General features: G+C 42.0%; 1 protein-coding gene across 1 annotated transcript; it reads left to right on the forward strand.

Annotated features, from left to right (window-relative positions):
- The first annotated feature begins 15038 nt into the window (after positions 1 to 15038).
- Positions 15039 to 87162, forward strand: LOC148138153 (uncharacterized). The gene is made up of 9 exons (XM_087981831.1): positions 15039 to 15094; positions 33090 to 33378; positions 61589 to 61661; positions 69822 to 69969; positions 72400 to 72445; positions 72945 to 72985; positions 80076 to 80260; positions 84702 to 84752; positions 86252 to 87162. The coding sequence occupies exons 1-9, from the start codon at positions 15039 to 15041 to the stop codon at positions 87160 to 87162; spliced, it is 1800 nt and encodes a 599-aa protein (XP_087837957.1).
- The last annotated feature ends 57017 nt before the right edge of the window (positions 87163 to 144179 follow it).

The following is a 144179-nucleotide window of genomic DNA, read 5'->3' on the forward strand; positions in this document are numbered from 1 at the left end:
AATAAAACCTTTTAAAAGAAATGTCAAAATGTCAGTCCAAGGCAGTTTACCCCGAATTCGATTCCCGAACTTTGTCAAAGGGAATTAGATTCCTTGAATGAAATCAAAACCAGAAATTCCTGGAATATGTTAGCAGATCTGGCAGCATCTGTGCACATAAAACAACGGTAATATTTGGGGTGCAGTGATTTTATTCAGAATAGACTTATTTATTGTGACATTGCTGAATGAATTGTGTCAGACCATGCATGAATGCTTAATTGTAATCACAATATTTATGGAGTATACTAACTGTATTGGATGCGGTTTAAAGAATGCTGAGTAAAATGAACAGGCCAAAAACGTGACCAATTTTTACTCCATTTAAAGAATAGGCTTTACATGGAGAAAATATCAAGGGTGTAATCTAATGTGTTATAAAGTTGGTAAGAAATGAGATTGGGTTACTTACAGTGCAGAAACAGGCCTTTTTGCCCAACAACCCATTCCCCTAACACTACAGGCAATTGAGAATAGCCAATGCAACCAACCTGCGCATTTTTGGACAGTGGGAGGAAAGCGGAGCACCCAGAGTAAACACACGCAGACGCGGGGAGAACATGCAAACTCGACACAGACAGTCACCTGAGGCAGGAAGTGAACACGGGTCTCTGGCGCAGGGAGGCAGCAGTGTTAACCATTGTGCCACAGGTCTACTGTTCGGAGTGTTGCAATCGAGTAGGGAATTGGATAGGCAAACAGAGTACTGCAAAATTTAAAACATAACATTTGGTCAAGCAACTTGCAGTAACTGGGTTGGTATGAGATAAACAAAACTACAAATTAGTTCAATTAGTTTATATAATGCCCTCAAAATACCAATCACAAATCAGGTATAAATTTGGTATTTCGATAATAATAACACGAATGAAGCGATTCGACGGGTTGAGGTATATGCATTAAAACATTGAACCACTGGAGGAGAACTTCCAAGCCACCACCATACGCAGACTGCCCGCAGAATACTTCTCTTAAAGGTACCCTTTATCTACCAACGTCTTGTAAACCAGAATTTCTCTGACGAAAAGTTGACAGACGAAGATTATGCTGGCTGCTTTTGAAGTTTGATTTTGTTGATAAATCTTAATCGGCGGTTTTATTGGGTCAATATTTTAGAAGGATGAGTAAAAGATTTGGCAGAAAAAGCACTTGTAAATAGGTGTGAGATAATTATTCTCTTTTAGACTTTATAAAATACAATTGTAAATTTTTACTTTAAGTCGTGACAGTTGGGATTGTTCTTCGATTGTCCAATTATCAGAGATTAATGCAAGAGTGTTTTTGTGAGTTCGTGGTTTAAATTAGCAAGGGGATTTATCTTGTGTCATAATATTTGGGGACTTTCGTCCGAGTTTTGAATTGGCTTACACACACTTGAATATATTTGAAGGTCCAAAAATTCCCAGGAGTTTTCAGAAATTGCAGGTTCATGACCTATATCGTTAAACAAGGCGTAGGTGAGACAATTTGTTTAATTTCGTTGACTTGTGATTGATTAAATTAAAAGAGAGACAAATGGCTCTTTAAATTGCTAAAGAGTTTTTGGTAATTGAAGATGATTCCCAAGCAATTTTAGACGGAAAAAAGAAGGCTATAATTTTAGAATTAGCAAAGATGTTGGGTATGGATTGAACCAAGGACAACGCAGAACTGAAATTGTACGGAGTTACTCAAACACTGAGGTGTATCAGGGGAAAGGCACGAGCAATAGAGGTACAAAAACTTAAATTACAATTGAGGAAAATGCAGTTTGATGATAATCAAAGGACGAGAAGAAGAGAAATAGCGAAGGAAAAAGAGACAAAAGGTTTTTGACTGAGAAAAGAGAGAGTAAAGAAAGGGGGAGCGAAAATGAGAGAGAGGAAAAGAAAGATAGAAAAGCTTATTAGCTGAGCAAAAAGAGAGATATTTTTGAATTTGCGACGTGGTCAGCAAAGTCAAGGTAACAGGATGGTTGTTTTCATCGACTGAACATTAAATTGCATTTTGAATTTGCATTTTCCATTTTCATTCGTGTCCCGTACTCCAGTCTGCAGGGCGGTTTTATACACGATGTTTTCCAGCTTTGACTTATTTGTTTGGTAAACAGTTTCATTCACATTTGAGAAAATGCTGGATGCTGCCAGACCCGCTGAGATTTTCCAGCATTTTCTCTTTTGGTTTCAGATTACAACATCCGCAGTAATTTGCTTTTATCCTTCACATTTGACCGTTTTGCAGCTAACTGTAAACAGAAATTTAAACGAAGGTTCTGTACAAGTAGAAATGCTGGCACGGTAACATCAATGTTCTCGTTCTTTACTTTTCTCAAGAATATTCCAATTTTCTTTGCATGTGAATAACAACGACTAATTCACGGAGTGCAGTGTGGATGTCAATCAAGTGCAGACTTTTTTTCTCATCACCTGGATCGTTTGGTTTCGTTTTACACTGATTCTCCATATTAACTCTTTGACCATCCGATCTATTCCCCTGGCCAATAGAAGTAATCAAGCAATCAGAGGTTATAGAAAAAAGAATCACAATGATCCAGAGATTGAGAACCCCATGAAATTCATTATTTTATTTGTCTTTGTGTCAGGTTGTTTCATTTTATTTTCGCTGACGGCTTCTGAAAGCTTTGTGTCAACTAGAATAACTACAAAGGCGACGAAAGTGATCCTCAGTTTATCGCTGTTGAAGCAGGGACGTTACTGACGTTTTTGAATTGTTTACAGAACCCATGCATTTATGTAGTAGTCAAAGGGATATTCAGAAAAGCGCTGAACAATGTAATGAGCTCGCTCTGGCCACCAACTCTGACCTCGTTTGGGAAATGAGGCTAAATTTAAAATAAAATTGCTCACAAATAATGTTGGATTGCAACTTTTTTTAATCGTAGCATGCCTTGCTTTGTTGTGCTATGTAAACAAAATGCATGAATTAATTTGCACGCAGTTCTTTTGATTGGTAACAGCTGGCTGTTGTCTGTATGAAATGAACTCCACTTCTGTAACCTGTTAAACTTCAATCATGACAACCAGAGTCACAGCAGCAGAAGAACGACATTCAGTCCATCAATTCTGACTCATCTTTCAATGAGGTGATCTGATATTTCTTATCTCCACATTCCTGTCTTTTCCCAATAACACCTTCTTTCCGAGAAAACAAAACAGGAGAAAAAAATGTAACAATCCTGCATCGAATACTTGGGTGAGAGAGGAAATCAGTTATATTTGAGATATAGGAGTCCATTCAGTCAATATTAATCGTTCATACATTTCTCACTGCAAGTGCTGCGATTCTCAACTTTGCCAGATATCAGGATATTTCATGCAAATATTGAAGTAGCTTTCAGTAGCAGCCACATTCACAAACAGTAATGACCGACGTGATGTTTGTTTAGTGGATGAAAATGAAGGAACCCGTGTTCAATTAAATGGAAATTTCACAAGTATTTAAACTATATATTAGCTGCAATGCAACGGAAGTGATTTGGCTTTGTTCACTGGATTGTTCGTTTACAAAACAGTGTGATGCTTCCAGCAAGGGCTCAGTTCCCATCAAGGGTTGTGTTTATTATGAACAGCTCTTCTTTTCAAACTCTGACCTTGCCTGAGCTATGGTAGCTTTCAGGTTAAATGACAACCTGTCTTTTCTCGCTTCAATGAAAAATCAGCCCTTATGGTCTGGTAAGACTATGGCATCACAACAAATTAAAATGCTGTATGTACCAATTTTCTTTACGACTGTCAGGGATTTCTTTAGTTTTGTTCGTGCAAGGCGTGTTTGCCCTGCATTTGTCTGTAGAATACTTTAAAATAATATAAATGCTGCATATATTTTGCGAAATTGTGCATCCACGGTACGAATTTTGAATTAAAGATGCGTAATTTAATTCTTGTACAACATTGGGTAGCATACTAAACAGGAAAATGAGTTAATCTACCAATCGAGAAGACGGATGAATCCCGAATCCAGGAAATATAGAACATAGAACATGGAAAAGTACAGCATAGAACAGGCCCTTAAACCCACAATGTTAGGCCGAGAATTAATCATACTATCAAATATAGTAACTTAACCTACGCATTCCTCAACTCACTGCTCTCTATGTGCATGTCCAGCAGTCGCTTAAGTGTGCCCAATGACTCTGCTTCCACCACCACAGCTGGCAACGCAGTCCATGATTTCACAACTCTCTGCATAAAGAACCTACCTTTGACGTCTCCTAATATCTTCAAACTATGACTCATCCAGTCAATCCTTCCCTGGAGAAAAGTCTCTGGCTATTGATTCTATCTATTCCATTTATTATTTTGTACACCTCGAAAAGGTCTCCTCCTTGCCTCCTTCTCACCAGAGAGAAAAGTCCGAGTTTATTCAACCTTTGGGGAAATTATCACGAGTTTATTCAACCTTTGGGGAAATTATCATGGCCAATTCAACTAACTTGCACATCTTTTCGATTGTCAGATGAAAAAGGAGCACCGTTCGGAAACTCACGCTGACCCGGGAAGAATAGACATTCGCCCAATTCTGGAACCGAAACCAGGTTCTTGGCGCTGTGAGGCAGTGGTGTGAGAAACTGAGCCACTATGCTGCCTAAATGAACAGTGTCGCTGTTCATTGTATTTTCTAATCACCTTTAATGAGTCCCTTATCCAACGTCCCCTGGTTCTCTGGTAATTTGCGAGTAGGAAATAGTTTATTCTGGTCTTTTCTGTCCAGCTGCCCCGTCACATTGTGATTACTTGAACCACTAGCATATCCCTCCACATCCTACCCACCCTCAATCCATCGCACATCTATTGAGAAACGTCCAATGTGCTCCAATCTTCACAACTGACGTTTAGAACCAAGAACCTGTACACGGAAAGTTCCACTGCTCTTGCTGTCTCCAAAATATTCACACCCAGCTCACCTGAATGAGGTCTGCAATCTCAGAAGGTCAGTGTTGCCAGAGCTATGTACTGTCAGAGGGTCAGTTCTGAGGGAGTGCCAGGCTGTTGAACAGTTACTGATTTGGGATCTACGAACGATTGGAGGGTTAGCGTTGATGGATTCCTGCAATATTGGAGGGTCCGTGCTCAATGCAGCTTCGCACAAACAGGGGTCAGTGCTGAGTGAGTGGAGTGTACCTGATTGCGGGCTCAGAGACGGCTCTCCACTATTGAAAAGTCAGAATAAAACGTTGAGAAGAGTTAGAGATCAATTAAGTGATTTTAATTAACACAATTCGCAGAGAATGTCATGTTATGATACTGAGACTATCTGTCAATAGTTGGAGCTCTTGTGGCAGTGGTGACGTCGCAGTTGGCAGTGACAACGCCCCAGTCTTTCATCATCTGACCACGCAACATTTATAAAACCAGAAACATTTGTAAGGGGTTATGTACTCATTTCTCCGACAAGGCCCCTGTTTGCAGCTCCTAGGAATTCTGTCGTATCTGAAGATCACCCCTGAAAGGAAAGCATTTCCAGAGTATAAATAGAAAGGCATCATGCACGGTGCTCCAAGTGTGTTTGGGAAAAGTTAAATATAACAGGAAGTGTGCACTGCGCTCCCAGTGTGGTCTGAGCAGGAGTGACAGGGGTCGGGCCTGTACTCTCTACTCCCAGCGTGATCTGGTAGGGGAGGTCGAGACATGGTCTGTCCACTGTACTCCACTGGGGTCTATCGTCGAGAAAGCAGTTAGGGAATGTACAGTGGCCATTTTTCTGTCGGAGCTTTGGACTGACCTCTGTGCTCTCCTTATGGCAGAACCAAAGAACACTCAGACCAGAACTATTCTTAGTAAGAAAAACTTAGATGTAAGTGGAAGGTTTAAGGTAAATGAAAAACATTCCTCAGTAACTGAAACCAATGGCCAAAAGTGAGAAACGTTTTCAGTAAATTTGGAAACTAGGAATCTTTGGTAAGGGACAGACTTCTTTGAGAACTACGTTAAGCAAGTGGATTCAAACTGGGGGAGATTTCTGATTCACCTGAATGACGTTTTAGGTTCGTCAAATTCTCCCATCTCTCGGAGGTTCTCGTCAGATTGGAGACGGAAAGGCTCACTTACCCCGAAAGAGAAAGCATCCTCTTAATCCACATTCAGACTCGATGGGCTGTTCCAACACCAGAAGCACAAGCACCAAGAGCCGTGCTCTCCACGTATTCAGCTGATCCCTTTCGGGGGCTACTGAGCTGATCAGAGCCCAGTTTTCATTTGTAAGAACCCACAGTATCTTCAGTTAATGAATACACGTGCTTGGCAATACTGCATCGAGCAGAAGGTTTAGACTGCATGATGCTGGATTTCAGAGACAAAGAGTGTGGTTCTCGAAAAGCACAGCCAGTCAAGTAGCATCTAAAGAGCAGCAGAGTCGATGTTTTGGGCATAAGGCATTCATCAGGAATTCCTGCTGAACGGCTAATGCCCAAAACGTCGACCATCGTGCTCCTCGGATGAGGCCAGATCCGCTTACTTTTCCAGCTCTGCAGTTCTCGATGAAATATTGCATGCACCCCAGCATGTTGAAGTGAGTTTCTAAACTAATTTGTTTTTAGAAAAAAATCTCCTCAAAAAAGATTTTGCATGCTGCGTGAGTTTTGTTATTTTAATGTCGCTCTGAAGTTGCTTAGAAGGCTCGCATCCAAGGAGCAGGAGAATCGACGTTTCGGGCATGGGCCCTTCTTCAGGAATGAGGAAAGTGTGCCAAGCAGGCTAAGATAAAAGGTAGGGAGGAGGGACTTCGGGGAGGGGCGTTGGAAATGCGATAAGTGAAAGGAGGTTAAGGTGAGGGTGATAAGGTGAGGGTGATAGGCCGGAGTGGGAGTGGGGGCGGAGAGGTCAGGAAGAAGATTGCAGGTTAGGAAAGTGGTGCTGCGTTCGAGGGTCGGGACTGGGACAAGGTGGGGGAGAGAAACCTGGAGAAATCTGAGTTCATCCCTTGTGGTTGGAGGGTTCCGAGGTGGAAGATGAGGCGCTCTTCCTCGAGCCGTCGTGTTGTTATGGTCGGGCGATGGAGGAGTCCAAGGACCTGCATGTCCTTGGTGGAGTGGGAGGGGGAGTTGAAGTGTTCAGCCGCGGGGTGGTTGGGTTGGTTGGTCCGGGTGTCCCAGAGGTGTGCTCTGAAACGTTCCGCAAGTCGGCCACATCGGGTGCCGCGGACACAGTAAATGATGTGTGTGGAGGTGAATTTGTGGTGATATGGAAGGATCCCTTCGGGCCTTGGAGGGTTGTAAGGGGCGAGATGTGGGCGCAAGTTTTGCATTTCTTGCTGTTGCAGCAGAAGGTGCCGGGAGTGGTGGTTGGGCTGGCACACTTTCCTCATTCCTGAATAAGGGCTTATGCCCGAAACGTCGATTCTCCTTCTCCTTGGATGCTGCCTGACCTGCTGCGCTATTCCAGAAACACAGTTTCAGCTCTGATCTCCAGCATCTGCAGTCCTCACTTTCTCCTAGCATCCTCGCAATTCACTATTGACCCGAATCAATGTCATTTCCAAATTGAGGAATTTTACCCTCATTAGCTATCTCGAAATGATTCTTCGAAGTAAGAAAATAGACAAGGATTCAGGAAGTTATACCCTGAGACCGCCACTGCAGATTGTCTCCGATCTGCGAAACGACTACCTCCCATACCCTCTGTTTTCAATCTTTTAGCAAGTTTTAATCCATGTTGCAAATGACCAAACAATACCAATCATTTTATTATTTGCTAAACAATATGTCACGTGGCAGTGTAACAAATACTTTCTGAAACTCCAAAGAAACGGCATTCACAGTACTCCCTCATATACTGACTAAGTGTCGTCATAAAATAACTCAATCAGCTTTGTCAGGCATGACCTGCCCTTGGAAATGCAATGTTGATTGTCTCATGTGGACCTATTTTCCTTATAGTATATATTTTAACTTATTTCATACTTTGGTTCCCATCAGTCTTCCCATTATTGATATCAAGCGAACAGGTATGCAGTTTGCGAGATTATGAGAAAGTGAACACTGCAGATTGTGGTGATTAATTTCGAGAGTCTGGTGCTGGAATAGCACAGCAACTCAAGCATAATCCAAGGGGCAGGAGAATCTACGATTTTCCAGCTCCTCGGAGTTTGCTAGACTAACCCTTTCTAAAACAACATATTAAACATCAATCGTTCAAGGTCATTGAGGAAGGAAATGAATGCAACTGTGCAGAGGGCACCATTCTGTGGATATTCTGTGCTGAAATAATCAGACCTCTGGAGTGACTACTGCTATGCTCTGTGACAAATACAATTGCAATCATTGGGTCCTATGGTCTCCATTGACTTCAGTGATCCTTGTAGCCACACTCAGACAAATACCACCAGGCTGTGAAGGGTAGTTGCTCTTACGTACTGCTTTTAGCCCAACGCGTTGCTGTATGTTTGGCATATGGTCCACAAACTCACAAAAATGCTGGTGTGCCGCAGGAGGCCGCTCGATCCAAACTTTTTGAATTGGCTGTTTGAAGGAGATTCATAACTGAATGGCAATCTCCTTGGATTTCGCTAGCACCTTGCATATACATTCTGTTCGAATCTCCATTTAATACTTCTTTTGAAAACCTCAATACAATCTATTTCTGCCTTAGTTCCAGACAGCAATTCCAGAACAAAACTCTGTGCTTTGACGAGTAAACAACTTTCTCATCTCAAGTATGTTGCTTTTCACGTCATTTGAAATCGGTGCCTGATTCCACACCCCATGGTTTTCTCTTATTTAGGAGCGGGAATCAATCTATCTTCCTTACCTCTGTTTAACACCATTATGTGGTTGGACCCATTAGTCCTTCTCCTGTGCAAGGAGAAATGTGCCACATCTTATTATCTTCAGAACTGCGTTTGTTGCACGGAACCCATGCTTTTAAAGCTGCTTTGCGCTATCTTTTTCTTCGCTGTGCTTTCATCCAACTCAGGTTGTCGCGTCCAGAAATGTAGTGGATGACACAAAATTAATGGAGGCTGCAGTACAGTCAAACTATTGATTAAGACCGGGTTAACTGGGTAGCTTTACAAATGCAAGATTCACCGAGAATCAGTCACATCATTTGAAAAAGGTTTCTGCAGATTCCCAACGATAACGGACACAATGTTTGACTCTGGGAAGCTTCTCTTCAGGTATTATCGACAAAAACAACGCACGTTATTTTACAATATTTAGGATATGATCTGGTGATGTTCGGATATTCAAACATTGAGATTTGTACATTGTTCCCACAGATAGACAGTGGGCTGCTGTATCATATTCTGTGACAGCTCATTCCTTGCAACTTAAGTAAAAAGCTGATGGTGAGCAGCAAAAAGGCAGAACCATTTGGAAGCAGTTATTCCACAAAACAACAAAGAATCAATACTGTTTAACACTCTGGATAAATAAATCAGGCAGGATGAGAGAGAGATGCAGAGAGATAGCATGAAGCAAGGCAGAGATGGTGACAGAAGAACGAGGACAGAGTGGCAATGACGCAAACGATTAGAATGAGATCAAGAAGAGAAAAGAACACTGGAACACATGTAGAGACATTGGTAGAAAGAGATGCAAAAAAACAGCGAATGAGTGAGAAGAGGCAGATGGTTAAATGACAGTAAGGCAGAGCTGCGGATTGAGAGGTAAATAATGAGACAGTTAGGAAGGAGGAAAACAAAGAGAGAAAGGAGTGAAGTGAGAAAAAGATGGATAGAATTGTGAGAACGGTCGGGGCGTAAGAAAATAAAAGAAAGGGTGAGAGACCGAGATGGAATCATAGAAAGAAAAAATAATGCAGTACAGAATAGGCCGTTTGGAATATCGAAACTACACTGCCTGAAATATGACGACAGTTGGAAAGGTTAATCGAGAGATATGCAAAGAGATCTTGGGGAGGAAATGGTGGGATGAAAGGAAGCTGAGATCATTTTCAATCTCACTTTCCCAGTTTCGGAATGTGCTAGTATAATGTGCAGGCAGCGAATTCTAGTTGAAGTGTTGTCAATGTTGCAAGCCTGTACTATCATTGTACTTCTCTCTCTGACACTCTCTCTTGTTCTCTCTCTCTCTCTCGCTCTCTCTCTCTCTCGCTCACTCTGTATGTCTCACCTTCATTCTTGGTCTTTAAACACGACAGATGGGGCAATTTGGTGGTGTTCTCGACGTCGATAAAAGTTATTTCAAACGAAATGAACATCTTCAAACCTGGGCATCCATGGCACGCTGTGGTCCAAGAACAACTGAAGATGAGACTGCAGTGGTACAAGAAGTTAGCTCACTGCCACCTTCTCAAAGACAGCGAGGGCTGGGCAAAGAATGCTGGCCACAACAGGGATACAGGTCGCGCCAATTGAAGAAAACTGAAAATGAACTTAAATGCTATTGATCGCCTCACAGCCTGGGTAATTACTTCAATCTCTATTTCCCAGCGACAGTGTTTAAATGAAGAGAATGTCAAGAGCAGCATCAAGTGCACCTCAGGAACGAGTGACAGTCTTGCTGAAGACATAAGAAAGAAATACATACAAGCTTAATATTGGGAGCAGCACAGGCGCGTGAAACAATGCCGAGCTCTGTCATTCCACTCCCACTGGATCCGGTCTCCAGTCCAAACAACCAGTTGTGGAAGAAACTGAGGACTGCAGATGCTTTAGATCAGAGTCGAGAGGGTGGTGCTGCAAAAGCAGCGCAGATCAGACAACATCTGAGGATCTGTGGAATCGAAATTCTGGGTGCAAGTCCTTCTTCAGGAATAAGACTGGTTGGCCAATCGTGCTGAGAGACAAATAGGCGGGTAGTGTGCCTGGAGGGGCGCGGTGAACAAAGCTGAGAATGCAACAGGCAGATGAAGGTGAGAAGAAGGTGATCGGTCAGAGAGGAGAGTGGAGTGGAGTGGATCGTTCGAAAAGATAATGGACAGATCAAGAGGCTGGTGCCGAGTTGGAGGATTGGGACGAGATAACAAGTGGGGGAAGGGGAAATGAGTAACCGAGTGAAATTCACATTAATCCCGTGTGTTTGCAGGGTCCCAAGTTGGAACATAAGGAATTCTTCCTCCAGATTAGAGTGTGGGGAAACGTGATCCTCTGACATGTTTTATAATCAAACCCACAACTCGTTGTCGTGACCGTGGTGCCGGAAAAGCACAGCAGGTCAGGGAGCAGGAGAGGAGCTGGAGAAATGATTTTTAGGTCCAAATTTCCAAACGTCAGCAAGACCTGGAAAATATCCAGACTTGGTCAGGCAAGTGGAAAATAATATTTATGCTGTACAAGTATCAAACGCTGACCATGCAACAAGAAAGAAACAAACTATCGTCCCTTGACATTCAATGGCATCACAATCGCTGAATCCCACAATGTCAAAATAAGACGGGGGTTGGGGAGTTCATGGGGTACCTTTGACCAGGAAATCATATCTTTCACCATGTAAATGTCTTGGAAGGTCTGAGACTAGGAATCCTACAGCGAGTGGCCCACCTCCTGACTCCCTGTAACCTGTCCTCCATCAACAAGTTAAAAGTCAGAAGTCTGATGGAATGCTTTGCAAGTGCCTGGTTGAGTGCGGTTCCACTTACACTCGAGAAGCTCGAAACCATCCAAAGTAAACAGCCCACTTAATTGCCATCAAACCAAAAAGCACTCACTCTTCCCCATTAGACGCTCAGAAGAAGCAATTTTTGCTTACTTCAGAAATTCAAGAAAGATCCTTAGACAGCACCTTCCAAACGCATCACCACTGTATTCTAAATGGACAAGGGTAGCAGATACATAGGGAAATTATTACCTGTCTGTTCACATTCAAGTCATTTGCTGTCCTGAGTGAGAAATATATTGCCATTCCTTCACTGTCATCTGATCAGAATCTTGGAATTTCCCGCGCTGACAGCACTGTGTGTCTACCTACATCACATGGACTGTAGTGGTTGAAGAAGGCAAATCACCTGTGGACAAACGATAACTCAGACACGGTTAATACGTGCTCTTCGAGCGATACAGTTCCAACGTCCCAGGACAGCCTTTAAAAAGCTGAGCTCATGGTAATAGTATAATCAGTATTTCAGATTTAGTGTACACGTCCCACCGACAGTCATTGATCTGTTTCTACATGTTTAGGAACACCTCCTTCCTTGTAACTTTGCTCAAGGTTGTCAGACAAGAGCCAACTAATGACAGCCCCACGTTTTCAAAGCACAAATACTTAAAAAGCTTGTAAACAGCCCAGAATCAGAAATATTTCACCTTCTGGACAGAGAGATGATAACTGGTGATAGATACATGGGAGCTTGTGTATCAGATGGAAAGGGACGGAGAAAGTGAGAATGCTAATGACACAGAGGTACACTGTGAAGTCCAACAAAATAAAGTAGTAAAATAGCAGATGTGGAAAAGGGAAAGGCAGACAGACACCGAGCTTCGGAGACAGAAGAATAAATTTGCTGAGGGCAAAGATTCAAGGGTGCAAGCCTCACCTGGACGGCGATGCACAATTATCGTCTCCGTATACCTGAAGGAATCCAAACGTACAGGACTGTGCACAAGTTTGGTCTATGTAACCAGACTTGAAAGACTTTGTGCAATTCTACTGTCCATATGCTTCAGTTAAACCACTTTTATACCACTGCGCATGGAGCTAGCAGTGCAATATTCATCCTTTACACCGCATTCTTAGCACCGTGCTCAGTTCTGCATTCTGAATACCACAGTTAGAACACACGAGAGCACAATGCATACTTGTGGTTACTCCATTCATTGATTAGGCCACGCTTAATGCACTGTGTGCAGTTCCTGTCTCCATATCCCACAGTAAGACTACAAGCATTATCTGGGCATGCACATTTCTGGACTCCAAATCGCTCAGAACTATACTTTGTTCTGTTCTACATATCACTTGATTATTTGGATCAATATGCGCATTTCTGATCTGGATTTCGCATGGTGCGCCTAAAATGAAAGTACACAGCGTAGATCAAATCATTTTCCTCTCAGTTTGATCACATTTTGATAATTGCACGCTCTTACCAGACTTATATCTTTTGGCAGGACTACTACACAGCTCTGCACCGAGTTCTATTCTCCATATTCTTTGACTGTACGTTTCTCTGAACTCCCTGAACAGTTTTGGTCAATGTATCACCTTTCAGATCCCACTTAAAGCAATATGCAGTGTTCCAACAGCCAAATCCCCAGTTTAGACAATGCTTCAATCCTTTTCCAATGTTCGTGTTCTCATGTGCTTCGGTTCAACTTCATATGGAGCATAATGCAAAGTTCATATCTTTGTAACTGTTGGTTACACCACATCTGGAGAATTGCGCACAGATCTGGGCTCCATATCCCTTAGTTAGAACACATTCAGAATACCGTGTGCCTTTCTGGATATAGACCCATTAGTTAAAACAAAAAGATCTTGAGGAACTTCCGACAATCGTGGCATTCACTGTCCTTAGTTAGACCAGACCTGGAGATTTGTACGTCCTTCTTGTCATCACATTATTTGTTTGACCGCTCTTGTAACACTGTTCCAGTTTCGCTATGTTAAAGTTCAATTATATTTTGAACACTGCATGCAGTTCCGGTCTGCATATCCCTCAGTTCGATCACACTTGCATCAGCTTGAACAGTGTTTATCACAGTATCCCACACCCGGAGCACTGTATACAGTTCTGACCTGCAATATCCATGACTGGAGCACACATGCAAGCTTGAATGCAGCTCTGGTCGACGTATTCTTCTGTTACATGCCAACGGTGGAGTCTCAGATCAGTCTCTTCCTGTGATCTGTTCCCTTTATGGGGCTCATTTCAGCTTGCACCACTTGAAAATTTAGATATATCTGAAAGTGAGACTTTTCACTTTTTTTTTGCATTAGCGTAACTTGTAAGTCCCTGCCTTACATCCTGTGAAACAGAAAGGACAAATTCGTCAACGCCATCGTCCAGGGCCCACAAAACAGAAATTATATCGACTGCTCTCTTGGACAGATGTCTGGCCACGGTATGTGATGATTCCGACTGAGCTTATAACTTGTCAAGTGTGCTACCTGTACTGAAGCTAGCCATGGGTAAGACTCTAATCTCGTCTACACCAAACAATGAGTACTCCAACGGTGAGCTTTCACATGCACGTCAGATCTGTTACTGAACATATTGCAGCAAGTCAGATCCAGCCAATGATAAACATGGCTGATCCGACATTCCTCACATTAGTTTTCCCTTCCCTCCACATAGCCCTTCATTCTCCAATTGATCAACAATTCATTCCTGTGAGCCGTAAGATAAACAAGGACACTGGCCCCAAAATATGGAAAGATGCTCCAACACAGGAAAGAAGATATTCCTTCCTATCTCAGTCTTCAACTGATGCCCTTTATTCTGAGCCTATACCGTTTGCAGCGAGACTCTCACATAAGAGAAAATATCCTCTCAGTATTTCCCATCAAGATATTTAAGAATCCATTATATTTCAATGAGATTAAATCGTTGTAAATTCCAGTGAGTAGTGACAATATGTTAACTATTCATTCATGAAACAATCTCTCCAACCCGGGATCATCCCATTTAACGTTTTCTGAACAGCGTCTCAAGAAATGATTTGTTTTTCAATAGAGGGAATTCCGAATACAGACCTGGAACTCACTGCAGAATTGACAGTAATAGGCTGTAGGAGAAAGAGAGCACTGCAGATGCTGGCGATCAGATTTGAATGTGTGGTGCTGGAAAAACATAGCAGGTCAGACAGAATCCGAGGAGCAGGAGAATCGACGTTTCTGGCTTAAGCACTTTAGGAATGGCAGTAAATTGACAGATTGTGTCAGCACCTGGAGGACAAGAGCAAAGAGAAAGACTTTCTCCATTGTCCACTCATTACTTTCGTAGTCATACTGAGACGGTTCAGGAAAGGATGCTCTTGGTATGGAGCACAAATGTATGAAAGAACATAGCAGCCAGAATTGAATTTCATAGTAGTACACATTCAAAGCTTTGGTTGGCTTCTTCCAACAAATGCGCATGGTTCCGCTTGTAGTTTTCAGAGATGGAATGACGCATTGTCAACCTCAGACTTACGCCTCAAGCGGCAGTGATTTCTGCGAAAGGTATGAGGAACTTGAGCAAAATTTGTACTTTTCTCATTCTCCTCAGAGTCCCTCAGAGTCATGGCGTGTGAAAGAAATCGGAGGCTATTGTGTCGTACATAATCACAAGAGGCAGGTAGTACTACGTTAGTGTGGGATTATGGTCTGCATGTACTGGTTGAACCGATGGGACTGCTTCTATACCGGATGACAGTATGCCTATGTAATTCTATAATTAATGAGGATTGGATCAGTTCACTAACTACACCAATATGGGACCAGAGACTTTCAATCAAAGCTTGGAATCAAATGTAGGCAAGTGGGCAATGGGTTTGGTTGCGCCTGAGTAAGAAATAAAATTAAATCAACAGGAAGAAACGAAGTAGAGTCATATGTGTAGGATTTGCGTAGATAGAATTGAGAATTGGCAAAGGTTCGTAAAAAGAGAAGTTGGAATCATGCATAGGCTTCCAAACAATAGTCATGAGCTGGGGTGCAAGATACACTAGGGTTAGAATATATGTGTAGGAAAGGCAAAGTTACCGTGATCATGGGGGATTTCAATATGCAGTTGGACTGGAAACCTCAGGTTGGTCGTGGTCCACAAGAAAAGGAATTTGTGGAATATCTATGAGATTTCTTTTTTGGGACAGCTTGTGACCGAGCCCACAACGGAACATTCAATCCTGGATTTAGGGCTGTACAATGATAATGACTTGATAAGGGAGTTTAAGCTGAAGGAAAGCTTAGGAAGCAGAGATCACAATATGATCAAATTTTTGAAGAGAGAAGGGAGAACTAGAGATAATAGAATTTTCACTGATGAAAGTCAAACACAGAGGCATTTGGGAGGAGCAAGGTATAATTGACTGGGAGAGGAGCCGAGCAGGAAACACAGTGGAATAATAATGGCAGGAGTTTCTAGGAATAATTCAGGACACACAGAAGAGATCCATCCCCAGTAAAAAGAAGCCTGGCACAAAGAGTAACAATCTCTTTGTTACTTTCGGGCATAAGCCCTTCCTGAAGAAGGGCTTATGCCCGAAACGTCGATTCTCCTGTTCCCTGGATGCTGCCGGACCTGCTGCGCTTTTCCAGCAACACATCTCCGACAAAGAGTAACAGGCAACCAAATCTGATGAGGGAAAACAGGAATAACATAAAAACGAAAGGCAAAACATATATAGTAGTGAAGAACAGTGGAAAACGAGAGGATGGTGAGATTTAGCAAGACCAGCAGAGGGCAACGTAAAAAGTACTAAGGAAAGTAAGATAGCAAGTAATATAAAGGAAGACTGCAACAAATCTTTTAGCTATATAAAATAAAAAAGAGAGACAAAGGTAGAAATAGGGTCTTTGGAAAACGACGCTGGTGAGAGAGTAGTGGGGAAGAAGAAATTGGCTGATGAATAATTACGTTGCAAAAACCTCCACGGTAGAAGACAAAAATAATTTCGCAAAAAACTTCAAGATTGTGAGGAAACAGCGCTGTGTATGTTGGCCATCTTCAAGGTGAAGTTGATGGAAAAGTTGATTTGATTGAAGTTGGAAAAGTCTCCTAGACCAGATGGACTACACACCTAGTTCTAAGGGAGACAGCTAAGATGATAGTGGAGGCGTTAGTGATAATCTTTCAGGAATCATTCGAATCATGGTGGATCCCAGAGGACAAGGAAACATCTCACATCTAACATAACACACCTGTTTAAATGGAGATGAAAGCAGTAGATGGAAAATGACCGTCGTGGGTAAGTCCCTGGAATCCATCATGAAGGATCAGATTTCTGAACACTTGGAAGTATATGGTAAAATAGGACAGCCTAAGCACCTTTTGACCAAGTATATTTCATGCCTTGAAAATCTGCTGGAATTAGTTGAGGAGGTGACGAACAGACTAGACGGAGGAAAATCAATGGATGTTGAGTATGGTAAGGGCCCATAATGTTTGAGGCAAGGTGACACCATGGGTGGATGTTTGGCTGTCTGGCAGAAAACAAAGTGTGAGGAGTAAAGGGTCCTTCTTGGACTGGCAGCTGGTGAAAAGCATTGTTCCTCAAGGCTCAGTGTTGGGACCACAAGATTTCATTAACGAACTAGATGAAGAAACTGAGGGTATTTTAGCGAAGATTGCAGATAAAACGAGTATTGATAGAGGGACAGGTGCTATTGAGGTTTCAGGGAGGTTGCAATAGTGTTTGGACAGGATAGGAGAGTGGGCAATGAAGTGGCAGATGACGTATATTAAGGGAAAGAGTGGGAGTCATGTATCTTGGTGGAAGAACAGAGGCTTGGACTTTATATAATTGAGGAGGAAATTTAGAAGTCTGAAGTGCAGAGACTTGGGAGTTCTGATCCCGATGCTCTCAAGTTAAACTTGCAGGTTGGGTCAGGAGTTAGGAAGGTAAATGCAAGATTGGCATTTACTTCAAGAGGACTTGAGCACAAAAACAGGGATAAACATCTGCGGCTCTATCGGGCCGGGCAGGCCACATTTGGGGTATCGTGTCCAGTTTTCGGCAGCACATCTCAGCAAAGTCATAATCGCCCTGAACGGTATTCAGAGGAGATGCGCAAGCATGATCCCAGAATTGAACAACTTCACTTGTGTGGAAAGATTGAGGACTCTGCGTCGAACTCTATGGAGTTTAGAAGGATTCGGAGTGATCCAGTTGAAACTTACCGAATGCTATATAGCTTGGACAGAGTCGATGTTGGGAAGATATTTCCATTGTTTGGAGAGACTTGGACCCGAGGGTATACAATTAGAGTAAAGGAACGATATTTTAAAACAGAGATAAGGAGAAACATCTTCAGTCAGAGCGTGATGCATATTTAAAATGCACTGCCACAAAAGCCTTTGACTTCAGGTCATTGTGTATACTTCGGAAAAATAGATAAGTTCTTGTCTGTAAAAGGAATCAAGTGTTACGGAGAGAAGGCGGGAGAATGGAGTTGAGAAAGTTATCAGCGCTGAGTGATGGCAGAGCAGACTCGATGAGCTTAATGCCCTAATTTCACTCGCATGTTTTATGGTCTTGTCAAGACTTCACGTTTCTTCCAAACCAATCATTCATCAGTGTGCAGATATATCTAAATGTATGGCGTTTAGAGTGGTGAAAGTTTGAATAATAACGTCTTTGAACTTAAATTAAATAATGCTCGGAATTTATGGAGGCCATTTGGTCCTTATTTCGCTGCAGTCTCTTTGAACAAATGCCTGAGTTTGCCGACACAATAAAGGCATAGATTCCCAGCAGCTTGAGAAAAAGGTTCAGGCAAGATGGCGATTAACTCCGCTTCAGAAGTAAACATTGAAAAGAGCAACAGTGAATCAAAAGAAATCTGTAACCATTGGAAGCAAATGGTGGTGGTTTAACGTGAGGGTAAATTACATCTCAGCCGATGGGAAGGTAGGACCTGCCATGTTCTTAACCGAGAGATATTGCTACGATAAGTCATAGAAAAAAAGGCAAATCGTGTATGATGTGGAAAGAACTGAAGTTGTACATTGAGAAAGGGACATCCAAAGAGTAAAATGTTTTTTGAATGGAGAAAGCTGAAAATGAAAGCGACTTAGGGGAACTTGTGCAAGAAGAACAGAAAGCTAACACACGCGGTCAACAGATAATCGGGAAGGCTAATGGATTCTTGGCTTTCATTTCAAGAGCCTTGAAGTATAATCGAGTAAAATCTCACGGCAACTCCACAAAGAGCTGGAGAGATCGCAATTGGCGTGCTATGAAGTATTGGTTCGCCGATGTTTTACAAAAACGCTTCAAGATTTTGGAATCTATTCACTGGAGTTCAGAAGAATGAGAAAGGTTCTCAGGTGGAATGCACAAGATTGTTAAGGAGTTTCACAGGGGCGATGTTGAGAGAATGTTTCTCAAAATGGAGGCGTTACAGACGAGATCCTCAGATTGGGGGAGTAAAAATGGAAGACTGAGGTGCGCAGATATAATTTTTTCTCAAAAGTTTGGAAGCAATTGAAATTTGTTAGCACAGAGAGTCTGGGGGTGGTGGCGTAGAATGTTGTGTATATTTAAAACTGAGATAGATGGATTCTTGATCAATCCAGAAATCAAGGAGAAAGGGTAGGAAATTGGACGCGAGTAATGTTTGAACTGCCATGATCTGCAAAACAGCAAAGTTTTGAGTTACCAAATGGCCAACTCCTCGCCCGATCTCCTACGGTTTATACTTTATCTGGTACAGGAATCTAACTTCATCGAACCGTCACCACCTCCTGCAGATGCACCAGACAAAGCATGTTACCTGGATGCATCGCAGGTTGACAGTACAACTGCTCTGCCCAAGACTGGAAGAAATACAGAGAGCTGTCATCACTGCTTAGATCAACGCTCAAGCCAAACTTCAACCCACTGACTCTACCTACACTTCTTGTTGCTGCGGAAAGAAAGCCAACATCATTAAAGACTCCTCCCACAGCCGTTATAGTATCTTCTAGACTCTTAGAATCATAGAAAGCCATTGACAACGCGAAGACAAGCCCATTTGGCCCAAAATGGTCCATGGCGATCAATATATTCATCCTCTTCTAAATCTTTCCTATCCATATATTAGTACAAATGTGTTTCAAATATGGTTTATCTACCAGCCTCAACTACTTCAAATGGCATCTCATTTAGTATGCGGACCACCCTCTGTGTAAAACACTTGCCCTCAGGTCTCTTTTTACTCTATCCTCTTTAACCGTAAACTGATGGCCTCTCGTGCTCGATTCCCTAGCCTTGGGCAAAACACTGAGTGTATTCATTCTCTTTTGACAGACTCCAGGCAGAAAAGCTTTAACACACATACGAAAATGTTCAAGAACGTCTTCTTCCCCGCTGTTAAGGACTTCTGAACAGACAAATCAAACCTGAAATCTCATGTTGACGTTGCTTTCTGTACACGTTTGCGGCCGAAACTTGGTATTGCTTGCTCTGTTTTATAACCCCTGTGTCTTTGTGTCTTGTGGTCTGCCATACTGCACGCAACACAAAACGCTTCGTTGTACTTATGGATTGTGGCAAGGAAAAATCAAAATAAATCAAACTCACTTCTGGCATTGCTCTGCATCAAAGACCATTCAGCCTCCCAAATGACCTACCCAAGACCAACATCGATGCAACCACATTAGTATTAAAGTAGAAAGGTGAAATAGAGTTGACAGGTAGTGATACATAAAAGTAGGCAAGGTCGACCCAGGGGAAGATAATCGGCAAAGAGAAACGGAGAGATATGTGAAATGGCTAACACGGAGAAAGTGAGATAGAGAAATGAAAGATAAATTAGAGAGAATAATCAGGTAGAGGCAGCAAAATAGAAACGCCAAAAGGAGATAAAGCGGTAGAGAGTGTTGGGGGGGGGGGGCGGTGTGGTGGAGGGGGGATGCAGAATGAGCTGCTTGGAAGTGGACAGACCAGGAATGGTTCCGAATTGAAATAAACAACTGCCACCACCTTCCAGAATCCCAGGACGTCGCAGAGTGGGGCACACACATGCCCTCACTATTGACTGCTGACATTGATTTGCTCGGGGTGTCAAGACAGCTATGTTGCACACAAAATTTCCCAATGTTACCAAAAATGTAACGGCTGGTCTGTTGTAGGGATCCGTTTTGGTGCCAGTTCAGTGTTGGGGGTGGCGCTGGGAGAGAGTTGGGAGAAACCTCAAGGTCTGATTCCATGAACTGCTTGATTCTAAGAAGTTATAGGAACCGATAATGATACATCAATGTTAACGGGGTGAAGGCCAACTAGATATAAAGCCAAATTGCTTCCAACGTTAATTAACTGATTAACCTTCCATGCGAAGAGAAATGGAAGCAATCATGCCATTCAGCGTTGGAAGTAGAGAAGCAATTGGAAATGAAAGTCGAATCAGAACCATCTGAAATAGAGAAGTTTTGTGGATAATCGCCCAGCCTCTTTTAAATATCCAAACACATCATTTCTTGCCCAATTGCAATGGGTTTAAATGCAGACTTGGGCTATTTTTGTTTCCCGCATGCTATTCTTGTTGTCAACAATCAGCAACAATTCTTCAATCTGAACAAAACATTGGCGTGATTAAAACGTCGGTCTTATATGTCCTCGGTTTGATGTGGAGATATGATATATGAACTCAGACCTCTTGGCTCAAAGGTCAAAATATCAGAAAGGATTCTTCCTTCACACCACAACTGTCCGCGGTAACTTACCTGTTATTGTTAGCTCTTTATGTCTAATGTTTGACTAATGCATTGTTTGAGAATTGGTTGGAAACTAATTTCTCTTCAGGAACACAACATCAGATTAAACGCCGAGAAGCGGACACACTTGACAGGAATACTTCTATTTAAGGAATGTGGGGCGACTATCTCTGCTTGTTTTGGACGTCAGTTAGTCTGTTAAATATTTGCCTTTAACACGGATCATACCGGCCACAGGCTCCATTCACTGTCTGAGGTTTCCACAAAGGCTGCAATGTCCAACTGTAAAACCTGGAAAGAACCCAGCATTTCATTGTGTTTTCAATACATGTAACTGGTTGCCCATATTTTACACATTGCATTACCGTAGACAATGCAAACTCTGCTTTGAAATGTGAGTCACCTCACGCTGTTCATGTTGAATTACTGTGGACAACAAAGTTTGGACAATGCAATGTGTCTAAATATCAAGGACCCAACATAGTAGTTGTTGTGTGACTATTGATATTGCTTTGCTGCAGTATATACACGGATAGTTGTTCAAGCCAAACAGTAGACATTCTATTACAGCAGACAATGCACAGAGTACTCATTTCTGATTGTACAAATAGCTATTCTGCTCAAGAGTAGACATTCTGTTATTGCAGACGATGCACACTTTGCAAACTGCTGAGTGTCCATGCGTCAGTTCATTTACACAGCTTATATTGTAGTACTTTGCACAAAACACTGTCTCAGTACTGCTGAGTACCCGAATATCTGTCCTCCAACACTGTCCACATCGTATTACGTATATGAGCGTGTCTGAGATTAGGCATATTTGAACATGCACATATGTGCGTTTGTGAGAGTGTGTGTGTCTGTATTTGAATGTAAGTATGCGATTTGTGTACTTATCTGTACATGCATGATGTGAAAGTGTCTGTTTGTGTGAATGTGAGTGCGTCTGTATTTGTGTGAGTGTTTGTGTATGACTTGCGTGTGTGGCTGTCCACGTGAATGTGTGTGAGTCTACGTGCATATCCGTGTGTGAGAGAGCCTTTGTATACGAATGTATGAAATTATGTGAAAATGTGTTTCACTGTGTGTGTCTGTGTGTATGAAAGTCTTACTACGAATTCATTAATTTCTCTTCGGGTTTCGTCACCTCGCAAGCTGACATCATCAGTGCTTTCCAGTGAACCATTTGTGGTCTGTCCTGAATGGTTTTTGTTTGTCATTTTTTCTGGAACTTCTGGTTCTGTGTCTGATTTTCTTGTGTATGGGGGTCCAGTTCAATGCATTTATTGTTTCAGTTCGCTTTGGGATGCCATTCTTCAATGAATTCTGCAAGGTGGCTTTGTTTTGCATGTGTTAAGATGTTAGATTTGGCCAGTAAAACTTGTGTCACTCTTTGTCTGTGTTCTTGGAAATGAGAGAGCACTGGTCGAATCTGGCATGGGAAGCCGATGTTTGTGCCCAAAGTATGTTCAATCTTCTTCATATTTGTTCAATGTAGTGCTGTTCACAGTCCTTGCAGGCAATCTTGTCGATTACGTACGCGCTTTTGGATGTGGTTTTCTTTGGATGTCTTTAACTTATGTGAGTGGCTGGTCGATGATGTCACCTGGTTTGTGGACCAGTATGACTCCTACAGGTCTGTATGCCACTTCTAGTGTATCGCAGTGTGTGTGTGCTTGCGTGTATGTTGTGAGTGCAAACGTGTGTGTTACGTGTCTCAATAAGTATTTTGTATGGTGAACCAATGTGTATCTGTATGATTGAGCATACCAGTCCGTGCATGTGATCTTATGTAAGTGCAATTAAATATAAATGTGTGTATGTCAGGGTGTATGACTGTGCGTATGCCTGTGCATGTGCGTCAGTATCTGTGTGAGTGTGTGTGTTTCAGTTTGTGTGTGCGTATGTGTGCAGGTGTGTATGCGCGTGTGATGGAGAGTGAGGGAGAGGGAGAGAGTTTGTTTGTCTGCGTGTGTGCCAGTGTAAATGCGTTTGTTTCACCATGTGTGTGTATGTGAGTATGAGTGAGTGTGCACAAGTGTCTGTCTGTGAGTGTGCATCAGTTAGTGCGTGTCTGAATATGAAGGCGAGTGTGACTGAATTTGTGTGTGTGTGTATATACAGAGGCGAGCAGAGGGAGAGCATTTCCAGTGACGGTATCTGCGCCAGTGCAGCAGCAGGGAGTTTAAAATTCTTTATTGCAATTTGATAATCAGACCTTTCCCAGCATTTTCAGATAATCTGCGAATTAATAAAACCACAAACCAGACGTGTGATGTCTCCGACATGTTTTCTTTTTAATAAAACACATTTGTTGAATCATTGTAACACCTGCAGTAGACATGTCCAGCTCAATAACAAAACTTCCTGTTTTTTCTTTGATATGTTATTTTCGCCAAAGCTTGTGTTTATTTGAGAAACAAACTTTGAATAAACACTCATTGAGTTCCAAATTTAAGCTTTTTGTGTTATGAATACATGTTGAGCAGTTTAGGGCAACACCAGAATTTAGAAGATTGCGGGAGATCTATGAGAAGCTGAATTGCATTGACAAAATAGACGTAGAGATAATGTTTCCTTATGTGGGGTAATCAAGAACGAGAGCTCACAGTTTTTCGATAAGGGATTGTAAGCTTAAAATGAAATCATTGGGGGAGTGTTTTTATCAAATGATAATACATATGTGGAATTCACAGAGTGTGGTAGATGCCGTGTGTTATGACGATACATTGAACCCTTCTGCTAATGAAAACCACAATACCCAGGTAAGCTCGTTCTGCCTCATCACCTGTTAAAAGTGTTCGGTAGTGAAAACACCCCGATTTCCACTGTTTAATGAAAAAAAAACACAATTTATTTTCCTAACGCTGAAAGTGAATTCCAAACAAAAACTGTTCAAAATCTGAGCCCACTTGTCTTAACTAACCAAAGTCTTACCCCACATCTTTAAAAATTCTGTTTCAAAAACACCATTTAATCTGTCTAAGTCCATGTAATCTCTGTTGCTGAAATCCTTCCGGTCTTCTGAATCTCTCAATTATGATGTCCTTCCTTTTCTGTTGATTTCTGCCCAGGCCGTCTTCCTAGATTTGTATTGATTGGTTGTTAGTATGCAATCATGCTATAATGCCTACCTCTGAACAATGTACATGAACCCCATACAAATTCTGTAAGATGTTGGATACATTTCATTGCTCAGGGGTATTCTAACTTCTGGGCGAATCAGAGCCTGCCAACTCTGCGCTGTATTATTGAATAAGCGTTTAATTCTGAAATTGAAAAGTCGTTCACAGGTGTACTTATCGACTGTTCACGGAACTGAGAGACCCCTCCCTAGCAGTTCAGGTCTTCAGGTGGATCTAATTGAAGCTAACAGAATACTGAGAGTCTTGAGTAGAGGACAGAGTGGGAAATGTTTCCATTTGCAGGAGCCAAATGTGCCCGAGGGGACAGCCTTGGAGGAAAGGAAAGACTCTTCAGACCGGAGATAAGGGGAACTGATTCAGTCAGAGGGTGGTGAATATGTGGAATTCATGGATGCAGAATACCGTGGAGATCAAGTTGCTGAGTATATTTAAGGTAGAGTGTTGCATTTTCTTGATTGTTAAGGGCATCAAATGTTACGGAAAGAAAATGGGAGAATGTGTTCGGGAAACTTCCCAATCATTGTTTAATGGTGAAGCAGATTCGATTGGTCGAATAGTCTCATTCATACTCGTACCTCTTTTGGCCTAAACTAAATGAATGCAAAATCATGAAGGAGCGCACCAAATGTCACCACTAAATGTGCTTGAGTCCAATAATTCTAAACTCAACTTGCACTACGAGAATTTCATCCTGGGCAAGAAACCCAAACGTCCGTATGGAGAAGAAGAGATACCTGCCAGTTCCAAACCACCTACCCACAACGGCCCCAGGTTCTGTAAGGAGATAGTGTGACGATGCATCTCCTTTAATAATATTATATTCTCCTTGTTTCTTTTATTTTTAAAATGACTTGTAAAAGGTGGTGGTTCCAATTTGTCTGTGTTTAGGGAACTTTGATTATGGCTAATAGGTACTGCGCATGTTAAACATAAGAGAAAAGGCTAACATAAAAATAACCCGCTTCGACACTGAAAAATCAAATCTCGCGGTTCAAGCATTTTTCAATTTTCTGTTAGATTTCGTTGGGGGACCCAACAAGCTACTGGCAATAAGGAGTGTCCTTATCTCAGCTAATGATCTTGTTTGATCTTCTCTGCAACCTCTCTCTCCTGTAAGAATCCGTCTTTTATTTCAATTTTTTTGCCAAGGCGTTTGTATATTGAATTTGGCAGGATATCAGAACAGCAGTCCGTTAAATTGCGGGAGATATTTTGTTGGTAGGCTTCAAAAATTGCTGTTATTCTAAATTCTGCATCTTTTTGCTTAGATTCATTCAGTACTCTGTAAATAAATTTTGTTCTGCTTAAAACTGAGTGGCTCTTCCACTGTGTGGAATATTCGCCTTATTTTTGTTTACAACTCCTGCAAAAGTTGGGGTTTGGGCTACGTTTTGATTTATATTGAGGTGTCTGTCCTGGTCGACAACAATTGCTTCGATTATAACCCTTTGTCTTAATTGAAAGGCAAATGGAAGATGTTGTGTTCAAAATACGATTCGATTTGTCTAACAGGAAGCTGTTAGCAAAGCATCATTTGTTCTCGTGACAGAGTTAAAGTACAATAAAAACTATGGAAAGCATAATTTTTAGTCAATTCAACATATGTTACAAAATAAAATAAGTGTGAGCAAAATAGTTGATGCATTTTGTTACGTAACACAACAAAGCAAGACATGCTACGTTCAAATAAACGCATTGAAATAGAAATTTATTTGTCAGCAACATTATTTTAGTTTTAGTCCTATTTGCAAACTAGGCTCAGCATTAATGGCCAGAGAGAGCTTATCGCATTTTTCAGCGCTTTTCTGAATTTCCTCTGCGTTATTATATAAATGAACGGGTTCTGTAAACAAATCAAAAACTTCAGCGAAGTGCCTGCTTCATGGGCGACGTATCCTGGATCACTGTAGTCGCCTCTGTAATAGGTGGTGTTTGATATTCGAGTTGACACAAAGCTCACAGAAGCTGTCAACCAAAACAAGATGAAACAACCTGACACAGAGAACAATAAAATGATGGATTTCATGCGGTTTTCAATCTCTGGATCACTGCAATTTTTATCTCGATAACCTTTGTGGGCTTGGCGGATTCTATTGGCCAGGAGAATAGATCTTATGGTCATAGAATTAAACAAGAGAATCAGAGAAAAAGGAAACCAAACTACCCAGGTGCTGTGAAACCAGACGAAAGCTATACCTGTTGGTGAGAAAAAAAAATCTTCACTTGACTGACATCCCCACTGCACTCCATTAATTAGTTGTTGGGTTTCATATGCAAACAAAGTTGGAATATTCTTGAGAAAACTGACAAAAGAGAACGTTGTTATGACTACGCCAGCATTTCTTGGGGTGCAGAACTTTCGTTTAAATTTCTGGTCACAGATAGCTACAAAACGGTCGAATGTGAAGGAAACTGTGAACCACACAGATAAGTCGACGCTGGAAATCATCGTGTATAAAATAGTCCTGCACACTGGAGTACGCGACAAGAAGGAAAATGGAAAATGAAAACTGAAAATGCGATATAAGGTTACGTCGATGAAAATAACCATTAGATCAGCTGAGGCCATGGCTATCATGTAGACCGACGTGCACTTAGTAACACCGCAGTTCCTTCGAGGCAGAATTATAAGAGTCATCACATTTGCTGCAAGGAGGAGAGACCAGATTAGGCACGTTTTAACAACTGATTGACATCAATTAAGAAGCACCTGCTGTGAAAGATTTATTCCATTTACAGAGCATCGGTATGAAAAAAAAACTAAAAGATGGAGGTTATTATTGGGACGTCGCATGGGAAGTGATACACCTTATATGTCCATTACCATTTTATAAATGCGATAGATACCTGAAATACCATTATCAACTCTGTCTGAACTGCACAGAATAATACGGAACTCTACTAAAACTTTTGTGCAGTCATTTCAAAAATATTGCAACAGGAGTAATGATATTTTAGTAAGGTAGATGGAACATGATCGAGTAGAATGTTTGCTCACCTGACAAGCGGATTTAGAACGCTTATTCGGAGGAGACCACTACTTTCCTGCTTTGTAGTAGGAAAAATGAAATCGTCAATATCAATTACTAATACATAGGTCACACGACACCAGTTTAGTCTCCAACAGGTTTACTTGAAATCACAAGCTTTAGTCATTTGAAATCACCTGAAAATAACCTGGTGTCGTTTGACCTCTGAGTTTGTCCATCCAAGTACAACACCAACTCCTTCACATCATCGCAATTATCAAGAAACAGACGATTAGAACATACCAGGTATGCCAATGGTTGCAATAATCGGGTAGTAAATCTCTTTTACCAGCATTATTGCAGGTTTTTCCATTTTCTCAGTAAATTCCGTATAAACAGGAAGGCACTGACTGGTGGATGTCATAGCTAATAGCAGACGAGCTCATTTATGCACCATTCAATCCACCAAGGAGATAATTAGTTTTTCCATAATTAGCATTTGTTATATTGTTTTACCAAATGCAGGCTGGTGGTTTCTGTTTATATGCATGACAAGCCAGATATCAAAGGATCATTCACATTGATAATCTTATTTCTTTTTTTTCTGTTAAATATGTGCATTCATAAAGTTTGGGTTGATCAGGATATCCGTTTCCACGGCATTTTCTCAAGCAGCCTCCTTTGCTTGAATTTTCTAGCACCTGAACGTGACTTAGATGAAATGATTCAACTCCTGCAGAGCGGGTGGGGAAACAAGCCCTGCCACATGTATGATGAAAATAGTATTGCAGAAATGTTGCTCATACACAAATTAAGGATATTTCTCTCCTGACTATTGTAGTAACATATTCACAATACCAGAAACATAGAAACACAAATAATGGATTGAGACGTAGAGCATTCGGCCTTTCGAGCATGCACTACCATTCAACAGGATCATGGCTGATCATGAAGTCTCAGTATCTCATTCCAACTTCCTGCCCATACCACATTTAATATGTCTGATGAACTGGACTGAAAAAAAATCCTGGGGGAGAGAATTCCAAGCGTTCATAACTCTGTGAATGAGCAAATTCTTCTTCATCTCAAATCTGACTAGCATACTCCTTATTATTAGGCTCTGACCCCGAGTTCTGGACTTTACCAACATCAGCAACATTCTTCTGTCATCTAGCGTGTGTAGCCCCATGAGCATGTCATATGAGCATGTTTGTGGGCGGCACGGTGGCACAGTGGTTAGCACTGCTGCCTCACAGCGCCAGAGACCCGGGTTCAATTCCCGCCTCAGGTGACTGACTGTGTGGAGTTTGCACGTTCTCCCCGTGTCTGTGTGGGTTTCCTCCGGGTGCTCCGGTTTCCTCCCACAGTCCAAAAAATGTGCAGGGTCAGGTGAATTGGCCATGCTAAAATTGCCCGTAATGTTAGGTGTAGGGGTATGGGTGGGTTGCGGGACGGTGTGGACTTGTTGGGCCGAAGGGCCTGTTTCCACACTGTAATGTAATGTAATCTAAATCTAATCTAATGTTCCCGTGACAATGGCTCGCCACCCTTCTAAGTTCCAGTGAATACACGCTCTATCCAACAAAACTTTCATCACCTTCATTCACCGACAAGTCAAAGCCACCCACTAACTGGAAGAAGAACAATTCAACTTCCGTCCTGGGTCCTGCAACACACGGAATTAATGCCAATTTCACCAGTTTCCTCATTTCCACTTGCCCCACTTCATCCCATATCGAGCCTTCCAAGTCATTAAAGCCTTTTAACTTGACCGAGCTGCCAGCCTCCTTCTCACCCATGCAAACCGTTCGTCCCAGCAACGTTTCCAAACACTTCCCACCTGTATCTATCAATTGCCATCCCACCATACGTCCACGCAGCCTCACGCTAGGCCTCCATTTATGTGTCACCCACTACCTCCTCCTTATGCCTGGTGAAGGGCTTATGAATCATCGACAGTCCTGCTCATTGGATGCTGCCTGAACTGCTGTGCTGCTTTCTATATTCACACACTTCGACTTTCCTCAAATGTCAATCTTGCCATCTCCGAATCAGTCTGGTGAACCATTGCTGGACGCCGTCAATAGCAAGAACGCTATTTCTCAGCCAAAGAGTTCAAAGCTACACGGAGTTCTCAAAGTGTGGCCTCGCCAAGGCCCTATATAAGTGCAGCAAGACATCCTTACTCCGATATCAACCATTCTTGCGACGAAGGCCAGCATGTCATTAGGTTCCCTGACTGCCTGCTGTACCTCCATACTATCCATCAGCGACCGTTCCACCATGATGCCCAGGTTTCGTTGCACCTCACCTTTCCTTGAACTGATACCATTCTTACAATAATCTGCCTTCCTACATTTGGGGCCAAAGTGGATAACCTCACATTTATCCACATTATGGGTACATTTGCCAATTAGTTTCTCACTCAGGCAGTGTGTTCAAGTCACTCTGCAGCCTCTGAGTATCATCTTCATAACATACACTGCCAAATAGCTTAGTACTATACTATTCTTCTGGTGCTTACCTCGAATTATCGTTTGGTAAAAAAAAAAATGTTTATCGATTTTCTTTTGTCGTGTCTGATCATGCAATTAACGATCTTCAAATAATTCATAAAATGGTGATTTCAGTTAATAGTTTCAAAGGATTAAGTGCAATTTTTGCAATCCTATTTCACATGCATTCCAAACAAACAAAGGAACCAACAAACCTACATGAAGACAAACGAGCACAATAATCAGCAAATACATTTGCAAAATTCCTTCATGAGGACAGAATTTGATCAACGGCAAGAATTTGAATCATTCAGGTAGCATTCAACATATGACCTTTTCAGCAAGCTTTTTTACATGGAAAGCAGAACCAACTTGTGAATTGTTGAGAGTTGATCATAGTGTTCTCAGAGGATGTTGATGTCTACCCGAATTCAATCGCTGCCTGTATGTCAGGCATAAAAATGTAATCCTGGGCGATCCGACATGTGCAGAAACAGGCGTCATATGGAGTAAGTAATCATCGCTTTGATAAATCTAAAATCACTGTACATGGTCAGGAAACAATATTCCATGGAATGAATAAATGGAGAAACGAATATTCCATGATATGTGTAAGGCTCAAAGATTCGAAGAGAAAGATCATGTTGTAACAACATTTGATTCAATGGAAGGTAAGCCCAATACGGTGTTATGTGCCAGGCCAGATACCCTCAAAACACTTAAAGAAGTAGTCAGACTCCACCTTTGCGAGTTGTTGTAAGCAGAAGTAACGCTGATAGTCGAGGAGGGATGCAGCTGTTCAAACCAATTATGTTCAAAATGAACAAAATTTATTAACAAGAATACTGAACAAAATACAAGCAAAAGAGAACAGAATACAGACCAACGATCTATCCGAAAACCCAACGGATTATGCCAACGTAACGATGCTGTCTCCAATACTTACCACAAAACCCGTAAGCGCCCCTTGGCACAACATTGACCAAAGACTTGAGCAAACAAATTTTCAAAATAAATTAAGAGCAAAATGGATTACATTATTACAAGGAAGACCAAAACATAAAGTGTATTATGAACATGTGGGTGTATTATACCTTTACGAGAGTTAAAACTAGCAGTGACAGCACTAAGTGTTCTGAAAAACATACGATGTAACATGTGGTCCACTCGTTGGTTAGCGTGGGTAGTTGGTTTTCTAAAGACAAAGAAGGAGATTTGAATTAGACCAATCAGTTTAAGGTATACCCAATAAATACTAAAGTACAATCTAATTTGAGTTTAGTACGTTGACATTCTTAAAACCCAATGACATAATCTGTGTTTTGGGAGTATGAGGTCAGGTAAAATTGAACAGTTGAGAGGAGAACTCCCAAGCCACCAAAATGTAAAAAGACTGCCCGAGAATTTCTCTCTTAAAGGTACTTTTATCGAGCATTAAACCGTAAAGCAGAATCCCGAAGAAGAAGAAAAGAAGACAGGAATACACAACAGAACTGAAAGCTGCTTGGTTTTGAGATTGCTTTGCTTTGTAAATGATAAATATATAATGTATAAATGAGGTAGTGATATATAAATGTGCCAAAACCCTTCCAGATTTTGCTGAGAAAGGCATTGAAACCTTCTTTATTTCATTTGAAAAATGGGCAGGGCAGATGGAATGGTCTGAGAATTTACAGGTACTTCCCATTCAGTTTAAACTGGTAGGTAGAGCCAGTGAGGTATTTGCCACACTGTCATACGAGGTGTGAAGTGATTATTAAGATGTTAAACAGGCTATTTTAAATGTTTATGAATTGGTTTGGGAATATTAGCGGCAGCAGTTTCTAAACACAAAGAAGGAACATGGTCAAAATTATGTTAAGTTCGAAAGAATTCAACATAGTCATTTGGATCAATGGATATGTGGTTTGAAAATAGATAAGACGCTTGAGGAACCCAGAGAGATTATTCTACTGGAGGAGCTTAAAAAACTCACTTGCAGAGATGGTAAGACTTCACGTGGAGTAACAGAAAGTTCAAGAAGTGAGAAGGGACACAGAAGTAGCAGATGAGTACATGTTGGTTCATAAGACACATTTCAGGCCAGAATTTCGTCCTGTGAGGGAGAAACGTTGGGAGAAGGCGAGATCCGACACAACGAAGCAGTGAGTCGAGCGCACAGGATAAAAAAAAAACTCCAAGAGGGTGAAAAGAGGTCAATGGCCTCAGGTGTTTTCACCGACATTGAGTGAGACACAGAAAATGGAGTGCCAGTGGTTTCGGAACGGTATTGGGAAGAGGCGTTTTCACTGCCAGAAATTTGGTCACGTACAGTCATAGTGCTGCCGTTAAAGAAAGGCACTGTGGAAAAAGATGTGGGACAAGAAGCTAAGCCAGTAGCATTAATGAACGTAATAAACAAAACCCCAAGAACAGCTGAGCGGGTGCAGGAGAGTGCAGTTCACAGATCAGTAGGAGCTAAGTATAAAGTTATTACTTGATCTCTCTAAAGAATGTAACTCTGTGTAACGATTACTCACAAAGAAACGGCGAGAAGGACAACAGGTTATAGTTCTGAGCAATACAGGATGAAACGAGTCACGTATCAGAAGCGATGAACGAATATGCACTTCTTCTGGTCTGTTACCCGAGAGTGTGGTAATTTGTGGGACAGATGGAAAGAAATTTAGCTTTCCCCGATGTTAGATCAGGTTGGATTGCCAACTCAAGACTGGGAAATTTACAGTGAGTGATTGAACGTGTTCAAGTTCTATGAATTCAGTTTGTTCCTTCGGAATGATTTGGCAGGGTCCAAGCTCGGAGTGACACCCCGTAGAGTGGAGAAGATTAGATTAGATTAGAGTACAGCATGGAAACATGCCCGTCGGCCCAACAAGTCCACACCGACCCGCCGAAGCGTAACCCACCCATACCCCTACATTTACCCCTTACCTAACACGACGGGCAATTTAGCATGGCCAATTCACCTAACCTGCACGTCTTTGGACTGTGGGAGGAAACCGGAGCACCCGGAGGAAACCTCACGCAGACACGGGGAGAACGTGCAAACTCCACACAGTCCGTCGCCTGAGGCAGGAATTGAACCCAGGTCTCTAGTGCTGTGAGGCAGCAGCGCTAACCACTGTGCCACTGTGCCGCCTAAGGAAGATCATGAAACTGATGAGTTAAATCGGAAATACGCTGGTATTTCCACACTTGTGTGTTAAGCAGATCACACTATTATACGTCAGAGCACGATGCAAAAAGTAAAGAGAAAGCCGAAGGAGTTGAGTGTCAGTTAGTGGATACCCTGTTTGACATAAATGTGCAGGAAGAACCTGATCAGGCAGACGGTCAAACAGAGATGTATATTCCTGAAAGACGAAGAGACTTGCAAAAGCAAGACAATACAATAAAATATGTACATGTGAATGTGCACACTGGAAAGGCGGCAGAGAATGTTCCAGAGCATTATCATCTGAAAGATAGAATCCTAAGACGGAAATGGAGACTACGGCAGGTTTGTTTCGAGGAAAAATGTGCTGAAACGCACCAGGTTGTGTTGCTTTCTACATGCAGATAGGAGGTGCAAGCTCTTTCTGCATGTAGAAAGTTACTTCGAGGTACGGAAAACTCAGGCTTTGATCCAAAAATGTTTTTTATTTTCCTGGAATGCACAAGGATAGGGTTTATTTTTGCCGAATGTGTCATACATGCCAAATAGTTGTGAAACTTCAGGCCGTAAAATAAAGCACTTTTGTTGCCAATTACTACATTAGAAGAACTTTTCATGTGGGTTATAATTGATTGCGTCGGTCCACTACTCATCCAAAAGTGGGAATCGACTAGGTTTCTGGAGGCAATTCCATTATGGAGTAACAATTCAATAAGAGTAGTAGAGGAGTTAGTAGCTTTCTTCACAGGGTGTTGGCTACCCAGTGAGATTCAGTTGGACCATTGGTAACATTTTCTTGCAAGGTCAATTAAGGGGGTTATGGATATCTTAGGTATACATCACTTTAAGTCCAGTGTGTATCATCCTGAGTACCAGGGAGATTGAGAAAGGTGCCATCAGACACCGAAGATCATGTTGACAGCACACTGTCAGGGTTACCCGAATGATTGGGATAAAGGTATCCCATTCGCATTGTTTGGCATGAGAGGTGCCTGAAACGAATCTATTCAGTTCACTCCCTTTGAGTTAATATTCGGTCATGAAGTGAGAGGCCCTTTGAAATGAACTAAAGATAGATTGACAGGACCAAAGTCGTAGATCTCACAATTCAGTTATTTTTTCGAGGTAAGGGAGATATTAAATCGCTTAGGTGAGTTCGCTAAACTGCACCTCAAGAGGTCACAGTGTAGAATGAAGCAGGTGATAGACACTCGGACGTTTTCCAGAAGGGATAACTTGTTAGTAATGTTACATGCAATAGGAAATCCGTTCAAAACCAGATTTAGTACTCCATATCAAAGTAGGAAGAAGTTCAGTCAGGTGAACCATCTAGTAAAGATACCAGATAGAAAAAAAAAGTATCGAGTATGTCATGTGACCATGCTGAAAAAAAAGCTTTGTACTAGGGAGAAAGAAACGGGACAAAAACATGTGTTCGGTACTGCACCACAGAGTGAGGAATCAAATCCAGTTGATGTGCCTCTAAATGGACATTAGAAATGAATTATCCCTGAGGAGTGGGATATGTTAGGGACGTAAAAGTCTTAGGAGGGTAGAACGCAGTCGACAGATTTGCAACTGCAGCATCAGAACATATGTAAGAATCAGATGAGGTGGACGAATGCTATTGCAAACTAAGCAGACGCAGGGAATACTGCATCAATAAAACAACATTCCTATTGGTTTAATCCATTCAAAACCAAAGAGGTCGAGATTCAGGAGGAGGTCTTGCTCGGCAAGGAAGTCATCGAACCAAACCAGAGAGAGTGGAGTTCATTGATCGTCTCGGTTTCCAAACAGGGCGGGACTCAACTATTCTGCATGGATTATCAGAAGGTCAACGCCGTTACAAAATCGGTATCATCCAATTCCGAGATTAAATGAATGTATCAAGAAAGTCAGACAATTCAGTTACATCACGAAGTTAGACGTAATGCATGGGTACTGGCAGGTAACTTCATCAGAGAGGGCGAAAGAAATTTCTGCGTTTGTAACCCCAATTGAGATATATCAGTTTAAATTGATTCACGTTGAAATGAAGAACGCACACCCGCGACATTCAAAAGACTCATGAGGTGAACAGTGGCTGGATGAATAAACCATGCAGTCTATTTGGTGAATGTATTGATCTTTCGTACGAAATGAACTAAGTGTCTGCTAACAGAATCTGAAGCGGGACAGTTTAAGACAATAGGCAATAGGTGCAGGAGGAGGCCATTATGTCCTTCGAGCCTGCACCACCATTCATTATGATCATGGCTGATCATCCTCAATCAGTACCCTGTTCCTGCCTTATCTCCATAACCCTCGATTCCAATATCCTTGAGAGATCTATCCATCTCTTTCTTAAACGAATCCAGAGACTGGACCTCCACTGCCTTCTGGGGAAGAGCATTCCATACTCCCACCACTCTCTGAGTGAAGAGGTTTCTCCTCATCTCTGTCCTAAATGGGCTACACCTTATTTTTAAGCTGTGTCCTCTGGTTCGGGACTCACCCATCAACGGAAACATGTTTCCTGCCTCCAGTGTTTCCAATCCTTTAATAATCTTATACGTCTCAATCAGATCCCCTCTCAGTCTTCTAAACTCAAGGGTATACAAGCCCAGTCGCTCCAATCTTTCAACATAAGATAGTCCCGCCATTCCAGGAATTGACCTCGTGAACCTACGCTGCACTCCCTCATTAGCCAGAATGTCTTTCCTCAAATTTGGAGTCCAGAACTGCACACAATATTCCAGGTGCGGTCTCACCAGGGTCCTTTACAGCTGCAGAAGAACCTCTTTGCTTCTATACTCAATCCCTCTTGTTATGAAGGCCCGCATGTTATTATCTTCCTTCACTACCTGCTGTACCTGCATGCTTGCCTTCATTGACTGGTGTACAAGAACACCCAGATCTCTTTGTACTGCCCCTTTTCCTAACTAGACTCCATTTATGTAGTAATCTGCCTTCCTGTTCTTGCCACCCAAGTGGAAAACCATACTTTTATCCACATTAAACTGCATCTGCCATGCATCTGTCCTAACCTGTCCAGGTCACCCTGTAATCTCCTAACATCCTCCTCACATTTCACCCTGCCACCCAGCTTTGTATCATCAGCAACTTTGCTAATGTTACTATTAATACCATCTTCTATATCATTAACATATATTGTAAAAAGCTGCGGTCACAGCATTGATCCCTGCGGTACCCCACTGGTCACCGCCTGACATTCGAAAGGGATCTGCTTATCACTACTCTTTGTTTTTTGTCAGCCAACCAATTATCAATCCAAGTTAGTACTTTGCCCCAATACCATTCGCCCTAAGTTTGCTCACTAACCTCCTATGTGGGACTTTATCAAAAGCTTTCTGAAAGTCCAGGTACACTACATCCGCTGGATCTCCCTTGTCCATCTTCAGATTTACATGCTTAAAAAAATCCAGAAGATTAGTCAAGCATGATTTCCCCTTCATAAATCCATGCTGACTCTGACCTATCCTGTTACTGCTATCCAGATGTGTCGTAATTCCATCCTTTATAATTGACTCTAGCATCTTTCCCACCACGAAGGTCTGACTAACTGGTCTATAATTTCCTGCTTTCTCTCTCGCTCCTTTCTTAAAAAGTGGTACAACATTAGCCACCCTCCAATCCGCACGAAATGATTCTGAATCTGTCGAACTCTGGAAAATAATCACCAACCCATCCTCGATGTCTAGAGCTCCCTCCTTCAGTACCCTGGGATGCAGACCATCAGGCCCCGGGGACATATCAGCCTTCAGACAACAGTCCCTCCAACACCAATTCCTGGCACATATAAATTCCCTTCAGTTCCGGTCCTTCAGCCACTGTTACGTCAGGGAGATTGCTTGTGTCTTCCTCAGTGAACGCAGATCCAAAGTACCAATTCAACTCTTCTGCCATTTCTTTGTTCCCCGTAATATATTCCCCTGTTTCTGTCTTCAAGGGCTCAATTTTAGTCTTAACAATTTTCCCCTTTTACATACCTAAAAAAGCTGTTACTATCCTCTTTTATATGTTTGACCAGTTTACCTTCGTACCTCATTTTTTTTCTCTGCGTATTTCGTTCTTGGTAATCCTCTGTTGTTCTTCAAAAGCTTCCCAGTACTCCGTTTTCCCACTTATCTTTGCTATGCTCTATTTTTCTCTTTTGACTTGATATGTTTCTTAACATCCCTCGTCAGCCACGGCCACCCCGCCTCCTCATAGGATCTTACTTCCTTTTTGGAATGAACTGATTCTGCATCTCCTGCATTATACCTAGAAATATCTGCCATTATTCCTCCACTGTCATCCCTGTTGAGGTATTGCACCATTGAACTTTGGCCAGCTCCTCCCTCATAGCTCCATAGTTCCCTTTATTCAACTGAAATATTGTCCGTACCATTTGTAACCTCTCCCTTTAAAATTGTAGATTGAAGCTTATCATAATAGGTCTTACTGTAATAAGACTTATTGTTTAAGACAGAAGCTCATCACCACCCTCTCACGAGAAACTATGAATGGGCAACAATCACCGCCTTACCAGAGACACAAACGTTCAGATTTGTTACGTCTGTCAATTAGTTTCCTGTATGAATATCATTGGTACGGAGAAGACAAAGGAAATCCATATATTTGGAATATTGTGTGTAATTTTAGCCTCCTTCCTATCGGAAGGATATGGCAAAACCTGAAAGGGTACAGAAAAGATTTACAAAGATTTTGCCAACGTTGGAGGATTTGAGCTGCAGAGATAGGTTGAATAGGCAGCAGTTGCTTTTTCTGTAGTATTGGTGCCTGAAGGGTGACCCCCATAGAAGTTTGAAAAGATATGAAATGTATGGATTGGATAAATAGACAAGGTTTTTTTTACCCAGGGCGGGGGAGATCAGAATTAGAAGACAATGGTTTACGGTGAGAGAGGAAAAAAATTGGAAGGGACAGTTCTTTCATACAAAGGGTGGTTTGTGCCGAGAATGAGTTGCAAGAGGAAGTACAAAGTTAAAAATCACACAACACTATGTTATAGTCCAACAGGTTTAATTGGAAGCACTAGCTTTCGGAGCTCCACTCCTTCACCACCTGATGAAAGAGTGGCGCTCCGAAATCTAGTATTTCCAATTAAACCTGTTGGACTATAGTCAGGTGTTGTGCGATTTTTAACTGTATGCACCCCAATTCAATACCAGCATCTCCAAATCAGAGGAAGTGGTAGATGTAGGCAAAATTACATCATTTAAAAGGCATCTGCATGGGTACATGCATAGGAAAGGTTCAGTTGGATATGGGCCAATTGCAGGCAAAATGGGGTATGATTAGCTTATGATATCTGGACGGCATGGATGAGGTGGACTGAAGGGTCTATTTATGTGCTGTACGTCTCCAAAAATCTTTCGCACTACAACTGGAATATATTAGATTTCATTAGATTCCCTACAGAGTGGAAACAGGCCCTTAGGCCCAACAAGTCCACTTCGATCCTCCGAAGAGCAACCCACCCAGACCCGTTCTCCTACCCGTTACCCTTGACTAATCCACCTAAAAATACGTACAATGTAGAATGGTCAATTCACCTAACCTGCACATCTTTGGACTGTGGGAGGAAACCGGAGCACCCGAGGAAACCCACGCAGGCACGGCAAGAATGTGCAAATTCCACACAAACAGTTGCCCAGGCCCCTGGCACTGTGAGTCAGCAGTACTTACCACTGAGCCACCTTGCTGATACGAAAACGTGCTTATTGCCCAATGGTTGGAGGACATGCCGAATGTTCCATCGTTTACTGATTTTATTATTTCATGAATTTCTCTCCCGACTTATTTCTGATTTTTTTTGACTGAATTAAAAATAATTATGTTTTGGTTGTGTTATCACGTGTACCCGAGCGCAGTGATAGAGGAGTACAGCGAAATGTGTGCAACGTCACCATTAACATCACTATCTTTGGTAGAAAAGTACTTCAGAGCAGACTCTAACCCAAAAAAACAAAATTAAAAAATGTAATAAAGTTAAAAGGTGCAGAATCCTTTCCCGTCTTCAGTGATAAACCATGGGACTCGATGGAGGTCAATAACAGCGGATACAGATGCAATATGCAGATAGACTGACTGGAGTGGAGGCCATTTCGGATTTGGTGATTGGCAACGAAACATACCAGGTGTCAGACCTCTCGATGGAAGAGTATTACAGAGATATTGATTCTAATTCCATGACATTTCCTGTACTCCTGAAGAGGGTTAGGAGCAGGTGGTATCGAGGATGACAATGCTATTAGACAGAAACTGTCCGTCTGCATTGGGGACATATGTTCTCAGGGAAATGCACGACAGAAGTTGAGAGGTTGTTTAGGAAGCAGTTGCTCGTAGTGCTGAACATGTTTGACCCACTGAGGCAAGGCCGGGATGGTAGGTTGAAAGAACCGTGCGTGATCAGGTTTGTGAAACATATCATCAAGAGGAAAATGGAAGCTTACTTAAAGTTGAGGAATCAAGGATTCCACAGAGCTTTAGCGGGTTAAAAGTTAGCCAGACAGGAACTGACGAATGGAATCTGGACAGCTACAAGGGGGGGCATGGAAACAAATTGACAGGTAGGATGAAGGAAAGCGCCAACGTGTTCCACATTTCTATGAGGAATAGAGGATGGCCGGAATGATGTTATGAGGAGAAAGTGAGGACTGCAGATGCTGGAGATCAGAGCTGAAAATGTGTTGCTGGAAAAGCGCAGCTGGTCAGGTAATATCCAAGGGGCAGGAAAATCGACATTTCGAGCATGAGCACTTCTTCAGGAGAGAAGGGCTCATGCCCGAAACGTCGATTCCCCTGCTCCTTGGATGCTGCCTGGCCTACTGCGCTTTTCCCGCAACACATGTTCAGCTCGGAATGATGTTATGGCCGATCAAGGATCGTGGAAAGTTATTGAGCAGTAGTCAGAGGAGGAAGGGGATGTCCGGACTAAATACTTTGCTTCAGTGTTGATTCCTGAGAGGGATCGTGTCTTTTGGGAGGATAGCGTGACACAGGCTCCTGTTAGGAAAAAGGATGGGATGAAAATTTTGAAAAACGTCACGACAGTTGAGTTTCCTGGGCCAGAGAGGATATAGCCGAAGTTATGACAGGAAGTGAGGAAATAAATTGTTGTGCCATTTGAGATGATCTGTACGTCTGTACTGTCTACTGGAGTAATTCCAGATGATTGAAGGGTAACAAATGTTATTCCCTTGTACAAGTAAAGGGATAGGGAAAATCCTGGGAATTAAACACCAGTAAGTCTTACGTCAGTTGTGGGCAAATTATTTGAGAGGATTCTGAGAGACAGGACTTATGACTACTGAGGAAATCATAGTTAACACGGACTTGTGAGTGGCAGCGCAAAACTCCGAAAGCTTATTGAATTGTTTGTGGATGTAAGAAAATACGTTGATGAAGATAGAGCAATGGATGTGGTTTACATGGATTTCAGCAATGCATTTGAAAAGATTCCCCAGGGTCGGCTCCTTCAGAAAATCAGGAGGCGTGAGGTCTGTGGAAATCTGGCAGTCTGGGTAATTAATTGTTTGACCAATAGAAGACAGCATGTGGTGATACATATAAACTATTCAGCCGGGAGCTCAGTGATCGGTGGTGTTCAGGGATAGATTATGGGATCTCTACTCTCTTTGATTTTTATAAATGATTTGGACGAGCAATTGGAAGGGTGGATTAACAGGATTGCTAATGACCCGAAGGTTGTTGGAGTTGTGTATATTGTGGAGGGCTGTTGTCGGTTGCAATGGGACGTTCAGAGGATGTCCCCTACCACCAGGGCATTACGGTGGCTCAGTGATTAGCACTGAGATCGATTCCAGCCTCGGCGATTGTGTGCGTGGACTTTGCACGTTCTCCCTCTGTCTGTGTGGGTTTCCACCGGACGCTCCGATTTCCTCGCACAATCCAAAGATTTGCAGTTAATGTGAATTCGCCATGCTAAATGCTCAAGTGTTCAGGGATATGTAACTTGCGTGCATTAGTCAGGGGTTAAATGTCGAGAAATGGTTCTGGTTGGGTTACTCTTCAGAGGATCGTTTGGACTTGTTGGGCCAACACTGATCCGCACAATAGGGATTCGATGATTCTGGGATGCCGATCCTGGCTGAGAAGTGGCAGATGGAATTCAACCAGGAAATGTGCAAAATCATTCAGTTTGGAAGGTCGAATTTGAATGCAGATTACAAGGTTTAATAAAGGATCCTTGGCAGTATGGAGGAACAGAGGAATCTCAGAGTCCGTGTCCATAGAGACCTCAATGTTGTCACCCAAGTTGATAGATTAGTTTAGAATGCATAAGGTATGTTGGCTATCATCAGCAGGTGATTTGAGTTTAAGAGGTGCGAGGTTATTCTGCTGGTCTGCAGAGAGCTCATTAGACGACACTTGGAATATCACTTTCAGTTCTGTTTGTGTCGTTATTGAAAAAATGTGAAAACTTTAGAGAGGGTGCAGAGGAGATTTACTAGGATGCTGCCTGGACAGGAGGGCATGTTATATGAAGAAAGGTAAAGGGAGTGAGGGTTTTTCTCATTGGAGTAAAGTAGGATGAGAGGTGACTTGAAGGAGGAGTACAGGATGCTGAGAGGCAGAGATAGAATGTGTAGCCAGAGACATTTTCCCAACGTGGAAATGTCGACAACACGGGGCAGAGTGCAATGGTAATTTGAGGAAGGTTGAGGGGAGATGTCAGATGTAGTTTCTTTACACAGAGATTGGTGGGTGCGTCACATACACTTCCTGGAGTGGTAGTAGAGTCATGCATATTACGTACATTCAAGTGACTCTTCGATAGGCACATGGAAAATAATACAATAAAGGCTGTGTTGGTTAATCTGATGTTTGAGTGAGATAAAATGCCAGCACAACATCGGGAGCTGAATGATCAGTACTGTTCTAAGACTGCACTGACTGTAGTCTTACATATAGATTATTCGATGTGTAATGCTATTGTCATCCTCAGTTTGCACTAAGATGGGAAATATACATACGAATCGTGGACAGAAGTTCAGAAGGTCAAAAGTCCCATCAGCAGTTTGAGCAGCAAGTAATGGTCGTATGTGAACCCTGTTGATGCATTCGCATTCTGTTCAGTCAAGAAATAAAATGTATTGATTTACGAACATAGATGAATCGCTGAACTCACAATCCCAGTGACTTCAACAATAGCCTATACTCTTTAGTAGAGGGACGAAACAACCAGGGTAACAGCCACGGTAAAGACAGCACCATTGAAGCTTCAGTCTGACAAGAACCCGAGTTCTGATGGGCTTTTGTACAGTGCTCTCACGATGTGGTGAGTATTGAATTACTTAGATTGAATTTTTAAAACTTAATACATTCAAGGGAGGTCACTTTAGATGACCATATCGCAAATAGAATACAGAGGACAAGAAAAGTAAAAAACAACACTCATCTCAGTTACATTAGCTTCTTTTAGAGGAAACATGTTTAAAATGTTTCAGTGGGATACTCCAGTTCAAATTAATCAATCGTAGTCGACATGGTTTACAAAAGGAAAATCATGTGTCTTCTAATTGCTAGTTCGTAACGTTTTTTTGGGCGTAAAGGAGAACCATTACTTGTATTATACTTAGTTTTCTAGAAGATATTTGATGAAGTACCACTTCAAAGAACACTGCTGGAAGAAACAGAGACTCAGGTGAAAAATGTCACGTATTGACATCCGAATAGATTAGCGAGAAAACAAAAAGTAGAGAACCTGCAAAGTTAGATATTTTACAAGTTGGAAAATGTGTGCCAAAACGATCAGTGCTGGCAGGTAAAATTAGATGCATTGACGAATGATGTGGTTGCAAATTTACTTCGACAAAATCACGTGCCAGACAGCAGAAGCAGGAAGTGATAAACAATGTTAACTGATGTCACAATCAACGGATCACGTCTAAGCTCTGATCCCGTGATATATCCAGTTTATCAAGGTGGGAATCAATTAAATAACTCACCACAGGAGCTGGCTCCACAAGTGTCTCTGTCCCCAACGATGGAAGAATACAATAAATCAATGCAAATATAAGTCTGAAGAATTCTTAATACTTTCATATCAAGTGATATTGGAAATGTTTGGCGGCACTGGACAATTCAGAAGCGATGGGCGTTTGCAACATTCCGGCTATAGAACAGGACTGAGCTCAAGAACCCGCTACTCCCTGAATCAATCTGTTTCAGTACAGTTCCAGCGCAGGCATCTGCCCAACTGTGTGGAACATTGCACAATTATATCCTGTATAGAAACAAGATCTGGATAAATACATCCAAGTCAGTTAACATCCCTTAAGCCCTCTCTCACTCATCAGTAAAGTAATGAAAGTTGTCATCAGCAGTGTTACCAAACAGAACCTGCTCAGAGCTCATCTGCATAATGATGCCCGACATGGATCCCCCAGAACCATTGAGCTCCTTACCTAATTTTAGCAATGCTTCAAACATGCACAAAGTGACAGAACTTGACACCAAGACAGCGTTCGATGGGTTGTGGCATCAAACACTGACAGGGAAAAAAACTGGGATGAATGTGCACCGGGGGCAAACGCTCTGCTAGTTCGTGATATGCCGGCACATAGGAAAATGACTGTCATTGTTGGATGTCAATGCATTTAGCTCCAGGGGATTGCTGCAGAAGTTCATCAGGGTAATGCCCCAGACCCAACAATCTTCAGCTGCTTCTTCAATAACCTTCCCGCCATCATAAGGTCAGAAGTGGTGTGTTAAGTCATGATTGCACGATGTTCAACACTATTCGCAACTTCTGAGATACTGAAGCAGTCTACATAGAACAGAGAACATAAAACATTACAGCGCAGTGTAGGCCCTTCGGCCCTCGATGTTGCGCCACACTGTCATACTAATCTGAAGCCCATCCCACCTGCACTATTCCATGTATGCGCATTTGCCTGCCCAATGACGACTTAAATGCACTTAAAATTGGCGAATCTACTACCGTTGCAGGCAAAGCATTCCAAACCCTGACTACCCTCTGAGTAAAGAATGCAACAAGATCTCATTAATGTGAAGACTTAGCCTGACAGCTAGCCAATCACGTTCGTCGTTCGTGCCTCGCAATGCCAGGTAAAGAATATTTCCATTATTCTGTCATGTTGTAGTTTTTCATATCCAACCAGTCTTTGTATTGTTAGGCTGGAAACGTGTTCTTTCAGGTCTGATCAAGCCGAATGCAAGAAGACACGAACACACTTCTGAAAGGAAAATTCATTTACTTAGTCTTATATATGCACAATAAGATGTGAATTTATTATCGAACATAATGTGTGTATATATGTATGTATGTGTGTATATATATATATATATATATATATATATATATATATATACATATAAAACAACTGAGTTACAGTGCCCATAACAAATTGGGTTTTGCAGGCTGACGGCTGGCAGACAGAGCTCTATTTTATTTTCCACAGCACCTGTCCTCGAATCTTGTCCGATGTTGAAGTGCGAAGGCGTCAGCCTCACGAATCTGATTGGATAGTGAACAGTCCCATGGGCAGGGCTCAATCCTTGATTCTGATATTATTCTGAATCTGTGGTTGTGGGCTGAATTTTCATTTCAGTACTTTTCGGGTTTGGGTGTCTCCATGCTCACTACTTAAAAATGTTACAGGCAGACAATCAAGGTATCATGCAGTTACCTCGAAGCCAAAACAAAATTATTTTAAACCAGATGGATTTTTCATGTACCTTCCCACTTTGTATCAATTGCTCATTGACATGTCCAAATAACCCTTAACAATTAACCCAGTGTGGTCTGATTTGAGGATATTATTCTTCATCCGAAAGTTCCTTCTCTCACAACTCAATACTAATTATTCATTTGCCCTTGAATACACAGTCTAAGATCGCATGCCTTCTATCTCGAACATGAAGGAGAAAGTGAGGTCTGCAGACGCTGGAGATCAAAGTTGAAACTTTATTGCTGGAACAGCACAGCAGGTCAGGCAGCATCTAGGGAACAGAAGATTCGACGTTTCGGGCACATGCCCTTCTTCTCGAACATGAACCCAATACACAACACAAGTAATGGACCCTCAAGACCATCGTTCTGTCCTCGATATAATGATCACTTTCGGTTTAGTTAATCTCGTTGTTGCGTCAGCAGGGTATTATCCGTCGATTTAACTTCTCCTCAGATGCTGCCTGACATGCTGTGCTCTTCCAGCACAGCTGTAATCTAGACTCTGATTTCCAGCATCTATAATCCTCACTTTTGCGGTGTAGAAGACATGAGACTCACTGAAGCTTTAACTCTTCCAAGACTCCAATAGCTCCTGAGGCTGATGAGAAATCTTGATCTGTGAGAGCTGGCCTGACTCATTCAGGCTGCGTAAAAAAACTCCAAGGCCTCCAAAGTCTTTTTTTTTAATTGGTCTCCAGTAACCATATCTGAACTTCTATCTTAGAACCTCTCTTTAAAATAAATACAGGACAAGAAAACTCCTTAAATTAACAGCATCGTCACACGTGTCCCTTGAATAAAAGGAGGCTTCATTTTTGAAACCATTAGACCTACTCTGCCAGTAAAAATGTATACTTGACATAGATGGCAAGTCTACAAGCAAAGACACCTACAATCTATTTCTGCTCATTACTCCTGCCACTGAATATCTCCATCGTTCATCACGAATGTTGTGTTAACGCGACGGCAATTATGTTTTATCTTCCTGCCACGTGTAAAATTTGGAATTTGTATGGCTGCAAAAGTAATCTCCATTGAAACAGTCTGGAACTTCTGCCCTTAAGTTGATCCAAAAGTTTTAAGGGGTGATGCTCAGGCATGTTCCTGGGAATATAAATTATGAAATGTTGTAAAGCCATCACTAGACTGGAGATTTCTGGCTAAACTGTGGACTGTTTCTGTTGCTGAGCACTCAATTACCTGGAAGAAAATATCAATAGGTCTTTCCCGTCGTCTTCTTGTAAGAGTACAGCACTGGTACCCAGAGCACATGCACCTATAGTCATCTGGAAAGGTTTTCTGTAATGAGTAGTGCTTTACACTGTGGCCATCTTTAACATAACTTTTAGACAGCCCGTTGACTCTTGAAATCTCCTGCTCTTCTTCAATAAGTTATTCAGTGGAGCAACTGCACTGCTACAATGCAGTCGGAACTTTCTATAAAACCCAGTCAATCCTGAAATCATAGTTCTCCCCTCTTCATCTATGGTGTCAGACACACCCCAATAATCTTTCTTTTCACATTGCGTGCGGCCATCTTTCTATTATCAAAGAAATGTCACAGGTGTTGCAAACTCCCTCTCAGATAAGTTGATCACTAGGCCTGGAAGAAAGTAAGGACTACAGCTGCTGGAGGTCAGAGTCAATAAATGTGGTACCGGAAAAACACAACCAGTCAGACAGCATTAGAAGAGCAGGAGAGTCGGTGTTTTGAGCATAAGCCCTACTGCAAAATCTTTTGGAGGATGGGCTCCTCACCAAGGTTACCTCCTGACGTTGATCGAAAAATTTTGATAGATGCTGCAAATGTTGTTTCCAAGTGTGACTAGATATCACCATGGCACTGTTGTACACCACTCATTTGTTTAATCCAGAAATGAAATTATTGGTTAGTAGTTGAAATGCGTTTGGAGTTTGCTTATACCTAATAGCATAACTTTAATTGGCATAGTCCAAATTTGATCAAACAAGTCCGATAAATGCTGTAACTGTTCCTTCCATGAGAGACTAAAAACCACCAGGTTATCAATATAAACAAGACAGTTGGGTAACCCAGCAATGATCATATTAGTCAGTCTCTGAAATGTGGCTGGAGCGTTTTTCCTACCAAATAGCATGACTTTTAACTGATATAGTCCTTTTCACTTTACGAAGGCCGAAATTGCCCTATTTTTCTCTGACAGAGGCACTTGCCAGTAGCTTCTGACCAAGTCCAATTTAGAAATATCTGTTGCTAATCCCACCTTGCGACACAGTCCTCCAACAGTGGCATTGGTTATGCATCAGTCTTTCTATCAGCGTTGAATTTATGAAAGTCCACATATAACCGTTGGGTACCATTTAGTTTTAGCACCATGACTACGAGTGAGCTTCAGTCACTGTAATTCACTTCCTTCCTCCCATCTTGTAGGATGCACTGTATTTCCTTCTAAAATAATGCTAACTTTCGAGAATTATTTCGACAAGGATATTGCCTAACTGTAGCATCATTTCCTACATTTGCATCATGACCAACTTGTTTTGTACTTCCCTGTTCATGTCCGCATATCTCTCCATGTGGTAGTAGTAACTATTCCAAGTCATTTAGACTTTTTTGTGGACAGTAACTCAATAACGTTTCTCAATTTCTGACAACTTGCTAATTGTTCATTTTGATTTGAGGGCAGTTCAATTCAGAGCACTCTGAACATTTTTCTCCTTCGAACATTAACACCTTCTCCTCTTGTTTTCCTTCGAATGGGTGTATTGAATACCATTGAACATCCCAATGACTCCAGCACTGATCCATGTAGAACATAACTGGTCATCTTTCTCCATTTTGAGAAACTCCCTTCAACTAATATGTTACTTACTGGGAAAAAAGCATATCTCTATCACGACCAGTCTGTGCCCTTAATGATTTTGTCGCACTCAATCATGTCACCCCTCAATCTCCTTGTTTTCTAATGGAAGCAATCCGAACCTCCTCAACCTCTCTTCATAGCTAGCAACTTCCATACCCGGCAACATTCTCGTAAACCTTTCTGCATCGTCTCCAAATGGTCTACCTCCTTTTGGTAATGTGGAGAGCAGAACTGTACACAAAATTTTAAATGCGGCGAAAATTCCGTGCACAATTTGAACATGCACTGACAGCTCTTATACTCAATATGAATTCCGATGAAAGTAAGCATACCATATGCCTTCTTGATTACTCTCTCCAACTGTGCAGCAACCTTCAGGGTACAATGGACCTGAAATCCCAGATCGCTCTGCTCATCAACTTTTGCCAAGGCTCCTGCGTTTACTGTTTCATTCGCTCGAGAATTAGACTTCCCAAAATGCATCACCTCACATTTGCCTGGATTGAACTCCATCTGCAACTTCTCCACCGAACTCACCCGTCTATCTACATTCTCCTGTATTCTTTGTCAGTTCCCTATGCTTTCTGCTACTCCACAAATCTGTGTGTAATCTGCAACTTTTTCTGATCATACGAACATTACTTTCTTCCAGATCATTTGTGTATATCGCAAACAACAGTGACCCCAGCACTGATCTCTGTGGAATAATAACTGGTCACCTTTCTCCATTTCGAGAAACACATTTCAACTACGACTGTCACCTATTGCTCAACAAATGGGGCGGCACGGTGGCACAGTGGTTAGCACTGCTGCCTCACAGCGCCAGAGACCCGGGTTCAATTCCCGCCTCAGGCGACTGACTGTGTGGAGTTTGCACGTTCTCCCCGTGTCTGTGTGTGTTTCCTCAGGGTGCTCCGGTTTCCTCCCACAGTCCAAAAGATGTGCAGGGTCAGGTGAATTGGCCATGCTAAATTGCCCGTAGTGTTAGGTAAGGGGTAAATGTAGGGGTATGGGTGGGTTTCGCTTCGGCGGGTCGGTGTGGACTTGTTGGGCCGAAGGGCCTGTTTCCACACTGTAATGTAATCTAATCTAATCTAAAAAAAGTATTTTTCTTTATCGACTTAACTGGAACACCTTGTGACTTCACTTTCAACATTAGTGTACCACGGGGAACCTTATCAAACGCCCTATTTAGGTCCATGTATATGACATTTAAAGCCCTTCCTTCAGCTATCAAATTGGTCACCTCCTCAAAAAACTTTATTAAGTTGTTAAGGCACGATCTCTCCCGAACAAAGCCATGTTGCCTATCATTGGTAAGACCATTCCTTTCCAAATAAAAATGAATTTTATCCCTCAGTACTTTCTCAAATAACTTTTCCACCACTGAGGTCAGGCTCACTGATTTTCAGTTACCCGGAATATCCTTATTATCCTTTTTGTACAAAATGGCAACACGAGAAAGCCTCCAATCGTCAGACACATCACCTGTATTTAAGTATTCTACAAAGATATCTGTCAGAGCCCCAACTATTTCCTCTCTCAACTCTCTCAGAAAACGGGGAAAGGTCCATTCCGGTCCTGGGGATTTGTCCACCTTGTTAATCTCTAGCATATCCAACATCTTCTCTACAATTGTCAACGTGATCCTGCGAAATCAAATTTCTATCTCGAATCTCAACATTCATGATGTCTCTCTCCTCAGTAAACACTGCTGCAAAGTAATAAATCGGAATCTCACACATTTTCTTAGGGTCGATACACAGTCCTCCTTCCTAAACCTTTATTGGACCAATTCTTTCTCGATTTACCGGCTTGGTTCTTCTATAATAAAAAAAAAGCTTTCGGATTCTTCTTAATTCTGCTCACTAAAGCTATTTCATGACCAATTTTAGACGGCTTGATTCCTCGTTTAAGACTGGTGCTACTCTCTCGATAATCCTCCGGGGTCCATTCTGTTCTAAGGTGCCTGGAGTTTATGTACACTTCCCTTTTCCACTTGGCTGCTGTCACGATTTCTCCTCTCGTCCATGGTTCACGAATCTTGGCTTTCCTATCCTTTGCTTTAAACAGGATATGCCTATCCTGCCCTCACTTTAACCTATCTTTGAAAGCCTCCCAAACATCAAATGAGGAATTCCCTTCAAATTGATGCCTCCAATCTTCATTTCCCAGGTCCTGACTAATTTTGACATAATTGCCCTTGGCCCAGTTTAGTGCTCTTCTCTTACAGCCATTCTAATCTTTGTCTACAAGTATACTAAATTTTCAGAATTGTGGTCTCTGCTCCCAAAGAAATCCCCCACCGCAACCTTTACTATATGGCCAGGCTCGTTTCCCAACACCAGGTCCAATATGGCTTTTCCCTCGTCGGACGATTGACACACTGGCCTAGAAAACACTCGATGCTTTTACAAATTCTGCCCCATCCAGACCTCTAACACTTGTTGTATCCCAGTCAATGTTGGGAAAATTAAAATCACCCATCACCACCATCCTGTTGACTCGACATGATCTGTTTACCGATTTGTTCTTCTACCTCACGCTAACTGTTGGGAGGCGTGTAATACAGTCCCAACAATGTAACTGCATCCTCTTTATTTCTCAGCTCCACCAATAACGCCTCACCACACAAGCCTTCCATTATGTCCTCCATTAGCACAGTCGTGATATCATCCCCCACCAACATTCCAACATCTCCCTCCACATTTTGCTTCCGTCACTGTCTTGTCTGAAGCAGCAGGTCTCTGTGATTGTAATAGTGCCATACACCCAGGCACCAATCCAAGCCCTCTGTTCTTCTGCCTTACCCACTATACTCTTGCAATAAGAATGTGAACTTCAGACCACCAGTTCTTTCGCATTCATCTGCTCTCTGCCTACTCTTCTCCTTTTAATCTATCTTCATGATTCTTCCAGTCTCCAGTTTCTACCTCGCTGTCTACTTGGCTACTCTTCTGGTCCCCAGACCCCAGCCACATTAGTTTAAAACCTCCATATTAATTGGCTGTTGCAGTAAAATCACTTATGACTCACGGTTTTTGACAAGAGAAAGAGTAAAAATTTGCATTTTTTAAAACTGATCCACTAATGTCATTACATGATCATTTACATTTCACAGTATTGCAACGGTTCACCAGCAGAAGTAGAAATCTTTGTAGTTACCATGACATGAAGCGAGATATTGCATCAAATACACTGATCACTTCGTCTCACCTTATTTATCTTTTTCAGAAAGTCCCTTACGGAATTAGGACAAAAAACAGAACCGTTTGTATGAAACTCCATTCTATCAAAATTAAGCTGTGGCATTTGTAATTCATGGCCTGCAATACACCGCAACAGTCCATTTGTCCACTTTCGATCACAGAGGTTTGGAGATGCGGAGTCCAAACTTTCAAAATAACTCCTATGACGGTGATTACTACAGCTTAAACATCTCATCCCCAGGTTGTCAAAGGAAGACATTCTCAGAGTGGAGCGGTGAGATCAAACATATTTCGCTGTTATCAACAATCCACCAAACTGGGGATCATTGCTCCTGACTTCAGAATGTGATAGAAGCAGCAGTCCCCGTTAATACGATAAAGGTGATAATCTAATTGAAAAGCAGCGTGGTAGGATATTTGAAAGGGAGCACTTCCGTTCCTTCTGCTTTATTCACTATTCTCTCGCTTTTCTTTTTTCTTTATCCCACATTTGAACTTTCCGCGGCTCTCTGTTTGGCCTCTCTGAGCCGGGGCCCAGCCTGGTCTCAAGACGGCTCTCAGCCTGGTCTTTCAGCAGTTCATGGCAGTATCTCGCCTAGGCGTGCGAGTGGATCCTGCCCATGTATGTGCCACAGGCACCAGCGGTGATTGGATCGGCGAGGAGAAACATGGACCGCACATGCAGGAGAAATAGCATTCAAGCAGCAGGATAATGGACATTTCAGGCATCAGCCCTCCATCAGAAATTTGCAATCGAAAAAGTGGCAGTTTCAGCAGCAGCCACCTTACTTGTGGCAGTGGCGTTGAGAACAGGCAGCAGAGCGAGGTAAGTGGTGGACTTTTAATATATTCCTTTGTTAACACAGTTTGAATTGCGAGAAACTTAATTGCTAACTCTTTCTTTATTTTTCTAATATTCTATGAACTAAAACATAACCTTTACAATTCTTCTTTCCCTTAGTATTTTGTACATTTTTATTTAAATCATGGTACTTTATACCTAAGACAACGTCATGTGTGGTAAGATTGGACAATTTTCACTGTACTCCTGTAATTCTATACTTGACCACACATGACAAATAAATCTAAGTAAAATAATCGATTATTCAGCATTAACTAGAACATAGATCTTTTTAAAAGTGTGAATGTGACATGTCCATGCAAGATTGAAACAGTGGATTAAGTCATCAGTGTGACACGGTGCTAAAATCAGTGAAACACAGACATAGAAAAGCGCTATCGCTACAAAATACTTTTTTTGTTTCTTTTTTATGTTTTCTTGCATTCAGTCATGGCGTCAAAGATCACCGGGGCTGGCAGAATTTGTTAAACTGACATGTGGACCACACAACTGACATCGGTTTTAACTCATGGATAAAAGCAAATTACTGCGGTTGCTGGAATCTGAAACCAAAAGAGAAAATGCTAGAAAATCTCAGCAGGTCTCGCAGGTCAGTTGGACTCGAAATGTCAGCTCCTTTCTCTCCTTACAGATGCTGCCAGTCCTGCTGAGATTTTCCAGCATTTTCCCTTCTGGTTTCGGTTTTAACTCAAACGGTTCAACTTTAGTCTGAGCATGCAGTTTTAGAATATCAAATCTAAATTTGCCGATTGAGCCCGAGGTAGTTATTGGAAAAATCAAACACATTCGCATCTACATGCAAGTTATGGAGTGAGACATTTTTGCGGTGGAGCAATCTGTGGGTTTGCGATTAAAATAAGATCAGTAATGATTTCATCGAATGACAGTACGAGCTGGAGTTACATAGTGGTCAATTCCCTCAACTCCACATCAAAGCAATTTATCTTACTTCACTCTACCCTGTTCGCTCTATATGAATGGATTCAAAATCCATATCTTTTCACATGGATTTTTCACGATTTCTGAACAAGTATGTCTTCCCTTATCTCGGGAATTTTTATTGGATTTTGCTTTCCTTCGCCAGCTCCGAATTAGTCCTCTGAAGTGAGGATTTTCTAAGCTTCTGATTATATATTTGTTGAAAATACCTATAACTACTGATATGGAGTTATGTAGCCGGTGAATCGGTGGCAAACAGAGCACGTTAAGGGCAATGTTTTCATGAAAGACTCAGTGGAAAGCAGGGTAGTGATAAAAAAAGAATTGAAGGGAAAATTAGAGCATTCCACCTCCAATGATGCACACCTCTCCCTGAGACACTGCTAGACACTGCCTTTCTCCCTCTTCAAGGAATCCCTCTCTTGGCTTTCATGACTAATATAAAAAGGATAAATCAATTTTAGTATTCTAAAATAATTATCCATCATTTACCCAGTTCAAAGTTCGGATGGTATTTAACATCTGTGTCTGGTTATTTGGAAATCTGCATATTAATGTTCTGAACTTCTTTCACTCTGAAACAATAGCAACCAAAAATAGTCGAACACAAAGGAAATACAAAGCAAAACATTTCCCACATTATACAATAAAGAACCCCCAGAGCATATCGACTGAAATCAAGTTCAGAGTGAAGTTTCCTATTCTTTGTTTGCATCAGAACTTCCAGGTCTGGTGGAGCTTGGTGATTGCTACGAAAGACACTTTCCCATGTTCTGTCCAAATATAAAATTCTGTGGAAAACAGATACAGCATTTGTTAACAGAGAAAGTAAAGCGATCTGTAATGTACTGTAAACTAAGGCGCTGTTCTGCCAAATAATCTGAGCGCTGCTTTTGAAATAAAATGAAGAACACTCACAAACAATATAACATTATTCAATATAGAAGGTGGTCACATCAGTGGTCATGTCAATTCCAACCCGCGAATTACGAATCCAGCTAATCACAATATCCAGTCTTATCCCTTTATCTCTCTCGTTCCAATGCGTTCACTGCAAATTAAGGTCATTTTATCCAGTAAATACAATGAATGATATTCAAGAGGGAAGACTCAGGAATCAGATCGGAAAGAGTGAGACGTAAGGAAAAGATTCAATAAATATTAAAGAAACACTTGCTATTTTACTGTAGCAAAATAGTAAATTTTGCTATTTACTATGCGAATGGACTTCATGATAATTTGTTCTTAAAGTACAGGTATCAACTTTGATTCATTTCGTAAGACTGTTAAAATTGTAGAGGGAACGTCTGAAAGAAATCAATTGATATATTTGCATGGATAGACAATAGACAATAGGTGCAGGAGTAGGCCATTCTGTCCTTTGAGCCTGCACCACCATTCATTATGATCATGGCTGATCACCCTCAATCACTATCCTGTTCCTGCCTTATCTCCATAACACTTGATTCCACTATCCTTGAGAGCTCTATCCAACTCTTTCTTAAACCAATCCAGAGACTGGGCCTCCACTGCCCTCTGGGACAGAGCATTCCACACACCCACGACTCTCTGGGTGAAGAAGTTTCTCCTCATCTCTGTCCTAAATGGTCTACTCCTTATTTTTAAGCTGTGTCCTCTGGTTCGGGACTCACCCATCAGCGGAAACATGTTTCCTGCCTTCAGAGTGCCCAATCCTTTAATGATCTTATACGTCTCAATCATATCTCCTCTCAGTCTTCTAAACTCAAGGGAATACCAGCCAAGTCGCTCCAATTTTCCAATCTAAGATAGTCCTGCCATTCCAGGAATTGACCTCGTGAACCTAAGCTGCACTCCCTCAATAGCCAGAATGTCTTTCCTCAAACTTGGAGACCAAAACTTCACACAATATGCCAGGTTTGGTCTCACCAGGGCCCTGTACAGCTGCAGAAGAACCTCTTTCCTTCTATACTCAATCCCTCTTGTTATGAAGGCCGGCATGCTATTAGCTTTCTTCACTACCTGCAGTACCTGCATGCTTGCCTTCATTGACTGGTGTACAAGAACACCCAGACATCTTTGTCCTGCCCCTTTACCTAACTTGACTCCATTTAGATAGTAATCTGCCTTCCTGTTCTTGTCACCAAAGTGGATAACCATACATCTGTGCACACTAAACTGCTTCTGCCATGCATCTGTCCACTCACCTAAAATGTCCAAGTCATTCTGTAATCTCCTAACATCCTCTTCACATTTCACCCTGCCACCCAGCTTTGAATCATCAGCAAATTTGCTATCGTTACTATTAATACCATCTTCTATACCATTAATATATACTGTAAAAAGCTGCGGTCCCAGCATTGATAGCTGTATTAATGCTGCGCTCTATACAGAAAAATGTTTGTTGTCTTGAATTGATTCAATCATCTAATCTACGATTTCTACCTTTACATTTACATTCACAAAGGTTTGATTAGTTTCAACTGAAGTGTTGAACCAACCACAGCAGAATATTACATTGAGTTCAAATCGAAAGAAGGGTTATTTTGCAACTATAGACAGATGATACAGATAGGATGTCACTTCTGGGGCATCACTTGCAAGATGTATTACAATACTTTCTAAATTCAAAATTCTGTTTTGAATGTTATGTTTGCACAATCAATGAAGGATCTCAATCGTGGGCAATTTTCCACTGAATATCAACTTGGTCGAGGTATTAATGCACTGAAGTTAAACAAATTGCAGAAATTTGAATGCATCACAATTTACATTTTTCGATATGAATATTTTTCAAGTTCTCTTATCACAGGGAATATTCTAACATCATGCAATGTCTCAAAATACATTAGGGTCATTTGTGTGTCTTCGTTACAGTTATTCATCTGCACTAATATTGAAGATGCAGCAGATTAATTTTGGAAAGCAAGCTTCTTCAATCAGGTATAGCAAATTATAAGGTAAAATATCATTACAGTTAATTAATTAATTAATGTTGTTTTCCAGTATGGTAGAAAATCCACGTATCTTCAGTTGAAATATATGAATTGCAGGAATTCTCGTCCACTCACTGATCCTAAAAGAAATGCAGCCGAATCTCTCTCGACCAATACTGACTATGTATTGATTAATATTTGCATATTAAGCTAGCAGCATAAGCCATTGTTTCTGCTGCCTCCAGATGGATGAACCACCAGACACATATTTCCTTCTGTCTTGTCAGCCTTCCACAAGAACCACTCCGGCCAGTACCCCATTGTCCATTCCCAATGCAACCCCCACAGCGTCACGACGCCTTCTGCTGCAACCACAGAAAGTGTTACACCTGCCTGGTGACTTCCTCCCGTCTCAGTATCTATGGGCGCAATCACATTTTCCAGGTGAAGCACTGCTTTACCTGAACTTCACTCAGTATAGTCTTCTATGTTCGCTACTCACAATGTAGGGTGCTCTACATTGCGGAAACAAAGCATAAAGTGTGCGACTGCTTCCTGGAAGGCAAATATATGACGCATAAAACAAATTTCCCGAGGTTCGCGTTGCCTAGCAATTCAACACAGCGCATTGTTCACTGATCAACATCTCTGCAGTGCTTCAGCGAAGTTCAGCGTAAGCTGAAATGTCAGAACCTCATTTTCCGTTTGGGAATACGGCATCCTTCTGGGCTCAATGATGAATTCAACATTTTTAATGGTTGAACAACTTTCCGCGTTTTCCTCCTCCGGGACACACCAGGCCTTGTTATCACAGACTATTGTCTACAAAACTGCACATGCAATTATTGTCCAGTAAGAGTCCCAATTAGCTGTTGCACATTTACTTAGGGGGTGATCGTTATCCACTTTGTTTTCTGCACATCAGTTTTGCAGACTCTCTATCTCTATCTCACCACCTATTGTTTACTTCTAACCTTGATGCCTTACCCTGTCTTCTAAAGTTCGAGCCTCTCTGCTAATTGAAAATTCTATTAAAAGCTCACCTTGCTTCGTACTCTGCTAAATGTGACTGAGTTACTGAACACCCTTGATTTCCACTTTTTGTGGAAAAATAACTATTTACTTATTTATCTATAACAGTAAACACTAAACTAAAACGACTGAGAAATCCGAGCTTCCTTTTTGCCAACATTTCCCTATCTAACTCCATCTGGATTACAATGCTGCTCCAATTGGACAGTTATTAAACATTAAATTGGAGTCTCAAAGTTCATCCAGTCTCTGAGCAGTCTTTGTTCCAGTCGTCCGAATGTGCTGTTTTCTTCCAACGTACCAATTGTTCTGTCTTCTCTTTGGGACTTCTTAATCTTTACAGCAATTTTCTTTGTATAACGTTTCTTGTTCCCTCTCAAAGAGGGTGCCTTCTGGGAGATGTCCTTTGAGATCCCCTTTCGGATGACAACTCCTTTCCGATTCGATGGGTAGTTGTCTCTGACTAATTTGTCTCTGACTGATTGGTCCAATTTATCAATGCAGTGATATTCAAATTCAATAGCTTTTTGATATCGTGGGCACACATTAAAATAATTGGTTAAATTCAAACCCGGTGCCTTCACATCAAAGCACTCCAAGCTGATTCTTAAGTATTATCAAATCTCAGCACACTCTGCAGATTTTTGCGTGAGTGTTGCACACAAAGACACAAGTAGTTACCTATGCACATATGAAAATGTACAAATCAACCCTTTGAAACTGTTTTCTCAGTCCATTTTGATTCATGCCGTAATTCGTTTTGCAGCTTTAGTGTAAGTGAAAGTTTTGTCAGGTAAATCGAAAGATGCTTCATGGAGAAATGTATCGTTTGGAACTGGAGTCAGTTATGTTCCAGAGTCGATGACGTGGTGAGATTTCCTCTTTTAAAAGACTTACTTTGCTATTTGGTATTTTATATGTATTTATCATTCCTTGTCATCATTATATTTTTATTTTAAGGTTACTTGCATGCTTTAATAAAATTTCAGATTGAGTAATTAATGCCAGGCAAATTAATTGCTTCGACTGATCTGTAATTCGACGGGATATTTCTTTATGTTAACTGGATAGTGTTGCTGGAGTCGGATGTCATTGAATCCCCTTATTATGGAAGCATGCAATTCAGCCCATCGAGTCTATGCCATCGAGTTCAAAATGCATTCCACCCAGACCAACATTAACACTGCAATTCTCAAGTCGACCGCATCTAGCCTACACATCCTTGGACAATTAACAATGGATAATTCACGTAACCTGCAAGTTTTTGGATTGTGGGTGGAAACCAGAGAACCTGAAGGAAACCCGAAGATGCATGGAGGTAGTGCACACTCCACAAAGGCAGTCACCCAAGGCTAGAAACGAAGTCGTGTCCCTGATACTGTGAGGTATCAGTGCTGATCACTGAGCCAACGTACCGCCTCAATATATCTGGATTAATTACATTTACCCTTTTAACTTATCCTTGAAAAATATCTGACAGTCTGTCTTGATATGTCTCACTGATTTGTTTTCATATTTTCTTTTCCTTTATTTTAAACTTGGGCAGCTTTTCATTCCCTTGAAATTGATTTGAACCCAATAAATATTTTCTGCAATTCTTGCAAATCACTTCCTTTGGCATAACACAACCTTAAAAATAATTTAGTAGACGTCATTGATACACATTTTCGATTGAGTTTTATTTCCTTCAAGGTATGTATGTCTAATGCAGACTGTATTGAATTGCTTTTAAATATTAACCATTTCAGTACACCGTCAAAATTATTAATACAATATTTTATAAATTCTAATTTAGAAATATTACCTGTTTGACTAAAGATTGGGATACAGACTCCCTTCTGCTGCTTGCTCAGGCAACTCATACCAAACAAGTAAAACATTCTCAGTGAAATGTTTCCCCCAGGTCGCTGATAAATCTTTTTAGTTTCACCATGAAATTGTGTCCTCAGGTTTTGCCCTCTCTGAAGCTTGGGAGAAGACTTCAGCTATTGTGATGGTAGTATGGCTTTAAGTGATGTTTTTTGTTCTTTTTATTGCAATGAAGAAAGATTGAGACAGACTAGTTGAGTAGCTTTCTCTGCACTCAATAAAATAAGCAGCTTGTAAGATATATATATAAAAAAAACATGTTTGCAACAATAAGCAGTCTGAATATTTGGGGTCAATTTCCCACGGAATATGGACGTTCTTTTTCCAAGTTATAAACATCAGTAGCATTTTTTGGGTTCTTTCATTTGAATCTGGAACTTCATATTCTTCTCCCTGTTTAAACTAAAAGCTTGTATTCTCTTCCTGCCACTAAAACTGGCATGAGACACAATCGGCTTTGCTGAATTTGCCTTTGCCAAGGTGTGCTAATGGGATGTTACTATATTCCAACTGTTAATAAAGAGTTGCTAATGTGTTATTTTGTAGAGCATTTGGTAGAGTGACAATTAAGCCAGTTTTTTTTTATTTTTACATTTTCTGCATTTTACTTACAGCGCGTGAATAAAGTGTTTTATTTCAACGTTCGTATTTGACGAATCGAATTTCACCCACAACAAAACTTTTTATATCGAGCTTTAACTTCAGAAATAAACAATCTGCAGTTAAGGCTATCGTTTTAGTATATTTTGAGGGGAACAGAAAACTATCCACCATAAACTTCTATAAACTCAACCCAAGGTAAAAATGAAACTCATGAGGAGAAAGTGAGGTCTGCAGATGCTGGAGATCAGAGCCGAAAATGTGTTGCTGGAAAAGCGCTGCCGAATATGTGTTGCTGGAAAATCACATTCCTGAAGAAGGGCTTATGCCCGAAACGTCGATTCTCCTGTTCCCTGGATGCTGCCTGACCTGCTGCGCTTTTCCAGCAACACATATTCGGCAAAAATGAAACTCATGAAAGGGAAAGAGAATAAAAAAAAGCTCAGTGTTTTCAATGCATAAAGTAGGCCATGTCAAATCACAGTGCTGATGGGTTAGAAAACGCACTCGGAAGAATAATGTAGGAATACCGGTAAAACCTGTGAATTTGGTTGAATTGGTCAAGGAAATCACAGTGGAGGCTGAAAACTGCACCAAAATGTAATACTGTTTTGGAGCAACAAGTGTCAGAACGTTTTGAACAAATTACTTGTGAAGGTAAGGTTTGCTCGCATAGGCCAGGAGTAGCAGGTAAATATGTTACAGTATGAAGAGATACTGAATCATGTCCATGTTGGATGTTGACAGGTGACGAGATATGCAAATCAGATAGACTATTGCCAGAAAAAGTGTTGGTACGTGGAATTAATAATGAGACAGCAAATGGTCAATTATGCACGATGAGATTAGAGTTTTCAGTGAAAATTCGAATAGTTGTTTGCAGCAATACTGAAATAACTCTCGGCTCCAGGAATATAATTTATCCTTGCTAACGGTAAAGAAGGATCACAGGTAGGAGTGCTAATTACTGTGGTGGAAAAGCCAGTAGAAAGTCAGGCGATTGAGGTATTATAAGGAGAGTTTGGGGATTTTTCCTGATAATAAATTCATAAAGCCAGCATTTGAAACACAAGGAGGAATCAATTAATAAATATCAGGAAAGTGCAATGGAATTATCACATGCCACGTTTGATCCAATGGTTAGGACAAAAGAAGAACAGGAAGCAGACAAGAAATGGAAAGCTCGCATTTTTGCTCGCAGAGATAAAGTTTTACTGTTGCTTCCAGTCATATGTGAACATTTAGAAGGAAAGTTTAGTGGTCCTTATTAACTCGAAAGGAAATTGAGTGGAGTGAGCGATTTGTTAACGAATCCAGGCAGAAAGTAATCTCAGAGTGTGTCATGTGAATGTCCTCAACAGTTATTTTGACCGGGAAGGAAAGCAAAATTAGAATGTGTTACTGGTTGCAAGACACAGTTATGAGTCAAGTTCAGAGAATTTGGAATTAAGCAATCTTCAAATTGAATCGAACAATGAGCAATCTGGCAACAATTGGAATAAATCATTGAGTTGCTTTCCAGAGGGAAACCGAAGTGGCGTGGAACAGTCATTGCTATCGCATGTGGAAAAATGTGGGAATATGCTGGGAAGTGCTTACCAAATTATGCATGATATAGATAGAGGAAATACTGTTCCAATTTAGCTAATTTGTATGGACAATACACACTGATGTTGGCACAGATTGAGAAAAACGTGAATGCACGCTCCAAGACAACATAATCTAAGTGAGATGCATTGATTGGAGCTCACTCTTGCCAGTGGTGCCAATACCAGACGGTCCCCATACATCATGTGTGTATTGAATGCAAAGTCAATACAGTTACAAAGGCTGATTCATATCCGATTCCACGTTTGGAATACTATATTGAAAAGTTGGGACAGCCAACTTATGTTTGCAAGAGGATGCAGTTAGGTAGCTTGATCTGAAAGAGCGAAGACAGTTGCGGCTTTGGTAACACAGAATGGACTGCATCAATTTGGGATGAAGAGTGTACCAGGCATATTTCAAAGACTAACCAATAAAGTATGTTTTTGGAGTAACCAATTGTATGGTATATATCAGGGAACTGGCAGGTTTCAGTCACAAACGGAAATATAATTTGCAGCATTTTTTCAGAGGTATTCACTTGAATTTGGGAGTTAGACTTTGAAATAAACCAGATGCAGGTGAATTTGCCAATGCCCAAGATATGTTCCTGGGCCGTGTTACCAAAATGATCATTTGACAAAAGCAATTAGAGAGGTTGCAATTCCAATAACGAAGACAAAAGTTATTTCCTGGGATTGAGTGCGTTTGCCAGAAATTCGTTGGGAACTTTAGCAGTGTGGCTGCTGCCCTCTTTGAATTGCCAAAGAAATATAAGACGATTCGGTGGATAGTAGACTAGCTGTATTAATCACTGCCCACGTGTGAGCCAAAACTAATTACGCAAAAGCATTCAAGTTGGTTATCACTCCAAGTCATGTGGTTGTCGGTGCAGTACTCTACAATAAGACGACGGCAAGATAGAAAGGCCTATCTGATATTTCTCCATGAATCTGAACATTCATTTGCAGAAATATTCGAAACTTGACAAGGAGTCTTTGAGTTTGGTGTTGGCCTTGCAACATTTCAATGTTAATGATCGCGGTAAAGTGTCTGAGACAGTTATATATACTGATTATAATCCGATAAAGTTTTTGGAGAAATTTAAGGGCAAAAGCCCAGACTGTATAGATGGAGCTTATTGATTCAGCCATTCAGTTTAAACATTGTGCATGTTCAAAACGACAAAACGTTATTGCTGTCACTTTGTCGAACGTTGTGTGAGAAACAAATGCAAGTGTTTTTGGTGGAAGGAGTAAAGTGTCTGAAATAGAATATAGTAGTAAATATTTGCGTGGTTATAGTCAAATTAATTAAGACTGATAGCTTTAAAAATGAAGCCATATTTGTATATTAGTGATTCGTATTTAGTGTCAAGTTTGAAAAGTTAGTTGTCATAACGTTTTTCTTTTAGAGAGATCATAAAAGCAGAGACGCAATTATATCTCGGAAGGAGACTAGTTTAACAATGACAGTGGAATGGCCAGTTCTCCCAATTCGGGTATATTCTAATTTGGTTAATTTGCAGCCCGAAAGCTGCTGGAGGCGGAGCAGAAGCTATTGTAGTGTAGAAACGTTCCAAATCTCAACACATGTTTGCTGACTGGCATTCTGTCTGAAAGCACCTTGGAAGATGTTTCCTGTTGTATGTAAGAGCCTGTGTCTGAATTTATCATTTATCAAGGGTGTGTTTATGCGATGTTACGGAAATTAGAACAGTTCGGTAGTTACAATGTGGTATGGTGGCTCAGTATTTAGCAATTCTGCTGATTCTGGCCTTGGGCAACTGTTTGTGTTGACTTTGCACATTCTCCCCGTTTTTGCGTGGATGTCTTCCAGTGCACCGGTTTGCTCACACAACCCAAAGATGTGAATGTTATGTGAATTGATCATGCTGAATTGCCCATAGTGTTCATGGATGTGTCGACCAGTTACATGAGTAACTAGTCTACCCATCCCAGATAGCTGCATGAATGTGTCTTTCTCCAATAAGGACTATGCCAAGTACAAACAATGGTCAGAAATAATTGTGATTCTAGTGGTGAACATCAGATATAAATAAGTGCATCATAATCCTTATTTCAGAAGACAGTGTCAGTAATTCTGTATTCTTATTGAAAATGAATGCTCCTGCAAATGAATGCTCCTGACCTTGCAGATTTTTGAGGACCAGGTACATTATGAGAACACAATATATTTGAAATACTGATGCTTAAACGTGTGTTCGCAAAAAATGTTTTATTATATTAATAGCTGTTTGATAAACTTGGAACTTAATCAGTGGAGCAGTGTTATAGGTTTACATCGTTTTGTTTTTCATACATTCAGAAAGAAAGTTAGCTGACTCTCCGAGACAGTGAGCACTGGCAATCAATGGTATTCATCCTCGTATCGAAAGGAAAGTTTACAATAACAATCTTGTTCCCTCACATAATTAGTAAGTACATATTCGCAATCATATCTATCTCTGTATTTCGCACGATTCCTTTAAAACCATTTTTCATTTCTAGAACTTACTTTGTAAATTTTCGTGAAATATGTGCACAGTTGGCTGGGACAGCATGCGTTCCTTAGCCCTCAATTCCCTTCATGTGTTATCTTCTCAGTTTAAACCAGTGTTGTTCATTTTATGAAAGCACACCGAAATGTGATGATGGAGGCAGTTACAGACTACTGAAATGGCGGCACTGAAGGACAGGAAATATGTTTCCAAGCCAGGAAGATGAGTAGCTTGCAGAGGACCTTGCAGATGTTGCTATACCCAGTGCTATGCCGTCTTTGCTCTTCTTTCAGGTGGTGGTCAGGGTTTAGAGAGTTCTGTTGTAGCTGTCATTGTGAATTTCTGCTCTGCGTAATGTAGATGCTATATACGCTGTTACTTCTGGAAGAATTGAATGAACATTGATATAGTGACACGCAAGTGAGTGACGTCTTTTTTCCTGAGATGCAGTCAAGGTTATTCTTGAAACTCTGTGCATCTTGTCAACGTTGCATTGCACACTTTCTGCCTTGCAGAAGATGTGCAAGAATTGGAATTCATCAAGTGTGCTATGCAATCAAGTACTGCGTTGTTTTTTTGCTTCAGCTGGCAATTCTGTAGAACTTGAGTGGCAGGAACATTTGCCACTTTCTTGAACTAAAGCGAATTTATGTGTTTCAGGATCTGATGAGCTGAAGATGACATTTATCTTTGAGCGATCATTAACGAATGCCCCAATTCTGGCCTTATATTTGAGAAAGGAACGTTGACCTCTGAGCTGAAGAAGGGATTTTCATGTGTCTTAGGCTATTGTTATTGTTTACCATGATCAGATATGACGCAATGTGCTTTCTGTAACCATTTTAGTATGGTTACTCTGTAATATTTGTTTCTGAAATGGATCTCAATTCCTTATGTTTACACCAAACTGTAAGTTTCTAAATATAATGATCCTGAAATATTTCGCATCCTGGGTTCAATTATTATTTGTGACGTATATTCTTGTCAATAAACCGTTAAAATTACAATAAAAGATTGATTTTGTTGGTTAACTCCAGCATATATAGTACAAATTCTGTGCTATCGTTTTGCTGAATTAAGTGTATTTTTTCCCCTTTGCTTTGTCTGTCTGTGGGACGCTGTATCTGAATGTTTGACTCTCTCCCGCTCACACTTATTTTCTCTGGCACTTTGTCTCTTATAGCCAATCTGGTGACGATAGTGTTATTTTCCCGAGGAAGATGTGGTCTTTCAGGATGCATCACTCAATGCCTTGTATCTATGGCAGGAATGGATCTCCTAGTTATTGTCGTTGCAGTGATTTTACGTCGGCAGCTAGTTTACTGAACACTACAACAGGATGTCGTCTGATAATTCTTCTCATTCTACTGTTCCCGAAACTGCTCTTCCTGGTTGACTGTCGCTTTTACCTTTGATCGATTTATAACCATTTGTTACCAGAAGATGAAAACGAAATACAACACAGGAAACGTAGCATCTGTAGTTATAGGAGTATTCTGTGTTCTATGCTGTTTGATAAACATTCTATTTTGTCTCATACATGAGCCCTCATATATAATTGATAAAATAGGCTGGTACTGCAGCATAAAGATATCTATTACACGTCGGTTGCATGGAGATTGTTCGAAACGTTTGACCGCAATCAAACCGCATGTCTCCAGTTCCTCCTTATTTTGCTGCTCAATGGAGTGGCTGTCACATACATTAGAGTTGCTACTGGAGTCCACAGGAGACCCCGAGCCAACAGGAATGAAATTAGTAAACGTGACACTGAAAGGGTAGAGCAGGAGAAAGTCAATCATTTTATTATTTCTCATTTTCGGAAGTTTCCTCCTTTTATGGCTGTTGGACATGTTATATTTTCTCCGTGTACAAATTTCAGGTGGCAGCTAGTCGATCGGTTCCAATCTCAATGACTCAAAATTTATTCTGCAGGAAAGCACATATATGCTACAATTCTTAAGTTCATGCACGAATACGTGTATTTATGCACTGGCACAGGCAACGTTCAGACGTCAATTGAAAGATGCTTTCAAATACCTCTTCAAGGTTATTACAAAATGTAAGAAACAGTAAGTCCAATTGAATAACTTGATGTGACTTTAACATTTCACGAATCCCACAGACAGAACCATGCATCTCTTGCTCAGCAATGTTTACATGTGTATCATCACGAATCACAGGCTTGTTAATTCACACGAATGGCAGGTAAATCAACCCACAACATTGTTTAAAATATTCGTGGAATCCACTTTTGAAGAAATTGTTTCTCAGAGTTTAGTCTCTGCCCCTTACCGCAAAACCTCACCAAAGAGATTTACTTTTGAAACTGAGTTGATTGACTTCTGTTTCAATTCTGAGTGAGAGTATACTCATTGTCTCTGTGAAAACCAGTGACAAAGAGTAAGATGATGTATTTTTTTAAATTGCGTAAATGCACATGTGCACACCAAGATTGTTTCTTTTTCAAAACGTCAGAAATACAACATTTTACGGTTTTGTCTTGATATTCTTGGAGCCTCATATCTGAGAAATACGAGAGAAGCTATTCGTAATACAACTCGTATGCACCCAGCTGTCAAGCAACATGTGTTAAGGTTGATATTAAAATTCCATTGATGTAACATTCGTATAATAATAATAAAAATAATCATTTCCAGATATTGAATGATTTTCTTGTTATCCCCTTAATATGTGGAGGTGCCGGTGATGGAGTCTGGTGGACAAAGACAAAAATCACACGATACCGGGTTATAGTCAAACAGGTTTTATTTTAAACAGAAGCAATCACATAAATGCACATGTGCATTCCAAGATTGTTTCTTGCATAAAACATCAGGAAAAGTGCAATAACTTTAAGATTCTATTTTGACTTTCTTGAGGCTTCATACCTGAGAAATACAAAAGAAAATGTTCGACAAATAACTGGTGTGCACGTATCAGTCAAGCGTCATGTGTTAAGGTCGATATTAAAGATCCATTGATAGAAAACTGGATGATAATAGCAATAAAGAAATTAACATTTCCAGGCGCCAAGACATCTTCTCGTTTCCCCCTTAATATGTGGAGGTTCTGGTGGTGGAATCTGACGGACAAAGTCAAATATCACTTAGCACCAGGATATAGTCCAACAGGTTTATTGGAAATCATTAGCTTTGGGCGCTAAATTTCTGAGGAAGGAGCGGCAGCTCAGAAAGCTTGCAGTTTCAAATAAACCTGTTGGACTAACACCGGGGGCCAATGACATTTGGCTTTCACCTAACTAACCATTCGTCAGCTGTGTCACCGACAATTAATTATGTTTTGGAATTTGACGTAGCCAACAAAAGGAGTAACAACATGCAACCTTTCCCATTCCATTAATGTCATTACAAGCTGAGACACATTTCAAGTACTGTTTTCGCAACCTTTGTTTGGCAGAAGGAGATGCCTTCGCAGTTTTCTTGACATGAAGTATGGTGTTGCCTTGAATGCACTGAAAGCTTTCTCTCACCGTCATATTTTTTTTTCAAAATATCTTCCGAAAGATATTATGGCAAAACTCAGAAATGTTTGTATAACGTAACATTCTAGCTCAATTAAGCTGTGATATTTGCATTTCTTGGACTCCAATCGATTGCAGCAGTCCATTTCTCCAAATTTTGTTTGTGCAAGTTTCGAATTTGAGAAAGAGTTTGGAAAGTTCAAATTAGTAAAATAAATCAGATGACTGCAGCTGGTGGTGGTCAAACAACTCATTCCCGGTTTATGAAAACTGGAAATCCACGGGACAGTTTTATGAGACGAAGGATATTTAGATGTCATGAACGATCGTCACTCTGTCAAAGTGGGGATCCTTCCTTCTAGCTTCACAACGTGACAGTCACAGCAGTCTCACTGCCTAATAAAATTGATAATCGAGAGTAATAACGGAGGAGGAGGACGCCCCAACGGGAGCTCCCATGATCCTGTTTTATTTCTTACTCCTATTTCTGCTCTTTTAATTTCTTTTTTGTTTCCTTTTTTTCTCTGGGTCGCTCTCAGCCAAGTTTCTGTTTGTCTCGTGGTGGTTCCCAGTCTGGTTTACAACTGCTCATGCCGAGTCCTTTCCCGTGGCTCATGGCCGGTCCCAGCGTGGTTTCATGTGGTGTATGGCCGGTCCCAGCCTGGCATCTCAGCAGGTCATGGATGCTCCCGGCCCTGACTCTCAGCAGCTCTTGGCGGTCCAAACTGTTTGAGTCAGCAGCTCCTGGCAGTTGACGCCTGTTTCTCGGTGGCTCATGGTAGTTCCCGGGCCGTTTACTTGACGGGTAATGGCAGTCTCAGCCTGCTCTCTCAGCAGCTCATTGCGGTCTCAGTCTGTTCTTTTAGGTGCTCATGGATGCTCCAGCCTTTCGTCTCGGCGGCTCATAGCGTTTTCAGCCTGTTCTTAGCGGCTCACGGCACTCCCAGCCTTTTCTCTCAGCAGCTCATGGTGGCGCTCAGCCTGGAGTTTTGGTGGCTCTTGATGGGCTGGTTTTCACTGGCTCATGGTGGCTCTCAGCCTGGTCTCTCGACAGTTTCTCAGCAGATCTCTCAGCGGTTCATGGCAGTATCTCAGCTGCAGTGGGCGGCACGGTGGCACAGTGGTTAGCACTGCAGCCTCACAGCGCCAGAGACCCGGGTTCAATTCCCGCCTCAGGCGACTGACTGTGTGGAGTTTGCACATTCTCCCCGTGACTGCGTGGGTTTCCTCCGGGTGCTCCGGTTTCCTCCCACAATCCAAAAAAATGTGCAGGTTAGGTGAATTGGCCACGCTAAATTGACCGTAGTGTTAGGTAAGGGGTAAATGTAGGAGAATGGGTCTGGGTGGGTTACGCTTCGGCGGGTCGGTGTGGACTTGTTGGGCCGAAGGGCCTGTTTCCACACTGTAGGTAATCTAATCTAATTCATGGGGCTGTGTCGAGAAAAAGACAGCAGACCGACATAACCAGAGGAGTCATGAAGGACTATTGAACATTCAACTTAATCCTTTGTCATCCGAGTTGAAACTACGATATTTTAACGTAAACTATTACTGATTTCATTATGTTTCCAATGTTCTATGAAGGAACACTCAGCTGTTTAATTCTTGTTTCTCTAACTACTTTTTACCTGAGATTTTTTAATGTCATGGTAATTGGTACTTAAGATGGCGTCATGTGTTACAATATGAGGCAATTCTCACTCTTCTTCTTAACTTCTATACTCGACTACACGTGATATTGATATCTAAAAAGATGGAACTTTCAGCACGAATTAGAAAAGGAATCATTTGCAACAATAAGTATGACATGACCTTTCAGGATTCAAATAGTTGCTCAAGTTTTGATCGTGAAATTGCACTTAAACTTGGAGCATCATTCACAGATCACCTTTCCACTGTTGCAAAAGTTGTTTTTTTTTAAATAAAAATGCGACTTCAGGACATCTGTCATCGAATCAAAGAGCATTGGAATAGGCAGGATTGTGGAATTGCCATCACAGCCATATCATCCCTCATCTTATCTAATTTTGGAACTTGGCGTAATGGGCCATACGACTTTCTTCGTTTTTTTTTGTTCAACTCATTAACTTGCATTTCAGACTGAGTAGTTGTACAGATAATAAAAATAATTTTACCAAATGTTTCCGAGTTAGTTATTGGGAAAATCAACCATCCTTCATTCAAAATTGCCACTTATACACAAGCAACGGAGTGAAAAGTTATTGAGGTGACTGGAAATCTGGGTTTGATATTATAATGAGATCAGCAATGACTTTACCGAAAGACAATGCAATCTGGGGTTACACAGCTTTAACCTTCCTCAACTCCATTGTTTGGTAAGCAATTTATCCTACTTTATCTAACACGTGGTCTCCCCTTTTGAATTTATTAACCGGGTGCTCCGGTTTCCGCCCACAGTCCAAAAATGTGCAGGTTAGGTGAATTGGCCATGCTAAATTGCCCGTAGCGTTAGGTGCAGGGGTAAATATAGGGGTCTGGGTAGGTGTGCATCGGCAGGTCAGTGTGGACTTGTTGGGCCGAAGGGCCTGTTTCCACACTGTAAGTAATCTAATCTGATGGATTCAATGCACACGTCTTTTCACACAGACTTTTCACCATTTCTCAAGTTATTTGTTCCCTCATCTACTGTCCTTTATTCGTTTCTTTGTACCACAGGACACTGGCTATAGGCAGTCAGGTGGGAGTCAATCCACTGAACTGAGAGGAATCTAATACCCTGATGTCAGCTACATAGGGTGACCAGGGAACCATTCTAAAGCAGAACCCACCATTGGGAATGCCGAGGTAAAATAAAAAAATGATGGGGTGGGTAGTCATCAATTTACAATAGAACTGGAAGGAGAAGTAAAGCACTCCACATCCCGTTATGCACACCTTTCCCAAAAGGAAATGTTGGATATTGCATCCTCCCGGCTGTTATCAATTGATGAAAAGGTAAGACTGCTTGCATTCGAATATAATTTATCGCCATCCAATTCGGTGAAAGTTTGGATGACTTAGAAAATTTGGGAATGGTTATCTGCGAGTCTGGGAATTCATGTTTCGATCTCCTTATACTCTCAAATGGCAACAACAAGAAAATATTCGATGCATGCTGAACACAAATAAAGTACAGGCAAAACTCTTTCCAACTATACAATCAAAAATTCCCAGAGCCTATTGGCACAAATTAAGTTTTTCTCCTCTTTCTTCCCATTAGAATTTCTAGATAGTCACAATATCCAGTCTTATCTCCGTATTCGTCTAACGTCAATATGCTGTTACAAATTAAGGTCAGGTTATCGAGTAATTGCAATGGTTCGTTGCAGAGAGGGAGGACTCCGGAGTCAAATCGGAAAGAGTGAGAGGTAAGGATGACATGCAGGAAATATCAAAGAAACATTTGTTATGACACTACATTTTGTGATTAAACTTCATGTTTATTAGCTCTAAGTGCAGATAGCAACTTTTGTTCTTTTAGCATGATTGCAAATATTGAGAAAAATATGTGTGAGAGGAATTAGTTGATATATTTGCTTGGGTATCTCTATTAATGCTGCACTGTTTACAGGTAGCTATTTAGTTTATTTATCTAATTCAATTGTCCAATCTTGAACTTCTACTTCTGGATTCATACTGATGAATGCCTCATTGATTTCACGTAAAGTGTAGAAGTACCAACAGCGGGAGAAAAATGCACTGAGTTCAAATGGAAAGAAGGATTATTTAAAGAATATTGACCTATTTTCTAAATAAGAAGACGCTTCCAGGGCATTACTTGCAAGAAATGCTCCAAATATTTCTGAATTTAAAATTCTGTTTTGCATGTCACTTGAACATAATCAATGAAGCATCTCAAACGAGGTCAATACGCCACGGAACGGCAATTTGGTTGAGTTTCTAATGGACTGAAGCAAAAGAAATCTCATAATTTTGAATGTATTAAAGTGTACATTTTATAAAATGCATGTTTTCAAGCTTTTGCATTTCTATAATCCTTCTAAGGTTTTGCAAATATTTCAGAATGTGCTTATAATATTGACGTGTCTGACAATGTGCTCCTTTAACAAGTCATAACTGAGGACTGCAGATGCTGGAGGACAGAGTCTAGATTAGAGTGGTGCTGGAAAAGGACAGCAGGTCAGGCAACATCCGAAGAGCAGGAAAATTGACGTTTCTGGCAAAAGCCCTCCATCAGGCTTCATTCCTGATGAAGGGCTTTTGCCAGAAACGCCTATTGTTCTGCTCCTCGGATGCTGCCTGTTCTGCTCTGCTTTTTTACAGCACCACTCTAATCTGGACTCCTTTAACAAGGTTAAGTTACCCTTGTTTATTTTTTGAGCAGGTTGTAAAGACACAGGTTCCAAAATGTCTGGAGATAATCTACTTGAAAATCTTTCAAGTTCAAAAGAAAACACCAGGCCAAAGAAAGGGGAGTGACCAGTTCTTCCCGATTAGCTTTTCTGTGATTTCAAGTCGTTTTGACAAGCACTCAGTTGTGCAGCTGCTGAACGCAAAGAAATTGGGCCATGCTGATCCTCCCTGCCTTTGACATCTCTCCTGTAAGATGTCTGTTTTATTTTTCCTTTTTATGGCATTAGATGTTTATGGAGATCGTTGCAAGTCGTTGGAAATGCATCACTACTTTTGATAGCCTGTTCGAATAGCTTACTTATTGTATATTCTATTCTCTTTTGTCTGTGTTTCGTTGTGAAAATTGCAAATGAGTTCTGTTTTGTGTAAAACTGAGTGGATGGGTCAAGACTCTTGCAAAATTTGCTTAACGTCTGCTTAACAAAACTAGGAAGGTTAAGGGGTTATTTTCTTGAAGTGTTTCGAGGGGGTCTGGCCTCGTCCGAAATACGTGCCTTTGTTGCATTCTATACACCTGCACTAAGGTTGCAGACGTAGCAGGTGAAATGCACAAAGCAAGCTTCTACTAGCAGTTAGAGTCATAGAGATGTACTGCATGGAAACAGAACATTCGGTCCAACCTGTCCATGCAAACCAGATAATCCCAAAACAATCTAGTCCCACCGGCCAGCGCCCTCCAAACCCTTCCTATTCATATACCCATCCAAATGTCTCCTAAATGTTGCAATTGTACCAGTATCCACAACATCCTCTTGATATCACATAATATATTATTTCGGTTAAGGAATGAATACCGTCCTCATGTACTGGAGCGAGCCCACCGTCTTTTTAAAAGGATAATTGGCAGAATACTGCTCCAGCCAAAGATCAACATAAAATGCGTCTGACGCTGTCTCGACCAATAGTAGGAGTTGTGGTCATTATGATTTGCATGTTATTTCACGATTATTAGCCACCATTTCTGCCATCTCCAGCAGGATTCAACCAATAGACATATACATCTTTCTCTCTTATCAACCTTGCGCAAGAAACAATCCCTCTGGCATACACTGGTCTCCTCCTCATTCACTTCTGACATCACCCTCCACCATATTGTGACATCTTTCCCTGCAACCACAGGAGGTGTAATGCTTGCCCGATTACTTCCTCCCTCCTCAGTAACTATAGGCTTGAACATAACTTCCAGATGAAGCATGCCTTTACGTGCACTTCACTCAGTATACGAGTATAGTCTTCTGTATTTGCTGCGCAATGTAGTGTGCTCTATCCTGCCGAAACACAGTATAGACTGAGTGCCTGTTTCGTTGAACACAAACGTTTTGTCCACAGAGCAAAATCCCTGAGTTTCCCGATGTCTGGCCCTTCCAAACGTCACATTCCTCCATGTTCTCTATTTTTGTTGCATGCTTGCTCTTTTGTTTCAGCGAAGTTCAGATCACGTTGCATGAACACCACCTCACGTCCTCCTTGGTAAGTCTGCAGACTCATGTTCTCAATGTAGAGTTCAAACATTTTAGGGTCTGAACGAACTTCCACGTTTTCCTCTGGCACCACACACCAGGCCAAGTTATCATGTAGTCTACAATTATGCAGAACCCATTTTTAGACACGAGTTCTCCCCATGAGAAACTGTATATTTTCTGAAGGTGATTGTTATCCATTTCTTTGTCTGTCCAACAGGTTTGCTTTCTCTCTTGTCTCGATTTCTCCACCAATCGTTTACTCCTAACCCCGTCTCGTTTCTCTACCTTCTGCATAAAAATAATTTTCTTAGCTATCATCAGTACCTTGGAGGGCCACTGGAGCCAAAGCGTTAAACCTGATTTGTCTACACTGATGCTGCCAGACCTGCTGGGTCTTCCCAGCAATTTCTGTTGTTGTTTCTGATTTGCAGCTTCAGCAGTTCTTTCAATACTTTTCGATTTTTTTGCATGCTATGACTGCATTTTCTTCTGTTTGATTTTTCCAGAATCTCGCAAATTATAAATGGCTTGACGTCATTCTTATCGTGTGAGTGTTGCTAACCAAGATACCACTAATTGTCTATCCAGAAAAAAGAATGATATCAACCACCTCCTTGAAACTTATTTTTTGTCAGTCCATTTCGTTTCTTGCTTCAGTTCCTTGTGCAGCTTTCTTACAAGTGAATTGTTGGTGAGGCATTTGAAAAAGCCTTAATGAAGAAGTCTATCACTTTGAACTGGAGTCACTTCTGTTCCAGAGTTGATGTTGTTGTGAGATTAATCATTTCAAAATAATTTACTGAGCCATGTGGTCTTTTATATAGAAATTTAATAACTTACCATAATTACATTTCTTATAAATTCGTGTATATTAAAGAAGATCAGATTAAGTAATTGATGTCAGGGAAATATAATTGCTTAGAATCTCCTGTAATTCGACATTTTTACTTCTTTCTTCATATTCATTGCTACTGGAGATAGATTTCATAGACTCCTGACAGCATGGAAGCAGACCATTCTGTCCATTGAGTCTACACTGACCCTCTGAAAACCCTATTCAGACACTCCCCATCAAGTCCCTGCATTTACCATGGCTAGCGTTACGAGCCGGCACATGCCTGCAAACTGTGGGCAATTTAGCTTGGTCAATCCACTTCACCTGTACATTTTTGGACTGTGGTAGAAAACCAGAGCACCTAGCAGACACGTGTGCAGGCGCAGCAAGACTGTTCAAACTCCTCACAGTCAGTCACCCGAGGCTGGAATCAAACCTATGTTCCTGGTGCAGTGAGGCAGCAGTGCTAACCACTGAGCCACAGTGCCACTCTGATGTATCTGAATTAATTCGTTTTAACCTTTCCATTTATACTTTTAAAATTTCTGACCGTCTGTACTGATATGTCTCGCTGTTTTGAGTTCATATTCTGTTTTCTATCTATTTTTCAAACTCGTGGTCATTATTTGATGCCTTTGAAATTGCACTCCGTCCTGAGAAATATTTTCTGCCTTCGGTCGAGGTCAGTACGTCCGGATAATACAACCTTAGTACTAATGTGTCCTGATTGACATTCTAGATTGAGTTTGTTTCAAGGTTTGTATTCTTGTGGAAACTATGTTGAATCGCTTTTAATACCCGCCATTTCTTGTTCACAGTCAAATCTGTTCATGCATTTTCTTCATTCATCATCATCAATTTTAACAGCTGACAGAAATCTGTCACCCGTTTTTCAGATTTATGCAATGCGTCTTAAAAATGAGCCTGACCACTCTCCTACATGAACTGGAATACAAATACATAAATGCCAACATATGCGAAATCTTAATCGGCGTCAAGATTAATTATTTCATTTTGTTATTATAAAACGATTTAAAATATGTAAAAAACAAACATAGAATATGAAATTTATATAAATTATTCAGACGTCGTTCAATAAAGCAAAAAGTAACTGCTTAAATTTCCACCATTCTGAAGACTTTCTCTCCTTTTCTCCACAATGACTGATGATACCGAGTAGCACGATTTAGAATTGAGCATGTCGGTTTTGCAAACTTCAGTCAAATCGAACAACAAATTTAGTGCACCTTTTTGTCAAGCCAGACAAAGTAAAAGTTTAAACTGACAATTTTTGCTCTGTTTTATTGGATGTTCTCCCTGCACAACATGTTCACATTGATGAAGTCTTCTCGAGTCTGCTGATTAAAATTTGAGCAGTTGGAAGAGATTAGGTGAATGAGTTTTTTAGATGATGGTTCGGCTGAAACACTATGCGCATATGAGACAAACAGACAAGACGTGAAGAAAATGACAGGAAATTCTGTGAGATCCTTGAATAATTCTATAATAGAATAATGTTATGATAGATTTTATATATGTATTTATTCTGCTTCTCCAAAAAATATTCCGGCCACATACAGAGAATTCGTTTTCAGCACAATAAGTGCAGATTAGATTTCTTCAGTATACATGTAAATTGCAGTCGTCCTTTTTCTAACTGCACGAGCCAAGTTACATGTATGGCTGTTATCATGTTTTAAATCTCGGCCAATTCAGTGTCTTTTGCCATTCATCAAAGGTCGCCAAGGTGGCTACAACATTCATTCTTCAATTGCTGATCATGCCTGACTACAGACAATTTGCAATTTGTGGCAAATATATATTCGTATTATATTGCTTAGATTTGTGCAATAAATGGCAGATTCATTCTGGGTAGATCCGCGAATGGGCTAATACTCTTCTTTAAATGTGATAGTCAGGAAGTGATTTAAAAAGAGGAATGCATATATATTTTCCAGCGGGCTATGTATTTTATTCCACGTTAATGGATCTCAGCCTTGTTATTTAATCAAATTATAATGTTACTGTTTTATGTTAGAAGATACATGTCATTGTGTTCATTTTTTATTTCAAAACAGATAATTGATGGTCGCAACAGGAAGTTCAGTCGAGTTTGTTTAATGGACTAATTGTCCGTTATGCATGGATTTTATATCTCATATTCAACTCTTTCTAGAGGTTTAAAATATGGAAGAAACAAAAATAGAATATGAAATTGATATAAATTATTCAGACGTCGTTCAATAAAGCAAAAAGTAACTGCTTAAATTTCCACCATTCTGAAGACTTACTCTCCTTTTCTCCATAAAGCAGGCTGTATCGTTCAGCAGATGACTCGCATACTCCTGGAGAGTTAATGTGAATTCGTTTAAAGAAACAGAGACATACAGAATGTAAAACGCATCCTTTTGCTTCAACAGGCCCATGCCATCCAGGTGTGTAGAACGGAATCTGTCCCATCAGCCTGTGTTTGTCCATGTCACTCTGAACATTTCCTATTCAAGTACATATTCAATATTCAATCTCAACTGTAATTGAGATCGCTTCTCCTACATCTTCTGGCGTCTCATTCCACAAATGAAACAAAATCTCTGTGAAATGTTCTTCGTCAGCAATTTAAAAGTGAAATGGGAGTTCCAGTCGACGTTTCTCTTAAGGTTAACATGGAGGACAAGTCGGTAGTTAGGAACGTAAAGACCACTAGAGGGACAGAATGTAAAATCAGGGATGTGCTTCTGAGGATTCATCAGGCTCCAGTCAGTCCACATTTCGAGTCTTGCGTGCAGTTTTGGCCCCCGTAACTCAGGAAGAATGTAGACATACTGGAGCGTGTCGTCAGAAGGTTCACCAGAATAATACCAGGAATGGCAAGCTTAACATGTGGCGATCGTTTGACAGCTCTGGAATATGCCCATGGAGTTTCAAAGGAAGACAGCGTATTTGATTGAAGCTGACAGAATATTGAGTGGCCTGGACAGACTGGACTTCTGGAAGATATTTCCATTTCCAGGACAGACGAGAAGCCAAGGGCACAGAGTAAGAATACAGTGAAGACAATTTATAACGGAGTTAGGACGAAGCTTCTTTAGTCAGAGAGAGGCGAATCTATGGAATTAATTTCCACACAAGGCTATGGAGGACATATCACTGAGTTTATTTTAAATGTTCTTTATTGCCAAGGGGGTCAACGATTATGGAGAGAAAGCAGGAAGTTGGGATTCAAAAATCTACGAGCTATCATCAAATGGTAGAGCTGGCTTGATGGGTTGAATGGTATAATTTCTGCTTCTATGTCTGATTGTCTTATGATCTTATAATAAATGTTGGGATACAAGGACAGCGGAGCGATGTTGATCAGAATGCGATTATCTTTGAGGGGCAGTGTGAGCACGATTGGCCGAATGGCGTTCTTCCACAATGTCGGGAGTTTATGGATTGTCAATCTCTCCAACCTCACAAAAATCTTGGTAAAAGATCACGCATATTGTGCTGATGCTATGGCTTTCTGTGTTGTAAACCAAACTTCTTTTTAAAATGAAAGAAGATGCTGCTTCAAGGTCAATAAAGTAAACACCTTGTGAGGCCTTGATGTTTTTATAATGTTGGTTCAATAGCACCAGCCTGAGTGGATGGTCAAGCTCCCACAGGAACAGTATTTTTTTTCAAGTTGTTAGCAGTCGCTGTGATCTTTAAGCTGGATTTCGAAGACTTCTTCCTCTCCCTATTAGAAGTTAAATCTGCGATTTCTTTCAGTTTCTAAAGTGGCATGTGAGACAATTGACTTTGCCGCATCTGCTTTTTTCAAGCGTGTGTTTATGTGATCCTACTATATTGCAACAGTTAATTAGTGGCCGTTCATCGATTATTGTGTTGAGGATAACGATAGAGCTACAGTAAAATCAGCATTTTTTTTCTTTCAATGGTACTTTCTTCGCATTTTACTTAGTGTATGTAAAAAGTGTTTTGTTCCAAACCCAGTCGATTGACTAATCGAATTGCATCTGTAACAAAACAACGAACACCTAACTTTTAAAATAAATAAAAAGTTCTTGCATCGGAGAATGTCTTCTTAATATATTTTGAGCGTTTTGTTTTGATCCACAACGCTATTCACTTTATCTATGACGGTACTGATTTTGTGTTCTTTAAAAATTCAGCCCTCAACCTCCGAAGTTGCAGGATAAAAAGTTCATAGCCGATGCAGTCACTCGTTATATATCATACACCCCAGTTCTGGCATGGCCAATATGTTTTTTTTTTCTGTATACTTGCTAGTTCAACAATGTTTTTCTTAGAGCAGAGTGATGAGGACTGTCTGCAGTGTACTAAAAGTGGTCTCAGCAATGTCTTACACGGTCCGAACAGGACTTCACATTAACTCTACTCGATGCGCTACATCGCTTCATAAATTCATGGCAGCCACTTGTGAGAGAGATTATTTCCCTGGTTTTCCCTCGTCTACAAGCAGCAAAAGTCTACTTTAAGAAGATTTCAGTTTGAAATGGATTTGAATGATGCATGTGGAAAATCCAGAAGGCAGGATATCCATAGTCTCTGTTAAAAGCATTAACACATTTTTGGTTCGAAATTTCGCATGAATGTAAACATGCACACCAATATTGTCTCTTATACTAAACATGAGAGAAAAAAAAGGTAGTTCCAGTTAAGATTCTGTCTTGACTCCCTGGGGGCTTCTTATCTCTGAGCTATGGGAGAAAATGATCGTCTTACATGAATCAGCTTTGTCACCTGATATTAGTTATACGGTCGAATTTGACACAGCCAACAAAATGAGGAAAAGTATGCTTTGTTTCAAACTAATCTGTCACTGCCATGCAGGAATGTCCATATTTAACATTTTCCGTTTGTAACATTCGGCCACCAGATAACTCTTCCTAGTTTTCATGACAGGAAGCAAGGTATTACTTCGCATGCACTTAAAAGTTTCCCTCAACATATAAAGTTGTGAAGAAAAAGAATCACTGCAGATCTCAAGGCAAAACAGTGAAACATCTGTATTGCAATACATTCTATGTTGGTTATTCTGTGCATTTGCCCTCCATTTTTCCAATTTTGTTCACAGAGGTTTTAAAATTGGGAAAGGGATTGAGAAGTCGGAATGAACAAACTAATTCAGATGACTAGCTGCTGGAGTTCAAACAACTCGGTATCAGGTTATTAAACCAGAAAAACCTCAAGGTACTTTGATGAGACCTAAAATATTCAGCTATTTTCCCCCATCATCCCTTCAGCAAAGTTGGGCTTCGCTCCTCCTCACAATATGACAGTCAAGAGTTTCATTTGGTATGAACAATGTGATAATATAGTGTAATAGCAACGGAAATGGACACTCCATCGAAGCTCCTCAAATCCCTTTTCCTTCTCATTTTCCCGATTTTATTCTCATTTTTTATAGCATTTGGGTTTCCCGGCGCTTTCAGGCTTGCTTCATTGCACCTCGTGAGGGATCCTTGCTTGGTCTCCTGGTGTCTCTCAGCCTGGTCTCTCGCCGACTCGTAGCGTGTTCCGATATGATCTCTCAGTGCCTCTCAACCTGATCTCTGTGGGATGTTGGCTGGTGTCTCGACATTTTATGGCTGTATCTCGGCGAGACGTACGAGTGGATCCTGTCCGGTTACGTACCCAGAGTAACCCAGGGTCGTCGGAGAAGCTGCAATTTCAACTGCAGCATGGCTGTGTGTGGCGGTGGAACAAGAAAGACAGCAGAACGAGACAAGAGAACGAATCATCAAAGACTCTTGAACTGTTAACTCAATCTTTTGTGTCCCAGTCTAAACTACGAGAAAATTGAGTATAAACTATTTGCAATTCCTTGAAATTTCTCATATTCTATGAAGTAATAATTAACTTTGTAACTCTTGTTTCTCTTATTGTTTTGTATCTAAACCCCTTTGTGCCTAGGTACCTTGACATCTAAGGAAAAGTGAGGACTGCAGAGGCTGGAAATCACAGTCCAGATTAGAGTGGTGCTGGAAAAACATAGCAGGTCAGGCAGCATCCGAGAAGCAGGAAAATCGACATTTTGGGTAAAAGCCCTTCATCAGGACGACATCACGTGTGGCAACATTATACAACTTCCACTTTACTCCCATACTTGATTTCATATGAGAAGTAAAATATAAAAATCGATTTTTCAGCAGTAACTGGGACGGGGATCATTTTGTAGAAATAAATATAACAGCCATGCAAAATTGCAACAACAATTTACGTTATGATAATGATCCGGCGCATAAAATTAATATAACACAAACACAGCAAAGTTGGATCGCTCTCGAAGTTGTTTTATTGTTAGGGAATAGAGTTTGCACCTTCAGTCAGAGAGTCCAAGGCCATCGAGGCAGGTAAGACAGTGGAGTTGTCACCATTTTTCATTCTTGAATTTCTTATATTTTGGAACTGCCGGGCCAACCGGACAAATCACAACGGTTTTCACTCAAAGTTATGCTTTAGTCTGAGTATGCAGTTTTACAATATCAAAACCTAATTTTGACGAATGCACCGGAGCTAGTTATTGGGTAAGAAGCAATCTTCATTCCACTTTCCCACCGATGTACAAGCAAAGGAGTCAAAGGTACTTGAGCTGGATGTAGCTGTGGAAAAAAAGTTACGTTTAGATTGGCAATTATTTTATCGAACGAAAGTGCAAGTTGAATTTACTTAGTGTTCAACTCCATGAATTCTATGTATCTTTAACTCGTAATATTTTATCTTACTTTCTCCTAAAACGTAGTATCTCCCTTTTGAAGTAATTAGTTTATTCAGAATCCATATTTTTTCACAGGCACCCTGAACCATTTGTGAACAAATTGTTTGTTCCATCATCTCCGCCCTTCTTTTTTTTTCAACGCTACGTCCGCTGTGGCCAAGCATCTCGGATTCAGTCACAGCCACAGCCCTTCCCTATTCAAACAGTCTTGTCTCCTCTTCATGAAAATAAAGTCAACTTGGGGAGAGATGAACTTTTCGGTAAAAGTCCATGCGTCCTATCACTGAGAAGATGATTTTCTTCCAAATGTGAATATGTCCAGTCATACAATCTCTTCTGCAACAGCTTTTTCAGCACTGACATTAGCCTCACAAACTTCAGAATAATTATCCAGATTATCTCTGTTTAGCTTCTTAAACAAACAAAGAAAACATTTGTCATTCTTCAGCTGTCTGTAACTTCAAATGAGGCCAAATATGAGAAATAAGGCCTCTGCAATTTATTGCATTGCCCCCAACACCATCATGGGAGGGAATCCGCCTGGAACTGGCGGATTTGTCCATCGTAATGAATTTCAAGATATAACAATTACTTCATCGTTATGTTGAATTAGATAGAGTGTGGAGGTCGAAAAGCATAGCAAATTAAGCAACATTAGATGAACAGGGGAGTCGATATTTCAGGCAGAAATCTTCGTCAGGAGTGAGGAAGGGGAAAGGGGCTGGCAAATATACAAGTGCGGATTGGGGCTGAGGGAACATTAATTGGTAGGTGGACGCACGAAGGAGGAAGTGTTGAGCAAACAGATGGGAAGGGAGATGGGAGTTGGGGAGATTTAGGAGTTGGTGAAATGTATGTTGACGAATAAAGTTGTATGCTCCCGAAGCCGAAGATGAGGTGTTCTTCTTTCAGTTTGTATGTTGCCTTGTATTGATGGTGGAGAAGATGAAAGATTGGTATGTCATTGTGGTTCTCAAGGAGGGGTTGAAATGTTTGTCAAGCGGGAGGTGGGGTTGATTGGAGATTGTGGACCATAGATGTTTCCTGAACTATCGCCGAATTTGCGCTCGGCCTTTTCCATATAGATGGGACCATATATTTAGCAAAAAGGATGCAGTAAATAAGGTTGTATGCACAAGTGATTCTTGGCCAGACTCGGAAATGATGCTATGGCGCCTTGTATCGAGATAAGATGGGAGGTGTGGTAGCAGTTGTTGCCACTTTTGCGGCCGCAGCGGAAGGTGCCAGTTGTGGAGGGGAGGTTGTTGGGGCGCGTGGACATAATGAGGAAATCACAGAGGGAACAATCCCTGTGGAAAAGAGATGGGTGGGAAAGAAAATTTCGTTTTAGTGGTGGGGTTATACTGCAGGTGGAGAAAATGGCGCTAGATGTAGCATTGTGTTTGGAGTTATTGGCTTGGAATGTAAGGACCCATCGGACACTTACTTTATTATATTTTGGGTGTGTGTTGGATTTGGAAAGCAGGGGTGTGAAAGATGGAAGAGATGCTTTTGAGGGCACCATTGATCACAGTGCAAGTGTAATTTCGGTCCTTGAATTTGGAGAACAACTGGGATGTCCTGGACTGGAACCATCATCTATGAGGCAGAAACGGTTGAGGCAGAGATGGGAGTATTGGATCGCCTCTTTCTGGGGAGGGTGGGAGGAGTTGGACTTGAGGTAACTGTGGATGTCAATGAGTTTAACATAGAAGTCAGGGCTAATTCAGTTGTCCCAGATGGAGACGGAGAGGTCCAGGAATTGGAAGGAGGTGTCAGAGACATTTGCAATGAAACTGAAGTAAAGGTGAAAATTGTGATTGAAGATGATGAACTGTTCGAATGCTCCAATCACCCCCACCTTCCGGTTGCCAGCCAATTGCTACTGCCTCAGTGACATGCCCAACCTTGAACTCCACTATCATTAAAACGAGGCCACATGGAAACTAGGCGAACAATACCTCATCTTCCACCATGGGAGCTTACACATTATGAATTCAACATAGAATTCATCAGTGTCCAAATGTCAGCACAACCCACGCAGATCCAGACCTCTCTCTCCACCCCGCTACCTTTACCAGGCCTAATCTACACATTTTTCTTCCCACCTTTCCCCTCCAACCTTTCCACTGACCAATCTCTATCGCTTTTTTACGTGCATTCACCTTCCGCCATTACATTTAACTTTCTCCAACCACACTCCACTTCTTCAATTTTTCTCAACCCATTTGCCCCTACGCAAGCCGAATGAAGGGTTCTGCCAGAGACTTCACTCTCCTGCTTCAATGATGCGATTTGAAGCCCTGTTCTTTTTCCACCTCCCCATTTAATCGATTCTGACTTTCTAAAATCTGCGGTACTCAATATCTCCCTCATTATATTTATCTGCCTGAGAATTTTGCACATTTGTTCGGACCTTAATATTCGTCACACGCTTCTCTATGGAGAATGCTGACGCAAATCGATCACGAATGATACCATCCATGTCCTGTCGTTCTGCACATAACCACTTGCCCTTTTTTCTTGGGTCGGCTTTGTTTCCTTAGATACTGTCTTCCTCAAATAGAAAATACATGTATAAAATGCCTTGGACATCTCGTTAACCCTGTTAAGCAAGGGTATTTCAATGGCCGCTTCAAATCCTCCTAATTCCCCATTTGACCTTCTTCCTAGTATCATTATATTCTTCAAAGTTTTCGACCAAATTTATTCGTGCAGACGTTAGGTCTGCTTCAATTTTTTGACACTCTGATAACTTGTGATCCAAGTATCCCGATTTCTGTCATTCTTGTCCTTCGCATCACAGGGACGTGACTGTCCTGAACACTAAACAATTAGACAGGAGAAGATTCCCAATGGTCTGTTGTGAATTTACTCTCAAACAGCTGTTCTGAATCCACAGCCTCTGATTCGATTGCAGTTAGCCCTGCACCTAATTTAACACGTTCATCCCGAAGTCCACTCTTCACCTTCTCCATAAGAATCCAAAACACCTAAAGAATTGTGGACACTATTGCCGCAATCATCCCTGACTGAAACTTTGATCACCTCGAATACCTGCAAAATCATTCGATTGTGTCCTCCCTCAGCAAAGCTGCGATATGCTCCTTCACCATTAATACAGTCTGTATACTTACTGACCTGCTGCTCTGCTTCCGGCCATCCCTGCCCGCTTCACTGATGTAAAATCTCCCGAGTGCCTCTGTAATTTAGGTGCAGCTAATCCTTCACCTGGAGTTGCAGTTTAATTTTTATAAATGTGAGATGCTGTATTTTGGAACAGCAAATTAGTGCAGCACCTATGCACTTTACAGTAATGTCCTGGAGCGTTGCTGAACATAGAGACCTTGGAGCGCAATTTCTTCTTTCCTTGAAAATGGATTCTCCGGTACATAGGATGTTGAAGAAAGCGTTTAGAATGCTTTCCTTTATTTATCAAATCATTGTCTATAGACGTTGGAAGGTCAGGTTGCGCCTGTTTCGGACATTCGTTAGGTCACTTTGGGAATATCGTGTAAAATTTCGATCTCTCTCACATGGAAGGACATGAAAATTGGAAGAAAAGATTTACCAGGATGCTGCCAGGGCTGGACAGGTTGAGCTTCAGGAAGAGGCTGATTAGTCTGAAGCTATTTCCCTTGGAGCGTCGGAGGCTGGGGTATGATCCTACAGAAATGTATAAAGTTATGAAGGGCATGTATAGGATAAAAAATAAAGCAGGTCCTTTCAATGGTTTATTTGAGTCCAGAACGAGCAGGTGCAGGTTTACGGTGAGCGAGGAGAGATTTAAAACAAATCTAAGGGGCAATTTCTTTCATGAAAAGGCTGTTACATGTACGGGAAGAGCTGCCAGAGGAAGTGGCGGAAGCTAGTACAACTACCATCTTTTAAAAAACATCTGGTTGTGTACATGAAGAGGAAGAGGTTTTTTAGTGATATTTTCCAAGTGCAGACAAACGAGGCTAGATTAATTTAGGATATCTGGTTGGCATGGACGAGTTGGACCAATGGCTCTGCTACCATGCTTGACGTCTCCATGACTCTATGTTCTCTGGAAGAAATCCCAATCAGCCATTTACCTTAAGCTAGCCACTTCTAACACACACACTAGCTTATTCACCACGTGTTTAATATACAACGTCTCTTTTCCTCGCCTGAGGAGCACGAAGTAGGGAAAGTAATCTTGAGGTTACTACCGGAGAGTTCCTTTTTCTTTGAACTAACTCTCTGAATTGTCAATGCAAGTATCCCTACCTATGCCATTCTTGCCAACGTGGACAATGACTTCTGTGTGGAAGGCAGTGAGGTCTGCAGATACTGGAGATCAGAGTTGAGAGTGTGTTGCTGGAAAAAGCACAGCAGTTTTAGACAGCAACCGAGGGGTAGAAAAATCGACCGTTTCGACCAGAATCCTTCATCAAAAACACTTCTATCTATCTACCCACCCGTTTTAGTGTGCCCTGAAGTCTCGTTTGCATTTCTTTCAAAACCACCACAGCAACCAATATCAGAATTGTACATATTACTTATCAACCTAGGTTTCCATCAGAAATTTGGCTTATGCTATTATTAGCTGTGGTTATAACAGTTTGAAAGGTTAAAATCCATTAACAACACTTGATTTCCTTCTGTGACATGCGTAATCACTGAAACTAACTTATCTCGCATACTGACTTATTTATTTTCTTTTTAAACATGGTCTCTTGCATTCGTTGTCATTGTACTCTGCCCTTGCTGCTTTCGGAGTTCCAGGTAAATTATGAGAATTAAAATACTTGGTATACTGATGTTTAAACACGTGTTCTGAGAATCGCTGTGTATTTATTATATTCTATGGCGGTCCATGAATGTATTATTAATCAGTAGTACATCGGAATACAACTATAATTTTTTTTGTAATGTATTCAAATCTAAGGTTAGCTGATTGACAGAGACAGAGAACAATGACAACCAATGGCTTTCATTCTAGTTTCGAGACTTTTTCTTTTACATTCACAACCTGGTTAACTCAGCTGTTTATTTCAGACATGTTAGCACTCACGTCTGCTGAATATAATTTAAGTGAGTCCTTTATGGACAATTTTCATTTCAAAACTTTGTTTAGTATACTTTCCTGCAATATGTGCACAGTTGGCTGGCTTAGCACATATTATCCTTTCGTAGATTCCTTTTAGAAGGTGTTGGCTATGTTGTCGTTTTGAGCAACTGTAGTGCATTTTATGCAAGTACATCGAAATGCAGTTAGGGAGGTAGTTTCTGGATAGTGACACGGCTGCACTGTAGGAGAGACAATATATTTCCAAGTCAGAGTGATGAGAAGATTGAAAGTGACCTTGCAGATGCTGAGATCCACAATGATCTGTGTACTTGCCCTTGGTACGGATCATTGGTTAAGAGGGTTCTGAATCACGGATATTTGTGAATTTTTGCAATGCGTCTTGTAGATGATAAAGACAACCATTATTTTCTACTACTGCTGGAGGGAGTGAATAATGATTGATCAAGTGATCAACGTTGTTTTCCTGATATTCGGTCAAGGTTGTTGCTTTAAGTGTTTACATGCAGTAGGCATTGCACTTCAAACCTACTGCACTGCACCATATGTGGGGATTTACGAAGTGAGATTTTGAAGTACGTTCACTGTTATCTTTTTTGAGATGTCAAATTGATGGGAGTTGGGTGGCACGTGAAACTCCTATGAGTGTTCAAAGTGCTTTGTCTCAGAACATGAAGAACTGTGGATGATATTGAACTTTATGCAATGATAAATTAATTCCAACCATGCTACCTTGAGGAAAAGATCGTGAATGTATCAGCTGAAGAGGATTGTTTCTTGTTGGTAAGGTTATTATCATTGTTTATAATATTCAGATATGCCTCAAATGTTTTTGTTGCCATTTTAGCATTGTCACTCCATCCATTTGGTTTTGAAATGTATTGCAATCCCTTATATTTATATAGAATAGGAAAGACCGAAATGTAAAAATTTTATATATTTTATAATGTGGGTTCAATTATGATTCGGGGCAGACATTCTTTTTTAATAGGAATATACAAATTTTCTAAGTTGAATCCAACATAACTGTTGCAAATCCCTTGCCATCCCATCGCCAAACTGACAATGTTCTTTTTTTTTTCATTTCTTCTGCCTGTATGTAAGTCTCTGTCTCTCTATGTCTCTGCATGTCTTGGCTCTCCCTGTCTCTCCCTCTCACACTCACTCTCGGTCTCTCACTCTCTATTTCTTACAGCCAACCTGGTGACCATAGTGATACTGTCCCGAGGAAGATGTGGTCTCTCAAGATGCATCACTCAATACCTTGTAACCATGGCAGCAACAGATTTCGTTGTTATTATTGTTGCAGTGATTTTAAGTCGGCTTCTGGCAATTTATTTTCCAGCAAGTTTGCTGAACACCACAACAGGATGTCGTCTGATAATTCTTCTCATCTACTGTTCCCGAAACTGTTCTGTCTGGTTGACTGTCGCTTTCACCTTTGATCGGTTTCTGACCATTTGCTCCCAGGAGCAGAAAAAGAAGTACTGCACAGAAAAATTAGCACCTGTCGTTATAGGAATTGTGTGTGTGCTCTGCTGTTTGATTAACATTCCACTTTATTTCATATACGAGCCCTTATATATTCTTGATAGCAAAGGCTGGTACTGCAACATAAAACAGAATTTTTACACTTCGTTTGCATGGAGATTGTTTGACACGTTTGACCGCATTCAGACTCCATGTCTCCCGTTCCTCCTTATTTTGCTGTTTAATGCACTGACAGTCCGACACATTACAGTCGCTAGTAGAGAACGCAGGAGACTCCGATCCCACAGCAATGAAATTAATAAACGTGACGCAGAAATGGAGAGCAGGAGAAAGTCCATCGTTTTACTCTTTGCCATCTCCGGCAGTTTCAGCTTGTTGTGGCTAACGTACATTGTACATTTTCTACTTGTGCAAATTTCTGGTGACAGCTACTCGATAGGTTCCAATCCCAATGACCCCAAATTTATTCTGCAGGAAAGCGGGTACATGCTACAAATCTTAAGTTCATGCACGAATACGTGTATTTACGCAGTCACACAGGCGAAATTCAGAGGTGAATTGGAAGATGCTTTTAAATACTTCTCCAAGCTTAATACAAATTGGCATAAATACTGAGCCCGGCTGAATAACTTCATGTGACCACAACAGTTTAGTAAACCGACATACAGCAGCACGATGTGCAACTCAGCTATTGTGTCATGTGTGTTATTACGATGCCCAAGCTTGTTCAGTCACGCTAATGGCAGGCTGTTTTATATTTTGATGGCAGCCACATGTGAACGAGACAGTTTCTCAAGTTTTTGCCTCTTCTTCCGGACTCATAAGATCACCATAAGAATATTTTCTTTCGAAATAGACTATATTGAAAACAAAATTTAGGTTAACATAACTATTGGAAACTTGACTGACGCAACAGACCAAATAACCCAAACAGCTGTTTTAATTACTGTAACACACCCCTTGACAACCAGTAAAATCAAACATAGATTATTACAAGCAGCAGCGACTTTCGATGGAAAAGTCAGGCAAGAAGCAGCTACTGAAGATTGGAATTTTTCGCCAATGCTGCAGCTTCTCACTGTCACAAACAAAGCAAAGTATATTAAACAAACTGACCTGGGAGACTTGACCACACCTCTGCCATCAGTAAAATTACATCATCTCTTGAAAAACAGAAAGGACAAAATAACCTTTTAAAGTTATGCTTCTTCTCCCCAGCCCCCTTTAGTAAAGAAACATCCATACGCAAAGATCACTTCATTTTATACCCCTTCATCTTACTCTGCAGGTGGAGAAAGTGAGGTCTGCAGATGCTGGAGATCAAAGTTGAAACTTTATTGCTGGAACAGCACAACAGGTCAGGCAGCATCCAGGGAACAGGAGATTCGACGTTTCGGGCACAGGCCCTTCTTCAGGAATGAGCAGAGAGTGTTCAGCAGGAGAAGATAAAAGGTAGGGAGGAGGGACCTGGAGGAGGGGCGTTGGAAATGTGATAGGTGGAAAGAGGTCAAGGTGAGGGTGATGGGTCGGAGTAGGATGGAGGCGGAGAGGTCAAGAAGAAGACTGCAGGTCAGGAAGGCAGTGCCGGGCTGGAGGGATTCGGCTGAGACAAGGTGGGGGGAGGGGGGATGAAGAAACTGGTGAAGTCCAAGTTCATCCCCTGTGGTTGGAGGGTTCCCAGTCGGAAGATAAGACGCTCCTCCTCCGACCGTCGGGTTGTTGTGGTTTGGCGGTGGATGAGTCCAATGACCTGCATATCCTCGGTGGAGTGGGAGGGGGAGTTGAAATGCTGTGCTACAGGGTGGTTGGGTTGGTTCGTCCGGGTGGCCCAGAGGTACTCTGCAGGTACACTACAATACTTACGCATTACTTTGACTATTCGACAACATTTATTTCTGTTTGTTTACTTCTGTCACTGAACAGTTCTTTTCTTCATCAAATTCTTGACAATGCATCGGCAATTATTCTTTCTCGTTCTCCCACATGCGTACTTTTCAAATTGAATAGCTGCAATAAGAGGGTCCATTTCAACAGTCTGCAATTTTTGTTCTTAAATTTCTCCAAAACATTAATGGGTCATGATCAGTATGTTTGACAGGTTTCAGACACATTTCTAGCAATACAAATATCGAACTGCTCTCAAACCAATACCGAGCTTAATGTCTCTTTTTCAGTTGCGGAATATTTCTGTTGATGAATGTTCAGTTAACTAAAGAAATATTGAAAGGTCTTATTGTCTTCTCGGCATCATCTTTCAAGAATACCGCGCCGGCAACCACATCACTCGAATCAATAACCACATTGAATAAATTTGCAGAATTATGGCACTTCCTCGTTAACCAACTGCTCACCATATTGTCCACTCTTTTGCAGCATTTCAACTTCAACTTTCCTTTCCTTTACCACTTTATAGACAGAGGGGGTAGAGACACGCTTTTTCCCAGGGTGAAGGATTCAATAACGAGAGGTCACGCTTTGAGGGTAAGAGGTCGAAGTAATTCAAACACAGAGTGGTGGGCGATTGGAACGCGTTTCCAGCAGAGGTGGTCGAGGGAGCCACTTGTAGATTTATTTTAGATGCATCTGGATGGATGCATGAGTAGGTGGGGTGTAGAGGGATGCAGATGCTTCGGAATTGACCGAAAGGTTCAGACAGTACATGTGGATCGGCTCAGCCTTGGAGGGCCGAAGGGCCTGTTCCTGAGCTGTAAATTTTCTTTGTTCTTTGTTCTTTGTTTATCAAAATTCACCAACCAAAATTTTTTCGTACATCTGTCTTCCCAGAGGTTTTTATGAATTTATGTGTCCTAATTTATTGTAGAGAAAGCACCGGAAACTTTTAACTGCTCTCTCCCCTTCGTGACTTTCCTTTTTACCCTGTGGTAAGCTAATGTTATTATTTGCATCAAGACCTTTTTTCCTGTTTCGACGTGAGGATTTTTGGTATCCCAAATGTCTATCCAACAAGAAGTGAAGTGGTTGCTGGAAGCCAAACTTTGATATATGAGCTAATTCATATTCATCACCCATTCCAGCTGCTAATCTTGCTGTTTTAACTCTCTGCTCTTCCAGTTGCTTCTCATTACTTCTGGAAATCACATTTTGAAATCCCTGAAAATAATCATTTCTCTAAGAGCGTCATGTGGTTGACCTAATATCAAGCCCCAATTCACTTACCAAAATTACTTTGTTTGCTCCTTTCAAACTCAATGTAGGTTTGACCAGGGCGCCTGCTTAGATTCCTTCCCCTACACCTTACCTGCTTAGATTCCTGAAATGTTGTCTGTCGGCCTCTGGCACATGCAGTTCAGATAGCTTTGTTTAAATTCTCATACTCATCAGATACCGCCTTTGAAAGTGATACAAATACCTTGTCTCTACCAAACTGCGTTGGTCGGATGAAGAAAACCCATGTCACACTGGCCACTCATTTGGTCAACCATGTTCTCAAATGAAATGAGAAAGACTCTTATATCCGTACTCGCAAAGTTATGCAATGCTGAGGTTTCTTTCAACAGATCACTAACAGATCTACATCAAGTGATGTTTAAACCAATATGTTTCGAAACCCGGAAGTAACGACATTAAAAACACCACTCGCTACCTTCAAGTGCAAAAACCCAAATCCCAAATTAGAATAATCGAATTAATCATGACAAGAACCTCCAATCTATTTTGGACCAGTTCAGACATCGTCAAACATTTTGAGAAGGAAACCGAGAACCTAACCTCTTACTATTTTAAAGTGGATATGAAGTGGATATTTTAGATAATATGCAGCTATGCAGCTTTAAGCAAAAAAGAAATTATTTAGAAAGTACAGTTGAAATACAAAAGTAAGCAGAATTTAAAATACCTTAACTATAGGAAACTTAGCTGAGCTGACATAGTAATCCTCGTTCCTCTAACATTCTATCAGCACTTCCATTGGCAAAATGTAAATGCAAAAATAGGTTCTTACAGGCAGGAGAGATTTCAGAGAGAAAGATCAGCGAGGAACCATACGTCTCCACTGCAACAGGGTCTGCTACAACAAAAGCATCAGCTTCTCAATGTGACAAGCATACCACAGTCGAAACAAACCTGAACTGGGAGAATTCAGCACTCCCCTGCTATTGACAACGTAAGAATTTTGACGCCTCTGCCATGACAATCGGTCTTGAACACAAAACGGCAAAATAACCTTTTTCAAAGCGACAACAACATCATATCAATGTCAAACAATAAGGTTAGTTTGAGTTTGACGTGCTGTAAAGGAATACACGCACACATGCTGATGCAAAACGTGAAAGAAAACGTAAGTTTCAGTAAACACGCAATTTTGACTTTCTGGTGTCTTCATATCTCTGAAGTATGGGAGGCACTGTCCAGATTTCATTTCATATGGATTTATCAAGCACACTGTACTGTAGTCGACATTACATTTCCATTGATGCAACATTCGCTCGTTCACATTACAATCCTGAAAATGTATCAACAAAAAGACATTTCTCGCAATTGAGACATTTTATTGTTTTTGCCCAGAATAATAAATTAATCTGCCATGTCACCTAAAATTAGCTATGCCTTACAATTTCTCACAAAAAAACAAAATAAAAAAAGTGTATTATTTAAAAAAATCTAATAACGTTATGCACATAACCACTCACATTACACAGCACTACATTAGCAATTTTTGGCCAGCGGAAGCAGAAACTTTTGTTGTTTCCACGAAGTACGGAATTGCCTCGAACGTACCAAACACTTTTCTCACCATGTTTATTGTTTTCAGCTGCTCCTACAGGTATTAGGGTAAACAGAAGAACTGTTTGCATTGCACAACATTGGGTTACTTAAGCTGTGGCATTTTCACTTAACGGTCTGCAATCGACTGCAGCCATCCATTTGCCCAATTTTAGTGGCAGAGGTTTGAAGGTTGGGAAGGGTGTGGGGAGTTCGTAGTAGCAAAATGATTCAGATCACTAGCTGCTGGAGGTCAAATAATACAGTGCCTCGTTATCAATATAGGGAATCCTTTGGATAGTGTGATGAAAGCAAACATACCTCCATCAAAGCGGTGGTCGTTGCAACTAACTTCACAATATGACAGAAGTAGGCCTTTGATTTAATATGAAAAAAGTTGATAATCTCGTGTTATCGCAGCGGAGTAGTACTCTCCAACAGGAACTTCTCTGCTTTTTCAGTTTCCTTCTCATTTTGCCTGGTTATTTTCTCTTTTGTTCCTGGTTGTTCCCTTGTGAATGTCAATCAGGTTTCTCCGCGGTTCAAGGCTGTTCCTGGCCTGGGCTTGCTGACATTCGTCGTGAGTCCCAGTCTCATCCCCAGCGACTGTTGCTGGCTCCACGCCAGGTTCCTGTGCGGTTTCCTTTGGCATTTCGGCGACACGTGCAAGAGGATTATTCCCAAGCATGTTGCTGAGGCACCGGGGGTGATCGGAGTAGCGGCAGCATCAGCAGCAGTGACGGTATCTGCAGCAACAGAAAGCAGAGTGAGAGAAACGGAGGACTCATCAAAGTCTGGTGAACGTTTAACTTGTTCCTTTGTAATCTGAGACTAAACCATAAAAAATGATAAATATTATTTCCAGTTATTTTATTTTTATATTATTCTGTCAAAAATACATAACTTTTTAAACTTTTTTTCTCTAACTACTTTGAATCGTAGCTTTCTCTTTAACCGAGATACCTTGACAACTCAGATGGTGCCATGTTTGGCAACGTTAAGCAATATTCACTGTATTCCCATACGTCTATAATTGACTGCAAGTGACAAAATAAAAATCTTAAAATGAATTGATCGATTCTTCAGCACTAAAAAGAGCTGGGATTGTTTTCCGACAATAAATCTGAAATGGCTATGCAGGATTGAGGGTGGCATAAGTTTTGACATTGATACGGCACTTAAAATTAGTGTAACATAAGCACAACATGGCTCGAGCACTCCATTTGTTTCGGAGACCGACTTCAACTTTTCCGTTATAGAGTCAAAGTGCACCAGGGCTGGCGGGACTTGTGATTGACACCATAGCCAAACAAACTATGGTCTTATGAAATTTCGGAACTGACATGTGAGCCGGACAACTTTCATCAGTTTTATCTCAAACAGTTATGCTTTAATTTGAGAAGCCGTTTTACACTATCAAAGGTAATTTTACCAAATGCCCCAGATAGGTATTCGAAAACTCAAAACACTTCACTCCCATTCCACATATATAGTGAAGGTTTGCTGATTTTTATGGAACTGTGGGTTTGAGGTTATTATTAGATCAGCAACAATTTGATCGAATATAAGTGCAAGCTGGAGTTGCATAGTATTAAACGCCCTCAATTCCATATGCCTATGGAGCACTTTGTTTTACTTCATCCTGAAACTGTTCTATCCCCTTTCAAGATCCTAATGGATTCAGTGTCCACGACTTTTCATATCTCTATACAAAGGATTTTTTTCCCTCGTTTCCTGGCTTTTTCCGCACAGCACACTGGTTGTGAGCAGCCGGTTCGGGTTGACTCCTCTGAAATGATTCTAAACTCTGGGTAGTGTATTTTTTTTAAAAATACTCCCGCACTACTGCTATTGAGCCATGTGGCCAGGGAACCTGTGTTAGGCAGAGTCCGGTTGGTGTAATACTTACGTGAAGGGAATGTGAAGGTGACGGTACAGATCAAAACAAAATAGAATTTGAGGAGGAAGGAAAGCAATCCACCTCCCGTGGCGCCCAACTGTCCCTCAGGTATTTATGGAAATCGCATTTTCCCTCTGCAAGGGCTCACTCTCCTGGCTTCTATCAATGATTTTCAAAATATGACTGCTTGCATTCATATATAAGTCTTCGCCATCTTCTCAGTTAAAAGTTCGGACGACTTTTATATCCTGGATTTAAGTATCTGGGTGTGTGGGTATCCATGCTGACAACTAAATCTATACTGAAATAACAACTGCAACAAAATACTCGATTCATGTCGAACACAAATAAGATACAGAGCAAAGCAAATTCCAAACTGACTAGTCAAAAGCTCCCAGAACATATCTGCACACATTACATTCTGAGTACAGCTTCCTTTCCTTTGTTCCCATCAGAAATTCCAGGTGTGTGATGAATGAACAAAATATAAAGTTTATGGTGAATTTGATGAAAAATGGAGGAGGACTAAAACATGCCAGGAAACTAATTTGAGCCTTGAGCAAAGTGAATATGCTCTTAACATCCCGCATAATCCAAACTAATGGCACCCACCACCAGGAAGTTTGCAATCATCAAAAAAGAGGGCTAGAACTTTGTTGTGTTAATGTTGACTAATTTGGGTTTGACTTGAGTCAATTGAATGCCATCGTCAGTTCGATCATTATCATTGAGTTGTGCACCAGTCACGGGGGCGCCTCACTCCTTTATATTGAGGAGACTACGTGCACCCAGCACTTGCAGTAATGTATACTTAAGGAGAATCCTGCCATCAACATGGATGCTATTGCCTATTTGGGTATGATCGAAAAGTCTATGTAGTCAGCCATCCTGATTAGTTTCCTTCATCCACAGGTAACCATTCGGACAGCATGCATTTTTCCAATACCCTCACTGAAATCTTACCACTTTAGTAAGCTCGAGGTTCCGTTTCTGCTGATGGGAAACCATGACCATCAACCCCCTTATAAAGTACGTACTACAGCCCTCAGTGTAAGGAAATGTTGCATAATCAAAGATAGAAGCAATCACAGGACATGCCCAGAAGTTAACCGCTGAGCAGATGACTAGCCAAAAGAAGGGTTCATGTAGGAGTATTCTGGCAGACACCCACAGGTAATCAGGCCAATGCAGTTACTTTTAATCAGACCAACATAGAGGACATTAGGCAAACACAACACCGCGATGATTCCTTAAAACAAGTTGTTGCAAGAGTTTACTCAGACGCCTAAGTTAGATGGAAGGATTCCTGACAACTACCGGACGGGTTATTTCTAAAATCATGAATCTATCTCGTCTCAACTCAAGACAAGAACTAAATTGTGTATCGATACCATGCTGGACACCGGGCACCAGGGCAGAGAAGTGACAGCAGAACGATTAAAAGGACAGTGTTGGTGACCTAATATACATAGGGATGCAGCACACTGTCGGGATTCTGCCCAAAGCAATCCGTACAGGTACAAGTGAAAGGGAGAATTAGCAAAGTGGAAAGGGCCTGGACAATAGTATCACTTGACTATATAGGTTCCCTGCAACCTTGTGCAAATGTATATACCTACATCCTTGGCACCATAGGTACTTCCATAAAAGATGTTGATGCTTTTCTTGTTAAAGCAGCTAAAGCAAAAACACATGCCCGAAAAGAATAGGTTGGGGTTGACCCCGCAGTATCAAGTTAGATCAGGGAACCCAATTCACTGGCTGAGTTACGCAAACCAAGCAGAAATTCCACATTGTACACCAAACGCAATTCAATGGGATCATGGAAAGAGGAAAGCGCAACCTAACGGGGATGATTGGGAAGACAATGTGGAAGAAACATAAAAGATCGAAGAAATATGTTCGTTTGTCCACGCAACAACATAACTGATCTCCAGGGCACACCTCCCATACATTGATGACATGCGGACCCCTGAATGGAATCGTTTACCTATTGGGCCTCGACCTCACATGAACTGCATCCACTGCATGATCTACAAAAAACAAACGCAGTGCAGCATCGCACCGGCAATGTCAAGGCCAATCAGCTGAATGCAGCTGTCAAGTTATGGACAAGAAAGAAAGGAAGCAAACGTACTTCGATAGCAATGTTTTCCCGGTCGAATAACAAATAATCTTTAGGATAACAAGCAATGCTACAGATCTATAACCCTGGTTACATTCTTTCCCCTAAATATTCAGTCCACGCTCTGCAGTGAATAAGGCAAACCACTCGGTCTACATGGTTCTGTGAGCCACAAGAAAAGCTGACTAGTACCATATTATCCGGTTGAAATTATGACACACAACCAGCCCACTCTCACTACCTTAATATATGTTTGGCGGATGACACTGTCCTAGAACAGATGACAAAACTAAAAACACCCCATGACATATCCTCACAGTCCTGCCGCACCCATATAATTCAATCACTTGCACTGAATGCAATTCAACGTCCAATGCCACCCTCCACCCACATCCCCACCCCGACCCCGGACAGTTTTAGTGATTCAGTGAAAGACTGTCCAACACGTTACAACAACTCAGTTGTATCTAATAAAATTGGCATGTTAAACATTCGCCATGGCCTAAACTTGACAGGACTCCCCATAACACCGTGAGAGACGTGAAATCAAACATTGCTGACATGCAATGACCAGACCACAAATGATGTACATGCGTCATACTCAAAAAAATTCCTGAGGCTAATTCAGACTGCGGACTAATTCAGAGTGTCAAATGGTAATTCCGGGTGTCACCACGAGAGAGTAGGTCTCAAATATGTGAAACGAGATGGCCACGTCCCTTGAGACAGAGGATTCAGAGCACACAAATGAGTCTCTGTGGCGTGCCCATTTGACGAGTGCATTCATTCAATAATCCGGGTGATGGAACAGCTCTTAAAAGCCACACATAGTTGAGGTGCAGCTGTTTCTGCTCGGCCACGATTTTATGTGTCTCACACGTCTTCCAAATCTTACTTCTGTGCACGCTAATGGGTTAATCAGGTTACAATTTTTCGGTTACCCACTCATTTCCATTTTTATTTATGTCATTCATCTCTTGGGACCGTTTTCATCATCACTCATATTTAAATAATCGGCCATGCTGATAACGTAACCTTAGTCAATTTGGTAGGGCTGCTTCATTGTCATTTGTCTCAAATCGTTGTTCATCATGATAATCCCATTTCGATCTTCCGTGACCACTTTGTTCCAATTACCCTTGCATTGAAAACGAGAATACGAGGTTGGAGACGACCAGGCCTCGAAACCCGACACCACATTCCATATCGGTTCCTATTGCCAAGTAACTTTTCTCCTTTGATGTTGAAAGAAAATAAAACGTGGGAGTGTTTGGGCACATGTACTGCACTAGTTCAAATCTATTCACATAATAAACAGGAATAACAACGAAAGAACTGTTGTCCTTCTCCTGGAAGAACGAGACCATGTGAAGCACAATCAAGATGTACCTCATCAAGATAGTCATCTTCATCAGCAACACCACCCACTAACACCAGTCAGACCAGTATATAAGTCGGGATACCTCGCTCTACTGACTGTCGTCCCGAGCTGATAAAAACATCTTTAATATTTGGTGATTTCAAGTGAATCATTGTTGCCAAAGTGTGTAAATTATTCTGTAATGTTGGTTCAATTTTTCGTTACGCTCTTCCTTGAGGTTTTGTAATATTTATTTGATTCTTGCATTTTTCATTTCTCCTCTGAATAAAATATTCTGCAGTTTCATGATGTTTGTTGAATTTTCAAGTTTTCATTCCGACAATTTTCCTTACAGGCATTTTCCCTGTCGTTTTCTGACGTTTGTTTTGGTATGAACTATTTTGTATTTCTCGTTCTTTATCTTTGCTTTTGTAGTTTTACAATCTTTATTTCATTTTTCCAACTGTCTATTTGTGTATTTGCTTGATCTTAGTTACATATAATGTTCTCATGTCTGTCTACATCAATTTAGTTCCTCAAGTACATTTATGCTTGCTTGAACATGTATGGTCCTGTAGTCAACAACTTTCATGTTGGGATCCATCACGCTTCGCATTCGGGGTCAAGAGGAATACCTGTGGCTGGACCGGCTAATCAAAATTATAAGGTTAATGATGGCTTTGATGAAAAATGGACAAGTGCCAAAGCATGCTGGGTGACTAAGGCGAGCCTTGACATTAAATAATTATTGTATTTTCTTTTCTATTTAACATACATATCCATCCCATGTGACTTGATGTACTACTCAATCATACTACAATGGTGTCAATGACTCTGTTTGATGTTTGTTAATGGGAACAGAATGTAGACCAGACAGAACTGAATTCAGGTAGATGTACAAACTAACTCGGAAAATCATAGAATAGAAGCCCAGAAAGGGTAGCACGGTGGTACAGTAGTTCACACTGCTGCCTTACAGTACTAGAGACGCGGGTTCAATTCCCGTCTCAGGCGAATGACGATGTGACGTTTGCACATTTTTCCCGTGCGTGCATGGGTTTCCTTCGAGTGCTCCGGTTTTCTCCCACAGTCCAAACATGTGCAGGTTAGGTGAATTGTCTGTGATAAGTTGCCCGTAAATTTCGGTGTAAGGGTAAATGCAGTGGCATGGGTCTGAGTCGGTGCGCTTCGGCGGGACGGTGTGGACTTGTTGGGCCGAAGGGCCTGTTTCCACACCATAAGTAATCTAATCTAAACCTTGAAGTATAAGAATTGCGAACAAGACACGCTCTGGGCAGTACATCGACAATAACCACTAAGAAGAAATGGTACCTGAGTTATTCCGGAGAACACCAAATGGAATCACGACGTGGAGCCAAGCAAAGCTCGCAATTTTATGGTATGTGATCATAGAATCCTTCCAGTGTGGGAACAGGCCATTCAGCCCACAACGTCCACATCTGAAGAGTATACCAACCATACCTATTTTCCTACCGAATTATTCTACATTTTCCATGCATCAAGACACACCTTTACACAATATTGACAATTAACACGGCCAATTCACCGAGCTCTCACATCTTTGGACGGTCAGAGGAAACTGGAGCACCCGGAGAAGAACCATGTAGACACGGGGAGAATGTGCAAATATCACGCAGAGAGGTAACCGAGGCTGGAATCGAAGCATAGAGCTGTGAGGCATCAGTGCGAACCACTGAGCCAAGGTGCCACACCTAGAGTTAAGTTAAAGCTCAGATAGATTTGTCAAGCAAATCTATAGTTTATACAGCATTTTGTTGTTATAGTATTACTTCTGTAAAATAAATAAATAAATATCATTGTTTATTGTTATTAAGATTCACCTCATGGTTCTATTTGCTGATGCATGAATTAAGAAAAAACACTGTCTGGCTGGCACAGCACAGGGATAGTACAGCCCACGGTTTGGTAGGAAGGAAACCTCCCATTAAATTGTCTAAAAAATCTCTGATTGCAGGTACAGCACGTGAGTATATACAATGTAAAACAATCTCTTCACTGTTCCATCAAACAATCCCAGCCTTTGCTCAGAAGTAAGAGAAAACATAATGATAAACTGTATCACATTAAACATTTCAGAAAGAGATCATATAAACGCTCATTTCTAACCAAACAATCTCAATATCCAGTGTTATCTCCAAATCCCTCCAGAGCCAAAGTGCTGGTTTGTAATTAAGATCAGGTTATAGAGTAAATAGAACTGCTCGTAGAAAAGAGTTGAGGACTCACGAGTAAACTGTAAGGATTGAAATGTAAACATGAGAGTCATGAAATATCAAAGAAAGATTTGCAATGTCACTAATATTTTGTGATCGGTGTTAATGTTGATTAGTTCTAAGTACAGATATCAACTTTGATTCTTTTTGGAATACTGCAAAAATTGTGGAAAACGTATCTGAGTGAAATCAGTTAATTATTTTGCATTGGTATTCCTATTCATGCTGCGCTTTAAACAGAGAAATATTTGTTTTCTTTATGTCCTTCAGTTTCAAACTCGGACTTCTACTTCTGGGTTTATATTCATCCATATCTCATTTATTCAAGTAAATTGAACGAAGATTTCTAACCAGACAATCTCAATATCCAGTGGCACCTCCAAATCCCTCCAAAACGAGAGCTAAATACCAGATTGAATTCCAATCACCATAAGAGTTATTATACGTATATTGACCCATGCTAAAAAAAATACACTTGCAAGAGGTATTCTAATCGTGATAAATCCAAAATTCTGTTTTGAACTTTCTGGTTGCATAAACAAATACACGTCACAAACAAGACCAGTATTCTGCACAATTGCAATTTGATTGAGGATTATTGCACTGAAGTTAAACAACACTAAGAATTTTTAACGCATCACTATTTGCTTTTTATAAGATAATTTTTCTCAAGCTCTTCCATGTTCATAATGCTTCTAAGAAAAGTAGTTATGAAGAAGAGTAACATAGAACATGAGAAAAAAGCTCAGATTATAAAGACAGATAGGAAATGTTTGTATAAATATAAAAACGAGAAAGAGTAGCTGAAGTAAACGTTAGTCGTTCAGAAGATGAGAAAGGGAATTTATTAATGGGATATGATTTAATGGCCGAGGCAATGAACAGTTATTTTCTTTCAGTCTTCACAGTGGATGTCACTAATAGTATGCAAGTAAATAGAGTCACAGAGTTATAGAGATGTACTGCATGGAAAGAGACCCTTTGGTCCAACCCGTGCATGCCGACCAGATATCCCAACACAATCTCGTCCCACCTGCCAGCATCCGGCCCATATCCCTACAAACCCCTCCTATTCATATGCCCATCCCGATGCCTTTTAAATTTTGAAATTTTACCAGTCTCCACCACTCTTCTGGCAGCTCACTCCATTCACATATCACCTGCGTGAAAATGTTGCCCTTCAGGTCTCTTTTATATCTTTCCCCTCGGACCCTAAACCTATGCCCTCTGGTTCTGGACTCCCCGCCCCAGTAAAAAATGCTTTGTCTATTTATCCTATCCATGCCCCCATGACATTATAAACATTTGTAAGGTCACAACGCAGCCTCCACCGCTTGAGGGATAAAAGCCCTAGCCTATTCAAACTCTCCTTATAACACAAATCTTCCAACCCTGGCAACTTCCATGTAAATCTTTCCTGATCTCTTTTAACTTTCACAACATCTTTCTGATAGGAAGGACACCAGAATTGCACGTAACAACCCATCAGTCGCCTAACCAATGTCCTGTAAACGGCAACACGACCTCCCAACTCCTATAATCAATAACCTGACCAATAAAGGAAAGCATACCAAACGCCTTCTTCACTATCCTATCTACCTGTGACTCCACTTTCAAGGAGCTATGAACCTGCCCCCAAAGTTCTCTTTGTTCAGCAACACTCCCGAGGACCCTATAATAAAGTATATTAGTCCTGGTAAGATTTGCTTTCCCAAAAATGGAGCACCTCACAATTATGTAAATTAAACTCCATCTGCCACTTCTCAGCCCATTGGCCCATCTAATCAAGATCCAGTTGTAATCTGAGATAAACTTCTTCGCTGTCCAGTACACCTCCAATTTTGGTGTTATCTGCAAACTTAGCAATTTTACCTCGTATCCTTACATCCAAATCATTTACATAAATGATGAAAAGTAGTGGATCCTGCACCGATCCTTGTGGGACTCCACTGGTCACACGCCTCCATTCTGAAAAACAATCCTCCACCAGCACCTTCTGTCTTCTATCTTTGAGCCAGTTCTGTGTCCAAATGGCTAGGTCCCCCTGCATTCCACGAGAGACGAAGTTAGGTGAGAACGTGGAAACAGTCATTACGGAAGAGCTGGTGTTGGGCAGGCTAATGGAGCTCAGGATATATACGTCCCCTGGTCCTCACGGAATGCAGCCAAGGGCACGAAAATAGCTGGGGCGAGGAACAGCAGGAGCACTGGTGATAACATTCCAAACTTCGCTGTACTTTGGGGTAATCCCAGCAGTTTGTAAAACAGCAAATGTGAGGTCACATTTTTAAAAGGAAGGTCGACAAAAGATGGGGAAATATAGTCCAGTTTGTCAAACGTGTGTCGTGCGAAAGATGCTTGAGTCTATTAGCAAGGAACTCCATAGAAACGGTCCCATTGGATAGACGCAGCATGAGTTCATGAGGGCAGGCCATGCCTGACAAATAGTTTGAAATTCATCTGAAGACATTTCAAGCAAAATGGAAAACGTGGAACCAGTTGATGTGGCGCACCAATAATTTCAATGGCCTTTGGCAAGGTGCTGTACAAGAGACTGTTGCAGAAGATAACGATGCATGGCGTTAGGTTTGGTGTTTTTGCATGGATAAAGGATTGGTTGACGGACACGAAGCAAAGAGTGAAAATAAATTAGTGCTATTCTGGTTGTCAATCAGTGACTAGTGGTAATCCCGAGGGATTGGTGTTAGGAACGCATTTATGTACAATTTATACAGATGATTTGGTGTTGGGGAGCACGCGTCGGGCGTCAAACTTTGCAGATAACACTAAGATGTGTGGCAGAACAAAATGTGAAAAGGACTCTGAAACTTTGCAGAGGCACACAGATACATTTGATTGGTGGGCAAAGTTCTCACAGATAGAATACAATAGGAGGCAGTGTAATAAAAATTATTACTTGAATGTTAAAAAGTTGCAGCATACTGCTATGTAGTGGGAACTGGGTATCCTTGTGCATGAACCAGAGGTTGTTCTGCCTTTGCAAATTAGCGAGGTAATGACCCAGTGGTATTATCTCTGGGCTGTTAATCCAGAGACCCTGATACATTTCTAATCCCGCCATGGTGGAATTTGAATTCAACAAAATCCTGCAATTAAGAGTAGTAACGATGACCATGAATCTATTGTTGATTTGTGTCAAAAAAAAGATCTGAGTCACGAATGCTCTTCAAGGATGGAAATGCTATCCTTGCCTCGTCTGACCTACATGTGACTCCAGAAACACAGCGATGTGGTAGACTCATGACTGTCAACAAATGCTGGCCTAGCCAGCAGTGGCGTTTTCCTGTGACTGACGTTGAAAAAAAAAACAAATAATTAGAAAGGCCAGTGAAGTTTTGTCGTTCTTTGTAAAAAGGATTTAGTTTAAAAGCTGAAAGAAAATATTGCAGCTGGACGAGATGCTGGTCGTTACTTGAGAAAGGGTGGGATGCAGAGGTTCACTCACTTGATTCCGAAGTTGAGGGGGTTGCCTTATGAGGACAGACTGTGTAGATTTGCATTATACTCATTGGAATTCAGAGGCATGATGAATTATTAATGAAGTGGCTAAGATAGAAATAGAGAGATTTTTCCACTGGCAGATGACGCGAGGACATGAGGGCAAAGCCTCAAGATCAGACGGAGCAGAGTTAGACTGAATTGAGAAGGACTTATTCATCTTAAGTTTTCTTAATCTATGGAATTGCTTTCCCAGGGAAGTAGTTGACAGTACTGTTTCCTGATAAACGGCTCCTGCCTGAAACGTCGAATTTCCTGCTCCTCGGATGCTGCCTGGCCTGCAGTGCTTTTCCAGCACCATTCTAATCTTGACTGTAATCTCCAGCTTCTGCACTCCCCAGTTTCACCTCGTATTTGACGTTAGTTCCCTAAACGTTTTGAAAACTAAGGTAGATATTTAGAAAACATAAAGGAATTTAGGGATACGCTGAGAACGTGGTAAGTGTTTGTTAGTCCATGGAAAGATCAGCCGTGATCTTATTGAATGGCGTTGCTGGCTTGAAGGTACGGACGGCCTACTCCTGCTCCTGGTTCTTATGTGCTTGCAAATCTCAAAATATGTTACAATCATTGACGTAAAATCATTTCAGTTTATGCAGGTGCTTTCATGATGGAGATGCATCAAGTAAGTTGCGCATACAAAGCATCCACAACCAGATACGGAAGATTTTTAGATAAACTATCATTTCACTTGATAAATGAATGAATGCTGTTTTCAATTACCATACAGAACTCGATTTTTGAAAAAATGCTAATTGGGAGAAGTGTCGTCAGAGATCAATTAAGAAATGCATTTGATCCTCTCTCGCAATACTGACCAATCTGTTGAGTATACTTTGCATATTATTTCAGGATCATTAACCACCACTTCCTGTACCTGTAGGAAAATGCCACCACCTGACACATATTTCCTTCTCTTTTGTCACCATTCCAAAAGTAACATTCCCTCTGGGGCAACCTGGCCAATTCCTCATCCACTCCTGACAACACCTGCGACAGCGTCACGCCACCTTCCCCTGCAACCTCAGTATATGTGAGCCCAAACACACCTTCCACGTGAAGTGCCACTTTATCAGTACTGAGCTCAGGATAGTCTTCTGTATTCTTGCTCACTATTTAGTCTTCTATCTTGCAGAAATAAAGCGTAGTCTGGTTGCCTGCTTCGTCGAATACAAGCATTCTAGCCACAAAACAAATTCACAGAGTTTCCCGTTGCCTGCTCCTTCAACACATCACATTTTCCCCTTGTCAACATTTCTGTCACACATTTGATTCAGTGCTTCAACACTCCTCGTCTAACCATAAGAAAGAACCTGTGACGACGTTTTTTTTTTTACGTAAGGCTATTTTTTGTTTCGACATATTTTAATTTTCATTTATTCAATCTTTCCGTTTAAATTAAACCAGAGGGGATGGAGGCTAACGCAGTTACAAGCTCCTTCTTCTGGAAATGGGTGCAAAGGAACCCACTGGTGTGCTTTCTGACATCGCCGGAATTGCTTATAACTCCCCCTCCCACTCCACCAAGGACATGCAGGTCCTTGGACTCCTCCATCGCCAGACCATAGCAACACGACGGTTGGAGGAAGAGCGCTTCATCTTCCGCCTAGGAACCCTCCAACCACAAGGGATGAACTCAGATTTCTCCAATTTCCTCATTTCCCCTCCCCCGACTTGTCTCAGCCCGAACCCTCGAACTCAGCACCGCCTTCCTAACCTGCAATCTTCTTCCTGACCTCTCTGTCCTCACCCCCACTCCGGCCTATCACCCTCACCTTGACCTCCTTCCACCTGTCGCATTTCTAACGACCCTCCCCCAAGTCCCTCCTCCCTACCTTTTATATTAGTCTGCTGGGCACACTTACCTCATTATTGAAGAAGTGCTCATGCACGAAACGTCGATTCTCCTGCTCCTTGGATGCTGCCTGACCTGCTGCGCTTTTCCAGGAACACATTTTCAACTCTGATCTCCAGCACCTGCAGTCCTCACTTTCTCCCTGTGGTGAATATATAGAATGCTCTGCCCCAGGATTCAGTGGACGCCAAGTCTCTGTATACTTTCAAGAAAGATAATGGAATCAAGGGTTATGCGGATAAATCTGGAACAGGATACTGATTGTGGATGATCAGCCATGATCATAATGATTGGTGGTGCTGGCTCGAAGCACCGAATGGCCTACTGATGCACCTATTGTCTATTGTCTATTACTGAGACTTGGTTAAGGAAGAGCATGATTGGCAACTAAGTATCCCAATAAATTGATACTCAGTCTGGATAGAGAGGGACGTAAAAAGGGAAGGAGAAGTTGCATTACTGGTCAGAGAGAATATCACAGCTATGCTGAAGTAGGGCACAATGGAGGACTCGAGCAGTGAAGCAATGGTCAGAGCTCGGAAATGGGAAGGGTCCAGTAATAATTTTGGGCGTGTATGACAGGCCTCCCAATGGCGAGCGTGAGTTCGAGGTAAAAACATGTAAACAGGTTATGGAAAGACTTAGGGACGGCAAGGTAGTGGTGACAGGAGATTTTAATTTTCTCAACAATGACTGGCATCCGCTTAATGTCAAAGGTCCATATGGAGCAGAATATGAGAGACGCATCGATGAGTGTTTTCTAAAGCAGTGTGTAAATAGTCCAACTCGGGAAGGAGCCAAACTGGAACTGGTTTTCTCGAATAAGACAACCCAGATTGTTCAGTTGAGGGTTATTTTGGGAATAGTGATCACAATTCGATAAGTTTTTGAATACTCGTGGACAAAGACGACAGTTGTCCCAAAGGAAGAGTGCACAATGAGGAAGGGCAACTGTGTCAAAGTCCGGCAGGAATTCTGAAATACAGACTGTGAGCAGCTGTTTGAAGTTAAATTCACCATTTGATGTGAGGGAGGCTTTCAAAGAGAGGTTGATAAAATTGCAGAGGAAGCATGTTCCTGTCAAAATGAGGTATAGAAATTGCAAGGATGTGGGAACCATGGATGAGATGTGAAATTGTGCGTCTGGCGAAAAGGAATAACGAAGGATTCCGAAGGTATTGGCGACTGAAGACAGATTAAACTTTGGAAGAACATTGGGAATTCCTACCATCAAACCATTTGTGTAACCAATTTGCCAGAACTCCCTGTATTGCATGCGATCTCACCATCTAGATCAGCCTACCATTTTGAACCTTTTCAAAGGCATTTTTGAAATCCATACCGGACATTTCCAACGCCCTTCCTTCGTCAACCCTGCTGGTCACTTCACCAAAGAACTTGAACAAACTTTTCAGACATGTTCTCCCACGCAAGAAGTCATTCTGATTCTTCCTAATGAAACCCTGCCTTTGGAAAGGAATGAATAAGCTTTGCTCTCAGAATTCTCTCATGTAACTTTCCTACCAGAAATGTATGCCTTATTTATGCACAGTTCCCAATTTTTCTTCGCAGCCCTTCGTGAGTAATAGGAAAATATTCGTCACGCTCCAAGCTTCCGCAACCGCACCCATGGCTAACGTTGATGCAAAAATATCAGCCAGGCCTCCAGTAATTTCTTCTCTGGCCACTTGCAGTTTTTGTGGTTTTATCTGGGCAGGAACATGAAATTTAGCCACATTCAAACATTTTAATACGTCGAACAGCTCCTCGAGTGTGATATGGACGGCCCCAACACATGACTAGCAACTTCCCCAAGATCCCACGTTTTCAAGCTTTTCTGTACGCTAAACATAGAGAAAAGGTATTAATTGATGACCTCGCCCATCTCCTGCGTTTCCAAACGTGTATAACTACCTTGGTTCTTGAGGAACCTTATTCTCTCTTTACTTATTCCTTTTCCCTTGATGTACGTAAATAACTATTTTACTTAAAAAGACCTTTCTCAATTTTAAACATCCATGCTGTGACTTCTGAGAATAATTGAAAGAACCTGTAGAAGAAGCTCAAGAAATCATGGCATAAACAAGAAAACGATCTTGCCAGTAATGCCTGTCAAGAGGGAAAATAATAATTAGTTTCTCAGTCTATCCTTCCAACCCTCACTTCAATAGTTCTATCATGTCTGCATCTGTGGAGTGCAACGTTTATCTGCGAGTTAGTGCTTTCATTTTTAAAGTTATACTTCGTAGGTTCACAGCTACAAGTTATTAAATAATTTTTCGGAAGTGCAGACATCTGGTCTGCACTCATTGACGAACTAGGTCCAACTGACCGATCAATTAGGAAAATCGGTGCACTCAATGTCCACTTTTATGACAACTTCGGGATAAACAGGACCTTCAAATACAAAATTCCGCCCGGGAGGTGTATCACTATTGTACATTACTCAGGATAATGGACCGGCATGGCTGATCGGGCCCTGTATCCTGTGAGGACAGTCTCCCAACTACAGGCCGAAAACCCTTTCCTTTTGAGCCTCTAAGTTGGAGGGATCATAAACTGTTAAGACCTTAACCTGTATGTTGATTCTCAGAATATGAGGGACCTACCAGCAACTCTCTGAAATTTGAGAAAAAATGTTTTGGAGGTATTCTTTCTCCATTTGGGACGCAAGTCTCGTGCAAATAATGAAGGCATTGCCTAATGCAAATAAATTTGACAGGTCAGGTACATTAAATATATCATTCAATCTCAAAAGAGACTTTTGAGGCTTTGAGCTGTGTAAAATTAAACTGCACAAGAGTGAATACCAAAATGTGTAGAGGGAAGTAAGAAACTAAGGCAAAACTGAATCAGTTCTAAAGTGGTGAATAAATTAATTTTGACAACGCATATTAGAAGCTAATGCAGCACCAGAAAATCTTCGGAGCTCTTCGGGGTATTTACCTCTTTCAGAAATATAAAATTTCTACCTTAACATATATTCTCAACCAAAGCATTGCAACTTCTCCGCAGTACAAAGACACCTGCAGATTACAAGCTACACTGTGTCACAATGTTCTTTTTTTACAAGTTTACTATGCCATTGTTTTTATTTTGTCTAGAGAGGGGGTAATTTGCCAGCCTCCAAGTCGACTGGGTTTGAAACGTTTATTGGAACCCTTTTTGTTTAACTCTAACAAGTAAAGCCTTGGGCCTTATGCTTTCATATCTTAAAAAACACACTGGCTCAATCAAAGGGGAGTTGCCTTCTAAGTGTGGAGCTAACCTTCATTTAGATGAATGTTTTTGATTCAATTCAGCTGTGTTGTGTCTGAAGAAAGTGAGGCCGGACAAGTGAGGCCAGGTACTCTCTCTCTCTCAATCAAAGCCTGTAAGCCCTGGTTTGTTTCAGTTTCATTTTTTATACTAAGGGTTGCGTTTATTGGGATCGTTGTAAGTGTTTTCAGTACAGCATCATTACATCAGGATAGTGTGTCTGGTTTTTGGATAGGGTAATTTATCTGGTGTTCTACTTTCTGTTTTTTTTTCTTCTATTGCATTCCGTAGTTTTGTAAATAAATTATGTTTGTGTAAAACATGACAGTCGGACCAACTAATTCACTTTTGGAATATCCACTACACACTTAACTAAAATAAGTCGCAAAATTATGGTCTGGGCGACGGGCTTAAAATTTGTTTTGGGGTCGAGCCTGGTCCGTAACAACTGTGAAACTAAATTATTTAGTTCTGGCTAACCTAATCAATTGGATAGTGATGGAAAACGGAACGAAGCCGTGTGCATACAGTTAACAACTCGTCACTGGCCTATCTGTAATAGGGACACAGGAACTGAATATTTCCAAGTGGGCGCAGGCAATGCATTGCTCAGAACCCTCTCCGCCAGTTAACATGATCATGACTCATCTTATCCTGGTCTCAACTCCAGTCTTCTGCCTGATACCCAGAACCCTTTGTCATACTTTTCATTGGAAGAATATTTCTTTCTTTCTCGGATTCGTCGACTGATTTTGCCTCCACTGAACTCTGTTGCAGTGAGATTCACAGATTCACAACTCTCTGAGAAAAGTAGTTTCTCCTCATCACAGGTTTGAATCTGCTTCCTCTCGCTCTCTCTCTCGATGACCTCTTGCTTGACACTGTTCCACAAGGGGGAATATGTGATAAACAACCCCGGCTTATAAATGCCCTTTAGGGTTTTGCGTGCCTTAATCAGACACGCTCTCATTCTTCTGAACTGCAGCGAGTAAAAGAGCAAGCACTTGAAACAGCCTCCTCTGACCAGCATCCAGTCCCAATACATCCTTCCTCGAGTGAGGAGACCAAAACTGGAAACAATACTCTAGGTATTGCCTTACCAAAACTATAGCAAAGTATATCAATACTTCTTTTCTTTAAATAATTTCACTCTTTTGCACTAAATGCCAGGAATTATTTTGCAGGCCATTTCAAATAGATTGTAAGTAGTTGTGGTTCGATAACAGACTCCCAAAGCACGCCAAAAGTAACAGTTTGCCAAGTAGAGAAAGCCGCATGTAATTTGACTCTCTGATTTCTGTCAGACAGTCAATACTTGCTTCCAGCCAATACTCAACCTTGTAACCCCTGTGAGCTAAATTTCTCGATCAGCCTTCAACGCTGCACTTTTTCAAATGACTTCTGGATGTCTAGGAATATTGCGTCGACTGGATCCCCATTATTCACCTTGCAGGTTATATCCTCAACGAACCTATGCAATTTTGTCAAGCATGACTTCCCATTCAAGAAACCATGCTGACACTTTGCTTATTCAAGTGTTTACTTATCATCTTCTTTATGAGAACTCTAGCAACTTCCCTTCAACAGACGTCAAACCTCTTGATCTATAGGTCCCACTGTTTGCCTATCACCTCTATGAGTAAGTGTGTCATATCATTCTCTTTCCAATCTACTGATAACCGCCCACAATTCAGGGAAGTTTGGAAAATCATAACTAGTGCAATCACCATCTCCATTGGCGCTTCCTTCATTTACCCAAATTCAAGCCATCAGGTCCTGGGGACTTAATGACATTTACACCCAACGGTTTAATGAATATTTTTTCCCTGGTTATTGCAAATTCACCACGTTACTCTGTAGTTCCTGCAATTTTTCAGACAAAACTATTTGTTTCCACTGTGAAAGCAGAATCAAAGTGCTGGTTTGCTGGCGCTGGCCTTTCTCAGTTCCACCTCATTACCCACCATTTTGTTCTCGAAATGTCCAACAATTACCTTCAGTGCTCTCTTCGTTTCTGTGTCATTGTTGAAGTGGTTTGTATCAGTATTTAAATTTTCTTCTTATTTGGTTTTGTAGTTCATTTAGCTCCACTGATTTGACTTTTGTGACCTTTTGCTTACGCTTAAAGTTCTCCCAATTCTCCAGAATGTTTCTAATATTTTGAGTATGACATGTGCTCGCCTTTACCTTTTTTTTTTTATCTTTGATTTCCTTATTGGATGATTTTTCTCATTTTAACAATTCCTCTTCCTCTTGGAAGATATCTTAATTGAGCTGTATTTTGCATCTCCCAAATCAGTTGCCGCGGTTCTATCACAGTCCTTCTCTTTAATATTTGTTGGCAAAGCCTTTCTGAGCCCACCCTTTCCTCATTTCTGTATAATTACGTTGTCCAAAGCTGTACCTCTTGTATGTGGCTCTTTCTTCACTCTTTCAACCGAAATTCAAATTCTAGTAGATTTCGGTTACTCCTTCCAAGAGGATCTGAAAATGCAAGATCATTGAAGAATCACTGCATGATATGAAATCGAAAATAACCTTTTCTCTGAATGGTTGCATAGCTTGCTGCTTTCCGAAATCATTCTTTATACGCTTAATGAGCCTTTCATCGAGGGTACCCTTGCAAAGTTAATTACTTCAACTAATTAGCATGTTCACATCAACCATAATTACCGTTGTGCCCTTCTCACAAACCTTCATTATTTCCCAGTTTATGTTATACCCTATTTTGGAAGGACTTTTCGCGGGCGTATAAATTACTCTTAAAATCTATGATGATGTACCTAATAGAGCTTGGCAAGCTGAAGCCAGTCGATGTGGTATATTTAGATATTCAGGTAGCCCCGCATATGAGATTAAAGCACGTGGATTTCTGTAAATGTTTTAATAGTCATCTGCTTGGAAGATGGGGAATAAAGAATAGGAAATAATAGGTAGACAGTAACTGTCGTGATGCCAGGGTGATTAGCATTCGGATCCTAGCTACTCATAATATAGATTAACGAGTTGGATGACGGAGCAAAACGTAACATCTCAAAGTTTGCAAAACATATCCAGTTGGGTGTGAGAGTGAACTGTGTGGAAGATGCAGAGATCCTTCAGCATGTTGTGGATAGGCTGAGTGAGTGGGCAAATCAATGACCGATGCATTGCAATTTGGAGAAATGTGAGGTTGTACTCTTTGGATGCAAAAACAGGAAGGCATATTACGACCGGACTGGCTGTAAATTGGGAGAGGGCAGTGTGCAGTTGGACCTGGGCGTCCTTGTGTACCGTCCATTGCAGATGCCGCAGGCGGGAAAGAAAGCAGATGTTAAGTTGGCCTTCATTGGGAGAGGCTTCGACGACAGTAGCAGGGATGCGTTAGGGCCTTGGTGAGGTTATATCAAGAATGTTGTCTGCAATTTTGGGCTCCGTTTCTGAGGAATGATGCTCTTGCTCTCGAGGGAGGGCGGTGAAGGTTTACCAGGATGATTCCAGGTATAGAACATAGAACATAGAACAATACAGCACAGAACAGGCCCTTCGGCCCACGATGTTGTGCAGAACATTTGCCCTAGCTTAAGCACCCATCCATGTACCTATCCAATTGCCGCTTAAAGGTCACCAAAGATTCTGACTCTACCACTCCCACAGGTAGTGCATTCCATGCCCCCACCACTCTCTGGGTAAAGAACCCACCCCTGACATCTCCCCTATACCTTCCACCCTTCACCTTAAATTTATGTCCCCTTGTAACACTCTGTTGTACCCGGGGAAAAAGTTTCTGACTGTCCACTCTATATCGTATCGACGGACTGATCTTGGTGTTCAATGAATTGTCCTTTCATTGACCATTTTGAATGGTTGTTTGAAATGTTTTTCACTGTTCGTTTATAGACAGACATGTCAGAGTATTTATTCAATCTTGTTCAGTTCTCTACTCATGGAAAGTGTAAGTGACTTTGTTTCAATTTTGTATTGTTGCTTGTGTTTGGTATGATCACAGTCAAACTTCATATCTCCTTTAAATCCCTTGGTATAACCATTTTCTGAAGGATGTTTCACTCTAACAATGCTCACTCACAAAGTTTCATTACACAACTAAGGATCTAACATCGGTGCATCTTCGGCCGGCATGGTTGGTTGGTGGTTAGCACTACAGCCGCACAGTATCAGAGTCTGTGTGGAGTTTGCTCATTCTTTCCGTGTCTGCATCGCTTTCGTCCCACAGTACAAACATGTGCTGGTCAGGTGAATTGCCCATCGTGTTCATTGATGCATACATTAGGTGCATTAGTCAGCGGTAAATGTAAAGTTAATAGATAGGGGATGGGCCTGGGGTAGTTGCTTTTCGGAGGTAGGTTGTGGGCCTGTTTCAACGCAGGCGGGATTCTAACCATAAACGTGTTGTCGGTCTAGTGTGTCCATGATACTTCGTAACATTAATCAGTTGCACAATATATTCTACTGAGAGACAATGACAACAACATAATACAAGTTTGTCTGCAAGAGCCTTGTTGCTCATGTGAATCCCTAGCGTCGTCCAAAATTGAAAATTTGAACAGTCATCGGTCCAACGATAGCGTCAGACCTCCTGAATTCCTCTGGAATTTCTGTTTATCTTTCCCGATTCCTGCCCTAACATGAAAAAGCTGTTAGGACGATTTTTAACTGCTCCTTCCTCACCCTCCCTTCCATTAATTCTGATTACATGTCAAGGTTTTGAAGTGCAAATCCTTTCTTACCAGCGTCTTTGTCTCTCTGTTTCCTGTCTCCCTGTTGCCCTATCTCACTGATGGTGACATAATTTAATTTATTTCTCTGTGTGACGAGCTCGTTTTGTTGCAAATACGTTGCAAATTCAAAAAAAATACCTTTCTTAATGTCATTATGTAATGTCATTGACTTATTTGCTGTAATACAATTGTAGTTAAAACCTGTCCTTTCTGCTGTCTTTAACCACATCAGCATGCAGTTGCGATGCTTCAAACTTTCTCTTTTTGAAGAATCCCGCCATTGCAGAAGAAGAATATTCCGACTCTCTCACCCATCCTAACCCCGTAACACAACTATGTGCAATTCACATAACCTGAACACCCCTGGACACTGTAATGTAAGTTCACAAAGCTAATCCATCTAATCTGCACGTCTTTGAACCGTTGTTGGAAACCTGATCACTTGGCAGAAACCCACGCAGTCACTGAGAGAATGTAAAAACTCCAGACAGATAGCTGTCCCAGGCTGGAATTAAACTCAGCTCCACAGTGCTGAGTGGTAGCTAACCATTGAACCATTTGGACCTGGGAATCTGCCTGCACCTTTAGCCTGCCTCTGTTTCAGTTTAAACCCTTGTCCATAACCATGATTATAAAACTGACGGAATGCCATCACAGTTCCTGTGGAGCCCACCCTAATGGACGAGCTCATTCTTCCCTGTGTTCTACTGCCAGTGCCCCGTGAACTGGAATCACCTCTCACTTGACTGCGTGTCTGAGCCTGGTATCTTCCTGTCCTTTACACATGAACTACAGCATCACAGTTCGTGTTATTTCTGATTGTTTGGTTCAGATGTTGTCCCTGCCTACATCTCTTCCTGTTGCAGTAACTCTGGTAGTTTGTGGTTCAAATTATTTCTCCACATCAGAGGAGAGCAGGGAGATGAGCTGGCACAGGTGAGGATGGAGATTAGGATTTTCCAGATCTCAGTGGGACTCGGTACGATTCTGAATAAATTCTTAATGTGAGTTTCTCAATGTTATGTCATTCTGTGTCTTGCTGCTATTCCTGTAGTTCCTGACTCAGCAGAATTCTCCACTTTACAAAGGAGAGCAAGGAGATGAGGCAACACAGATGAGGGAAGGAGATTAGGATCTTCCAGATGTTAGTGGGAATCGGTACCATTCTGTATGAGTAATTTTCATTGTGGGTCTCATTATACAAACCCATGCATTGGGGAGTGTTGCTGAACAAAGAGACCTTGGAATGTAGGTTCATAGATCCTTCAAAGTGGAGTCGCATTAGACAAGATACTGAAGACGGAGATTGGCATGCTTTTCTTTTTTGGTCAGAATATTGAGTAAAATAGTTGGGAGCTCATGTTGCGGCTGTACAAGATATTAGTTCGGCAACTGTTGGAATATTGCATGCAAATGTCTTCTCCTTCCTATCCGAAGAATGTTGTTAAACTTGGAAGGGTTCAGAAAAGATTTACAAGGATGTTGCCAGGGTTGGAGGTTTCGACCAATAGAGAGAAATTGAAGAAGATGGGGCAATTTTCCCTTGAGCGTCGGAGGCAGAGGAGTGATCTTATAGTGCTTATAAAAAAATCATGAATGGCGTGGATAGGATACATAGACAAAGTCTCTTCCCTGAGGTGGGTAAGAACAGAACTCGTGGGCTTTGGTTTTGGTTGTGACATAAGACAGACTGAAGGGCAATTTCGTTCACGCAGTAGGTGAATGGAATGAGCTGCTAGAGGAAATGTTGGAGGCTAGTAAGATTGCAACACTTCAAAGGAGTATATGAATAAGAAGGGTTTGGAGGGATACGGGCCTGGTGCTGGCAGGTAGGATTAGATTGTGTTTGAATATTTGGTCGGCATGGACGAGTTGAACTGAAGGATATGTTTCTGTACCGTACATCTCTATGATTCTCTCACGCTAATTTGTGTGTCTTCTGTCCCTTGCAGTGACTCGCGGAGTTCCTGACGCAGCAGAATTCACCATTCCTGTCTTGTCCAACACTTCTTTGAAGTTGATCTACCATCCGAAGAGAGAATGGTGAGTGAGATCTGCAGCCGTCAATAAACCTTGCAGTGCAGTCAGATCACTCACAGTGAGCCGTGGACAGAGTACAGTGGTAAGGCAGCATAGGCCAGGGCCGTTGCTTGACAATATTCAAATGCTGCCTCAGTGAGGCTCAGTACACCAGAAGTGAAGCACTTCTCTCAGCGTGGGAATGAAGGTCACCATATCTGAAGTGTGAATTTCTAAACTGTGTATGATTCTCTTCCACACCGTGCCAATGCTGAGCATGCCTTTGTCATGCACGTAGATGAGGGCGTCGAAAGATGTGTTAGTAAAGTTGCGGATGACACGGAGGTCGGTGGAATTGTCCATAGGGCTGAAGGATGTTTGAGGTTAAACAGGGACACAGATAACCCGCAGCGCTGGTCTCAGAGGTGGAAAATGAAGTTCAATGCGTCAAAGTGTGAGGTGATTCACTTTGCATTGATCAACAGGAATAAAGAGTATGGGGCTCATGGTAAGATGCTTGATAGTGCGGATTAGCAGAGAGATGTCGGTTTCCGTGTACAGAGATTCCTGAAATTTCCAACCCAGTTGGTTGGGTTGTTGAGATGGAATATGACGTGTTCGTTGTATTGGTTGACGGATTGACTTTGGGAGCTACGAGGTCATGCTGCAGTTGTACAAAACTCTGGTGTGGCCTAAATGGAGTATTGCATGCATTTCTGGTCAGCACGTTTTAGTAAGGATGTGGAAGCTTTGGAAAAGGTTAAGAGGAGATTTACAAGGATATTGCCTGGTATGGAGGGAAGGTCTTATGAAGAAAGTTTGATGGACTTGAGGTCGTTTTCCTTCGATAGATAAAGGCTGAGAGGAGACCTAGTTGAGTCCTATAAGATAATTTGCGGGTTAGACAGGTGTACAGGGAAATGGCTCTCCCCTTGGATGATGATGTTTCTCACGAGGCGACATGCCTTTAAATTGAGGAATGATAAATATAGGACAAGCTTCCCTGTCTGTTCAATCTCTTCCAATTCTAACATCCTATCTCTGTAGTCTGCTACCATCTCTAAATCACATTATCCCTGTTACCTTCTTCAGCAACTGTTACCCTCCCTGTCTGTTTTTTTGTACAACCCCTACAAATCTCTCTGCATCTGAAACCTCAGTTTGTTACTAGAACATGCCTTATCACTGTTGCTTGCTCCTGGCTGTATGCCATGTCCTCTTCTGTGACCACCACAAGCCCCGATAAGACTCCCTTCATGTTCAAACTGATTCAGTCTTTCCAAACAGACCAATCACAGTAAACGTGCTACCTCTGAAATACTTCGAGGAGAAAGTGAGGGCTGCAGATGCTGAAGATCAGAGCTGAAAATGTGTTGCTGGAAAAGAAGGGCTTATGCCCGAAACGTGGATTCTCCTGTTCCTTGGATGCTGCCTGACCTGCTGCGCTTTTCCAGCAACACATTTTCAGCTCTACCTCTGAAATACTCCCTATCTCTGACTGCAGGAGTTTTGCATGCAACCCCTCTCTGATGCCCCTCTAAAATCTTGCTGTCCACGGACGTAAGGCTCACCGGTCTGCATTTCCTAGGTATTTCCCTGTAGCCTTTCTTAAATAATAGCTCAACATTAGCCACCATCCAATCTCTTGTCACTACACATGTAGCTATAGCTGATGCAAATATCTCCCCTGGGAGTCCACAATTTCCTCTCTGGCTTCTCAAGAATTGCTCGAAACCTGCAAAGCTCTCTTCATGTGTAATCTCCAGCTCATACAATATTTGCTTCTGCCTATCATCTCCAGCTCATCCAGCTCAAACGGCTGGGCGTCTTAAACGCAAGTAAATTCTTGGGACTTGAGGACAAAAAGCGAGGGAGAAAAATGCATGTCTCCTGAAGGAAATGTTTGCATCACTGACAGCCAGACCAGTGTGTCTGAAGCTTGGAGGGCGGCTAATGTTTGTGTCATTATTTAAGAAGTGTTTCTGGGAAGTACCTGCTAACTACAGATTGGTGGACCGAGCATCCATAGTGAGTGAGTCGTTGCCGGGGTATCTGAGAGACTGTATCCACAGAGATTTGGAAATAGATGGACTCATTTCGGATGGCTTTGTGCATGGTAAACCATGTCTCACGCAATTGATTCAGTTTTGAGAAGAGGTGACATGGCATGTAGATGAAAGCCGTGAGGCAGATATTGTTTATATGGACTTTAGCAAAGCCTTTGACAAACAAAGCATATCAGCTGTTGACTAATATTAAATCTCATGGGATCCACGGAGAGCTAGCTTATTGGATAAAAAATTCGTTTGTTGGCAGAACAACAAGAGTGGTGGCAGATGATTGTTTACTCCGTCTGTGACGTCATCCCAACGCTGTTTTTCTGGTAATGGTCTGCGATCGCATTCCCATCAAAATCTCCTAGCAACAGCCTGTGGACCCCTCCCCACTCTGCTCATACACAAACGGTCTGGGAATCCATCTCCACTCTATTCCTCTCCAACAGTTTGAGACCACATCCTTACTCTGCTTTCCTAACAACGAACCTGACAACACCCAGTCAGTTGTGTAGCACTGGCCTGTAAAGCCAATCCCGCTGTTATCCCCTCTTAACGGCCTGTGAAGACATTGTTAAAAGGATGTCCAAACAATTGGTTTTCAAGTCAACCCCTGTGTATTCTCCTAGCAATGGCCAATAAAACCATTCCCCCTCTGTTTTCCGAGCAACCGCCCCTGAACCAATCCCCACTGTATTCTCCTACAAGAGCCTTTGAATCTATTCCCAATCATTTCCTGTATCAACGGACTGTGATCCCATCTGCCCTCTATTCGCATAGCAAAGGGGCCAGTGACACCCTCCCCAATCATTTTGTTCCCAGCAACGGCATATGAAACCATTCATACACTGTTGTCCTTACAGCATACTGAGAAAGCCTCCCAAAGGAGGCATACCTGCAAAAGGTTGTGGGCCCATTCCTACTGTGTTCTCCTTGCGACAGCCTGTGACACCATCCCCACTCTATTTCCCTATCAAGGCCTGTAAATCTAACTCCACTCGGTTCACCTAACAACTGCCTGTCAAGGCATCCATACTCAGTTCGACGATCAATGGATTTTGAATCCATTCCTGGGGGAATCCACTCAGAACAGACTGTGAAGCAATCCTAGCATAGAGCTTGAACTCTGACACAGTTAATTCTCCCAGAAACAGCATGAACCCATTCCCATTGCGTTCCCTGGAAACAGCCAGTGGCCCGCTACACAATCTGTTCTCCTCATGACATCGTTTACACCCAACTCCGCTATGGGCAGCTGTCGACTGCCTGTGAATCCAACAGTACTCTGTCTCGCTAGGAATGATCTGTGAATCCATTCTCAGTCTGGTCTCCGAGCAAGAGCTTGTGCACCAACCAGCTCGCTATTTCCAGAGCAACAGCCCCTGAAACCGTTTCCATTCTGTTTCCATCACAATGGTGTGTGAAGGCAATCCCGAAGGCATTCCCTGAACGAAATATGAACCAATCATGAGCGAGATATCCAAGGAAAGACCTTTGAAATCTTCTTCAATCTATTCTCCAAGAAGCAGTTTGTGATCCCGTCTCCATTCGATTACACTAGCAACGGCTTGTGAGACCATGCCCATTTTTTTCACCAAGCAACAGCTTGTAAATACATCCCCATTCTGCTCTCCTGGCAACGTCCTTTGACCCCATCCCGACCCTGTTCTCTCACCCATTCTTAATGTAAACCCGTGTAAACCCAGCAACGTGTACACTATTTCCTGCAGTCTCTGGATGGGGATTATTTCAACATGTTTGTTTATGGGACCATTGGATAAATACCAGGACTTAGGATTTCTCGTGTTTCTGTGTGTTTAGCCTGTTCCAGTATTCTGGTGTTGTCCCAGCTGAATTGGCGTCCTGCATTGTCAGTGTGAATTGATGTAAGGTAAGACCGCGCGTGCTGTTTTTTCCTAAGGTGGTGCTCATGTATTCTAGTTGTTGGGTTCCGGCCCATTTTTCCAATGTAAGGCCCCTCACAGTTGCTGCATGTTGTTGGTATGGGGTCTTTTGTCCTGGACCATAGCTGGTGAAGTATGGTTGTGAGTTTGTATATTGTCAATATTCCAAGAGGACGTCAGAGTCTTTTAGTCAGTTCAGTTATAAGACGTTTCCAATAAATGGCATTGTGGTCCGTGGTTTGGGGTGCAGAGCGTCTTCCTGATGTTGCTTGTATGCCAGGCATTGGTGAATGAAGCTGGTCGGATACCAATCATTGGCAAAGAATTTATTTGAGAGCTTCTCTTCATTTTGCGGAGCTCAAGCTTTTGCAGTGTGTCATAGCTGTCTTGACACAGCTCTGTTTTTGGATGTTGTGGGGGTGACTGCTGTAACTAAGAGTCTGGTGTGTATGTGTAGCCTCTCTCTATAAATTGGTAAGAAATTCACGAGAGCATTTATTCTCCATAGCCCTCAGCAGCAATGAGTTCCACAGATTCAACATCCTGTGGCTGAAGAAATTCCTTCCCCTTTCAGTTCTCAAGGATCGGCCATTCATTCTAAGTCATTTCCCGCGGATTGTAATCTCTACTACAAGAATAACGTCTTCCCCACATTCGTTGCATCCAGGCCTATAAGCAATCTGTATACTTCGAACAGATCCTCTCCACATTCTTCAAAACATATAGAGTACAGATCCAGAATCTTCAATATCTCCTTAATTGCAAGCACTTCATCATTCTAATAAATCTCCTCTGGAACCCCTCAAGACGAGCACATGCTTCCTTAAAAAAAATCTCTGAAAACTGTTCACAATATTCTAACTGCAGTCTGACAAAGATCTGCCGCAGCCTCAGCAGTACATCACTGCGCTTGTATTATTCCGAACATTCAAGTGATAGCCATAAGAGAATCCCTGCACACTTCATATTACCAGTGCCTTCACCATTTAGATTACCAACTTCACTTCCATTCCGACCACCACATTTGCTACCTCATACTTTCCCACGTTGCATTCCTTCTGCCACTTCTGCCACATTTATCCCACATTTTGCTTCCTTCTGACTGCGTAGGAAATCTCTGTTGTTGTTCTTGGAATTTTATAGTCATCGTTCTGTGTCGTGTAACATAATCAGAGAATTCAATTATATCATTGTACGGCTGTTTATAATTTTAGAGGAAACAAATGCTCTTTCCGAGGGTAACAATCCTGATTGGTTGAATCGTCTATTCTTTGGCCACAATAGCAGCCTTAAAGTATTGATTAAAAGTCAAAAGCATGTGTAAAAACAGCAGTTGTCATTGAGCCCCACACGCCTACTGTACTATTCAGAATGCTCATGGCTGATCTGACTGTGGCGGAACACTCCTTTCCTGTCCCATCTAAGTAAACATTAATGCTTTTTCCATCAACAAACTATGAAGGTAAAACTTGAGTACCGTCAGTGAATTAGATTGTCCTCCTCCCTGGCAAGCAGAATGCTAAATAGAGCTTAATTCTAAGAAGGAAATTATATCCTTTCGTCAATCTTAAAATGGAGATTTATTACTTCTAAATTGTGTTCCTACTCAACAAAGTAGAAGCTGTGTTTTACAAGATCAAACATAGGAACAAATGCAGTCATTTCAGATGTTCAAACATGTTCCAGGCAAAGAACACGGGGGATTCAGGAATCCAAGGTAGACACGCACGGGCTTAAAAGAACACAGTAGGCCAGGCAGCATCAGGAAATGAAGTCAATGTTTCGGGTGTAATACGTATTCAGGACTTGACTCACCATTGAAATACGAATAAAAAGTCTCCGTTACTCCCTGATAGAAAAATTTCAAATGGTGAAAATGAAATCTGGGCGAATAAGTACCTCCTGTCATTTGGAGACTCGATGTTTGAAACGGAGAAACCCAGTTCTGACACGCTTATGTCCCGGTCTTCCTGCTCACAGTCTTTTGTTTTCTTTTACAATGTCAGATCTTGTATTTCATTCCTCTGGATTCCTTCAGTGAACTCTCCATTTGATTTATTTGATATCATTCCACAAATGCACTGCACAAATACTGATGCCAAGTGATTAATATCAGAACAACCATCTCTCTTCACTTCCCTGTTTTCTGTATTTTTGTTCAATGCCATGTCCAGTTTCTCACACCACTTCAATTGATTGGATTCTGTTTCCTAAACAAGTCCAACTAAATGACATTATATTAGGTTCTGATGCACCTTGAGGCATAATGATCTCCATCTCATAATACGCACTGCAGGCTACTCTGTCAAAGGACAGAATGGACTCGGTACAATTTTTTATTCACAAACACAGATTGCTTTATTTTCCTTATGAATGTATGTTTTCTGAACAGCAACTCTTTTCTCCACATCTTGCATTCTTGAATTTTCCAAAATTATTTGATGATTATGAAAACAATGGGTATTTTTCTAGTGTTTATATCATTTTATTTTCTGTACAACTCTTCAATCATCTGCTGAATCGATTATGTCCTCTGAGGATAGAATGTTTCTGCTCATTCCCGCTCCTATTTCTATATATGTTTCCCGCATTCTCTGCAATGCCTTCTACCCAGATTGGCTCGATATTATGTTTATTGTGAGAGAACATGTGTTAAAATAAAAGGAGTTAAATGGATCTGTTTGCTCAGTGACTGTAATAAATGTCAGTCCCCATGATTCAAAACGTGTCACTGGAGGATTTATCACTCTTATTAATAAGGGACTGCGCTCGATGTGTTACTCCACAGAATGATCGTGTGCATCACCTCCGACACGAACAGGTATCAGCAGCTACAGAGCAAAGCATACAAGAGGTCAGAATCTTAAAATTTCAGACTGGCACGTTATGACAATGGATCAGAGTCTTAGATCAATAAACTGGAATGTTCCAACAATGTACAGGAGTTTACCTTTGGGTCTTTCCTGGCTTTTTCGTGATCGAATACCATTATCCTATCGGCTCTGGGGTGCATTTTGGGTGGTCCAAGCTGGATACTTTCCTATCCTCGCTATCGTTGGTGTTCCTGGTGAGTCTCTCTATCCGACCATTAACTCTACTTACCTTGTTGCTTTGAATTACTGTCCTATTTATTTAAGTTCAGAAAAGATTGAAGCAACTGTAATCATTTTCATTCATAAACTTTATTTCTCATCAAACAAGTTTAAAGCTAAAACCAAAGGAGGAAAAAAAAACAGTTCACAACCTTCATGAGTAACCTTGCCATGAATTGACTTTGTCTCCATGTTCGACCCAGCAATAATACTGTACATTATTGACTGCACAATATCTCTTGTTTCCATATCAGTCTCACTCCAGCTGCTGAATTATCTGTACTTATTTCCTATGCAAGTTGTATTCCAACACTTTTCCCTCTCCACGTCTAGTAGTAAGAATTCAACAGGGAACTTTACCTGTTGTTCTGCCAACAGATGACATTATCTTGGGACACGACGGTATTGTTGTGATATACAATAACCCAAATCCACAGGTTCGTGCTGTGGTGGCATGGGCAAATTCTACCCCACATACTTGCAGCTGCGATAATTAACAATAAATCTGCGGTCATCATGACTGAAAGTAGATTTTAGTGAATTACGTGGTTCGTGCATGTCCATTAGAAAAATATTATAACATTCTTTGCTCGGTCTGTCTTATCTGTGACTTCGGAAAGCAAAAATGTCATTGGCCTTGAAGTGTCCTCTGGAATAGGAGAAGGTGAAGACTGCAGATGCTTGAGTTCAGAGTCAAAGAGTTTGGTTCTGAAAAAGCACAGCCGGTCAGGCAGCATCCGAGGACATCCTAACAAAGTGCTTATGCTCGAAATGTCGATTCTGCTGCCTCTCTGATGCTGCCTGCCGGGCTGTGCTTTTCCAGCACCACACTCTTGTCCTCCAGAATGGTTGAGCAAGCCTCCCAATTCAGGGAATTACAGGATTGACACGAAAAACTGCTATTTCCCATATTGCCCATATGTTTTTAAAAATTACCGAAAAGAAAGATGAGTCCTTTTCCTCGGCCTGAACATTTTGTCCAGAAAATTCTTTCCATTTCCATACATATGCAATACCCTATTCAAGAGAATTTCTTTCCCTCTGTTTCTTTGTCTGAGTGTGGTGTTTACCTCAACAGGCACCACTGGTGTTCGAGAAGCTGCACTTCAGTAAACAGTACGAGCTACACTGTCAAATACTTCTATGGAAGGATGAAAAGTCCAATTTTCAAATCTGAAAGTATTTCTTAAGAAAATGGAATTAACATAAAGGTGCAAAGTTAAGGAAAGGAGACTGGTTTGCTAAATAGCGAATGGGCATCCTCTGTGTTTTTGAAATGTAATGCACTTGAACCATCAGAAAGTTTGCGTCGGTGCTGTGCATGCTTTTGTTGCGGTTGCGTTTGAGCTGCGGCATCGATTCAATGAGGAGCTGCAAAGTCAGTGAAAAACTAAGCAAAGACTGCAGAGAGGAAAAGCTCAGAAAAGAAATAGGAGGAAGATGGTGGGGTAAATTGAGGACGTGAGGCAATTTGTGCACCTGATAAATCCTGACGTGCAGGAAAAGTTTCCCACAAATTGTAACAACAGAGTGAGGCAAGCCTGGTTCAAAGAGGAGGTGGTGTCAGAGTTGGGTCACCACTTCCAACTAAATATTCAGTGTCACACCACGTTGAGGGATGTGTTTCCAATGGCCATTAACGTCACAGTTTTAGTGAATTTCTATGATGTGGAACTTCCCAGGCAGACGTGAATATGATTTCCATCAATTCCCAGGATGCAATCCTTCGAGGTATCCATTAGTTCATGCAGGTTACCTGCTGCATGGTAGCTGTACACATTGTTTCTGTCATTATGGATGGAGGAGAGAATATCACCGAGCAGTACCAGTGAACTGAGTAACTTGTATTAAGTTTAACATATCTATGGATTGTGTGTGTTATTGGCTGGGCCAGCGTTTATTTTCTATCCAAAGTTGCCTGGAACAAAATGGCAGTCGGCTATTTGTTGGCCTGCTGCAGTCCAGTTGGTGTAGATTGAAACATAATACCATTCAGTGGGGCGGGTGTGTGAGGGGTGGGGGAGGGGGGAGAGGTGTTACAGGATTTGGAGAAACCCTGAAAGAACAATGATATGTTGATATATTTCCAAGTCAGGATGGCAAGTGGCTTGGAGGAGACCTCGTAAATGATGGTGTTCCGATGTGCATACTGCACTCTACTTTTCGATCGATGTGTTTGTAGTTTTAGAAGATGGTGTCTTAGGAACACTGCTGACTTTCCACAGAGGACATTATAGATTCCACAAGGAGTACTTGCGAATAATTAGATGAAGTTAGTATTGATGAAAAGGATATCATCCAGAAAGTAATTGTACAGGGAGATCCACAGGGACTACGAGCTGAAGTGGGCATTTGGCCCCTCCATTCTGATATTCAATATGATTACGACTAATTGAACCCGAGTGCCTGTGCTGGCCGAAAACTCATCAACAAGCTAATTGATCATTATCGCACACACATTGCGAAGATTTTACAGGAAATTATAAAGTCACTCCTCAATCATCAGAACACCCATGGAAACAACGCCAGCTTGACAACTTTCCTCCCTCTGGCCAGTCGCCAACATGTTTACAGAAACACAAAAAAAGCTACTGTCCAAATCTGCACATGGAATTCAGGATGTAATCTCACGAATGTCTTGTAAAACTGTAGTATGGCATCCTTACTGCAATTTTAAATCTCCACACCAGGAAGATAATGAGGGAGCTGTGCTCTGCATATTACGCAAACTGTGCCATGTGATGGTGAACCATCGGTTGGAAATTATAGCATTGTCCAAATAGTGAAACACTTACCATAACCATCACACCAAAGATGGAATAAGTGTTGTTTCCTGTTTCCGTAAATTCATTTCTGTTTCTGCCTCATGTTCCATGATAATTACTGAACTAATGAGTTCTGAGTGTGCAATTAAACCGGAGGAGCCGACATCGTTCATCTCTACACACTGTCTCCCATACATACTGACTTTATTCCTGTCCTAGCCAATGTCTGATTCTGAACCAGTTGGTGTACAACGTCAGCATTCTACTTCACACTGAACTGTGTTTTTTACCACTTTTCAATTCTACCACCAAGACATTAACTTACTTCCACGTCAATTAAATCCTCCTTTTCTGCTTGTGCTTCAGACCCGCTGCTAAAAAAAATCGTTCTCAATATCTGTGGTAGATCGAGACTAAACCTGTTCAATACTAATCTTAGTGACATCGTAGTTGTACTGTCCATATCCTTCAGCTCATCCTCAACTCTATTGCCTATGTTACAATTTAGACCAATCATCACTCACATTTCTGCCCGTACAGATTGACCTACACTGTCCGGTTCACACATCACCCCTGTACTCATAGACTTACACAGCTCTGTTCCCCCGTTACCCCTGTACTGAATGACCTCCACTGTCCCATTCACTGACTTACACTCTTGCATCCACCCATAATTCCTATGCACAAGTACCTACACTGTCCCATTCACTCATCACCACTCTTCTCATTGACCGACACTGTCACAAACACCAATAACACGGTGCTCACTTACCTACACTGTCCCGTATACCCATCACACCTGTGCTCACTGACCTACACAACCCGTTTTACTCATTATCCATATACTCGTTCATCTAAACTGTCCCAATCACGCATCAATCCCGGCAATCACTGATCTACACTGGTCTGTTCACACATCACCCCTGTACTCAATAACCGACACTCTCCCATTCACGCATTACCGACACTGACTTAGGCTATCCCGCTCACCCATAACACCTATAGTCACCTACCTACACTGTCCCATTCATTCATCACCACTTTACTCACTGACCGACACCGTCCCATTCACCATCACACCTGCACTCACTTACCTAAACTGTCCCATTCACTCATCACCCTGTATTCACTGACCTGCACTGTCTCATTCACCCATCAATCCTGTACTCACTGTGCGATACTCTCCGTTTTACCCACCGCTCCGCTACTCACAGAACTACACTGTCCTGTTCACCCACCATTCCTGTACTCATGTAACTACGCTGTCTCATTCACACATCACCCTAATAATCACTTACCTACACAATCCCATTCACACCTCTCATCGGCATTCACTGACTTACACTCTCCCATTCACGCATCACCGCGTGCCACTGACCAAGACTATCCCGTTCACCCATTACCCCTATATTCACCTCCCTACACTGTACCACTCATTCATCACCCCTCTCCTCACTGACCGACACTGTCCCAATCACCCATCACCCCGTGCTCACTTACCTACACAGTTCAGAACGCCCATCATTCCTGTACTCACTGACAAACTCTGCCCCATTCGTCTGACCTAAACTGTCCCAATCACCCATCACTCCTGGTAATCACTGACACACACTGTCCCGATCACCCATCACTACTGTACTCATTAACTTACACGCTCCCATTCAGGTATCATCACTGAATTCACTGACGCACGCTATCCCGTTCACCCATTACCCCTCTATTCACTGGCCTGCATTACCCCGGTCAACCAAGATCTCAGTCCACAATGAGCTCCATATCCCCGTTCACTCACCACCCCTGTCCTCACTGGCCTGCACTGTCCCATTTACCCAACACCCCACTACTCGCTGAAGTACACTGTCCCATTCATACATCACCCCGTGCTCATTTACCTACATTGTCCCGTTCACCCATCACCCCTTTACTCACTGATCGACATTATCCCATTCAGTTATCACCCCTGTACTCACTGACCTACACAACCTCATTCACACAACACGCCTGATACTTACCTTGCTGCACTGTTCCATTCACCCATCAACCCTGTGATCACTTACCCACATTGTCCCATTCACTCATTACCACTATACTCGCTGACCGACACTATCCCAATCACCAATCACCCTAGTGCTCACTTACCTACACTGACCCGACACAATGTGCTCAATGACTTTCACTGCCCCAATAACCCATCATCCATGAGCCCACTGACCTAAACTGTCCCAATCGCCCAACACTCCCGGTAATCACTGGCATACACTGTCCTGTAAACTCATGCCCCTGTATTCACCAATGTATAATATCCGTTTCACACATCACTCCCAGTATCACTGACACACACTGTTCATTCACCCATGATCCCTGCACTCACTGACCTACAGTGTCCTGTTCACCCATCGTTCCTGTGCTCACTTATCTACACCAGCTCCTATACCCAGAACCCCATGTTCACTGAACTACACTGCCCCATTCACCCAACAATCAAGTACGTACTGACCAAAACTGTCCCAATCACCCATCAGTCCTTGTAATCACTTACCTATACAGTCCCATTCACCCATCACATCTGCATTCACTGACTTACACTCTTCCATTCACACATCATCCCTTTGCCCACGGACCTAGCCTATCCCATTCTCTCATCACCCCTCCCGTCACTGACTACACTGTCCCGTTCACCCATCACCCCTGCACTTACTGACCTGCAGTGTCTCATTCAGCCAACATCCCTGAACTAACTCACCGACACTGTTCCATTCACCCAACACCCACGCAGGCACTGATCTATACTGTGCCATTCATCCATTACACCTGAACTCATTGACCTACACTATCCCCTTCACCCATTAGCCCTGTGGTGATGTACCTACACTGTCGCGGTCACCCGCAACCCGTGTACCCACTGACCTACACTGTCCCGTTAACCCATTACCCCGTACATATTGAACTGCAAAGAACTGCTCATCCATCACCCCGTATTCGGAAACCTACATGTCCCATTCACTATTCACCCTGTACTCAGTGACCTAAACTGTCTCATTCACCCTTCACCTCAATACTCACTGATCTATTGTGTCCCATTCACCCATCACCCCTGTACTCACTTACCTACACTGTCCCTTTCACCCATTTCCCTGTTACCCCCTAACCTACACTGTCGCATTCACACATCACCTCAGTACTCATTGACCAACACTGACCTATATTGACCCATTCACCGATCACCCCTGTACTCACTGGGCTGCACTGTCCAGTTCACACATCAAACCTGTCCTCACTGATCTACACTGTCCCGTTCACTCATCACCACTGCACTCAATAACCTACACATGGGCGTTGCTCAGACACCGCTGTACTCACGGAGCTACACAGTCCCATTCACCCAGCACCCCTTTAATTTCAGAACTAAACTGTCCCATTCACTGGTCATCCCTGAACACACTGTCCGACACTGTCCCAGTCACTCATCACCCCTTCACTATACTGTCCATTCACCAATCTCCTCTGTACACAGTGACTGACACTGTCTAAGTCATCCATCATCCCTGTGCACACGGACCTACCCTGTCCCATTCACCCATCTTCCATATACTCGGTGATCGAAACTGCCCCATTCGCCCATCACTGCGATGATTGTTAACCTGCACTGAATTCTGCTGTGATAATACCTATTTTCATGTGATTATTCTTATGAGGGTTCGACTTTGGCAGAGTTTTGGTAGAGTGGGCAAAACAATGGATTACAACTAAGGAAATTGTGAGGTCATCCACATTGGGAGGAAGAATAGAGATATGGGCATTTTTTTTAAATGGGGAGAAAATCAGAAGTGCAAAGTGACTCGGGTGCTGTCGTCCAGCATTCTCTGAAGGTGAACTTGTAGTTTGAGCCAGAAGGCCAATGTAATGATGACATTTATTTTGTGAGGACATGAATATATAAGCATGTACATACTTTTGAGGGTGAATAAGACTCTGGTCAGACCACATTTAGTGCACTTTGCACAGGTTTGTCCACCGCATCTCAGAAAGCATGTACTGGCTTTCTGTGTGGCTTTGAGAGGTGGTTGCAGGAATGAATAGCTTATCACACGATGAAATTCTGAGGATTCTGGGTAAATACTCAATGTTGTTTCAAAGAATTAGGAAGGATGTAATTGAAACTTATAGAATACTGAATAGCGTGGACTGGATGTGTGCTTGGAATATGTTTCCATTGGTAGGAAGCAATAGCATCCAAAGGCATAGCCTGAGAGTAAAGAGAAGACATTTTAGAAACTTCTTCGGCCAGACAGCGGTGAATTTCTGAAATTAATTGCCAGAGAGGGCCGTCGAGACGAGTTCATTTAACATACTTAAGACTGAAACTGGTATATTTTTGCACAACAAGGAGATCAAGAATTGTGAGGGGAAAGCGGGAGAATGGGGTTGAAAAACATATCAGCCACGATTGAGTGGTGGAGCAGACTCGATCGGCTAAGTGGCCCAAATTCTGCTCCTATATCTTATGGCCTTATACTCAAATTATTGATATAGACTGCAAATAGTTGAGTACCCAGCACTGGTCACTGTGTAACTCGACTTGTTTCGTTCTGTCAAACTCATGAAGACTGATTATTACCCAGTGCCTGATCCCTGTTTGATTATCAGTCCTCCCGCATTCCTGTAGCATATTTGTAGGACTGAACAGGAACGAAGAGTATTTCAGTCGGCAAATCAGCCAGTTGACCCTGCTCCACCATTTTTAAACAGCAATGGCTGATGTCATCTCAGCTTCAGTTCCATTTTCCTGTCCAGTCTCCACATTGCTTCATTTACTCAATAACCCAGCATTCACTACACTCTCGGTCAGTACATTACACAGAGTCACAACGCTTTGTGAGAAGGAAGATCTCTTCACCCCTGTATTAAATCTGTTCCTTCTTATTCTATAACTCTGATCGCATGTTCCAGATTGCCTCACATGAGGAAATATCAAATCAAAACTACATCGTCAATGGCCTTTGGTATTTTTCAGACTTCAATGCAATCTCCTCATTGGGCTGACGGGCCTGCTTCCACACTGTAAGTAATCTAATCTAATCTGGCAGTATAGATATGAACTGCTCAATCTCTCTTAATGAGACAAACTTCTCATCACTGGAAACAAACTAATGAAAATCTTCCGAACTGCCTCCAGTGCAGCTGCATCTCTCCTCAATAAAGTATACAGTGCTCCCGTTGCGTTTTGCTAATGCATTGAATGAATGCAAAAATACTTTCTTACATTTCGTCTTTATTCTTTCCAAATACACGCCTTAATTATGTTTGCCGACCTCAATGCCTGCTGTACATGCATTTACCTCTTTAGTGATTAAAAGGAGGAAACACAGATCATTCTGCAACAAAACCCAATGACGTTTCTCTTCATTAAGTCTAATAAGTTGCTTTTGTATTTCTCTGTACAAAATGCAAAACTGAATACATGTCCATGTTAAATTTCATCTGTCAGATGTTGACTCATTCATTATCATTTGTAAATGTCATATATCTTCATTGCAATCTATTTTTCCACCTATTAGAGCATCACCTGTAAATCTGGCTGTATTATTTTCTATTCTCTCAATCAATACATCAAATAGACTGCAAAGTGTTGGAGCCTGGGAATCGAACTCTATGGCACCCCACAATCTGCCAGAAAACGATGCATCTATTCCATCTCAATGCATTATTTTCTTTGCCTGATCTTCTATTCAAGTTGATAAATTATTCCAAAATAGTGTGCGTTTATTTTACGGAATTACCTTTTGTCCTACACCTTAATCAATTACTTACAGCAGTCCAGAGAAATTACATCTCCAGGATCCCCATTATCCATCTGCCTTGTTCCAGGTTCAATCTCCAGCCTGCATTGGGCCACGTCTCCAGACCGAACGAGACAAAGTATTCAGAGCGCTCAGGGCCCAGTCCCCATACCACACTGTACCTGGTCCACAGTCTGTACGGGACCCCGTGTCCAGAACACATCGGACCATGTCTCCAGACTGCACCAGGTCAAGTCCGCACTGTACCAGATCGAGGCTTCAGACAACACTGGTCCTAGTCTCCAGACCACACCAGGCCATGTCTCCTGATCTCAACTTGCCAAGATTGCAGGTCACATTGGGCCCAGTCTACAGACTGCATTAGGCCAAACCTCCAGATCACAGTGGACCGTGTCTCCAGACCGCCCTGGGCCACATATCCAGTCGCCTGACTGCAACAAAACCAGTCCACAGACTGCTGCGGACACAGTCACCTGGCCACATCAGGCTTTGTGACCTGACCGCACCAGGCCAAGTCTGCAGATCACACTGGGCACAGTCTACACATTGCATCAGGCCAAATCTCCAGTGCACACTTGGCTGTGTCTCCAGATTACACCAGGCCAGGTCTGCAGATCAGACTGTGCCCAGTCTCGAGACCGCACCCGGCCGAGTCGACAGACTGCAACGTGCCCAGTCTCCAGACCACACCGGGTGCAGTCTCCAGATAAGACCTGATCAAGCCTGCATGACGCACTGAGCCAAGTCTCCATACCGCATTTGGCCAGTTCTGCAGACTGCACTGAGCCCAGTCTCTAGACCACATGGGCTCCAGTCTCCAGACCACGCCAGGCCAAGTCTCCAGATCGCACTGGGCCCAGTCTCCAGAACATACCACGCCAAGTGTCCAGATTGCAAGAAGCCAAGTCTGCATACACTACTGTGCCCAATCTCCTGACCGTATTGAGCCCTGTCTCCCGATCGCACCAGTTCCATTCTCCAGAATGGACCAGTCCCAGTCTAAGGGCGTGCTGGGCACAGTCTCCAGACTGCACTGGGCCAAGTCTCCAGACCACAGCAGGCCATGTCTCCAGACTCCACCAGGCCGAAATTCCAGACTGCGCACTGTCAAGTCTCCAGATCACACTGGGCCAAGTCTCCAGACTGCATTCGGCCAGGTCTCCAGACCGCAGCAAGCCAACTGTACAGACCGCACCCAGGCCAGTCTCCAGACTGCATCAGATCCAGTCCTTAGACCGCACTGCACCCAGTATCCAGACCACATCAAGCCAAGAATCCAGACCAAATGTGACCGTCTCTCCTGACCACAGTAGTCTAAGTAACCAGAAAGCGACAGATCAAATCTCCAGATTGCAGCGGACCCAGTCTCCACATTGCACCATGCCAAGTCTGCAGATCGCGCCAGACCCAGTCTCCAGATCACTCCGGGCCCAGACTCCAGACTGCACAGGGCTCAGTCGCCAGGCCGCACTGTGCCTAGTCTCTACACCGCACCAGACCAATTCTCCATTCCACACCAGGCCGTCTCTCCAAACTGGACCGGGCCGAGTCTCCAGACTGCTCTGTTCCAAATCTTCACACCGCACAAGTCCGAGTCTTCACATCACACTGGGCCTAGTCTCCAGACGACAGCAGAACAAATCCCCAAACCGCACATGGCCACGTCTCCTGACTGCACCAGGCTGAGTCTCCAGAACACAGTGTGCCCTGTCTCCAGACCACACCATTCCAAGTCTCCAGATTGCAAGAATCCAAGTCTGCACACTGCTACTGTGCCCAATCTCCCGACCGCACTGGGCCTAGTCTGTCCCAGTTTAGGGGCATGCTGGGCCCAGTCTCCAGACTGCATTGGGCACCTAGCTGAGTCTCCAGACTGCACCAGCCCAGACTCCAGAACACCCAGGCCAAGTCGCCAGACTGCACAGGGCCAAGTGGCCAGACCATAACTGGCTGAGTCAGCAGATTGCGCCAATCCCAGTCTCCAGTCGTCCAACCGCATTGGGCCTAATCTCCAGATTCCTCCAGATTGAGTTCAAAACTTCAATGTGCCAAGAACCCAGAGCGCACTGGGGACAGTGTCCAGTCTGCACCATACTCAGTCTGCAGACTACACCAGACTCAATCTCCAGACAACATCAGTTCATGTCTGCAGAATGCACCAGGTCAAGTCTGCAGATCACAACGGGCCCTGTCTCCAGATCGCACTGGGCCGAGTCTCAAGACTGAGCCATCTCAGTCTACAGGCCACGCTAGTCAGTCTCCAGACGGGAACGGGCCCAGCCTCTGGACCATACCAGATGCAGTCTCCAGACCACATCAGGTCAGGTCTGCAGTTCGCAATGGGCTTAGTCTCCAGGCAGCACCGGGCTCAGCCTCCGGACCACAAGAGACTGCGTCTCCATGCCGCACCGTGCCGTGTCTTCAGACCACACTGGGTAAGCTTCCAGACTACACCGGGCCCAGTGTCCATACCGCACCAGACAGAGTCTCCATGCTGCACCATGTGTCCACACTGCATCGGTCCGAATCTCTCGACCAAACTAAGCGAAATATTCACAAAGCATTGGGCCAAGTCTTCAGACAGCACTGGGACTAGGACACAGACCGCACCAGGCCCAGTCACCAGACAGCATTGAGTACAGTCGCCAGACTGCAACGGGCCCAGTGCAGAGACCAACGCAGGGCCTAGTCTCCAGACCGCACCGAGCCAATTTCCAGAATGGACCAGGTTTCAAAACCTGAGGCCTCACGTCCCAGACCAGCGTCTGGTCTACGACTCGCCTCCATGATTAATTGCCCCAGACCTCATTCCCCCAGGTCAAACTCTGGTCTGGGACTCACCCCCTCTATCCACCACCAAGTAACCTTAGAACGTGAACTGTTTGGGGAATGAAAGCACTCCATAAAGAGAAAAAAAACCAAAGAGCAGTGTAGCAGAGGAACTCTGGCTGGGACATTCTGACTCTGCCATCATCTTTAGCGCATTTCATGGCTGTTTTCTTCTTTAAAGAATTACTTTGTAGACTCAGAGCAGTTTTGTCGGATTCCTTGCAATGTTGCCCTTGTGATATTAACAGAAGGAGATGAACATGCACATTTCTGACCCGTATGTTGCCATTGGGTTTGTTTCAGGAGTTTGCAATCCATTCACACTATAATTTGGAAGAGTACATCAAAACACATGCGAAGTTCCAGAAAGTATAATTTTAGTAAGGTGTTTGATAAGGTTCCCCATGGTAGGCTACTGCAGAAAATACGGAGATATGGCATTGAGGGTGAGTTGGAGGTTTCGATTAGGAATTGGCTGGATGGAAGAAGACAGAGGGTAGTAGTTGATGGCAAAGTTTCTTCATGGAGTGCCGTCACTAGCGGTGTTCCGCAAGGATCTGTTTTGGGACCATTGCTGTTTGTCATTTTTATAAATGACCTGGAAGAGGGGTTAGAAGGTTGGGTGAGCAAGTTTGCGGATGATACGAAAGTCGGAGGAGTTGTTGACAGTGAGGAAGGATGTGGCAGGTTACAGCAGGATATAGAGAAGCTGCAGAGCTGGGCAGAAAGGTGGCAAATGGAATTCAATGTAGCTAAGTGTGAGGTGATTCACTTTGGGAAGAATAACAAAAAGATGGGGTACTGGGCTAATGGTCGGATACTTGGTAGTGTGGATGAGCAGAGGGATCTTGGTGTCCATGTACACAGATCTCTGAAAGTTGCCACCCAAGTAAATAGTGCGGTGAGGAAGGCATATGGCGTATTGGCTTTTATTGGTAGAGGAATTGAGTTCCGGAGTCCTGAGGTCATGATGCAGTTGTATAAGACTCTGGTGCGGCCGCATCTGGAGTATTGTGTGCAGTTTTGGTCGCCATACTATAGGAAGGATGTGGAGGCACTGGAACGGGTGCAGATGAGGTTTACCAGGATGTTGCCTGGTATGGAAGGAAGATCGTATGAGGAAAGACTGAGACACTTGGGGCTGTTTTCATTAGAGAAAAGAAGGTTTAGGGGTGACTTGATTGAGGTGTACAAGATGATTAGGGGGTTAGATAGGGTTGACAGTGTGAACCTTTTACCGCGTGTGGAGTCGGGTATTACAAGGGGGCATAGCTTTAAATTAAGGGGGGGTAGATATAGGACTGAAGTTAGGGGTAGGTTCTTCACTCAGCGAGTCGTAAGTTCATGGAATGCCCTGCCAGTAGCAGTGGTGGACTCTCCCTCTTTATGGGCATTTAAGCGGGCATTGGATAGGTATATGGAGGATAGTGGGTTAGTATAGGTTAGGTGGTCTTGGATCGGCGCAACATCGAGGGCCAAAGGGCCTGTACTGCGCTGTATTCTCCTATGTTCTATGTTCTATGTTCTATAATAAAATTTATCGCAATCCCTTCCAACGTACTTCACTTAGAGTGGCCAAGATAGAATGATCCTATTGTTGTCTGCATAGCTCCTGTTGGGGTACAGATATTTATTCCGTGTTGAAGTATCATATTCTACTATGGTCTGCACAGTGTTCTAATCTAGTTAGAATTTCGGGGTTGGATCGAGCAGAGCTTGCTCTATGTAATGTTGCATGCTGAAGGGATATGTCCTCTGGATTTATGGTAACCTGGACTGGTTCTGTGAGGGGGATTGAAAATATGATATAACTAATTATTACAGCTCATCTGTCAATGTCTTTATTTTATGTTGTAATTCTTGTGACTGGGCCCTCAATCTCTCACTCCATTAATGTTGCAATGTGATCATGCACAGTGCATTATTTTGGTGAATACGCACTGTCCTGGCAGCAGCCATGGCTTCTTCATTTAGAAGCAGTCAAACATTCCCATCGTTTTCGGCTCTCCACTTACACGGATAAATATCATCACCACGGTAAAAAAAACCCTCCCACTCACCACTTCCCCGCCTCCCCGCCAACCAATCACATCAAAATATTCCTTGTGTACTGAGAGCTAGGTGGGCACCGTGAACATCAGGGAGTAAAGCATCTGTTGGATGAAGCCAAGCTGTGATGTCTGAATGATTCAGAATGAACCCTCCAGCGCACATTGTATCATTAAGCCTGATATACTCTTTCCATTTATGTAATATACGGCCTTTTGTTCTTCCTGGAAAAAACAAACAGGTCGACAGTGACCTACATTATATTCCAACTGCTTAGTTGATGTCCATTTTAAATTCATTTACAGATTCGCTGCCTCCTCTTGATAACTCAGTTTCCTGCCTACGTTAGTGTCATCCACCAATTTATTTAAACTGTTGACATAACATGCAAATCGTTGAGAATCTACCACTGATCACTGTATCATTGCAGTCCATATTCTTTGAGAAACTGATATAAACTGTGTTATCCTTGAGATGCTGTGGAGAGCGAAGAAAGTTACCTCAGATTACAACAGGATCTTGATCGTTGGGCCAATGGGCTGAGAAGTAGCAGTTGGAGTTAATTCAGATAATTGTGAGGTGCTGCCTTATGGGAATGTAAATCTCAGCAGGACTTATACTCTCAATGGTAAGGTCCGAGGGAGTGTTGCTGAACAAAGACAATTTGGAGTGCAGGTTCATAGCTCCTTGAAAGTGGAGTCGCAATGAGATAAGATAGTGAAGAAGGCATTTGGTATGCTTTCTTTTGTAGGTCAGGGTATTGAGCACAGGAGATGAGAGGTTATGTTGCGGCTGTACAGGGCATTGGTCAGATGACTGGTGGAATATTGCATGCAATTCTGGTCTCCTTCCTATCTGAAAGATGTCGTGAAACTTGCAAGGGTTCAGAAAAGATTTACAATGAGGTTGCCAGGGTTGGAGGATTTGAGTTATAAAGAGAAACTGAACAGTCTGTGGCTGTTTTCACTGGAGCGTCGGAAGTTGAGGGGTGACCTCATAGAGGTTTAATAATCATGAGGGGCATGGATATGATAAATAGACAAAGTATTTTCCTTGGGGTCGAGGAGTCCAGAACTAGAGGGCATGCGTTTAGATTGAGAGGGGCAAGATGTAAAAGAGACCTCAGGGGCAATTCTTTTCACAAAGAGGGTAGTACGTGTATGGAGTGATCTGCCAGAAGATGTGGTGGAGGCTGGTACAATTGCAACTTTTAAGAGGCACCTGGATGGGTATATGAATAGAAAGAGTTTGGAGGGATATGGGCCGAATGCTGACAGGTCGGAGGAGATGGGTTTGGGATATCTGGTCGGCATGGACTGGTTGGACTGAAGGGTAGGTTTCCATCCTGTGCATCTCTTTGACTCTATTACTCCAAAATTCCAGTAACAAGTCTTAACTAGTAGAGTGCAAGAATCTGTCAGATGGAGTACAATGTTGTTAAATGTATAGTCATCCATTTTGCTGGAATAATTTGTTAAGACGAACAGCAAAATGAAGTAAGATTCAAACGGAGAAAACATGCAACATTCAGCTGTGTAGATGGATCTGTGTGTCCTTGCGAATGAATTAATAGAAGCTGGTTTGCAGGTGTAGCAAATAAAGAAGAAGGCAAATGGATGTTGTCTTTAATTGGTAAAGGGATGGAGATTGAAAACAAGAAGATAATGTTGCTGCTATATAGTGTGCTGGCGAGGCTAATCGTGGAGTAATATGTTCAGTTGTGATCTCTCTCCGTCAGAAAGGATGCACTGGCACTAGAGTGGGTGCAGAGCAGCTTCATGAGGTCGATTCTGGAGTTGGGAAGTTTGCCTTATGAGAAACCATTGCGTAGAATGGGACTATACTCATTGCTGTTCGGAAGAATGAGGGGGATCTTACAGAAAAATACAAGCTTATGAAGGGAGTAGATAAGATTAAAACAGGGAGGCTGTTTCTACTGGCTGATGAAAATAAAATGAATGAGCATTGCCTGAAAAAATGGGGAGCAGATTTAAGACTGAGTTGATGAGGAACCTTTTGACCGAAAAGCTTGTGCATCTGTGGGATTCTCTGCCTAGAGAAGCATTTGATGCTACCTCGTTGAATGTTTTTAAGGAGAAAATAGTTCGTTTTTTTTTAGCATTACAGGAAATAAAAATATCAATCATGATTTTATTGAATGGCGGAGTGGACTGATGGCCTACTCCTGCTCCATGTGTTTATGTTCTTATGTATTGGATAAACCTTTTCGTACTTTAAGCAAAGTGCAAGTTGAGTTGGGTTTGGGGCAAGATTCCTTCTGTGTGGCTATGTGAATCTCACCCAACTCAATACATGTGTTTGAGACATCACAGTGATAATCTTGTCGGGTCATTCCCACTGCTTACTGTACACAATTCCCAGAGCAACTGTCATTTACCGGAGTCCTGAATTACCCAGCATCCCGGAAACTAGCGTCATCTGTGAAAACTCCATCGTGCACCGGGACAAACACAGTCCATGCGGAACTGAATTGCACAGCCCTGATATTGAGCCTGCATCTGGTATGCAGGGGAAAATTTACTGTCCTCCCCAAACTTGCATTGTGGGAATGGTCACGAAGCTCATCCTGGGTGGGGAGTGTCAGAAGCATGACTTCCCCTTGGTCTGGGACGAGGATGGAAACCATGAAACCAAACCATGCTTGCCTGCTCTTTGGTTGTCTCCCCCACAATCCAGTTTACAGTATTATAAGCCATCGGGACGAATGCCCAGCATTGCTGGGCAAACATTGTCCTTTTCCATCCTGCCTGCACAAGGGGAGAGTCAGGGACAATCTCATAATTCCCCTTGAGAATAACGAAGGACAGGCAGTGGGATTATCTTAATATTTAAAAAGGCCTCAGAAAACACATCACGGAATACACCATGAACATCACTATAGACCACAGTGCTAAGATTACACAGAAACAAATTGGGTGGATCATCGAAACAGCATGGAAATTTTTTAAAAATCACTGGTGGAATTTATATGTCTAAGTCAAATCTGCAGGGCAAATTTTGTGCTTGTTATAAGCAGGAAATAAGATCTGCAAGAAATTGTTTGTAAGCCGCAGCCGTTCTGACTGCACCTGTTGGAAGAAAGTGGAGATACCATGTCAAATCTAGGGACTCTTCATTGAAAGATGTTTTGTCTCAGATCTCCAACATCTGCAGTTCTGTGTTTTATTTTAGATCAGAAAGTATTGTGTTTACTGCAGTAGTAAAGGTTGACTTGATCTGGGACGGAGGGGAAGGGTTGAGGGAAGAAGTGCAGCAGACGGGTCATTTCGAGCTGAAAGCCCTCTCCATCAAAGTTTGGATCGGGGGATATTATTCATCGGGAAGTGAAAAGGATGAAGGTCTCTTGCCCGAAACATGGATATTGCTGCTCCTCGGATGCTGCCTGACCTGCTGAACGTTTGCAGCAACACACTCTCGATTTTGATCTCCAGTATTTTCAGTCTTCACATTTTAAGAGGGAAAAGGAAGGGCATGCCACAGTTAATCATACTATCTGCTTCTGCGTGGATTTAAACAATGTGCTATAAGAATTAATGCTGGGTCCATTGGATGTTTTCATTTATGTTTACGATTTCGATGTGAACATCGTAGGAATAGTTAGTAAGTTTATAATAACCGCAAAACTTGTGGTGCAGTCGACAGTGAAGAAGGTTAACTCAGAATACAGCGTGACCTTATTCAGATGGGCTGAAATATCGAAGAGTGGCTGATGGAGTTTATATCAGTTAAATATGATGTATTGCTTATTGGTAAGGCAAAATGTGCAAACAACACATAGAAAATTGCCCGAGATTGGAATTGAACCCAAGTCTCTGGCACTGTGGAATTCACGGTTCGCTGGAGGTAATTGGCCGGAAGCGAGAGATAAGGTGGCGGGGAGGTTGTGGAGGGTCGTATTTTTGTACTGAAGTCCTGTGACTAGCACTGCTCCCACCAGTCACTTGATGTAGCTGATCTGTTCTTATATCCCTGCATTCTTTTGTAAACAGAGTGGAACATTTACAACCCTGCAGTATTCTGGCAATACTCCCACATACAAGGAAGACAGATTTAAAAGATTTAAAGATTCATTGTCCATCCCTCTGCAAGTGTCATGCATTCCATATTCAACTGTGTCAATGTTCCCTTTTCTTGTGATTTGAAAAGTAAAGGAATGAAAGGGTAAACCCATCCTGTTTGTTGGGTGACGATGATAAATGTCAGTCTCATTGGGTTCTAATTATCCCAGTGAAGGCTTTTGATCTTTCAATGATAAATAAACTCTGTTCAATATGCTATCACATTATATGAGGGGAAGCGTCAACGACAGCGGTAACATGGTTAAGCAGCTCCAGAGACAGGGAGAACAGTGATGGGAATCTGAGAACATTAGGCTGGAATGTTCGAACAATGGATCAGAATCCGAGAACTATAATGATGGAACGGGGTTTATCTGAGAATGTTTGGAAACTTGTTACATATTGGTTGTCATTATTATCATGAATCTGTATTGCATTTTTCATTATTCTTTTCTTATTGTCCTATTCTGGCTATCATTGATGTCTCTGTTCAGTCTCAGATGTTATTTCTATAAACCAGGCATAGATTGCATTACTATTTGTTTCACCTGCTGTGCACGCCTTGTCATTGTTCCTGCTAACTCTGGATCAATTTGTTCACTTTTCAGACGATTACGAACCGCATCAGTGAACTCGTTCATTCACTCTCTCCCGCTTTGCTTCTGGCAAAGTCCTTCATGTGTCTTTAAGCTGACCTATTCAGGTGTGAAATACTGTTCATTGTATCAATGCCTTTATTACTTAATTATTGGGAACATGGACGTCGCTGTGTTATGCTTTGGTTCTGAACTCCATTTCCTTCCTCTGACTGCATCCCGTCCATGGACAATATTTGAGGTTGATACAGACGCATCAAACCTGGGTCACTTTGACCATGAGCTCACGCCAAATTGCGATTCCTAATTTTAATTAGTGGCACCTCCAGAATATATTTCAATAACTGAACCAATCTGCTCTTTAAACTTTAGCTCTGAAATGCAGCATTAATGATGCCAATAATCTGCTCTGACTCTCCGAGATTCACACCTGCAGAAGCAAATCTGAGTCGGTATTCCACGGCTTATATTCAAACTCACACCAAAGTCCCATCTATCTGCCCATCTTGAACGCACTGATCTATATTGTCATTCGGTCTGGTAATGATTTTATTTTAATATTCTAAAGCATATCATCATATTTGTTCATGAAACGTCCCTCAGTCACTCCCTGTCGATTAGCCAAATTTCCTCCAGTTGTTCACATTCAAACTCATTTTCTCCATGCGTTCTCTCTCTCAAACAATGATTTTCACATTCAACTACAACAACACACACAAACCCACACACAGTCCCCCTGCCAGCACTTCACATATACACACACACACGCACACACTTTCTTGCCTTTTTCTGCTGTAGGGGATAAATGGAGACATTATTTTGTGGGAGCCCCATCTACTGTCATTCACATCATGTGCTGAATATTTTCCCATGTGAGGCAGTTATCTCGTGCAAGTATGGTCGCAACATTCTGCTGTAATTTTTCACTGATTCCCAAGCTGCGCAGATAGTTCAGTTTACCGAGCATGCTCAAGCATTGTCTGCACAGTTGTCGTTGTTGGGCTGCCATCTTGCGTTATCTTGTTTATGGTTTCTGAATTCATTTTGTGAGGCAGGTTCAGAATTTGATGCATCAAACCATTTCAGCTAATCTGGCAATGCCTATCTGCAATGTTCTCGCTCTTGTGATTGAAGCCTCAAAGGTCTCACTCTCCCGTCTTTTTGCCTATATTTCTGCAACACGTTATTAGTTAATTAATTGTCTGTTTATATCTTTAATGTTAATTTTTCTGTCCCATTGTATCTTTCCTGGCCTCGTGTTTGTATCGAGTGCTGGCATTGTGAAACTCAGAATCAATAAAATGGTATGTCATCACTTCCCGGTGTGTGCCATGTTGGGCAGGAGGATTCAGCAGCTGTAACTCACATCTTTGAAACTTGCTTGTGACTGTCCACTGTTTGGCTCACTTATTGATCGCGTGGCCAATAACCGTGTACTACAAAGGGCCTCTGACTGTCTCCTGTTATTGAAAGGTTAGCAGAGCTGCTGGGGCCAGTTTGCTTGAGGTTGTTCTGTGAGTTGCGTCAGACTTTCAGGGAAACCTGAGAATTTGGAAACCCAATTCTGGATGGAGCATTGGGACTATAGTTACAGCATGTTGGTCTATAGCATGAACAAAAAATGGAGTGCAGGATGCAGAGATGGGAAGTTCAGAAACCACGGAGTGAGTGTGTGTGGGGAAAGGGATCTGTCGTATCCACCCAGGATTTTCCAAGAACAACTTTCCAAGCTAAACATAATCCAGGAGCAGAGCGTGAGAGGATCCTGATTGAACATGAAGCTGATGACAGAGCGATGTCATCTCCTTCAACACGACGAGACCAACTTGGCCTGCTGCGGACTGGAGCCTGGACCTGGTGCGTTCTGGAGGCTTGGCCCAGTACAGGAACAGATTGACCTCTCACTCAATTTATGCTGCATTTTCCCCATTCCCAGTCCACCATGTTTATGAATGCACATTCTCCTGGCAGTAGCCATACCCTCTTCATTCAGAAGTAGTCAGCCAATCCCATTGTGTTAGGCTCTCCAAGTAGAATGAAAAGACGGCCTCTCAGATCGAGACCCTCTCCATGATACACAGATCAAAATACCCTCCCTTCACAACTCCCCACCGTCAACAAAACTGTGTGTACTGAGAGCACTGGGGTCACTGGGAATATCAGGGAACAGAACATCTGGAAATGGAGCAACACTCCCGATGTCTGAGCATGTCAGGGTGAACGCTCCAGTGTACCTTGCATCAGTAAGTTCTGTAATCCCTCTCCATTGCAGGAGCAGCCATTCTTCCATTCTTCCTGGAAAATAAGACAGTGTACGCATCATGCTACATTCCACATGTCTAATTATGATCCATTTACCCTACTTGTTTCTGTCCACTTAAATACTCTCCAACTCCTCTTGATTATTTAATTCGCTTAATCTCTCATCTTTGCTGTGTAATTGGCTTTTGTTGCTGACTCCTTCTGGTGTTCCACATAAAATGAAGACGATCTTACATTCTTGACAACTCCAACAGCTATTGGATCAACAGGATCATCCTTTCTTTAAAAGCCAACATCTTCTTTGCAGGAATGTGTTCAGGGACCAATCTCTGAGCCGTTTCCAAAGTAACGCTAGCCTTTCTTCAGTGAGGAGCATAAATCTGTGCACACTCCTTTGGATGTGATCTCACTAACAACTAAGAGATGGTTTATATTGCCAAAACTTGAAAACCTTGCAGTGAAGACGTTTTTAGAAATAGTGAGAATAATATATTGAATTTTACATGATGGCTTAATTCAAAATATTTTTTTTTAGAAATTACGATTATTAACCTAAGTCGTGCAAGCCATGAATGTATGAAATGCATTCGTTTGTTTAACTGGTGGATTTTCCATTGAATGTGAAATACTAGACGACATCCACATTTCTGCGACAAACACCTCCAGATGGAAAACAAATCTGAAGTTTGGGAAACTCTGCTCCGCTCACCTCTATGCACAGAACTTGCTCGCTGTTTGAAATTTGTGCCCTGGTTCCGGCCGCCTGCAGGCCCGCCTTACATTGGTACCACGAATATTATCCACGTGGAACCTCCATCCAGCACCTCCATCCAGTCCAAAGCTACTTCCGGGTCAGACGCACCTTCCAGCTTGTTACCCAGGCCATCAAAGCACTGACATGGAACCCCAAGTACTCACCCAGAACCTAAGTCTCTGCTCCAGCCCTTTCCAACAACACTGCCCGGCTTCTGCTGACAGCAACACTCCAACCAAATTTGAAGTTCCTCCAGCTTCCACCTCTAACACTGGCTCCGCCCACTCTGCAATTAAGTTTCAGTCTACATTTCTCAGGGTCATCACTGAGTCCTACTGCCGACCTACAGCTAACCAGCACACCAGCTCTCCCTCCTCACCCATTCCAACCCCTCAATACACTTTACTTCGCCACCTCTCCCTCTTCACGTCACCCGCCCTGCACCCCTTGCTACTCTGCAAACCACCACACTCTCAATCCTCCTTTTCCACTCACACCAACTCCTCCTACTACAGCACATCCAAAATTCATTCACCATTTGCAATCACCCTTCTCCTATCCCCCACCCCACCAGCAAACTCTGGATTCCCTCTAAAACCCACCACGAGCCCCTCAAACTAATTCGCTGTCGCCACAACCTCGAATTCTTGGTGGCCCAACAGACTGTCCTCAAGATAAATCTCAAATTCCTACCCCTCTACCTCCACCTCAACGAATGCAGGACCCGTCACGTCGTGGAGCTCTTCTTTCTCGCCCTCTCTTTCCATGTTTTCTTCTTTGCCAAACCCTCCCAACCTCCCTCGGAGGACCCCGTCTCCCGCCTCCCACCTTCCTTCTCCACCTGATCACCATCTGAAGGACTTGTATCTGTCCCAGACCTCTATCTTGCAGACTGCCGATGTAACATCACCCTCCCTGTCTCTACCACCCGAATGCACTCAACATTCATCGCGTCCAAACGTGCAGCACTCTACTCGCTTTGTGATGGTTAACCCAAACGCTGACGAAGTTGATAGTCTGGAGAACGATTATGTATTTCGCAGAGTCTGAATGCTAACTATCCAACAATACATCCTACCTCCCGCTTGATCACGACCCCACCGTATCCCATCAGGCCAAACCTACGCGCATTGTTTGTGCCCTTATTGCATGTGGTGATCTCTCCTCCACCACCTCCAATCTCATCGTCCCTCAACCCCCCCCCCCCCCACTGCCGGAGTATACCTGCATTCTAAGATCCAAATGCCCAAACCACCCTGTCCGACATATCGTCTGGGCGTTCTCCAGCCCCTTCGAAAGCATCTCCTTCTGTTTCGACTCTGTCCTCACCCCTTTGGTTCAGTCACATCTCACCTGAATCCATGACACCAACCACTATCTCCATCTCTTCAGAATTCCAGTACCCCGTCCCCCAGCACGGGATAGTCACGATGGACGTGCTGTCCTTAGGCATGTCAAAACTACCAAGGATGGCCTCCAGGTCCTCATCTTCTTCCTCTCCAAATAGAAACATCCAGTCTCCCTCTTCCACACCCTCTTCCGCCCACCCGATTATTCCCCACCCTAAGTAATGTTTCCTTTAATTCCTCCCATTTTCTCCAAATCCAAGCGGCCATGTGCACTCGGATGGAACCTAATCATGCATGCCTCTACTTTGGGTATTTCAAACAGCCCTCTTCAGTACCCACAGAGGCATTGTGCCAAAACCCTACTGCG

The sequence above is a fragment of the Chiloscyllium plagiosum genome, unplaced genomic scaffold (genome assembly GCF_037043375.1).
Source record: "Chiloscyllium plagiosum isolate Xiang-an unplaced genomic scaffold, Cpla_swu_hap1 HiC_scaffold_41, whole genome shotgun sequence".
NCBI classification, from domain to species: Eukaryota; Metazoa; Chordata; class Chondrichthyes; order Orectolobiformes; family Hemiscylliidae; genus Chiloscyllium; species Chiloscyllium plagiosum.

What these genes read in the sequence shown, in the direction of transcription:
- LOC148138153 (XM_087981831.1), top strand. Translation starts at nt 15,039, where the DNA reads ATGACGCATTGTCAACCTCAGACTTACGCCTCAAGCGGCAGTGATTTC. An exon ending in CAAATCGGAAAGAGTGAGAG is followed by an intron (nt 69,970 to 72,399) that starts GTAAGGATGACA and finishes CTTTTGTTTCAG; the next exon opens with CGAAGTTCAGATCACGTTGC. An exon ending in TGCTGCTTTCGGAGTTCCAG is followed by an intron (nt 84,753 to 86,251) that starts GTAAATTATGAG and finishes TATTTCTTACAG; the next exon opens with CCAACCTGGTGACCATAGTG.